The sequence below is a fragment of the Tiliqua scincoides genome, chromosome 4 (assembly GCF_035046505.1).
Source record: "Tiliqua scincoides isolate rTilSci1 chromosome 4, rTilSci1.hap2, whole genome shotgun sequence".
Lineage (NCBI taxonomy): Eukaryota > Metazoa > Chordata > Lepidosauria > Squamata > Scincidae > Tiliqua > Tiliqua scincoides.
Window position 1 is genome coordinate 206,108,269 of NC_089824.1, and position 107,415 is coordinate 206,215,683.

The 107,415-nt window shown below is 43.5% G+C and overlaps 1 protein-coding gene and 1 long non-coding RNA gene across 11 annotated transcripts; one reads left to right on the forward strand and one right to left on the reverse strand.

The window, feature by feature from the left end:
* The first annotated feature begins 26,307 nt into the window (after positions 1-26,307).
* On the forward strand, positions 26,308-43,860 carry LOC136649308 (uncharacterized). Its single transcript, XR_010794382.1, has 5 exons — positions 26,308-26,409; positions 26,615-26,766; positions 35,124-35,264; positions 37,626-37,871; positions 42,792-43,860. It is a non-coding gene; the product is annotated as an uncharacterized lncRNA (long non-coding RNA).
* A 2,402-nt stretch (positions 43,861-46,262) lies between these two features.
* ADNP (activity dependent neuroprotector homeobox) lies at positions 46,263-88,469 on the reverse strand. Of its 10 annotated transcripts, none has more exons than XM_066625755.1 (7): positions 88,263-88,469; positions 63,334-63,602; positions 62,012-62,067; positions 54,359-54,474; positions 52,611-52,703; positions 51,277-51,360; positions 46,263-50,435 (listed from the first exon to the last, which is right to left on the reverse strand). In XM_066625755.1, the coding sequence occupies exons 3-7, from the start codon at positions 62,031-62,033 to the stop codon at positions 47,304-47,306; spliced, it is 3,447 nt and encodes a 1,148-aa protein (XP_066481852.1). In that variant the 5' UTR covers positions 62,034-62,067; positions 63,334-63,602; positions 88,263-88,469; the 3' UTR covers positions 46,263-47,303. The 10 variants fall into 10 exon arrangements, with proteins under 10 accessions (XP_066481852.1, XP_066481853.1, XP_066481850.1 ...); XM_066625756.1 differs by having other exon boundaries at positions 54,359-54,471; positions 62,012-62,207; XM_066625753.1 differs by having other exon boundaries at positions 62,012-62,207.
* Between the last annotated feature and the right edge of the window lie 18,946 nt (positions 88,470-107,415).

The following is a 107,415-nucleotide window of genomic DNA, read 5'->3' on the forward strand; positions in this document are numbered from 1 at the left end:
TAATAAAAAATAAGCAGTTTTTTCTTACTTAGGAACTCATTAGCTGCAAACAACAGAAGAGAAAATACACAAATCTTGATCATATTTCAAGATGTGAGAGAGCCCAATTTTCACGTGGGCTGCCCTTTCAGCAGTAACACCACAGCACTGCTCAGCAGATGAGAACCTGAGAGCCAGATAAAAAGCTTCCGCGGGCTGCATCCAGCCCCCAGGCCTTATGACCCCTACTCTAGATGACCTTGGGCAAGCCTCAGCTCCTCAGTTGCAATAGGGGAGAATAACAGGTTTGATGCAAGGACTGCATCAAGGTTTGATGCAAGGACTACATGTATAGAGATGGGTTTTTTCCCCAGTGATAAAGAAATAAAAGCACCCAACACCACTTTTTACACTTCTCATTTTGTAAACAGAACCAAAAATCTGTGAAAAATAAATCTGTTTTCTAACACTTGTACATATTGTCTAACACCTCTACATGCATGTGGCTGCATCTGCTGACACTTTACCACCTATCAGCCCAATCCTGAGCTGCCCGGAGCTCCGGGACCCGGAGGCTCCACGGAGGGCTCCCGCCAGATTCTGTGCCTCCCGCGCTACCGCGGGAGGCTCCTCGGGAGAAGGGGACATTTGTCCCCTTCCCCCAAGTAAGGGAAGGAGCCCCGCAATGGGGCTGCTCACTTTAGCAGCGACCTTCTGGTCGCTGCTAAAGTAAAGGCACTCACGTAGGGCGAGTAGCCCTGCCCAAGTGCCTTGGATCCTGCTCTGAGCTCCCCGGAAATGGGGGTTGGGATCTGGCATAACTGTCGGGTCCCAGCCCCACCTCCTGCTCCCTACCCGCCTGCCCCCTGGGCCGCTCACCGTCCGCCCTCTCCCCACCCCAGAACGCCTCCCTCCCACCTCCTCCCTCCCACCTTTGTCAGGGAGCCTACACTGTGACCTGTCCTATCTCTGTGGGGTTCACTTCCTCTTTCCTTGGTAGCATGGTGGGCTTTTATTTATAGTCCTGCCGCAGTGCAGGAAATACAAACAAATTTTAATACAAACAAGTTTTAGCTGGCAGACACCTTGCATGTGCCATTTCTCCTGCGCACACTGCCTTTGGTAACTGTAATGCAGTGGTACTCAAACTTTTCTGGCCAGTGGCTCCCTTGACCCCTGTGGCTGTTGGCCATGACTCCCCATCATGTTCCTGAGGGCTGGAAGTGACATCATTAAACAGGAAGTGGCCAGAAATATTAACTATATTAAATATATTAAATATAATATTATATTATTATATTTATTATAATATAATATTAAATATTAAATTATTATTATTTATTATTATTATTTTATTAATTTATACCCCGCCTTTTTGCCCAACGGGCACACAAGGCGGCTTACAATATATATATATATTGTATATATAGTTAATATATATATATAACTATATATACAATATACTATATATATATATATATATATATATATATATATATATATATATATATATATATATATATATATATATATATATATATATATTAATCATGTCATTAATTAAATGCAGATCTTAAAAATATATTTTTAATACACAGCAATATACATGCTTTAGAAATGATCAGCTGCTGATCACTGTTGGAGACAGGATGCTGGAGTAGGTAGATTTTGTCCGGTCTAGGAGGAATCATTTTTTTAAACTTTGTAAGCATACCAAGTTTTATCAATTTATAGAATTGTTTTATCAAATGAACTATGTGAACAACCAGTCTGACCAACATTACACACACACACACCCCTGTGGACCCCAATCCAACTAGTCATTTCTCCCATTCTCCTTGGATAGGATTGAACCCTTTATTAATTTAATGAAATTAAATTTTTCCAGCAGCTGGTGGGGAAAACAAAAATAGACCATGAAAATATATCAGAGCTGATAAGGGTTTGGTTAGGAAGCTGATTTGTCTCCTATACTAGGAGATGCACAGCTCAAGCCTATGCATGTCTACTCAGAAGTAAGTCCCATTAGAGTCAATGGGGCTTACTCCCAGGAAAGTGTGGATAGGATTGGGCTGGCCATCAATGGCTGATAAGTATTCCCTTCAAATAGCAAGATTCATCACTTTAAAAATACAGCCTCTCCTCTTCCGTCAAACAACAATAAATCACTTTAAAAACAGTACCCTTTTTCTGCTCCTGGCCAAGTAAAGTGTGTGCTTGTCTCCCCCCTCCCCCCTTTGCCAACTGCATGGAAGCAACTTTAAGAGTCCTGATGACTGGTAAAATAGGAAGCATTTTATTTGGGGAGGGGGAGGAAAGCGGGAAGGTTTGGAGATCGAAGGGGGGGGAGTGGAAGAGGGAGGGGGTTGAAAAGAGAGATTTCACTTTGATGAGAATCATTCCCAGGCTGGGAACTAGGAACCAACCAGACAAGGATCAGGGTTAAGGACTGCAAGCTGAGCATGCTTGGTACTTGCCAGATGGGGGTTGGAGTCAAAGAGCTTTGGAAACAACATGGAGCAGTCTTGGAGTGGAGGGAGAAGAGGGTGGGATGTTTCTTCTGCTTTCAACTCCTTTCTTCTGCTTTAAAAAAAAAGCGCAGACGATGGGCAGAAGATGGGCTCGTATTCTGCTCAGGAGTGTGACTGTATCACTGTGAGAGAACATCCCGCGCCTCCCCTTTCAGTTCCCTAAAGAGCCACGCCTCACAGTTTGAATAACACTACTGTAATGCAATACACTATATCCGGTAGCATTGTGGGAGTGAGGAAATGGTGTACAGTCAAGGTAAGGGTAAGCTACCAGTTACTGGCTGGGGCCATTCTCCCTGAAGCAGCAGAGCAGACATTGGCAATAAAGCCCCTGGGATACTGGGTCTTTTCAACTTGTGATGCCAGCCTTTCTGTCCTGGGCATCCACTTGCCTTGCCTCCAAAAGAAGGGGCACTTTGACAAGAGCCTGAGAATCTAAAGTTAATTATCAGACAGATTCAGATGGATAAAAGTGGTCTGTCAGATATAGAGGTCCTGGACCATTTAGAGCAGGGGTGTCCAAACTTTTTGGCAGAAGGGCCACATCATCTCTCTGACACTGTGTCAGAGAGATTTACATTTCAATTTTGAATAAATTTACATAAATGAATATATTAGAGATGGAACTTGTATGAATGAATGAAGGTCTTGCAATAGCTCAAGGTCTATAAAAGTCCTTGCACAAAGCAAGGCTGGCCTTTCCTTTGCTGCCACTGCTGCATCACAAACATGAAACAGCAAGCAGTGGAGGGAACCCTCATCCCACAGCTCATGTGAGAGGTCAAACAGTCATCTTCACACTGAAAGCGGTTGCATCGGGCCAGCATGGGCTCCAACAAATCTCTGGAGGGCCAGAGGCTCATTGGAGACTGGGGGCTCCCTGCGGGCTGGATTGTGAGTCCTTGAGGGCAGCAAGTGGCCCCTGGGCCAGGGTTTGGGCACCCCTGATTTACAGCTTTAAACTAGCACTTTGGCTTATACTCAGAAACAAATCAGAACTGTGATGATCCTTTATCACTGAAGTACTATACAATATATATCCACTGCTATTTAACAACCTGACCATTACATTTAGTGTGAATTGTAGTTTCCATTCACTTCTTGGAGAAGCTCCACATATAATGCGGGGGGGCGGGGCATTGAACAGCAGCTTGGGTGAGGAGGCAAATTGGCAGAGGGTCCAAGGCACCCATGCCTACCCACTGCTCTCCTTGCCCAGCCACTGCCCCATGCTTTCTCATTCAAGTGTCCACATGGCTGCTGCGAGCCTCTGAATGGTCGTTTAGGCCAAAAAAAAGTCACTTCTGGTTTTTTCATAAAATCATAAGTGACCTTTTTCTGGAAGTGACTTTTTTTGGCCTAAAAAGTCATTCTGAGGCCCACAGAGGCCATGAGCAGATGCCCATGGGGGGGGGGGGGTTCTAGAACAGAACCCACACAGATACTGGGGCATGCCTGTACTATCTCTTCCGGTGATGCTCCTGAAAATTGCAACAGCTCTGAAGGAGGAAGGAGGGGCTCCTATAGTGCTTTTCCTGATTGTCCTCCAAGGACATCTATTGCCGAGTGGTTTACCACCAGGCGGTATCCTAGCACTTTTTCAAAACAGATTGGGCAACTTCTGTGCCCAAGAAATGACCACTTGGCCAGTTTTGAAGAAGCACAGGCAGAGAAGGTAAGGAGGCAATAGTTGGGGAAGAACCTGGGCCCCTGCATGCAAGGGCAGATACACACACAATGGAGGGGGCAAGCAGAATTTCACGTATCTTAGGCACTGCTGTTACCCTGCACATGCCCAATCTCATCTGATCTTGGAAGCTAAGCAGGGTCAGGCCTGGTTAATACTTGGATGGGAGACCACCTGGGAATACTGGGTGCTGTAGGCTTATACCATAGTCTTTCGAGACTGAAGGTTGCCAACCATTTCAAATTCAGCCAGGCCTGATATATTGCATTGCAGTAATCTAACTGGGTGTACTAAAGCATGGAAAACTATGGCCAGATGTTTGTATTCAAGTGTTCCAGAAGGCGAATGTAGCCTTATTCCATTCTTTTCTAGTTTCTCATTTTGATCTGCTCCACTCTTAAATCTTGCTACCTTCTTTAAGGAGAATGACTGTGGAGAGATATCTGGCAATGTAGTTAGAAGCAGATAATATTTCCTACAAATTACTTGGAAAGATTTGGAGGAAGATAAACTTTTCAAGATTCTTTTCCTCTTGAACTTTAAAACAATTTGTCTGCCAAGCAAAACACCTTCAGAATGTTAGAATCCTGTTTAATTTTCCAGAGTGCCAACAGGAAGTTCACTGCTTCCAAGCTGTTACTATAATATTGCTGGGACACTTACTAGGGGCACATCCAGGTAGCAACATAATATAGTCTCAATGCAGTACAGTATCCTAAATTGGAAGTACAGAACACAGGCAATTCTCCACATACAGGTGACTTGTTTGTGGCCATTTTCACACACAAAATTAAAATTTATTGTTGCTTATATTATAATACAAATGGAAAAGCTACGTTGCCTAGAGAGCACATTTGCTCTCTTCTGAATTATGTCCTACATGAACATTATTTACAACTGTATAAATAGCTGCAGAGTAGCTCAAAGAGAGTTGTTATTGTTTCCTATGAAAATTGCCTTTGAACTAGTTCACATAAGCATGTGATTTCTCATCATTCAATGTTTCAGTGCTCGAAGATATGATTGTCTCCATTGAAAACTACTTTTTTTCTCATTTGAAATCAAGTGATAATGCCTGTTTTGTCTATCCTAATTAAGATTTCTTATTACCCCTCCAAGTGATCACTGAAAGTCAATAAGTGATAAACTGTTGCATAGTTCCCACAGGTTGATTCCTGCCATGTAGGCTGTGTATAATCCATTGGCAAACCATAGTGCTTACCACTGCCTGGGAGACTGATGTTCTGAGATGGGCAAAGTAGCAAGGTGACATGAACAGTAGCATAAACAAAGCATGGGACTAAATGTCTTTTGGTAGACATCCAACTTCCTCCAAAAATACTGCTAGAATGTGCCTTTATAGATGCAGATTCCCTTTAGTGGTTCTCATAGACTTATAGAAACTTGAGCTGAAGTGCATATTCTCTCTCCTTGGGGAGGGAAGTGGATTTGGAGACATAGTAAAAAAAGAATTTATGCATACATGCACTTAAGTGTGCTTTCTTACAACTTGTAGAACAGTATAATATAGTGATGAAAAGTGTGAGCTAGGAAGTCTTCAGTTCAAATGTTGGCTGTTTACTCACTAGGTGGCCTTAGACCAGGGGTGGGCAAACTTTCAACATTAGGGGTCCTGGACCTTTAACAATTGTATAGAAGCTGCGCCTGCTGAAATTCCCTCTTCTATACAATTAAAGGTGCAGGATCCCTAAAGTTGAAAGTTTGCCTACCCCTGCTAGACCCAAAAAAAAAGTCACTCTTCTGTCAGGCCTCATTTCTGTGTCTGGACTGTAGGGGTTATTCTAGACACAGTGTAAGGATTGGTGAGATATGGTATGCATAAGGTATGTGACACTTGAAATGCGTAAGGCAGTGCTTCCCAAACTCCTACAAGGGAGTTTGGGAGCACTGTCAGTGTGTGCAGGAGAGGGGCTATGACAGCAACATGATGCCAAGAATTGCGCTGTTGGGGGGGTGAGTGGGAGCGGTTTACACTTACCTGGGGGAGTGCCAGCTTCTAGGAGATGTGGGCCCTGCAGACACCTCTGTAGGACTCCCCAAGTCTGTAACAATAAGAAAAAAGTAATCAAAAATCACTTCTTGTTTTTGATTGGAAGCTGGAAGTGGTTTTTGCTCACTTTTTCAGAGGCTTGGAGAGCCCTGAAGAGGAGTATGCAGGGCTTCCCCCCCCCCAGGCTGGCACACCCCCAGGTAAGTGTAAAAAGAAAAAAAAACCCTCTCCCCTGGCAGGAGTGCAATCCTGGGGATTGTGTAACTGCTTTCTTCTCATTTCTTCTCATTAAACTCTAATTTCTTCTCATTAAAGGGGCAAGGACAAGTGCTTCCTGGCTGGTGGGTCACGACCTACAAGTTTGGGAACCACTGGCATAAGGTATGTGGCACTTGAAATGCCATAGATAAATGCACATATAGTTGTTATGGAACTGAGAAACTGCATACAGTAAGGTGCTATGTTGGAAGTAAGTTCTGCAGCTAGAGAAGTTTAAAGATCACTTGGACAGCTAGAATAATAGCTAGATCAGAAATCTGATCCAATTGAAGCTTAGTTTATATGGCAGTGAGAGTTTAAATGTCTCTATCCTTTAGGCTGAAGTGGACCAGAATGAGAAAAATATATAGTTTAAGCTGCCATTTTTTTTAACAGGAACTAAATCTGCAATTGGTCCTTTATCTTTTTCCTTCTCTTCTTTTGCATGCAGCAGCAACTGCAATCTCACATGCCCCAACTTCCACATATCCTGCTTCTGACCCAGAACAGCAGAGCATGGCTGCCTCTGTACTTTCTCTTCCTCCAGAGGCCAGCACTGCTTGCCATCTGGTCTGTGCTTGGGGCCTGGGAGAGGGTAGGGAGGGCAGAGGGGCGTTCTCTTTCTCAAGACTGCACTACACCTCTGAGAATGCCAAGTTCAGCTTGTCCCTGCTATATAGGAAGGGCCTTGTTACTTGTAGGCAGATTCTGCCTTCTGCTGCTGAAAAGGTGGAGTTGTGTTTTGCTGCTTGAGGGAGAGGCTTGGGTTTCCTACCAAGCAACAAGATTCAGATGGCTGTTTTGTAGTATACAAAACAGTGCCTATCTGTAAATGGCAATGGTCCATATATAGAACAGAATTTGAAAACCATGGATGTTCTGTAGTATGTACTGTTGCAGTATCTGCAGTCCGGTGGCCTGGTTTGTCTTATTTTTCTTCCCTTTCTGGCTGTCACACTTTCTATTTTAATATATCCATTAGGCTTATAACACAGTACTCAATAGTCCTCTATATGGAATGTACTTTGTAGACAACTCTGAAAAATATTACCTTAGTTGCTAATTGCAAAATAAAAACCTTTGTGAAAAACTGACAGGTGCTAAGCAAATTATTCTATGAAAAGTGCAAAATCGAACATGGAACTTATTTAGCAGAGTCCAGTCTTTATCCAGTAATATTTATAAGAGTTTAAAAAGAACCACTATTCTCGGTATCAAGAGTGGGAATCTGATTTTTGCTAGGTTCCAAACATCTTTCACAGAGGGTTTGTCTACATTTGGAACTTGAATCCTATGCACAAATGCAGGCTGAGGGCATTCAAAATTGTAGGATACCCGTTTTGATACATGGCGGGGAGAAAAACCCCTCAAGAATTGTAAATCTACAGATTAGGATAGGCTTTCTGTTCAGTTTGAAATGGGGTGTTCCTTTTCTGCTTGAAATCTTCTGTTCCCAGGCATACAGGTCTCCTCCCTCCCATCCCACTAACAGAGGGTAGTCCCTTATACCCCAAACTTCTGTGTGTGCCTCTTTTCTTAAATTTTTCTGCTTCCTTGACGCAAGGGCCTAGGAGAGAGGGGTAAAGGGGGTAATTTGTACCTGGGCCCAGGGTCAAAAAGGGGGCCCAGGAACCAAAGGAGTGGGCCCAGAAAGTTCCTGGGACCTGACATTTACCTAGCTCCCCTGAACTCACTGCCAGTGCATAATGCTGGGGCACAACCATGTGCATACAGTGTTAACTGCTGCTGCAAGCCATACACACCAGGCCCAGGAAAGCATCCATGACCCTCCTTAACACAGTGTCAAATCTCGGAGGAAACTGACCTGCTACAGTAGCTCTTTGGCTTGTGCATCTCATAACCATGAAGGAGTGTATAGAAGCTCAGGGACCCAGCTGTCGGGCTACAGCTGCTGCAGAAGTTCATTTTGATCCATTCTAGTGTGAGCCTAAATACAGTGATGATAATTTTCTGCAATTGATTTTCTATATTTAAAAAATTTTAGAGAGACTTAGTAATGTGTTTGGTTTTCTATATTATTTTACGTAGCTGTCAATGCAGCATGGTTGGGTAGACTTGGGCTCTGCATCAAGAAGCCTAGTAGAACTGGGCTCCAAAGACTATTGTGACTGTCAGCACCCTCCCCTGCCCTATTTTGCCCCCCTTCCCCTTCGGGAAGGGGCCCAGAAGAAACTTTGTACCCCCTGCTAAAATTCCTCTCATAGGCCCTGCTTGACCCATCTTTCCTCAAGCCTGATGTCTCAGCTTTCTGACTACTATGCAAATCCTGTACCATCTCTCAAAACCCCATTCATTGTAAAAGAAATAATTTTTTCAAAGTGTAGGTATGTTAGAGCCCAATCCTGAGCTTTGTGTGCCAGTTTACCGCTGGTGCACACTGTTACAAATGTGCTATAAGGCACATTTGTGAGGCTTAGTGCCAGCCCAGCGCTGGAACTAGCCCAGTGCCGGTGGAAAGCCAGTGCTCCACAGCTCTGTGGTCACCCAAACTGCAGGACGGCAGAGAGGTAGGTGGGGGCATGGGGGGGAGGCGGGGAGGAGACATTCTGGGACGGAGGGAGGTGGGGGGTAGGCAGGGAGAGGGAGGGAAGAAGGTGTTCTGGGGGAGGGAGGAGGACGGGACAGGCAGAGCTCAGCTCTACCTGATCCTGAGCTCTGTGTCGGTCCTTGTGACCGGACATGGAACTCTTTGATTCTGTGGCAGCACTAGAGCTGCTGTAGAATCGAGTAGCCCCATTGCGGGGCTACTTCTTTTACTTGGGGGATGGGGATGAAAGTCCCTGTCTTCCAAGGAGGTGGTGGCAGCTGCCTGGGGTGCGCTGGATGCCATTAGCCATTTTCGGCACCACAGCAGCCCCACGCAGCTCAAGATTGGGCTGTTAGTCTCTTGAAGCAGCAACGGAGTTCTTTGGCACTTTAAAGACCAAATATGATGCGTTATGACCATTCATGAGCTGAAACCCACTTTTACCATATCCATGATAATAGTAGTTTTATTTTCATCCTAGCAAACACCTTGCTGCACAGGAGCAGGTGTGTTTCACTAGAGAAATATCTCTATTCTAATACAGGTAGTGGGAGGAGCCGAGGCTGGCACATAGCTGCAGCCTGGCTCATCCATCACTGTGCCCAAAATGAGAGAACCAGGATCTATCTCCGGTACAGACTTGCTGTGGTTGGGCTTTTTGGTAAGTGGTTTGCTAAGCCAGAATACAAATCTGGATGCTAATCCACAAGGGTATAATAAACCTTTATTAATAAGACAAAAAGCAATAAAAAATTTCTGAGTTCTTTTGAATTTCACCTAACTCCAAGAGTCACAACAAAGGTAAAACTAATAGATAGCAAGTAGCTGTTAACAAATTTGTTTATAAAGTTGCTTTTTTCAGCATATTTATTAAATATTAGTTTTTAGCAGTGCCTTTGATGACCAACCAGTATCTCCTAATTTCTCCTTTCCTGCCAATTGTATGTTGAAGGTATTACAACTTGCCATAAAAATCTTTCAGGGATGTGGCTTCTCAAAACCTAGAAACTAAGAGACATTTTAATGTTAACGAACTTGAAAAGGTGACCGGGTTGAAAGAACCCTTCCAGAGTCTATTGTCAAGTGTCTACAGCAGCCATTTTCAACCACTGTGCCATGGCACACTGGTGTGCCGCGAGTGGTCCACAGGTGTGCCACAGCAATTTGGGGGAAGGTCATTTATTAATAGGGCCAATGGGAGATGTGAGCCCCCACTGCCAGCATGGTGTGCCTTGTCAATTGTCAAAAGTCTGGTGGTGTGCCTTGATAATTTTAGTGCCTTGTCAGTGTGCCGTGAGATGAAAAAGGTTGAAAATCACTGGTCTACAGTCTTTAGTGCCATTCTGTAGTGCCAGTGCTGGGTGGCTGGGGACTCTGGGGCAAAGCCCTACAGTGGGTCCACCATTGAACTCCTGTATATCCCAGGATTGGGTGCTATCAGTGCCAGAAGTCACCCTGGCCAGCTGACACTCAGCCAGCACCCAATCTGACTGAAATCTGATGATGCCCGTGGCCTGGGTAACTTTATTTTTGAAAGTCTGAACAAACAGATGAAATTTGTTCACTTTCTCAAACAGAGGATGAGAGATGGTAGCCAAAGTTGTTGTCTCCCTCTGGCCAGGGAATTGAAGCATGGGACAGGAATGGTGGGAGGGTGGGAGGCAGCAGTCTTGGCAAAGGCTAGAAGGTGCTGCTTGTAACCATCTCTTTAGAGAGTTCTTTGATTATGATTTTTCTAAAGAGGAAAAGACCAGCACTTCACAATATCACTTTGAGAAAATACGTGGTTCTGAGAGCTTTTTAAATATGTTTGCAGATAAGCCAGTGGCGTAGCTAAGGGGGTGCAGGGGGTAGCAGTCGCACCAGGCAATAAGCTGAGCTTGACACTAGTGCCCAAAATTGTGAAAATCTTGGTATGTACAAATAATACCATCATGTTATATATCATTGGAAAGGTAATTTAATGCAGAATGCAATGAAACAAATCACATTAGAATATCTGTGTTCTATCAAAAGTTATGGCCAGTTAACCAGAAAATGAAAACACAACTGTCTTAAGGAATAAAAAGTGGATTTTTAAACTAAAAATTGACCCATGAGACTGATTGTTATGAGAGCCAGTGAGATGTTGTTATGATACAGCATGGAACCAGTAAGGTGTTGTTATGAGTCAGCTGACATTTCCATGTATCATAATACAGTTATTCCTGCTAACTGGTAAAGAGGCACTTTTTCAAGTGGTGCTCCTCTTATATTTAGCAGGGGGAAAATAACTGCCCCTCTTCTCCCCAGCACAATGTCTCTAACCAATAAGGGGCACACTTTTTATTTATTTACTTAATTAAGGGCGCATTCATAACATAGACTTGGGAACTTGGGCCGGCCCAGGAGGGTCACAAATGTGCCATAAAGCACGTTTGTACCTCCTGACGAGGAAGCCGCTTTGGCATATCTAGATGCACCGATGCACGGAGGCTGACATAAGCCTCTGCGGCGGCTTCCCGCAGCCGTTTGTGTCAGCATGCCTGCACTGACACAAGCGGCAAAGGTAAGTGTGGGGGGCGGGGAGGATGAGGGAGAGAGGTGTTCCTGGGCAGGGGGAGGGAGGGTGATGGACGGCCCCGGGGGCAGGTGAGCGGGCAGCCGGAGGCAGGGCTGGGACCCGGCAGTAATGCCAGATCCCAACCCCCGTCCCCATGGAGAATGGAGCGGCTTCAAGTCGCTCCACTGTCCTCAGACTTGCGCCACCTCCGGAGGTGGCACAAGTCTGAGGAGACCCATTGGGGCCAGCAGCCCTTACCCAGGGGTAAGGGGAAAAGTTTCCCCTTGCCTCTGACAGAGCCACTACTGCCCACAAACCCGCGTTGGATGCAGTGCAAGTCTCCTGGCCTGCCTGCTCTAGCGCAGGTTTGGATTGCGCCCTAAATTTGATTTTTGTCATGGGGGAGGCTACAAAAACTTATTTAATCCCAGGTAGTAGGTAGATGCCTTAGCTATACCGCTAGCTGGGGGAGGTGGCAGATCAAGTGGGTGGTGACATACTGGGGGGAGGAGAAAGATTTTTCCCCAATTTGTACTTTCAAAAAGCCCAGTCATGATGTCACTTCTGGTTGTGACATCACTTCCGGGGCATCATTTTGAGCTCTGCACCGGGCTACATGTTCATTAGCTATGCCACTAAAATAGGCAATAAATTTTCACACGTTTTCAGTGGAAGGCTTTTGTGTGTTCTGCTGCCAAGGAGAGAAATTCTGGGTAGATATCTCAGGATGCAGTCCAGGCAATAGAGAAGCATTAGAAAGTGGGTGGCCTGGAGTGTTTCATAGCTAAGGCATGATTTGCACTGATTGACATTGGGCAGTATGACATGGTACATTGTGGCACTGTATTATGATTTCAGCGTATGTCTTCTCTGGGTATTCCCCTCAGGTTGGTCCCTTTATGCCTTGTCACTTTTCAGCACCTCACCTAGTCTCAAAAGGCAGTAACTCTGGGTTGCTACCTGTTCCTAATTTCTATGAACTGTTCATATTTTGAGACCTGTCCGTAATAAGAAGAAAGCTATTATAGATGGAGTTCATCTACATTTTCTGTGAAGGAAAAATTGTCTCTAAACAAACTTAAATCCGGAATTTCTTCAGTTTAAAAACGATGTGTTTGTGAGAGGGGCTTCTGAATACAAGAGAATACAAGAAATACAAGAGTATTTCTTTTAATAAATACACTGTAATCAGGACAGCATTGTTGACATATAGTATAGTTACTTGCTTTAGCAGCCCCACTTTGTGGTTGTGGCTAATAAGTGTGGCTAATAAGGTTCTGTAATGACGATTAGGAATTAGTCACGTATTTTGTAACTCTATGACTGCAATCCTAACCACATTTTCCTGAGAGTAAGCCCCATTGAACAAAATAGGACTTACTTCTGAGTAGACCTGGTTAGGATTGTGCTCTGTGTTTAATTAAAAAAAAAAAAGTACTAATACTGGATACCCAGGATTAGAAAGTGGTTGTAATAAGGCCCTTGGTGATCAACACATTTTGCCTTCATTGAGGCAGTGAACTGGACAGTCCATAACTTTCCATGTGAAAAGATGGGAAGGCTTCAGCAGCTCTCATGGGTGTGGATCACCTGAGCCCATGCCCCTTTTTGTTTGTCTAGCTGCCTCACTTCGATTCTCGCTGCACTTTTGAAGGTCTGGCAGTTCGCCAACAGGAGCTTTTTGGTGTCTCTTGCCATAGGAAAAATGTTAGAGATGCAGTCTCTGGTGTGCATGCAGAAAAGGAGGCTTACAGAAGCAAGCTTGAGCAATACTGGAAACCTCCAAGGAGAAGTAGTGGCTACAAACCCTAATACATTATCTGCAGAAGAACCTTTCTTTACTGCTGCCACACGGCAACTCCATGCCTCTTGTGATCAAGACATGGCAAGCTGTCGTAACTGACAGGCTTCTCTAGATACACGTTAAGGTTGGAACTGTTCATACCTGTGTTTTCCCTCTTCCCTGTCTGTCAGTTAGACCCACTAATCAGTCCCCAGGCTTTTGCCAACCCTTCCCCCATCCTAGATTTTCAGGGCCCAGGAAGCAAGGCTGCAGAACCTGCAATAAACGACTGCTCTAAACTGCACTCTTCTCTTCTGCTAAATTACTCTGCAGGTGAGAAACAGAAGTCTCCAGACATGTGACTCAGTTCTGTGGAGAGGTGGGCTTCTGTGAATCTCCTTTTTCACTGTCTTTTGAAGAGGCTGTGATGTCCAGTGAGAGAACTGGAAGTTGGGGGACAACACTGAATTTATCTGTTGTTTTCATTTATTAGAGACTATTAGGATGGAAGATTTTACTGAGTACCTGACCTCTGCTGATGTGGCAAATCATCAGCACGAATGAATAATATAAATATATAATTGAATATAATACATACCAAATAAATATAAATGCCAATTTGGAGGAGAGGAAGGTTCTATCTGTTTGGACAGTAGTAGTGATCTCTCTCTTTGTTTTATCTTGAAGCATCTCTTAATGAGGATCTAGCCAGTGATAGACCTCTGTCCAGCTTCCTTTTAAAAAAAATAAAATAAAGAGAACAGGTATTAGCAGGGACAGATATTCGCAGGGAGCAGATGAGCATGGAGACTGGGAAACAAGCTAGGATAGAAGGATGAGCCGGGGGAGACTATATGCACAGTGGTAGTAATTTTCCAGTGCTTGTTTCTCTAACTAGGAAGATCAATGCACCCAGATTCCAGATGCTTACTGTGGCAGCTAAGTGGGCAATTTGACTTGCAGCTGTGCTTTAAATATTGCTGTGTGCGGTTGTATCCTGACTTCTTCACCTTCTTGCATTATTCTTGCATTATTTGGGAACCCTAGGCAGGAAATTCTACTGATGTGGCTGAGGATTGGAAAGATCCATGTACCAGTTACCTCCTGGAGTGTGAGGTCCTATAAGCCTGCATGTCTTGCGTGTGTTGCTTCAGTGTCTTCATTTTTTAAATGCTTGATTTCTATGTGAATTTTTCCATCTTGTCAGCAACATACTGTATGGATCTTACTTTCTTTCTTGGCAAAAACATTAACAAGCCATCTTCATATTTTTAAAAATGATTGATCGGTTTCCCTTTTAAGACTTTGGACAAGTTAACAAGACTGGATAGTTGTCTGATAGGACTCATTTTTATTCAGGACAATTGGAGAGAATTAACTGAAAATATAGCTTCTATGTAGTGCAGAAACCAGGATGCTGTGAGGTCATTGGCTGTCCGTCACCAGATGATAAATGCAATTTTTCAGTTACCGAAGAACCATCATGAAGTCAGTGGAATGGAATGTTATAGCCAGTCTTCCAAGAAACTGCTTCAGAGTTTGGTGCAATATGGCCTAGCTGGTGTACACCATAAAGCTCCTATATGCTTTCCTGTTCTTGTCTGTTGATTAACCCATTTCTGCCCGGCCAACAGATGTACACATTTGATCCCTGTTGCATTTATGCAATGTTAGGCAGAAATGACTTAAGTGAGGCCAGAGCAAACTCTTCCTGTTTTCTCAGGTTTATCTTAGTCATAATTTAAACCTCTTATTTCTTGATTTAGAGAAATTCACTAAAATTGAGTTCGATAACTCATTGTCAGCTTTGTCAGCTGCGCTGACAAATGTCAGCTTTGCGCTGCGGCTTTATAAGATTCGTTTGTCCTTGAAATTCAGTATGCTTTAAAGTGCATATTTAAAATTAGGGATCAGGAACATTATCATGATTGAAGATGATCAGTCTTACGAAATTTTCAAAATCTGATATGAGACTAAAGTGGACAGAATCCTTAATGCTGTTCTTATAACTTTATTACTAACCTGGCAGCTGATTGATTTAGCATTTATTGCACTTCCTGTCATGTCTGTGGGAGTACAGCACTCGTTCTTCAGCATGGGGGAATGCCTTATGAATTCGTGCTGCAATGGAATGAATGAACTGTAACTGAATAAGGAGGCGTAACTGATTCCAGAGAAAGGAGGCAAGGAGTCTCCTGCATTTTCCTGTGTCCCTTTATAACTGCTGTTTTGGGGACTGCAGCATAACGGTGGATACTGCAGCACTATTGACTAAGTGTCTGCATGGCATATGTTCCAGCCACATTCAGGCATGCTTTACTTACTGGGGAAGAAATCGCTTTCTTGATTTGAATCTGGTTACCTCAGTGCAGCCATTGCCATTGTTAAATAAATGTGTAGTGGCTTGTGGCTTGCATTTACCTTTTCAAGTGAATGGATTTGGTCCTTATCCTTGAAACTAGCGCTTGCTTTCCTGTACTTAAAACAAACATAGTAACAAAGATTGTCAAATATTTGGACTGACCGTTATAAAATAATGTGTAGTTTGGCCCCTAATGCAACTCTTTTACTGATTAAGAACATAAGAAGAGCCCTGCTGGATCAGGCCATAGGCCTATCTAGTCCAGCTTCCTGTATCTCACTGTGGCCCACCAAATGCCCCAGGGAGCACACCAGATAACAAGAGACCTGCATCCTGCATATTATTATTATTATTATTATTATTATTATTATTATTATTATTATTATTAACTTTATTTTTTACCCTGCCTTTCTCCCCAACGGAACTCAAGGCTTACAACGGGTTAAAACATGTTAACTTATTTATAGTTAAGGGAGGGGGAATGAACCTTTTTCCAGTTTGAATGAACTCATGGGGGAAATGTGTGAGATTTTAGCAAGATCTTTTTTTTAAAGTAAACAAACAAAAGGATTGTTAAATGGTGGGGCATTGCCATAAGGGTAACCACTGTTTAAAATTGCAACTCCAAATGAATGAATTATTTAAAATAGAAGATAGTTAATCTGTGGAACTTTCAGGTAACAAGATTTTGAATGAGAATAATGGTCTTTTGGCAAGTGTTAGCCTTACTAAAGACTGAGAGCATGAATGATCATACCATGTTGGCAACCTTCAGTCTTGAAAGACTATGGTATCGTGCTCTGAAAGGTGGTTCTGGAACAGCGTCTAGTGTGGCTGAAAAGGCCAATTCGGGAGTGACAATCCCTTCCACACCGGGAGCAAGTGCAGTCTGTCCCTGGTCTGTCTCCCTGGCTATGGGCCTTCCTTCTTTGCCTCTTAGCCTCAGACTGTTGGCCAAGTGTCTCTTCAAACTGGGAAAGGCCATGCTGCACAGCCTGCCTCCAAGCGGGCCGCTCAGAGGCCAGGGTTTCCCACTTGTTGAGGTCCACTCCTAAGGCCTTCAGATCCCTCTTGCAGATGTCCTTGTATCGCAGCTGTGGTCTACCTGTAGGGCGCTTTCCTTGCACGAGTTCTCCATAGAGGAGATCCTTTATCTCCATAGAGGAGATCCTTTGGGATCCGGCCATCATCTATTCTCACAACATGACCGAGCCAATGCAGGCGTCTCTGTTTCAGCAGTGCATACATGCTAGGGATTCCAGCACGTTCCAGGACTGTGTTGTTTGGAACTTTGTCCTGCCAGGTGATGCCGAGAATGCGTCGGAGGCAGCGCATGTGGAAAGCGTTCAGTTTCCTCTCCTGTTGTGAGCGAAGAGTCCATGACTCGCTGCAGTACAGAAGTGTACTCAGGACGCAAGCTCTGTAGACCTGGATCTTGGTATGTTCTGTCAGCTTCTTGTTGGACCAGACTCTCTTTGTAAGTCTGGAAAACGTGGTAGCTGCTTTACCGATGCGTTTGTTTAGCTCGGTATCAAGAGAAAGAGTGTCGGAGATCGTTGAGCCAAGGTACACAAAGTCATGGACAACCTCCAGTTCATGTGCAGAGATTGTAATGCATGGTCCACATCCTGAACCATGACCTGTGTTTTCTTCAGGCTGATCGTCAGCCCAAAATCTTGGCAGGCCTTGCTAAAACGATCCATGAGCTGCTGGAGATCTTTGGCAGAGTGGGTAGTAACAGCTGCATCGTCGGCAAAGAGGAAGTCACGCAGACATTTCAGCTGGACTTTGCTCTCAGTCTGGAGAGGTTGAAGAGCTTTCCATCTGATCTGGTCTGGAGATAGATGCCTTCTGTTGCAGTTCCAAAGGCCTGCTTCAGCAGAACAGTGAAGAAAATTCCAAACAAGGTTGGTGCAAGAACACAGCCCTGCTTCACGCCGCTTCGGATGTCAAAGGGGTCTGATGTGGAGTCATCGAAGACAACAGTGCCCTTCATGTTCTTGTGGAAGGATCTGATGATGCTGAGGAGCCTGGATGGAGATCCAATCTTGGTGAGAATCTTGAAGAGGCCATCCCTGCTGACCAGGTCGAAGGCCTTTGTGAGATCTATGAAGGCTATAAAGAGTGGCTGTGGAACTTAATCTGTTCTTAATCTGTGGAACTTTCAGGTGACAAGATTTTGAATGAGAATAATGGTCTTTTCGCAAGTGTTAGCCTTACTAAAGACAGAGCATGAATGATCATACCAATGACATGATAAACATTCCAAGACAAAATGCATTGTCAAGATTGTCCTCCTTAGGGTATCCCAAAACATGAATGGTGAAAAATACATGAATGAGAGAGAGAGAGAGAGAGAGAGAGAGAGAATGGTCAAAATATTGTATTACAGTGCTTCTCAAATTAGGGCATCATGATGCCCCAGCCTGAGGGCCCTGGACTCTGCCCCCTTTAGGGGCAGGGCGGGGTGGTAGGGAAGGCAACAACGCAGTTGCCAAGATCACGCCGCTGTGGGTGCAGGGGGGGCTTTCCCTAGCAAGCCTTAGCTGCTGCCAGGGTCTGGGGGGTCCAAGGAGCCCTGCAGGGTGCTCTGCAAGGTTCCCTGCAGCATGGAATGAATGAAAAACATGATCACAACCCACTTCTGGGTTGCAAACATGAAACCGGAAGTGGGTCATGATTGCATTTTTCAATGTTTCCATGCTGCAGGGAGCCCTTCAGAGCCCCTCCCTGAACGTCCCCCTTCTCCCCACAAGCACTTAGAGCAGCTCAAACTCCCTAAAAGTTTGAGAACCACTGCTGTCTTAGAATTGGCAAAGACTCAGGGCCCAATCCATAGGGCCACTTAGGCCAGCACAAGCTTGCACTGGCCAGGGCATGTCGCAAAAGTGCAGTAAGGAGACTGAATCTGGCCCTATTGCGCCAGTGAACAGGTGAGTTTGCACCAGCCAAGTCAGGCTGGCGAGGGAGTCTGGGGTGAGCAGGGGGAGGAAGGAATGGGGGTGATCCAAGGCAGTAGGAGGGCAGGGGGCAGCCTAGCCTTACACGGGCCTGCTTGGATCTGCGCAACCTCTTTCAGTAGTGCAAATCCGAATAGCCCCATAGGGACAGCTGCTGTGTGACACAGGGTAAGGGGAATGAATTCCCCTTACTGTACTGCACTGCAGCCTGGCCCAGCCCTGCTCTGGATGCAGCGCAGGCCAGCCGGCTTGCCTGCTCCAGGGCAGGTAAGGATTGGGCTGCCCATTTCTTTTGTGCCCCAACCACAGTAGGAATGAGCATTTTGGGTTGGATATATCACTGATTATGGCTTCTAATGAACTTTAGATATTCATTGTGTTGTGTTCTCAGATATTGGTTAGAAGTTTGCAGCTGTGATGCAAATTAATTTACATGAGTACAACACTGAGCTTTTCTCTAAAATTATGCTCAAATGACAAATTTCCTGATAATCAGTTAAGCAAAGAGAGAAGGTATGTGGTGGCTGTCTAGAAAAAGCAAGAGTGTAACTTTACAAGCTTGCTTGTATGATGTATGATGATATGATGTAAAGATAGTGTTCTAAATAAATGTGAACAATGGCATTCCCTTCCAACGTACATGAGAAAACTTTCATGTGAATTGTACAGCTTTTCTTCTAGCTAGAATTTTGTTTCAGTCCTTCCTCATGGTCTGGCTTATGAAGCTGATTGCTGCTTTCCTGTCTTGCCCTCCCCCAACTTCATGCATGCCTCAAGTTAAGCCCCTCCTATGCAGTTTCCTCCAGTTCTGTGGCTGAGTGGTGTTGCCACTTTTACTTTAGGCCAGATTAGCCATGCTTTTGGACACATCCCTTTTTTAACAGTGTTTTATCAACTTTTCACAGTGTTTCAGTGCTATTGTGTATTTCTTGAGAACTCTGCTGTGCTTGCTTCTGTTTCAAGTATTTGCTTAAATGTTATGCCCTAATTTTCATTTTTTTAGTTTATAACCTTTTGAAAGTGGTTGCAGGTATATAAAATCTATATGAGAGAAATTGGAAGACAATATGAGCATGCAAAGATAAAAAAGCAGATTGTCTTATTGAATTTGCCACGTTCATCTGTCTCCCTCAGCAGAATTTTAGGTGCGATATATTTTTAAAGCAAGGTTTGGGTGACAGGAGAAGAGAAATTTTTCAACTAATTTTATCAGTTCTTTGGGGTATTCTTTGAGATGGGTTGCTTGTAATATTAGGTAAAGCTCTGGCGGGGCACAAAGTGATAACAGGGAATCTAACTTGGAATCTAAGATGGCCTAACCTAATCTGTTACAGAATTTGGTAAGGAGAAGCACCATTTCAAGCACACCATTCAGAAGAGTGGAAAGAGTTGTATAATAAGACTGCTTGCATAGGGTTGTTTTAAAGATGTGAAATACTCCCCCCCCCCAATTCTAAAATACTAACTGCAGCAAAGGGTCAAAATGATAGCAAAAAGAGAAACATCAGAAGGCAACTAAATTGTTTTCTTCTTCTTCTTCCCTTCAACTCAGTGTTAAGCTGTTTCTTGGAACACTGCCAGAGATGTTTAACCAGACTGGACAATTTAAACCTGAGCTGGTCTTTGTAATGCAAGTTGGGGGCATATCATATCATACTCCCAATATTTAACACACTGGCACCCTACTAGTTTTCATCCAGCCTTGATTGTAGTTGGTGAGATTGTGTCACCTAGATCCAGCCCGGGTGGCTGGGAACTCCCCAGGAGTAGGGGTCTCCTCGGGGTAGAGGTCTCCTCAAGAGTAAAACCCGAGTGCTCGCAGGACTGGGGTCCAGTACAGAGCACATACCTGGGAGGGGGAATGAGGGCCAGCTGGGAACATCAGGCAGGCACGTGGTTAGGAAGGATGGGGCCAGCCCAGGAGGGAAGAGACCTCATAAGGAGCCTGGGGAGGGAAGAGAGAGGTGGCTCCTCTCCCGAGAGGAACAAGGCCCCAGGACAGCTAGAGGGTAAGGAGCCTCCCCATCGAAGGGAGAGGACAGAGACCTCCAGAGGCAGGGGATGGGGGTACGCCCTGGCCAGAGGAGGCTGGGGGGAAGGCTTCCCAGACCCAGGGCCCTCCTGGACACAGAGAGTGATCCCTGGAGAGGCGGGATTGTGGAGATGGGGGATTGAAGCTCACTACACCCCGAGGGGGCCAGCTGGCTGGGGAACCATCGCAGAAATAGCAGGGGCCCTCCCAAGGCCAGGCAGCCTGACCCAGACCAGCAGGGCGGTATTTGCCAAGAGCCCAGACCTTGGGCCACAGGAGTCCGAGCTGAAGGCTTGTACGGAGAACAGCCAGGGATGGGGAGGGTCAGGTCAAGAGACCATTCGACGTTGGCGTCACCAGTCGGCATAACGTGTGTAAGGCTGTGAAGTAACAGCCCTGATGAATGTAAAGCGGCTGACACTATTAAACCGGCTGTGTCAAACATCCGTACCTGCCTCCCGTCTATTAACCCGCCGCCAACCGTCATCCAAGGACCCGGTAAGCCCCTCACGCTCACCTACGACCCCAGGGACGGGGCCACCGCCCACCATGGACATTACAGATGCTCAGTAAAATAGTATGCTAACTGCATGCAGATAAAATGTGCAAATTCACTCCATCTCTCATGGTATGTTTGGAGGGTGGCTTTCAGTGCTAATAATAATAATAATAACTTTATTTTTTACCCCGCCTTTCTCCCCGAAGGGACTCAAGGCGGCTTACAACATATTAAAAACATAATTTAAAAACAAATAAAAACATATTAACACATCATAAAAAAACAGCAGTCAGAGTAAAAATAGGTAAAAAGAGCATAGAGCAGCAGCAAGTCATAAAAGAATCAGGCCTGTAAAAAATATTAAAAGAAGTTAAAAGATGTTAAAAGGCCGAGAACTCAGAAGGCTTGTTTAAACAGAAGGGTCTTCAGGCCTCACCGAAAGGTCTCAAGAGAGGGAGCCATTCTTAAGTCAAGGGGAAGGGAGTTCCATAGCGTTGGTGCCACTACTGAGAAGGCCCTATTTCTTGCAGCCGCCCCACGTACCTCCCTAGGCGGCGGCACTTGTAAAAAGGCCTTCTCTGATAACCTAAGAGGACGAGCCGGATTGTACGGGAGTAGGCGATCTCTAAGATACCCTGGCCCAGAGCAGTATAGGGCTTTAAAGGTCAATACCAGCACCTTGAATTGGGCCGGAAACGAATGGGCAGCCAATGCAGCCGCTGGAGAAGCGGACTGACAGAGTCGAACCGCCTACCTCCAGTAACCACATGGGCCGCCGCATTCTGCACTAGTTGCAGTTTCCGAACCGTCTTCAAGGGCAGCCCCACATAGAGCGCATTACAGTAATCTAATCTCGATGTCACCGAGGCATGGATCACCGTGGCCAGGTCTGCATGATCCAAGTACGGCCGCAGCTGGCGCACCAGCCGAAGCTGAGCGAAGGCCCCCCCTAGCCACAGCCGCCACCTGGGAATCCAGGAGCAGCTGCGAGTCCAGGTGGACCCCCAAGCTGCGGACCTGCTCCTTCAGAGGGAGTGCAACCCCATTCAGCACAAGCCGATAGTCCAGCACCTGCATCGAGGATTTCCGAACCAGGAGAGCCTCTGTCTTATCCGGATTTAATTTCAGCTTGTTAACCCCCATACAGATCCTCACTGCCTCCAGACAGCGCTCCAGGCCCTCAACCACCACCCTGGAGTCTGGAGAAAAGGAGAGATAGAGCTGGGTGTCATCGGCATATTGATGGCACCCCACTCCAAAGCCCCGGATGACCTCTCCCAGCGGTTTCATGTAGATGTTAAATAGCAGGGGGGACAGAATTGTGAGCCCTGTGGCACCCCGCACCTCAAGGGCCAGGGTGTCGAACAGGCATCCCCCAGCACCACCATCTGGGACCGACCCTCCAAGTAGGAGCGGAACCACCGCAAAACAGTGCCTCCAGCTCCCAACTCGGCCAATCGGCCCAGAAGGATACCATGGTTGATGGTATCGAAAGTCGCTGAGAGGTCCAGCAGGACCAACAGGGACGCACTCCCTCTGTCCAGTCCCCGGCGTAGGTCATCCACCAAGGCTACCAAGGCGGTTTCCGTCCCAATTGCTAATTGTAAATGGCTATCAGAAGGCTTGATGAATCTTGTTTCATAGAGTGTTTCATGCATACTTGGCTCTCCTGTGCTAGATGTGGATGATTAGACATAAATAGGACTCTTTAAGTGGCACTAACTTCCATTTATACCCCTGATGCTGATGATACATTACACCCCAATGCATTGCAATATTCATTCAAAACCCATTGAACTGGATGGATGCCCCTGTTAAAGTTCAGCCACTAGTTGGACACAACACTTATGTTCTTATATTCTTAACTGGATCAGAACCAATATATTTCAGATCTAAGGCTGTCAGAAAAGTTTAATAAAATGCTGGCTAGAAATCTGCTTTAGGCATAGAATAATCATGCTTTCATACTCGTACAAAGCAATTGACTAGACTACCTGTAATGTTGGACCTCTACAAGTTTGGTTAAATGGCTGGCGACCTTCAGTCTTGAAAGACTATGGTATAAGCCTACAGCACCCGGTATTCCCAGGCGGTCTCCCATCCAAGTACTAACCAGGCCAGACAAGATCTTGTGCAGGGTAACAGTTGCTGCAAGTTTGGTTAATCAACCACAATAATACATTTTTCTTAATTTACTCTAGCATCATTGGCATTCTGTTCTAAATCACTGATATTTGCTGTGGCTTCCACAAGTCTACAGTAAAGACAAATGAAATCTTATAAATCCAATGGCTAATCTAAACAAATTATTTCCCATTTAATGTTCTAACATTCCTAGGATCACTTGCTGTTTGTTTTTTACAGAGTGCACTGGTGCTATTTTAAGGGAAAAATTCAGCTGACACTTTTTTCCCCCTCAAGGTAGTGGTTCAGGGGTTTTTGTGTTAAAGGTTCTAAGTAACTTTGATTAAACATTAAGAACATAAGAACAACCCCACTGGATCAGGCCATAGGCCCATCTAGTCCAGCTTCCTGTATCTCACAGTGGCCCACCAAATGCCCCAGGGAGCACACCAGATAACAGGAGACCTGCATCCTGGTGCCCTCCCTTGCATTCGACATAGCTCATTTCTAAAATCAGGAGGTTGCACATACACATCATGACTTGTAACCCATAATGGATTTTTCCTCCAGAAACTTGTCCAATCCCCTTTTAAAGGCATCTAGGCCAGATGCCATCACCACATCCTGCAGCAAGGAGTTCCACAGACCAACCACACGCTGAGTAAAGAAATATTTTCTTTTGTCTGTCCTAACTCTCCCAACATTCAATTTTAGTGGATGTCCCCTGGTTCTGGTGTTATGTGAGAGTGTAAAGAGCATCTCTTTATCTACTTTATCCTTCCCATGCATAATTTTGTATGTCTCAGTCATGTCCCCCCTCAGGCGCCTCTTTTCTAGGCTGAAGAGGCCCAAACGCCGTAGCCTTTCCTCATAAGAAAGGTGCCCCAGCCCAGTCGCTCTTAGTCACTTAGTCGCTCTCTTTTGCACCTTTTCCATTTCCACTATGTCCTTTTTGAGATATGGTGACCAGAACTGGATGCAATACTCCGGGTGTGGCCTTACCTTACCACACTCCAGGTGTGTACCATTTGTACAACGGCATTATAATATTAGCCGTTTTGTTCTCAGTACCTTTTCTAATGATCCCAAGCATAGAATTGGTCTTCTTTACTGCTGCCACACATTGGGTTGACACTTTCATTGACCTGTCCACCACCACCCCAAGATCTCTCTCCTAATCTGTCGCAGACAGCTCAGAACCCATCAGCCTATATGTGAAGTTTTGATTTTTTGCCCCAATGTGCATGACTTTACACTTACTTACATTGAAACACATCTGCCATTTTGCTGCCCGTTCTGCCAGTTTGGAGTGATCCTTCTGGAGATCCTCACGATCACTTCTGGTCTTCACCACTCGGAAAAGTTTGGTGTCGTCTGCAAACTTAGCCACCTCACTGCTCACCCCTGTCTCCAGATCATTTATGAACAACTTGAAGAGCATCGGTCCCAGGACAGATCCTTGGGGCACACTGCTTTTCACCTCTCTCCACTGTGAAAATTGCCCATTGACACGCACTCTCTTTTTCCTGGTCTTCAACCAAGTCCAGGAGAGAACCTGCCTTCTAAATCCCTGTCTGTGGAGTTTTCTCAGTAACCTTTGGTGAGGGACCTTGTTGAACGCTTTCTGGAAGTCCAGATATATAATGTCCACGGGTTCTCCCGCATCCACATGCCTGTTGACCTTTTCAAAGAATTCTAAAAAGGTTCGTGAGGCAAGACTTACCCTTACAGAAGCCATGCTGATTCTCTCTCAGCAAGGCTTGTTCGTCTATGTGTTTTGAGAGTCTATCTTTGATGAGGCATTCCACCATCTTACCCGGTATAGATGTTAGGCTGACCGGCCTATAGTTTCCCAGGTCGTGTCCCCCCATTGCTCTCTAAGCAGGAGGTATGGGGATAGGGATTGTGCTGTATGGGGTCAGGGTGAACAACTCTGAAGAGGCATTAGTAGTAAGATAATGGGAATATTTCTTCCTTTGTAAGGGCAGAGAGAAAATGAATGTTTGGGAAGTTAATTGGATTGGATGGGCAATTAATTGAATAGGGGGATTATTTTCTGGTGTTGATTTTTAGGACTCATTCTGCCTCTGTCTTGTTTTCAGGCCCAAATTAGACAAGATCCATAATTGACTTTTCTGTCTCTTTAAATTTTTGGTGAAAAGCAGTGTCTGTCATCGTCCCCCATTGGGATTAGGACTGCAGCACCAGGAGGGGAGTGTAATTCCTTCCCCATAGTTGTATTCTCCCTGAAAATCACCTTTCTGAAATGTTTACTGTCTCAGGGAAAACGTACATGTCCCTAATATCTGATATGCAGAAGAATTCTGCCTTTGAACATGGGGGTTTCAAATAGCTATCATGGCTAATAGGTGGGGCTTCCATTGGGGATGTGGACCAGAGCAGGAACCTCTGGGTAGAGGACCTCTGAGTAGAGCCAAGGAAAACTGCGATGTGACTGGCTGGGCAGGCTGGGTGGGACTTTTTGAATCCCCACTTCATGGATATACCAGCTGCCCCTGCCTAGGATTATAAACATCTGGAATCAGTTACTAACCAGGGTGATTGAAGTAGTGGAAAAACTACTACATCAGTTTCCTCTTTCTTTTTCCCCTCCCTCCCTCCCTGAGGCAAGGATTTTTGAGTTTTGGGATAAAGGGAGGAAGGTAAGTATGAAAAGGGACAGTATTGATTTGGATGACCTTGTTCTACTTCTAAAAAAGCTCATTGTGGCAATTAGAGCACAAAAATAACATTCAAGGACAGCTACATTTTAACTGCTTTCTGTTTCTCTAATTTTGCTCATTATTGTTGTTGTGGTTGCAAAAGGTTATGTTGATTTTTCCTGTGGCTAAGAATTCCATTCTGAAAATTATGCCACTACTGATGATACTTGGAAAGAAACAAAGTTTTGATTTTGTAATTTATGGCTGCTGTTTTTGTACTGTTTGCTTCAAAAGCAATGGAGAGAAGAAATAAATGAATAAAGGCTCTTGTGAACTCAAAGTATCCATCCATGGAAGAGGCTGCCTGTTGGATCTCTGCAAGATACACTGCTCTAGATCTGCAACCTTTCTATCAGCCTCTTACTGGGAGGTACGTAATTCAGCACTGAGTGTAATTGGAGCATACTCCTGATGCAGAGATTCAGCAAAATTGCCCATAGTCAGAGGTGGTTGCCAATGGCAACTCTGTGTGACTCATGTAAAAACATGGGGGGAGGGGGTAAGCATAAGTGGGTAATAGTTAATGTCTTCAATTTTAATTCAGAAAAAAAATGTGTCTTGTCTCTTGAATTTAGGAAAACGTTAATCTATGGCATTCCCAAGGGAGGAGTGTGAAACTATATGGAAAAGAGCCTTTGGGAAGCTGGCCTCTTTCTGTGTGCTTGTGCTCCAGTTCTGTACACAACTGGGAGTAGGTTCTGTTGAAGTCAGTGAGAAATACTGCTGAGTAAGTATCTAAGCTTGTGCTGAAACCTACGATCCTAAACAAACTTACTAGGGAGATTGCTCCACTGAACATGGTGGAACTCCTGGTTAAACAGCTTCATATTTGAATTGTTAAAAACCAAATATGATGATGTTGGTTTTTCAAAAAATGCTTGTAAGAATTTATCAGCTGTTATATAATCCTTCTTGGAACAAGAGTTAATTATCAACATTTTCTTTACTTCAGTCTCTGTCTACTGAGCTTGACTTTCTTCATGATGAGGTAAAGAAGCCAGATTGCTGAATGGATATCTGATCCCAGCAAACAGAAGTTTTGATAGAGAAGCAGACCCAGGAAAAACTAGCTGGAATGGGCGCCAGAACAATCCTGAAGTCTGTAGTTATCTGAGAAGCAAGTACAGAACTCCAGAAGATAGATATTTCTAGAGATTTTAGACTACCAAAACTCCACAAAATGCAATCTGATCAAACTTATTCTTAGAAACCTGTTTAGCAGCAGTTGGCCTAAGGAAATGAATTCATTGATAAAGAATGCATTTTAGCTGTTGCACCCTTCTCTAAAGGACCAGTTGTTGCCTTCCTGCTTTTGGGCATTATAACGAGATCAGCCAGCTAATGACATATGGAAGACCTTGCACGCTGTTCATTCAGATTAGGAAGCCAGCATTCTTGAAGGGGAGCGCTAAGGGTATAATTAGTTAGGTCTGACTAAACCAAGATTCAGCAACCTGATACTTTCTAAAGCATAGCCCAGTCTTCTGTAAAAAGGCTGGGCCTTCCAGGAGTGTTTTCAGAGGGCTGTTTTAAAAGAAAAAAAAAAGAAAAGAGCTCTCTCTGATAACGGGAGCAGAAACTCTTGTAGAAAAGTTTCCAGCCTCACAGGGAGGGTGGGGGATGTTGTGTCTGCTAGGCTGGAGAGGATTATGGCCATTTTCTGTAGGCTGCTAGCAGCGTTGCCTGTGATGTAATGGTGGTTGTGGCAAAGGTGCTATTCTTCACTGTGGCCTGTAGGAGTCATAATATTTGGCTGTTCAGTACACAGGCTCTTGCTCCACAGCCAGCCCCTCCCCCAGCTCCCTCCACAGAGCTTTTCCCCGAGGCAAATGTCTTGCTGTGTCTGGAGTATCAAATATGCACAGGCACTTTTTCCTTCTCTCTCCCTCTGAAGGATTTCCCTGTGTAGTAGTTACACAGCAAGCTTGGTTTCTGTTGTCGTTGTCCCCCAACACGTCTAGAAGCGTTTGTGTTAGAGTTTCTTATGGTATGAATGCAAAATACACTGTCATACATACACACAAAATGCAGTCAGGGCCTCTAGATGTTGATTTAACAGTGATGTAGGTTTCTGTCATGAGTTTGCCTTAGTCAAGTAGTGTTTACAAGTCAATGAGTTTGTTCCACCTGAACTGTTTGATGTGTGCTAAGCTTCTGCAATCAGTGGTTCCTTGAGGAGTCATCAAGGAGTGTGAGGTTCTGAAACTAGCCAACTCTCCACCTATCGCAACATATTCATCTGGGTGCAATTTAAATTATTCATTTTTAATAGGTTGATGAAAATTAATAAGGATGTGCAAAATGTATTTCTTTTTATTTCCACTGAAATTTATTTGCGTTCCCCACATACTGCCATTGGGTACTTTGGAGACTTATCTACAAAAGTGAATATGCAATTTTCAGAAAGCAAATCTGAAATGATGTTGCCTCTGTCAAGTGTTGTTGTGCATGGAAGAACGCAGGCAACATTATAAATACAGATATGAATCGTTGTGCATTGCATGTGCAGTTGGCATAAATAGACAACAGATTGTGTCTCTCCCTCCCCCCAATCTGATATTATTTGCAGACCTGCTGCCTGTTTGGGAAAGTAAATATGCACTTTTGGCTTCAACTGAAAATTGTAAATGTTCATCACATTCCGAATTGGAATTTAAAAAATTATACTGTATAGAGCAGCTGTGCATGGCTTCTTGTAGCCAAAGTTATTGTAAATCTTGCAGTGATTGGGCTCATAGCAAATGCAGTTTAAATACTATTATCATAACTCTGTCCTATATCTAATGAGATGCTCTCTTATTCATATTTGATGTCCATAGACCTAAGGCAAGTAATTGAAACTCTTAACAGAATTTGCTACACTACTGCAAACCTTTCTGGTAGTTTTGTTTTGTGAATTGGAAGTGAAACTTTAAATGGAATAGATGCAGGTAATGAAAATGCCTGGGAGAGGGAGGGTATAACAGGCCACTGTAAGAGTTTCTATATGGAGCTATCCTTGAAAAGCATTGGAAGTTACAGCTTGTCCAGGATGTGGCAGCATAGGTTCTTCTTGGGAGCATATGGCACTTGTTTTATATAATCTGCAATGCTAGTTCATTTCTGTACTAGATTCAAGGTGTTGATTTTGACCTTTTAAAGTCTTAAATTGAACCAAGTTACATGAGGGTCTGTCTATCTATGAATCTGCCCTCTACTGTCATTCATCACTGAATGAATGCTGTTCTCCAGGTTTCCTAGCTATCAGAGATTTGATTTGAGGGTGACAGAGCCTTTTCTGTTGTAGCCCCCAGGTTGAACCCCTGTCCCTGGAAATCTCTGTTGTTCTGCCAAATATTTTATTTGGTTTGGCTGAGTTTTTTTTCCCTGCTCCTCAGTTTCTCTTAATTTTTTTGTGCTGCTGATTACACAGGCCTACAAAATTGAGGGTCAGAAAAGTTTTTCCCAAACTTTATGGTGGTTTGATATGAATTTGGGGTGCTGATTCTAAAAATGGCATCTGTTTTGCCCTATCACGTCTAGTTTTGGAGATATAGTATAGCCTCATTAGTGAATGGTTCAAGCAGCTTCCTCATGAGGAAGCCATGGTGTAGGGTTCCTCATGAGGAAGCTGCTTGAAACATTCACTAATGAGACTATACTAATGAGACTATACTAATGAGACTATACACATCCAAAACTAGATGTGATAGGGCAAAACAGATGCATTTTTGGAATCAGCACCCCAAATATACCCAGGAATTGGTGTAACATTTAAGGAAGCAAAATGTGTGTTGGCCTGTGTTATTTGTCTTAGGCGGCAATCTTAACCACACTTTCTTCAGAGTAAGCCCCATTGAACAAAATAGGACTTACTTCTGAGTAGACCTGGTTAGGCTTGTGCCCTTAATTATTTAGGTTGAATTGTTCTGTTTTGTTTTAATTTGATACATTAATTATTTCGTTGCTGTGAGCCTCCTAGGGGGATGAAAAGTGAAATACAAATCCTTCAATAGAATTAAAATATAATTCTATTAGTAATGCATAATATTCACAACTACTACTGTGTAAACACACAATACAAAATGTCTGTTAGATTTTTTCAGAAGCTTTATTGCACTTAGATGGGTGATAAGTGTTTGCAGAAGTCATTGGGTCAAATGAGGTTGCTGCCATATAGTACTGACTGCGAATACTTGCAAGCCTTGGCATTAATCTTATGTAATTTACTGGCTTATGATCAGTAAAACAATAGGCAATAAATCTGTGCCTGTTTGAAATACGTATTCTTTCATAACTACCTAGTCATAACTTTCATAACTACCTATTAACCTAGTCCCACATCAACTTTCCAATATTCCTTCTCTCTTATGGTTTACATATGCTTTCAATGGATAATTTCTAAACTTTTGTGATACTGACTAAAGTTCATTCCTATTGGGCTAGCTCAGTGATACCCGAAAGGTCTGCAGGTGTGCTGTGGGAGTTTAGAGCACAGTGATTGAAAATTGCAGAAAAACTCTCCTGGGTTCTGTCTGTAGTCACTAATTGTTTGTCTTCCTCTGCCAGCCAGAACCCAGAAGAGTCTCCCAGAAGCAGGAAGTTACATCACAAGAGGAGTAAACCATAGAGATCAGTGGCTGTGAGCAGAAAAATGTCAAAAATCGCTGAAGCCAATCATATTTTTTTGGAAAGATTTAATCTGTGTTCCTGCTCATTAAACTCTTAAAGACAGAAATCTAGAATTGTGAACACCTTCGTTGTTTAAAGTGATGTTCCGTTAATCTAGTAAGCTTTGTATTGAATAAGCAATAAAGCATCTTAACACCCACTAAACAAAAAAAGTACAAAACGTCTTTGGTGTTCAAAATATAAATTGAGATATAATATCTTATAACCCAATCCTATCCAGGCATTATGTTGGTGGATCTTGTGATCTGGGCTGCTGGTGCAGCAGGCACTCCGCCATTCTGCAGATGGCCGCTGCCTGTGCAAAGCCCCAGAGGCTGTGTGCAGGCGACACTGGCCCACAGAACCTTCACTGTTGTTGGTAAGTCAGTGACAGGCCATATTGGGGCAGGGAGCAGGTGTGGCTGGGCTTAGGGCTCTTCATGGCAGTCATACATGCTGGATCTCATGCCCCTTACCCCCACCCAGACCTGCCCTGAGAATTTTAGAGGCACCTGGCATAGGCCTGAGGTGACCCATTGGGGACCAGGTAGCCTACAGGGAGGTAAGTAAAAAAAATTTTTTTTATATCCTCTGACTATCTGGTCCTGGCCAACCCATAGCACACAGCACAGGCTGCAATAGCAACTTGGCATGCTCTGGGCCAGCAGGGGATAGGATTGGGCTGAGTAGGTAAAGAGTTCCAGCAAGTTCATTCTGTATATTATCCTGAGGAATGGACAGTGAACTAAAGTATAGAGACTTCTTTCTGAAATAAACTGTACAGAATGACACAATGCCAACTCAGCAGGCTGATCTTTCGCAAAAGACGCTAGTGTAATTTCTGTGGTGTTAAAGCCTTATCTCAAATCATCTAACTTAGGAAATTGTGTTGGAGGTTTTTACCCAACAACATATTTCTGTCACTGTCTTGGATCCTCTTCATATTTGGAGGGGGTACATTCCATATAGAAATTGAGATAAATTAGCTAGTTACATCTTTTGCAAGGCAATTTCCCACATCAGTTGCATTCAAAAAAGTATTTGTTTAAACTAGAGTTTTAAAATGCCTTTTTAAAATATAACCATTTGATACAGACTTTTATATTTTTGTGATTGTCTTGGGAGCTTGGGTGTACAGCAAGTTGGGTAATAGATTTGAAAATATATGTGTATGTGATAGATTTGAAAGTATGTGTACACCTGTGTATATATATGCATAGCAGCCACTTTGCTATATTATTTACTTACTCGTATAATTAGAAAAAAAGTTGTTCTCCAGTGTCTTTAGATTAGTGGTGGTGTATCTTCTAATCTGGACAGAACGGCTAGTGTTTTGTCTTTTAAAAAAAGCAAGTTCATCACAATCATATGTTTTGTTAACTAAAAAGATCTTCACAAAAACAAGTATACCTTATTATCATTAAGTATATTTATATACCGCTTTTCAACAAAAAAAGTTAACAAAGTGGTTTATAGACAAACAGAAATAATTAAATGTCTCCTTGTCCCAAAAGGGCTCATTGTTGCCACACAACCATGGTAAATCTGGTCACTTGTGTAAATAAATGATCTCGTTCACATGGCTGGACAATAACAAGCTGCCATTCGTAAATAATATTCCTGGATGTATTTTAAAAATGGTTAAATCTCAAATGATTTGATTTCTGTAAGTGTAATTTTGTTGCCAATTCACCTCTGATTGGTACTAAAACTGCCTACTACCCTGCACCTATCCTGCAAAACATATTGTTAAATGGCTTGTGCTAAGACTCTTTGTGTGCCACCAATTCAGCAAAAAGGGTTTGTACATTCTATACCTGTGTGTCCTCTCGTAGCCAGCAGGAGCAAAGGAGCTTTCCTGGCCTGTATGGAAAATTCTAGCTCTTTGCAGTTGCTGTGGCTAACGGTTGCTATTACACGAGTGTGCTTCAGTGTAGTTTACCCAGCAGAGCTCAGCCTGCAGGAGTCGCCATGATGACTGCAGCTTCCCTCCTGGCTGCCCATCCCCCCATCTGTACTGCAGTGCCAGTTCCATGGTGAGTGAGAGAGAGAGAAAGAGAGTGAGTGTGTGTGTTTTCACATAGTCATACGCAGACTATTTTTATTCCCTCTGAGCTGGCAAGGCTGTGCCATGTTGAATGGGAACTTTTCAGGATCTCTTTTCTAATACTGCCTCTTTCAGCTGACCTTTTGCAGTTGTTTAGCCCTTTAATTGCCAAGCCAGTCTCTATTATTGGGGGGTCTGAATCTTCTCTTTTGTGTGGAAGTCAGGATGATTTTGAGGCCACATCACCACCCCATTTGTATTGTGTGTCTCCCCTTTTTTGTCGCTAGTTCATTTGCAGGGGTTCCTCATTTTCATTGTGCACGAGCACATATGGTTTTCTTATTTGAAGCTAGCACTTCTCCCTGGGCCTGATTCCAGGAGGTTCTGGGTAGCTTATTAATTTTTAACTACACGACGCTCTGGATGCTCGCCTCTCTGGACTCAGTTTCCCTGTGTTTGTAAAATGTGAATATTGGCCTGCCTCCTGGTGCTGCTATGGAGACTTCTCATTATTTGACTGCCCTCTGGCATCGGTTATGAGACTGCAATGCTGCAGCTGCCTGCCATTGTTGATACCACAGATACAACAGTGGGTCAAAGAATAGTGCATCACTTGGGAACCATGCAGCAGATGGAATGTGTTTAAGCGCTTTTAATTTGGATTGCAGCAGCTACACTTGCCTTTTCAGGGAGGAGAAGTGGTTTCCCTTCCACAGGTATGTTTCTTGTTCAGAGGTAAAGCTGCATAATCTGTGCAGAAACAAGAACGAGAAACCCTTTGGCAAAGCCCAGATTGCCTGGGAGTTGCAGGTTGTCAGGTTGATCACAAATAATTGATAGAAAACAAGCTAAGACCCTTATTCCGTGGCCATGTTCCTTATGGCAACATCAGGTGGAAAAACTCAGCAAGGTCTGTAACTGAAAAGAGAAACTAGCGCGAGACCCCAAGCCTGTGAGAGAACACTGACAATGACAACTAACAATGCTGTAGTAGTCTGATAACTCGTTCAGGTTCAGGGCTATTTGTATTCTGTTCATGACTTTGCAGCTCAGGTACAAACTCTCACTTTGGCCACCTTATGTGACTTCCTGAAAATCTCAGCTAGGCTTTGTGGCTGATCAGCATGGGAAGAACCCTCGGAAGTGTTTCAATAATCTTCATAGCTTCATAATCACTATGGAGGTAAGCAGAATTTGGTGCAATCTGTTTTTCCCCTCATGGCACCACCTCCTGCCATGCACTCATTCTATGTGTGGTTTCCTTGTGTTGTTCCCCTGACTTCAGGGTAAAGGTAATACTTCCTTCTCTAGCTGGCCTACCAGGGGCTGCAGTGAAAAAAAAATTACCACAGAAAACATGTTCCTAAATTTACATTTTCTGAAGTAACATGGGAGGGGGCATTTGTCTTGGAGAGTTGGAGGATAGGTGTTTATTGCTTCTCAACCCTGCCAATTCTTTGCAAATTCCCCCCCCCCCCGCCTTTCCCTGCTTATCATCTGGTCTTGAAGGCTGCTTGGGAGAAAAAGGGCTAAAAGCATTTGGGGTGGGAATGAATGGTGGCATTCATGGATAATGAGGTAAAGTATCCAGGCCTTAGGTATTAGTTACTGCCTGCTTCTCCAACCTGTTGCTCTTTAAAGAATTTGCAGTAGCCATGGGCAAAATAGCCACCCTGCATTGTCAGATTCCTACAGTCTTACTTGCGGGTAGATAGATATACTTAATGCATTAGGATATTTACAGGAATAAATTATGGGGTGCTTCCTCTGAACATCGATTGTAACATCTCAGCAATAGAGTTGCTCCCCTTGATTCGATCAAGGTTCAAGTATTAAAATAGACTTGAAGAGATGGAAGAGTATAGGAAGAGATGCACAGAGCAGCAGGTATTTCCTCCTGCGTAATGGAAAGGTGGTGTAGCTGCTGCTGATTTTGAACAGATTGCCTCCTGCAATGCTGATGCATTGAGGCAGGGTTAGTGTAGTTTCATCCCCTATGAACGTAGGTGGTACAGACTAGGAAGTGCAATCTATTTCTTCCCCTTATATGGCTTTGCCAACATTTGCAAGTCTTCCACATCCTTGTTTGAAATGTTGTTTTTGCCGACTTTGTCCATCATTCCCCACCTCAATCCTGTCAGGTCAGGACATCCTTCTTTTATTCTTCGTTGCCTTTGAGTTCTTGGTCTGCCCACAGATTGTGTGTGGTGGGGAGATAGGTAGGAACTTATCTTTCTAGCTGCTCCCCAGTGTGCTTTTCACACTCTAGACCATCATATAGATGTAATTTCAGAAGAAGAGACCCAGTGTTAGTGTTAGTCCTGACACTGGCTCATTGTGTGATTGCATCTAGCCATTTAACCTTTGTGCCTCCATTTTCTTCACAGCTGGAGAAGGGTGGCAGTACTTACCTGCTTTTTGGAGTTGTTTCTTGGTATAATTAGAAAAAATAGCAACTGTTGCTGCTCTCCAAAGCTTTTGAAGGGCTCTGTATTTCAAGAACCTATTTGGAGCAGGGAGATGAAAGCGTAAGTAAGCTATAAGCAGGGAATGTGTGCAACCTCCACAATCGTCTGTTTAGGATTAGTATATATTCTGGGTCTGGGAACATATGTCACAGTTTTGCAGGTCTTTTCGTAAAACTGGTAAATGACTTTAGGAACAATTTGTGTGACAGTGGTACATTTGTGAAGGTATATGTAAATTCATTTCTAATGCGTCCAGCTTCAAGAAATCTTAATTATTTACTGCACTTGATACAAGAAAAGCATTTTAAAATCAACATCCAGTTGAAACTATATCTACAGTATAACCACAAATCTGTAAAAAAATAAATCTAAGCTGAAACTCTGGAAAAGTGATATAAATGTCAGTGTTTAACTTAAAAAAAATTATTTTTCCTGTTCTTCATTTTATCACATTTTTATACCGCCCTTCCTCCAAGGAGCTCAGGGTGGTGTACACGGCTGTTCCCCTCCTTTTTTCGTCACACAACCCTGTGAGGTAGGTGAGGCTGAGAGAAAGTGACTGGCCCAAGGTCACCCAGGAAGCTTCGTGGCTGAGGGGAGATTTGAACCTGGATCTTCCAAGTCTGAGTTCAACTCCCAAACCACTAAACAACCCTGGCTCTTCACTTAATTATGAATCCCATTAGAACATCTGCAGAGTTGGGCTCTGGTGGGCCTTTCTTAGGAGAGGGTTCATTCCCAAGAATTTCTCATTCATGACTTTCCTGCCTGCAAAACTGCAGTTTGCAATTTTATAAGATTGTCCCAGCCCGAGGGGAAGCAACATTTCCTAAAGTATGCATTTTCTGATAGTTTCTTTGTGGTCTTCATGCAGGCGCATGGAATGGACTCCTGCAGATGTGCCAAGCACCCTCGGGAGCTTCTAGAGCAGTGTTCTAGATACATACTAGAGAGGTCCATAATCAGCATTGCTACTGTTCTCAGAGCTAATGAGGAAACTCAAATTAGTTTTGGAAAGTTTCATCTCTTTCCAAAAGATGAATTAGTTATTTTTTCCATCAATAGATTTCATCCACCAAGCTCAGATATGGACAGCTGAGGCCTCCGCATAAGTCTTCTGAACTGAAGCAGCCTAAGTAGGTTTCACCTCTAGAGTGATTCTGTCATTTCACATTCCTGCATGAAGAACAAGGCTTTGAACTGGGCATAAGTTTTTGACTTCTTGCTTAAAGAGTTGCTTAACTGGCCGCATCCAGAGAGGAGTTTCAGGTTTCAAATTCATGTGGGAAGCATGAGGTACAGTCACAAGTCTATCTAAGCAGGCTCCAGCCAGAGAGGGAGTATTGCATTCATATACATGCAAGAAATATGAACTTCTGGTCCAGGCGTACGCCTTTCTGTATTGGGACTATTTAAATGAGTTTCCAGGGGTGACACCACCAATCTTCCCTGTAATTTGTATGGGGTCGCAGAGCCTACACAGCTGTTTGGGGGCAGCTTCAGCTTTGCTTGGCGATGATACCCTCTGCATTCATGAGCTCTGGAGCACCATGATGGGAGCTGCGTGGCACTCTGAGTCCAGGTGCACAGCCACATAGTTTAGAGGGAACGCTGGAACCACCTGACATTGCTGCCACTGCCAGATCATGCGGGGGGGGGGGGGAGCCTCATATCATACTCCTTGTTCAGATTTTGTTCTTAAAAAGGGACTGTGCAAACAAACTGCCTTTTTTATTCTTGTGATCTTTGTAAATACCAAAAACCAAAAGTTCTGCAGTTCTGGATTTCTGAAAACTGCAAGGAGCATGGTGAGGAGGTGGGATGATCTGTAGGAGGCAAAGCAGTGCAACTGGCATTTGTTGCAAGCTGGAGGTGGGCTCAAAGGCACTCTGAGCCTGCTGGCCCCTTGCCATGTGCTGCTGACACAAGCCGAATAAGGTTACCTCCTGGCTAGGCCTGGCCCACAAGGCCTTTTTTGATGGCTCTTGGCAAAGCTGGCAGCTGGTTGAGTAGGTGCAAAGGCTTCTGGAATGAGCCTCCACTGGCACAGTGGGCTGGGAGGGGGTGGGACCTGGGGGCTTCAGGGAGCAACAGAAGGGCAAGCCTGGAGGCACTGACTAGGTACCTTTTGAATTAGAGAGGTAAAGGAACTGAGCCAAGGGGAGGGCTTTTGAGCTTAAATCAGACCCACTAGCCAATTAGGAAGCTCAGATGAGAGAAGGCACCTGTCAGAGCAGGACAGCCGACTATAACCCTACTGAAAAGCTGAAGCGCAGAAGGACCTAAGGTGCATTACCCCCTTCCCCCAGCTATGTCTTAGGCCCTTCCATGTGTCATACGTTGTTAAGGAAAGCACATATGTTTGTGTATTAAATTTGTTTAAATATATTAAATCTGTTGTGTGTTTGATTATATATACAGGCATTTTCTGTAGCAGCCGGGGATGTATTCCTCCCTCCTGAAGATACAGGAAACTGTGGATAAAAGCTTCCTGCTTCCTGTTAACGGTCTGTGAGTCATCCCTTCTGCACAATAGAGGGGATGCACTATCTGCCTGCTTATCACTCTATAAGCTTCCTACTTAGCATAGAAACTCTGATAACACTGAGATGTCCAAGGCAGATCTGCTTGATGATGGATGAGCAAATACTGCTACCTACTTTTCAGGTGAGTCTGTCATCACACAGACAAGATGAATTATTACACCACCTCAAGACTTTGAATCTGCTGTGACATGGCAGATCCAACATTAGGTTGGCATTGATGGGGGGGGGGGGGCTAAAAGAACACTGAACTCATTCACAATAGCCTTGCTGCTTGGCCAAGTGGAATCATTCTGCACCTGTGCATCCTCCACCAACTTCTATCCCTCTGCTTCTTTGCAGAACATTTTAGATTACAGTTTTCACATTAAGTTTCTAGGCTTATCTATCTCTTCCCCCAGCTCAATATGCTACAATATGCCTTTCACCCAGCAATAAACAACCTGTCACCTGTTTATGAGAAGGTTCTTCAAAGGTACAGTGAATCTGTGGCTACCTCTTAAACCTGCCCCAGGGGCAGGTCCTGCAACAGCCAACTGACACCCCCCCCCCAACTGTCATACTCCCATGTGTATGCATCAGGTATTTCTCATGAGACCTGGGCACCTGATAGTAGACCAGTGGTTGTCAAACTCGAGACTGCTGTGTAACAAAAACGCATTCCCGTTTGGATTGCAGCTTTCCATTCTGCCTCTGTGTGGCTCATCTTCCAAGTAGAACTAGGCACTGGGAGGCTCTGGGCAGTCTTATCTGTTGCCCGGCATCCCAAAAAGCAGTGCAATAGGATGTCTGGGGAGACACAACTTCCCAGGGTGTCTTGGTGCCCAGATCCATTCAAAAGACAAGCCACGCGGAGGTGGAAAGGTGAGCACGGTAGGCTTTCCTCAAACTCCAGATCTGGTCCCTGTGTTGGGATTTGAAGGAGCCTGCAGTAGACAGACAGCAAGTCCTTCATGTCAGAACTGCAGCTATAGAGGCAAGACTCTTACCTGTCTGCTGCCTGGTTAGCTATCCTGGCTGAGTATGCTATGAAGAGGCTTAGTAAGAGGCAGTGGAGAACAGCGGGTAGCAATGGGCTGGCCTCTTTCTTCAGCCCTATTACGTAACAATTGTTGAGGACAATTATAAAATAGCACTGGAGGACAATGGGCCTTTTCTTCCCTAGTCACCTTATTGCCTCTCAAGGACAGGATGAGTTTCAAAGCTGCAAATGTGGAAATAAAGAGGAGATTTAGACAAAGTACTGGGAGCCACGTCAGACAGGTGTAGGGACAACAGGTTGTGAGGGATAGCAGAAGGGCAAAGTGGGACCTGGAGGTCTCTGCTCAGATGGGGGGGGGGGGAGAGAGACAGCCCTAACTTTACTGGTGTAGTGACTGAAGATTAAGTCAAAGGTTTTGTTTTGGCTGATGTAGTGACTTGGCTCACCTTCTTAGATCTGTTCAAAACACTTTCTACAAGCAGCAGTGCTGTTGACCCCATGCATTGTAATAGTTGACCCTGGTTGTTGTAAGGGGCTGCTATGGATCACCTGTTGGTGTCACTCAGTGCTGTTACTTCTTTGATGCTAGCACTGTAAACAAGGGTGAGATAAGGCCATACACTGGAAGAAACGTTTTCAAGGCAGCTGATGAAAAGTTGCATAGCAGTTTTTACTAGGAGAGGGCAGGGCGGCACCTGGAAGCTTTTACTGGGCTCTGTGTCTGCAGTCTAACACTGTAAACCACACTCAGCCAATGAATACCTCTGGAGCTGGAAAAAAGCCAAGATTAGTTTTAATAACAACAAAAATAAACATTTGTACAACACTGCAGTTTCCCCAGATGTGTATACTGTATTCATAACATTTCTAAGAGAAGCCTCTTGCCTTTCTAAAGCCCCTCTTGGAAAAGAGCGTTAACTATTTCTTCTGCAGTCACTCGCCCAGTCCCCGCCTTTATCACAGCTACAAATTTCTTGAATAGCAGAAATGAGATGCTTCCATGTCAACTTATTAGAAATTTAAGGGCAAAGTTAAAAGTTCTGTGTTCCACCCAGTAATCATTATGGAGCTCCTTGCATGATGCCTACCTAGATGGCATTATTTTATTCAAAAAATGAATATTCTGACTGTTATACGTGTCTACATTTGCCAGCAGGAATCTTCACTCACTGGGCTGATGGGAAAGGTTAAATGAAAGCAAAACATTTGGGAACAATGCCAAGGGTCTTTTTCAAAGGAGATATGAAAAGAGATTATATGGATGGTTGTAATATTCTCTCTCACCCCCTCCCCTCCTGAACCACATTCATCAAGAAATGGTAGTACAGACTTCATGGTTTGTCTGTTGGGCCACAGTGGCCTTTCAGCAGAATATCCATGAGCTTTCTCCATATATACACACAAGCACTGACCTTGAATATATCTTGATAAATACGTGTTTGATCTAGCACAGTGGTTCCCAACCTTTAGGAACTTGTGGACCACTGGGACAAAAATTGGAAGTCATAGACTGCATGTGACTGTGGGAAGTCTGGTCTCCACCCTCACTGGTGGCCTGTCTTCCAAGCACTACCACAGCGTATCAGAGAGGATGGAGAATGGACTGCCCACAGTTGACACTTCAGTGGTTTTGGCTGTGGGCAGGCAGTCCATTCTCCACCCTCATTTGTGGGTCATGGGAAATTGCTTGCTCGGTGAGACATTGGAAGTATCAAAGGTGATTACCCCCCCCCCCCAAGACCTCACAGACCACACAAGGCTCCCCAAGCCTGGAAAATGAAAAAAAAATTGCAACTAGAAGGCATATCTGGTTTCCAATAACAAAACCTTTCGTGACTTCCAATTGTAATTTTATTTTCCAGGTTTGGGGAGCCTTGGGTGGTGGTCACAGGGCTCCCTGCACTCCCCCAGAGCTTGTTGCTGGCTTCAGGTAAGCTAGAACACCCACTTTCCCCGGTAGCAAGTACGATCCTGGGGATCACATTGCTGTAATCCCCCTGCTCCCATCCCTTTAGGGGCCAGACCTGAGTGCTTCACTGGGTGGTCTGTCATGATGCACCAGTGTGGGAACCACTGTCCTATACAATTAAAGAATGATTAAGAGTAGGGGCAGGAATGTGCAGGTTTGGTTCCAAAATTCATTGGGAACAATCTTGTAAGGTCTACATTATTTTGTCACTAGAATAGGCTCATTAACCTTTATTACTCTTCCACAATCCATTCAGGCAAGGTCCATTATGTAGAGATGAGAGGTAGGCAATGTCTGGGATGTGTCTGATGCTTGTTCTTACCACTGGCGTGGGTACCAGAATCCACTGGAATCTGGACTCTTCTAAATTTTAGTAGCACCTTCCTACATATAACACTACTGAGTGTGTTTTATTCCCAGCCAAGAATTTGTTTTTGGCTCTGACTAGGTGAGGAACCTTGCATTAGCTTTGTAAGTTTGTTAACATATACCCAAGCAGCTAGTTTATAATGACACTCTATCAGGACTCATGCAGCTTTACAAAAGGCTCATTTGATCAGACCATGTTGGTGGCCTTGCATTCCCCTTTGCCTGGCCTTCAGTAAGATCGAAGCTAGGGTTGCCTACTCATGAGTAAATGCATAAGCATGGCTTGGTTTCACTTTCCATAGGGCTCAATACATTTTTCCTTGTGAGCTGGGGGGGGGGGAAGACTTCCTTCTTGAGGCCTACATCTATCTGGGACCATTCCAGTGGTGTTGCATTCCCCTAGACCTGCCCTTCAAAGTGGACCAAGTCAGTCACCTACTCATGAGAAAACATGCATGTGTCCCTCCATTTCAGTTTCCATAGGGCTCAATACATGTTCCTTGTCAGCTATTACCTTGTCAGTTTCATGACCTACCAAAAATTTCCCACAAGTCACAACCCACTGGTGGTTCCCGACCCAGTTTGGGAACCAGTACTTTAAATAGTGAGGCAAGACATGCTGTGGGAATCAAGTTAGCTTCCTCTCTGCCCTCTTACATAACAGTCAGCTGAATGCCTTTTCATGCTATCTCCTGCTCAACATTTACACACCTGCCAGATATTCTTTGTGCACTTTGAAAATGGCCATCTAAGAAAGCTACAGCTGAGTTACAGCTAACATTAAGTCTGCAGGAAGGATTCCTTTTATACCAAGCAATAACCAAAATGATTCCATACATTTCAAAAATGTTAAACCACTGCCAGAGGAGCAGTGGAGGCCACTTTGGGCTGATTTTCTGCATAGGGAACTCTTTCAAGGCTAGCCTTCTACAATGCAACAGTCTCACGTATGTTGTCTGGACCTTTAGCTAAAAGGTGAGGTGAGGTCCTGTTAATTTCAGCAAAGCCTAGGAATCCTTTCCTTTTTACAAGACAACTGAAGAGCTTTAATTGTATAATTTAATTTGCCCCATCCATTTACCACTGGGGCTGACTAAAGCAAAGGACTTGGGATTCAAGGACTTGCTACTGTGCAGACCACTTCTAGGTGCTATCTCTGCAACATACCTTCAATTTTGATCAAAAAAGTTAACAGGCAGTTGTCATGGTGTTACAGCCTTCTTTCAGCTAACCAAGAAACATCATAGACCAGTGAGCCTCTTTAGCATCTGGAGCTACCTAAAAAAAGTTTAACAGCCTCTGTGGCTATAATGGTGATTGGGCAGCAGTGCTCCTCCCAACTAACAGATTAACCCTTGATGCACATAACCTAATCTACACTGTCAGTTTTGCGAAGCACCAAAAATTGGGTTTTCCACTGGTGGACCACAGACTCAGTTTGAGAACCACTGCATAGGCCATACAAACAGACAGCATACAGTAATTGATTTTTAACTCTTGGATTTTTCATGGTGGTCATGGACCTGAAACTAAATTATTGTCTTGCATTTGATACTGTGATTGAATATTCAGCAGTAGTAAATGTCCTGACAGGTGCTCCAAAAACAATCAGGTTGATAGTTGTACCACTTATTCGTTAATTAAATCAAACTGCTATTAATTAAAATGTCTTAATTCTCACAAGGCTGGCTCCTAAAGAATTAACAGGTTTTCTTCTACTTCAGAAATGCACCCCATCTCCAAAACACGCGTACAACCTCAGATATCTACAGAAGACTATTTCCTATCAAGTACACAGGTAGCAAGCATCAACACCACTACTAACTGTAAGATGTTTGAAACGGCTTCATAGCAAAAATAAGATGTTAGTTCAAAGAACAGCAGCATTTTTGTCTTGTTCCAACTTTGAAATGTGTCAGCTGGAAAAACTAAGCATAAGTGGTTTTCTGAGAACATCACATATGCTAAAAAAAACAATATTCTGGGTTGTATCCCATGTTTAGTCAGCCATGCCTATCTAAACTTAGGATAGAAAACCTTCCTAAGTTTTGCTAGCTTTGAACTGTCAAAGGGTCTCCATGCTATCCCCCAAGGAAAAAAGTCATTAGCTCTAATATTTGCTATTTCTATCTGAGACATATTTACACAAATAAAGATCAGGAGATGGCACATTTAAGATGTCAAGATGTGTTTAATCTTACCTACCTTACATATAGCACTGATTGCACTGAAGCAACTTTTCCATTCTAGGTATAAGTCAGGTTCAGACAGCCTGTGATGTTTACATTCTTATCTATGATGGCTAAACAATTGTATCCATCTACTATTTAAGCATAGTAAAAAGGAACTATAAATAACTATAACCTTTATGTTTAAAGTTTAAATTTAAGACTTCTTGTAGGCTTGCTTCTTTTGACTTTGGTCCTCTTCCTTCTTTTTACATGAGATGTTCGTAAATCAATAAGCTCCACCTGCATCACAACACTGGTGGGGTTGTCCTCGTCTGTGACTGGGAGGGACCCAACTTGTTTGGGGATAAGGGGCCTGCCCCAAAGGAGGAGTGGGTGGCCCAGGAGTCCTGAATAAGAGCTGTTAACTGGCAGCCAGCAGGTCCTCCCTGATAGCACCATGTCCTCTAGGTGTAAGTATTACAACCTGTCATTTATTCTAAGGATGCTTCAATGCAAAAAGCCTATGAAGTGACAATCTTAAAATTCAAGAGACCAAATGGTTTTCTGTCAAGTAGTGCAGATATTTAAAAATGTGTAATGCAACGTGAATGGCACAAATAAAATTACTGGAAAAACATGTTTGGTGCATTGTTGCTGCATAAGTCCTCTAAATATATTAAAACAGGTAATTCATTCAAGAGGAGTTTACCATGTCATCCACAAGTGCACCCTTGTTTAAGGGATCTGTCTAGAGGCAGTGCTACAATTCTTATCTGGGATACTATATATAAACCACCAGTCACTTCCCTTGGTGCTTACTCCTTTCCCCATACGTGTTTGAATGGATTGATACTTCCAGCTCCCCTTGAAGACATTCATTTCAGTGAAGGTGGCTGATCAGTACATCAGTCTTTTGTTCACATGGATCTGCAACCGTCATTGAAGTGAATAGGGCAGCTTGTGTGTGCATTAATTGCACATGCACCTAGAAAAACAAAATGGGTTGTGATTTGTTGCTGCAGATGCTGGGAGATACCTTGGGACCCGTCTCCAATCATTTCACATCTTCCAGTTGGTTTCACTCACAATAGCAGCAGATGGGCTGGCTGGAACAGTTAGACACACAATAGTACAGATGTTGACACAGTTACTGGTAAGCCACTGGAGAAAGATGCAAGGGTACAGAATGGCTGTTTCCATGAATGAACCGACCAGTATTGAGGACTATGTCAAAAATACAAATCAGTGAACTGCACTGTTTTCCCAATTTTGAATATTTTCATAAATGCATTTAACAGAATAGAAAGCAGAGACCCTCACTATTTCAAGGCTCAATAGACTTGTTTCCTAGGCTCACCATGTTTATAGCTGAGAGAGGAACCTTGTGTTCTATCAGAGGAGTCAAAAGAGGATATTGTGAATACAAAGCCCACCCTCCCCTTTTGTATCTTTAGTGCTGCATTACTCACACACTTTTGAATTTTCACATATTGCAGCTGAGGGGCAGCCAGTAATGATAGTGCAAACCAAAAGTGGAACTTCACAAAGCCGCATGCCCTCCTTCATATTCAAATGCTAGGAAAGTATATGAAGCACAGACCTCATGAGCGCTTGCTCCAAACTGTTCATTTGAAGCACTTCAGGATACCTGCCTATGGAAAGTTGGCACATCAAGGAAACAGCTAGGGGGAAAGTTTCATCTTTTATAACCTCTCTTAAAAAAAATCAGATTTTAAATTTAAAGACAAACAATATCTGCATTATCAAAGGACACCAGTGCAAGACAAGCCAAAATATGTTTCTGTTAAGGGCAAACCTAGATTATGAGGATTGAATTTGAATGATTTATAAACTTTCTGGAGCAGCACGCAGCTTCTAAGTTTGGCTAGCTTCTCTAACAACTGCTTGCGCTTACAAGCTGATACCAAAAAGCTTTCTGATTTAAACACAACTTCTCTGCAGAACAGACAAATACACATTAGCAATGTGTTAAGGAGTTTTGCCTGGAGATTCCTCTAATTTCCACTGCCCCAGAATGCATTTGCCCATATTTCTTCCTCAATGCAAAATGAACCAACTTTGATTCTAGCATCTCTCAACACAGTGAAGCAAAATTAGAGACATGTCCACAGAAATGAGGTCTCAGGATTAGAAGAACTTAAGTCTTCAATAACGGCCAAATGATGTGTCACATAGGAACAGTCTCTCCACAAAGTTAAAGTGAGATATTGGGCTATTTTCCTCCCACCTAACTGTACTATCAGGAAACCTGGTTATAGTAAATACACACATCAGCAGTACTCTTCCCATCCCTAATAAATTCTGTATCTAATGGCATTTTACCCTTGAACAATTACTCACAAATGTGTGCACTGCGCTGGAAACCCAAGGTGCCCATCAACACACTAGGTTACCAAGCACTCTTCATGGTGCTTATCCACCATGCCAAAATGCATCAAGATCCGCTGAAACATGACCTCTGTGAGACTGTATTGTTATACAGATATAACACTATAGTTACAACTCATTGCATAAGATTAATTTGCTGGAAATAGCAAGTGTTTAGGGTTATCTATGCATATTAACTGACAATGAAAGATTCCAAAACATGATCTGGCCCAAAATCATTTGGTACATGAAATTAAAAAATTAAACATATATTTAGATCCAGTTGATTTGAGTAGGCAAGTTTAAGAACATGCTTAACTTCCTCACACAAGGGTTGAAAAGCGCTCAGCTTTCACTGGAGTATGCCTCAAACTTAACTTGCACAGCCTTGCACATTTTCATTCATCTATTTGCTTGGTTGAATAGGTTTCAATTTCCATACAGGCAGCTTCTTTTGATAAATATGAAGGCTGCTTCAGAAGAACATCTCATTTGCTCACAAGATTTGCTCACCACAAGCATCCAAAATCACCCGGAGTTTGTTCTTTCAACAAAAACCAGCATAATGTACATCTTGAGAAACAGGAATGCAGACCTTATAATAAAGCAAATTTTTACATTAAGCACAATACAGCAATTTATTTAGATGCTTAAATGAATACAAAGGGGAAATAAAGATCACAAAATTATCCATACTACAACAATGTGTCATATATTAGATGGTATAAATGAATACAACACCATGTTGGTGTTAACTAAAGATAAAACTAAATATCCGAAAATGCAGCACTCATTTCCGTATGCTGCTTTAACACAGTACACTTTTATACAGATCTAAAAGGTGTCAAAATTAGTAGCTGCAAACGTCTCTTGCATGTGATTTTTTTTTTTAGCTTAAAAGATTTCAGAAAGTGGCTCTGAAATACATAGTCATCAGTTGTAATGTCAAGGATATTCAAGAACAAGAAAATTCTATAATACAATAGAGTCCAGATATACTTTATGTTGCTGGCCTCTGTTTTGAGATTGTACAAGGTTATGTGCAAAAACTAAGTCTGTCAAAAGTCATACTATAGCAGTTTCAAGCTTTTGCTAGGTAAACTAGATACAGCATTTATTACACAGCAGGGCAACACTAAAAAAAAAGAACCAAATCTATGATGGGTACACAAGAACAATAGCATAAGCATCACTTGAATAGGTCTAAAAGACTGTACAAATATACATTTCAACTATTCAGAATGATACATGAAAAAACAATTTTCCCAGAGTCTACTATACACATTGAACTGGTAGCTCATATGTTGGCCCTATACCTACCATGTGGAAAAGGGTAATGTTTAAAAAGACAAACAGCTGAACATATACAGAGTGAAATAAGTGTCGAAAATGCTGATAAAATAAACCTTTGCTTTTCTTCAGTGAGCAACTGGGGCCACCAGCATATCCGTTTTCACATTGTTACTGTGCTCATCACAGCAGATGTTCTCATGCGAGATTCGCCAACAGCATTTGAAATAAGAACTGGAATTGGTGTGGCCACCTCACAGCCACGAGCCAGAAGACCTTGCACTCAAAAGGCAGTACCAGTTACAATGAACTTGAGCAGTCATTCTGAAATGAAAGTGTTTAGTCAGTTGTCAAGTGGAGGATACTGAGGCTATGGAGTTGAACAGCTCATGCTTGCTGGCTACTCAGCTCTACCCCAGTTAAGCTGCTATGCATTGATTCTGTAACCCCATCAGTCACACTGTCAAACTGATCTCCATCCTCACTGTCAATTGTGCTATTTTGCCACTCCATTTGCTGACTTGACAAGCTCTCTCCAATTTCTGTTGCATTTTTCCATTGTGACTGGTCCTTAGACCAAAACTCATCTACTTTTCCATAGGAACTATTCTTCCACTTTGACTGTTCTTCATCACTCTCAGAAGCAATAGCTTTACTTTCTACAACTGGTTTGCTATTACTAGCATCTTCACTTTGGGATGATTCATCTGTCCAAGTTTCTGGTTTCACTTCAGATGTATTATCTTCAAAGTCAGATGCTTGCTGAGAACCAGGTCCACTTTCAGACGGTGACGCTTCATCTTTCCATTCAATTGCATCTCCTTGGTCGCCTTCACTGTCTGAGCCATCAGCTACCAGCTTTATTGGTTCTTCTGCAGGGCAAGTCTCTTTGTATTTTGGGTCTCCTTCTTTTTGGTCTGTTTTTGGTGGAGACTCCAGGATGTTTTCTTCAGGTGTCTCCTTGGATATGCTTTCATCTGGGTTCTCATTTAAGCTATTAACAGGGGTTTTATGACCAGAGTTAGAAACAGAATCAGCAAACGGACTATTGCTTTCATTGAACTCTTCGTCTATATTCTCAAAACTGTCTGAGGAACTTTCATTATCTTTATCTAGGTTGATTTTTTTATCAACAGTTTTGCTAGCATTGACTCTAGAATTCTCTTCATCGTGGTTTTCAAACAGCCACTCTGCATCAAAATCCATCTCATGTTTAACCTTATTTAATTCCTTCATGTTGAATCCTAGCAGGACACCCAACTTATACCTTTCACAATCTCGAACGCATTTCTTCCTTTTGTTGCTAAAGTGTGAAGCAATGTCAGATTTCCACAGCCAAAGACTAGCAGCTAATTTTTCAATTTCCCTCCGACTGGGATATGGTTGCTTGTTGAAATACTTTGTGAGAAATGTTTTCCTGGCTTCGTAAGAATCGTCTTCATGACCCTTTGGATCCAAAGCCAGAACTACAGGTTCTTCAGGTTTCTCCTCAAAGACAGAAGGAGAGTCATCGTCATCCATTTTTCTCTTCTTCAGCAGAGAGAATTCCATGTGTTCATAAGTACGTTTGACAGGTCCTGCACCCGGAGACTGATTTAGCCGAGAAGGAACATTAGATTTGTCTTGACCGTTTTGAGTCTTCCCCACCCCCCTACAGTGGACAAGGTGCAGCGTTATAGTTGAGGCTGTCATATTACTGGTGTACACTCCAAGGCAATGAATACATTTATACGTAAGCTTTTTCTCTACTGGATGAACTGTTTGAATAACCTGATGTCTTTCCCGTAAGTGATGTGCCAGTGCGTCTGAGATGGGTCCTTTCAGGATTGAAAAGCACAGAGGGCAGAGTGTTTTCCCCACATCTTTTTTGTAGGGCACTGCAGCTTGAGGAGAACTTTTTATGGGTACATCTGCCTTCTCTTGAATTTTTGGCTGTGGTTTCGGAGGAACTGGGGGAGTATTTTGAGCATGGTAAGCTACAGATTCAGCAGGGGCATCTCTCAAATTGTATGTGGTTACAAGTAAATGAATGTTGGTGTGACTACCTTGCTGCAACGTCAAATCAAATGTTAAAGTGGAATCAGTTTTAGGTCCCATTTCTTCATCAACGTGAACCATTCGCATATGAGCAGCCATCTTTTCAACATCATTGAAAGTTGAGCGGCAGTAAGGACAAGACAGACCATGGATTAACATATGATTAAGTAAGGTGTCAGTAGGCAAGTAGCGATTACAATATAGACATTTGCTAGTGAAATTGTGTATTTTCATTATGTAGTTAGCTACTGCAGGCACCTTTTCAGCCTTGTGCTCTTTCTCAAAATGAACACTGTACACATTTTCTGGGAACAACTCATTACAGATTGTACAAATTTTCCATTTCTGAGTTGATGATGTATTGACAGGAGAGGCACCTGCAGCACCCGCTCCAAGCGGTTTGGGTGTGGACTGGCCTAATACTCTGGATGCTGCTTGAGACTGAGCTAACGATGTGGATTTCAAAGATCCTGATGAAAGCGAAGATGAGTTGGCAGACTGAAGAGAGTACCTTGCTGAAACCTGTGATCTTGGTTCTGTTCCAAGGGGGTATGGTCTCCCATTTCCACTTGCAGAAAACTGCTTCATTGATTGAGACTGCTGGGATAAGGAAACTGGGGAGCTACCAGTTAAGCTTAACCTTCCTCCTGTATGACTAACATAACTTGGTGGTACTGATTTAACTCCATAGTTGTTCTGCTGTAAGTGAACGCTGGACATCATATTCACTCCTCCAGAATTTAACGTAGGCTTTGGTATATTCAGTCGATTCATCATTTGCTGCGATGGAAGAGACCGGACGTTTCCAGGGGACAGGGAACTCATCCTCTGAGGAAGTCCCATAGGCTTCTTATCCTGTGGTTTTGGAGCAATTAGCATCAAAGGTTTGGATCTTGGGACCACCACGTTAGTGTGCCCTATCATTGCTGTTACCTGATATCCGATACGCTCATGGTCTTCAATAACATGCTGCACTAAAGCTTCATACGACTTCGGCATAAAAAGGCATCGTTTGCAGTGAATCATACCCTCCTCTCGGGTACTGGAACTTAGGGATACTGCCCCATTGAGTGACTTTTCACTTGCCTTTGCTATATAAGGTGCAGCAACATGCTGAAAATGTTCCCTGTAAATGTGCTTTCTAACTATTTCATAGAGAGGATCTCGGTAAGTGCACTTCTTACAGTAATAAACAGCTTGTTCTACACTGTCAGCCTGCTTAGGTTTAAGGCTATCATGCTTGTTTTTATCTTTAAAAGTGCTGATGCCTCCACTTGGTGTATTGGCATTTGGAGCATGAAATATTTTAATGTGCGTTTCCAAAGTTTTTTTGTCTGCATTGAAAGTACAGTACGGACAATTAAGAAGAATTCTGTTTTCAAAGTCTTCGCTATGAACATTCCGGAAGTGACTTTTGTAGGCTGAAAAGAACTTCGAGGAAAATGGGCATGCACTGCAGCAAAAGGGTTTTGTCCGATAGTCCTTAAAAGCAAAAACAAAAAAAATTAAGTGTCACAAAGATTCCATGTAACAGGCTAATGTTTTTCTAAGTATCTTGGCCCAATGAATGACAGTTCAATAAAACTGATCTGAGGTTATCATCCATACACCGTATTTTGGGGGGGGGGGGCTGGAAGAATTAAGGAAAATTGATAGTTCTATCACATTAGCAAAGCAAACATTATTCAAATAGTTCCTTTTTGCTCTCACTGGCTTCTTAAAGGTGACCTTATTGGTTGTAATGTTTCATGGCAATGTGCAACAGGAAATTTCACAGGGAAGCATTTTCAAATGTTTCAATTCCCAGTTTTCACTCATGCCATTAGAGGTCAATGCTCTTGCAGACCCCAGCCAGCAGCTGTTAGTTGCCAAATCAAACCAATGGGCTTAAAGAATGATACACAAAATATGGTGCAATGGCTTCACACATACATTAAAAATTATATAGAAAGGACTTACCTCATGCCCTCATGTTTAAATTACACATCTGTGCACTAAGCTCAGATGTGCAAAAAATAGAAGTAACTGCCTCTTCTCTCACTTTAACATCTCTCAAAATGTATCATGGACTAGGTTGGTATGTTAGCAACGACCCATTCCTCAGTCACTACAGAATCATACTGTCAGGTCATGCCTGTTTCACTGCTACTGCTGAAAAGCACATTACACAATTCTGCTATATCCTCAAAGCCAGTGACACTTCACAATAATTTTGAGATTATATATTAAAAGAGTTACAAATGTTGTAGCTATGAAATTTGAGCAAAGGTCAAAAAGTCTTAAAGGCCCAGGAAATTAGTTCTTCCTCCCTCAAACTACAAACCATGTTTTGGAGCTGTGTGTCTGCTTTAGATTTCTGTCCTCGCAACTTTGCACGTTCAATCCTGTTGTCATGATGCAGCAGTTTCTGAAGTTGGAAAAATGACCGTAACTAATAGTTTGCCAATTCAGATGTCACGCCAAACTATAGTTCACACAAGGCAAGGTTTGCAAACTCACTTTCAGTTTGTTCGCAATTCACAAACAACAATCTGTTGATCCAGGCATCACACTATCATATTTAAGCTTCCTTAAACAGGACTAAGGGTCCAATCCTAACCAACTTTCCACAGCTGATGCAGCCGCAATGCAGCCCCAAGGAAAGGGAACAGGTGTTCCCTTGCCTTGAAGAGATCTCTGGGACTGCCCCACAATAGGGTGCAGCGCACGCCCTGTTGATATGGCTGCATCAGTGCAGGAAAGTTAGCCAGGACTGGCCCCAAATGTGATATTTTTCCCGAGCACCACGGCCTTATCTATATTACGCACTCATTTCCACTGTACTGAACAGGATCAAGTGTCCTGGGTTGCCTCATGAGTGTACAAGAATAAGGATGTGTAAAAGCTAGACTTTTCTGTAAAGCAAGCTAAAAAGGCACCTCAAAATTGCTGCTTATGCTAGTTTTTTTTCAACAAGTTGAACCACCTGGTTTGAACTACTAAGTTGCCTATTTTACTGGTGCCACATAACACCATAAAACAAAGAATTATCTCCCTGAAGATTACAATCGTCTCTTTCTTTACCCCTTCTTCAAACTCTAAAACAATAGTTCCCAAATGTCTGGGCTTCACAACCCACCTCGAGGTCCACAAGCCCACCAGTGGCTGCCGGGTCTCAGGGCTACCAGGCATTTTAGGGTGCAACATGGAGTTGAGTGCACCTTCTTGAGTGCACCTGTGCATGACTTGCATCATACTGTTATCATGTGGGGTGTCCTCAAACTGTGGGTTGAGACCCGATTTTGGTTGATTGCAGGCCTGTCATGACCAGGAAGCTGCTGGACAGTCTGGGACATGGTGCAATGCAATCAATAATGAGAGTCGCGTGTGCCAGGGTGACCAGAAAGGGACTGCACTGTCCATTATGATGCCTGCGACAGGCTGCAAACCACCAAAAATTAGGTCATGATCCTAAACACTGCTCTAATATTAAGGCTGCAATCTTATGTAAGTGGTCTGTGAATAAATCTCATTAACAGTGGGATCGTCAGTAAATCATTGGGATTTACTACAGAGTAAACAGAGGGACAGTATATCGGTTAACACTGATGGCAAACATTCAGTCTCAGAATTAATAATTTCAGATTCAAGGAACATTTATGCGACATTACTACGAACCTGATTTTTTGTAAGTGAAGGGTCCCATAATCCAACATCTTCCCATGTAGTGTTTTTCAGATAGAAATCATTAGGTTCAAACTGTTTAAAATCCTGCAAAAGGTAGAAAGAATTGGCAAAAGCATAAATACATACTATACCCACAATTCATTTCTGAGATTTTTAAAGTTTCTAGAGCAACAAAGAATTAGATGTCGAATTACAAACAGGCAGTGCCCTGTGGAATAGAAAAATACATGCTGATTTTTATTAGGATCCAATCGGAATCAGGCACATTGATTGTAGTGGAAGAAATATACTTAACTTGTATACTGAAAGGTGGGGCTTAAAAAGTGGTTTGTGAAAACTGTCTCTACTCCAGAATTCAGAACAGGGGGGAGGGGTTCTGTGCTTCCTTGACCACCCTTCTTCTGTGGCTGGAAGTTCCTCAAAGCCCAACCTGTCTGCCCAGTAACCAGCGCATGGCAAGCCAAATACACATGCAAAAGGCTCTCCACCTCTTACACCCTGCCAACCACCAAAGTGACATCTTGGCTGCCATAACTGCACTACTTCCTGTCCTTGCCAGACACTGCTGATCCAAGGCATGCTTCATTTCCTTGCCTGTCTTCTACGGCCTCACCATGGGCTGAAGCATCACAGGATCTGATGGGGAGCCCTGAGAATGGTTATTTTTTATCCCACAAACTCTGGCATGAACAACAGAATCTACCATTGTATTTTCAGATAGGGCAGGAGGTCTGGTCTAGAGGGTAGAGCCTCTGTTTGCCTGAAGATAACATCCGCAGGTTGCCAGTTTGAGGCCACCGGCACCGTGCAACCTTGAAGCAGCTGACAAAGCTCAGCCGAGTTATTCCATCTGCTCTGAGCGTGGGAGGATGGAGGCCAGAATGCAATACCGGATCAGAAAGAAACAACTGAATGTTGTGGTTCTTGAAAGATAGAACCTTCTTTCAATTGTAAAAATCCCTACGGGGATTTAAATAGCCTGCCTATGTAAACCGCCTTGAATAAAGTCTGAGGAGAAATCTGAGGACCAAGAAAGGCGGTATATAAATACCTGTATTATTATTATTATTTTCAAATGCAGAAATCTTCATAGCAAGAGTAGAAACAGCTTGATGTAGTATTTTATCAGAACAGAATATTAAGTTTTATAAGTGTCATCTAGGACACACAGTCTAAACGACAAATCTTATGAATCTAGAAACAGACCCATTATTTTCATAATCACACTTTTCTGTGTTAGTTCACCAATTTACCCATGCCAATGGCTATCTGCTCATGCTGGAAAAGTTAAAGTGCAGCATGAATTCTCCATGCAAGGGTAAATTTGACACAATTCCTTTCTCTGAAGAGAAAGGGAACATGGTGCATACTTGGTCCCCACACATCTGTGCCTTTGTATGAAGTGCTCATCCTGTTTTACAGCATGAATAGCAGCAGAGGATGCAGTTATTAACTCCACCACAATAGGAAGAGAATCATTTGGTAAGGTATGTTTGAACCACCCCACAAAAATAAGTTATCTCTTCAAATGCAAGTCACTGACCTTCAAATTTATGATGGACTTTAGGGAAAAATGAATTATGAGAGATCAGTCAAGACCCAAATAATTCTGTTCTAACTAACCCTAGTCCAATTCTGTTCTCCTGACGCCCCCACACACCAGCTAAAAAAATATACCAAAAATTAAGCCATTTGATTCAACCCACTTTTTCAACAGTGGAAAAAAAAATCGTACTTACTTCTATATGCTCTTTACAGTATTCCAAACCAATATCACTTAATATCTTTTTCACAGTTTTCCGGGCTTTTCTTAAACTGCCAAGGTTGTTGACAGGAAGTTGGAACATAGTTTCTACTGGGAGAAAAATAGAAAATAAAATCACCAACAATGAACCAACGAACAAGCAAATCACTGAAAATAGTGTTTCAAAGTTCTTTATTTAGTAACAGGTAAGGTCTGACATTCCATTTATTTTTTTGATTTGGATCTCTCATTTATTTATCAGACTAAGCAGCTTCATAACTGAAAGAAACTAGGGTTTTCAGCCTGTTTTGTTTTTAAAAGGTTAACCAGGAAGCATACACAAGAATGGGGAACACTGCAGCCAGATGAGGTCTGCAACACACCCCTCCTCACAGCAAATCTCTTTAGATACTCTTATGAGGTGGTACAGTGCTCATGCAAAGGCTGTACTACTTCAAATTCCACCTACAGCAATTGGGGAAGGTTTTCAATTAAAATGATTGCAAATTCACATTGGACACATTAATGTAGAAACAAATACACTGAAATTACATTTTTAATTACAGTTTATAAAACACATTTAGGAACACTGCAAAAAATAAAAAAGCTCAAAAGTACCTATCCTTGCTGATGTCCCACCACCTTAAGTTCTATCAATCGTAACAATTGCTCTGGCTTGTTTCAGAGTCTCAATTACTTACATCAGCATTCTGAAGTATTTACAACTAAAACATTGTCTTAATGTTAAATTTGGTCTTCATGCCTCAGTGGCATCTACAGTTCCATGTATATATTTTCATAAAACTACTCACTTTTTGTGGCAGGAGGAACCATCACCCCCCCCACAAGCACATTCTGAAATGTGCATCTGCCCCTCTCTCACATGTTCTGCACAGAGATTCCCTTACTGCTCTAAGCATATCCTGCAAAAGCTGAGCTGGAGGGAAAGAGAAACTACCCTTCCCTTCAGAAACTATTTGGGGGGATGGAAAGCAAGAATGATTGTCTCCAGGTAATGGAACAAAGGTGGAAGCAGTAGCAAGACCAGATGCTTTTGCTTTATTCGTATTTGACCCTATTTGGATTCCACCAGCTCCTTTATGATTTGGGTGCCAAGACAGGTATAACACAAAGTAAAGAGAATGGGTAAAATATGTCTTTATAGAAGGCCAAAACTAGCTGAGCAACAAAAAACAAATATGTAGGTATGTACAGGTCCGACCTGTACAGGTTATCAGCGAGCGTTCCATTCCAGGACCCCCTTCAGATATGTGAATTTGTGCCATTTCCGGTTTGACGAGCAAACTGGAAGCAGCTTTCTGAGGCCTCTGGCCTGGCCCTCAAAAGGTCTGCTGGAGGCTGTAGAAAGCTGCTTTCGATTTCCTCATCAAACTGAAGTGGCTTCCCCTGGTATCCACAGCATCTGCGGTAAGTCAAAGTCATTGGAAGTACCACTGGATGTAACAAGTGATGATGTCAGCACCAGTTACTTCTGGATTGAGAGGCCAGATACAATGCAACAAACACCAGTAAGAGGCTCAGGGCAGATGGAAATGCTCACTGAAGCATGCAAAAAGCACACGCAGCAGTTCTGCCTGCCAAGCCAATCCTCCTACTGCTTGTTCGTCATGTTGTATTGCTGATTTCACTGCCAGGTGGGGGGGGGGGCACATGTACCACTGGATACCACTTCAAGTTCCGCTTATAGTATAAGTACCACTAGTCAAGAAACACTGATCTAAAAGTGTTATCATGACCATCTGGGCTCAATACATTAGGAGTAACAAGGTCATAAGGATTGTTGGACCATGCAAAAGTGACCAGACCAGGTTCATTTTGGATACAATGAAGGTTTTCACCAAAGGGCAAAGGGTTCCTATTCTCCAAAGGTACATTTGCCACGAGATGCTACATTTGTGACAGTATCTGGTTATTAGAATGTGTAGAAGAATTAGTCCTATGAGTAGAGGTGTTTGTTTCTGGTGAGTAAGATAGGATAACAGTCCAAGTCTTACTGAACCCAAAGAGCTTATTGCATAAAATAACACAGTTTTCGAACACTTCAATGTTCGAAAACTGTGTCCTCCTTAATTCTGCATTAAGAGGAACACATTGCACGTCCTCAGTGACAAAGGAACCAAATATGCTCAGAAGCACTTTCAGTATGCTTCCATTGGCTAGCAGAAATCAGTCACTGTTTACCAAGATTGAGGATCCCTATCCAAATATACAGCAACTGCTAAAGCTGAAAGAGACCTTCCAGACACACAGGATGCACATAGAAGCAGTAATAGCATCTATATTGGAGCAGCCTTCAGTGGTCCTTATTACTATGCGAAAAACAGAATATTTGACCAATTATCATCAATACCCATAATGCATTTTCAATATTACAGTTTACCACTTACCACAGTTTGGTGGCTTATAAATACTGTAAGCAAAGTTTGTAGTACTTAAGGGTGTGAATTTCAATTTCATACTGAAGCATTCCTCTCCTGATCATAATTATAACTGAATGAGTACAAGTGAAGGAAAATCTATACCCTTAGAAACATGTGCAATCTATGTAGAAATTATATACCTAAAGATTATTCATAATCCTTTCTTTGACAATATAAATTTTAAACATTTGAACAAGAGCTCCCAAACTTTCAGCTGTCAGGCCCTATCACTCAGTTTTGCTTTTAAGGCGGGATGGAATGAGAGAAGATGTAGGCTGCAACGTCCTAACTGCAAGAGCTGTCTGATGCTAGAACAGCCTGCTTTGTGCAGCTTTGGGCTCTCCACTGGAGGCTTTTGAGCAGAGGCTGGATGGCCATTTGTCAGGAATGCTGTAGTTGCCTGCACTGAGCAGTGGGTTGGTCTAGATGACCTCTAAACTCATCCAACCCTATTATTCTGTGATTTTGTAATGATGTACTATTGTAAAACAGTCAGCCAACATGATGCATCTTAACACCATATCACTTGATTGCAATATATTGTATACAGTTAATAGTTCATCACATCTAGAATATAATCCATGAAATAATCTCCCAGCAAATACAGGCGGGCCCCCGTACCTGCGGAACTGGTATCACCAGATCCAGTTATCCATGGATCACCCCCCACATGTGCCCTCCTGTGCACCCATTAATGTGGTGGAAAGGTTTACCAGAGCAAAGTGTTTCTTGCTTTTACAGGTTGCTGCAAGCATTCAAGCTTATAGCGACAGCATAGGTAGGCTGCCGGCAGTATGAATGTTTGAAAAAACTAGATAAATGATAAAAAGAAGCAGTATGGGCAGGTAGGGGGGTGCGCAATCAGGGTTCCCCTGTATCCATGGTTGCCATATGGAGGGGGGGAAGAGCCTGGAATAGGGCCAGCCTGTATTCCATACACTAAAAGGTCAGTATTTGTAGACACAACATTCAAAAAATTTAGGAGATGCAGATAAATTTATCACAGAAACAAAGAGTTGTATGTCTTGTGTGTGTGTGGCTACATTTCTAAATAAGCCATCTCTAAATCCAAGTTGGTTACCTCATATTCAGAATTCCAGATTTTAGAATGCTTCAAGAAGTGTTCCAGAAGCTTTTAGCGCATTGACATTAAACAAAACTTTCTACTGTTTTGCATGGCAGTGGAAGCCAACCGGCATAGCTCAATGCATGCTGGACCACTACCCAGCCAAAATCCGGATGTTTTTAGCATAGGGACACATTTTCTTTTACTTTAAAAACTATTTCGCGTGCTAGCGGGAGCCAGCCAGCATAGCACAATGCATGCTGGGGTGCTAAACAGCTAGGTAGCCAGGTGGGCACAGAAGGTGATGCAGAACCAAGTGGGCAACTCCAGAGGTCTTGAAGGGGTGAGCCGGGGGGGGGGGGCTCACTCACACCAGACAGCCCATTGTGGACTGCACCAACACTGCCTGCAAGAAGCATGTTGCCATCCCCAAAATACAAATATCTCATATGTACAGATATTATAAAATCTAGAACATTCCAAAATCCTGAACACTTCTAGTCCCAAGTAATCCAGACAAGGGATACCCAACCTGTATTGCATTTTCATTTTATGCTAATAGCTGGTGATCAAAGATTGTACTTACAAGCAAGTAGCAGGTATTTAGTGGCAGGCTGCAAACACTAGGCCAACTGTACCAACAGGATAAGCTGACTTCAAACTTCAAGCCAAGAGTAAGTGCCTCCTCTGAGAAGCAGCTTCTCTCAAACCAGTTTACTCTGCAGTAGTATTGTATGCATAACTTTGTCCCCATGCTATTAAGATGCTTTCTCCAATCAGAGAAGTTAGTAGAATGTACTACATGCTTGCAAGTAGGAGCAGAGTTCTTGTTACCTCACAAGACTCTTTTCGAGACCCTACTTGTAGCTGTTAGTCTCTGTAAAGCAACCTCATGGAAGGGCAGGTGGCAAGAGAAGGAAATTTCTGATACCCAAAAGTTTTTCGCAAACAGTAATACCACCATGCATTTTACAGTAAACACTGTCAAATACTGAAGATTTAGTTCTGTGCACAAATAAATGAAGTGTGACTCAATCTGAACTTCAAGACGCACAACAGGACACATTTCTTACTGTACTACAACTGAAAACAAATTTGAGACAATTTGTGCCAATAATAAAACTACAAATCTGAACTGGCCATGGAACACACAAAGTTGTATCAAAAATAAAGCAAGCAGTTGTCCACCACAAAAGCGCCTAACCAATTTCAATAATTCTTCTCCTTGCAGATGCTCTCCACATCCCATTCCTTGAGGAGAGTACCTTGACACTTGTGAGAGGCTATGGGGATGATGCAGGAACTGCTCTGCAATGGAGGGGGTAGAAAATTCCCACTGCCCTAGTGGACTTGCACAACTCTGGTTATAACACAATGGGCATATCATATTATTACAGCTGAGGTACAGTAACCATGTCATGAGATAACACCACAGATACTTATTAGAATTGTTTCCAAAAGAATCAACAAATCCATAGCGGAATTTTCTTCAAATGACCTTAAGCACAAGCATTTTGTGATTTCAAAAAACAAAGAGCAGTGGCCTGCATGATCCAAAGCAGCATACCATTGACAACACAACACAAATGCATCATCAGTATTAAGGGCATATCAATTAAAAAATCGCTAACAAGAGTATATTCCAAAAGTCCAAGACACAATAAGAATGCCACACAAATGCACTATCCGTGGAGAACTCATAGGCTATATCCAAAACACTTTATATGTTCACAGAAGCATCTCTTTGCGTGCAAGGAAGAAGGTTTTTGCCAATCTTCCCTTCCCTCTCCAGTCCCGAGTATCTGTTTTAGAGATGGGAAACCCTAAGAAGCAGATATGCAGAGGGCTACAGAGGGAAGGGGAGACTAGTGAGAATCACCCTCCTTCCTTTGCAAACAGTGGTTTCAGGGTGGCTCATTTTCAAACATTTTGGAAGCTCCTCCCTGTTGTGCAGACAGGGGCACATGATCCTTGTTCTTCCAATGAGGGGCCCTTCTGGGTTCCTTATCCCTTCACTCCAAGATCCCATTTGCTGGGAGTAAAGGGTTGGAAACAGTGGGGGGGCTTGGCTACAGGGTCACTCTCCACCTGGTCTTCTGGAGGCAGCTCCCCTCTGGCCCTGGGATGGAGTGGCAAAGCTGGGGCTTCCCAGTCAGCAGTTGGCCCATAGCACTTTGGCACATAACTGCTTTGGAGCAGTGGGACTGCACGACTGAAGATGGTGCTGCACACATGCTGGGAACCCCTCCTCGGTTTCCAAGGTGTGGTGGTGGTGAGGCATGCATCTCCTGCCATGGGGGGGGGGCAGATGAGCACAATGGAGGCTGCCGACTCCAGCTTGATGGTCTTCCCCATCGTACTGCTATGGTATCAGGGGAAAGAGGGTGTTGGACAATAATAGTAACTAGGTGTTTATATACCGCCTTTCTGGTCATCAGATTACTCCTCTGACATTATTCAAGGCGGTTTACATAGGCAGGCATTTCTATATCCCTCAAGGGGATTTTTACAATCATAGAGGTTCTCTCTTTCAAGAACCAACAACATTTCAGAATGGATCTTCCTGGTTTGGTCTCACTTCTGGCCTCCAAGCTCTCCCACGCAGGCTGACAATTGAGGCCTAGTGCCTAAACTTTAGCACACAAGGCAAGGTCAGCCTGGGGAGTCTGGAAGAACACTTCCAGGAACGGGATCATCAAACCCTGTCTGCACAAGGGAGGTGTTTCCTACATGCTCAAAACTGGAGAAAATGCATTTTTCAAGGGACAAGGATTCAGATTATGGAGTGCAGATTTATAAGATTATGAAGGACGTTAAGGTGACAAATTACTTTCAGTCTCTCAAGGACTAGAGCTTGGATATATTGAAAGCTAAGATAGCATGCTGGCCTAGCTGAAACTTCAATCTAATCTAGCAAGGCAACTCTTGACACATCAATAGTCTGGCTGACCCCATAGACTTACATCAGATGAAAGTCCATTTGAGAAAAAAAGCTTATGCACAAAATGCAGTAAGCTTAAGTAATACAGGAATCACAGACTGAGTTTTCCAATTTCTTATTCAGCTAGAATATCATGTTATTCTAGACTGGCAAAACTGTAACCTGCAAAGCACTAATCTGAATATGTACCATCATTAGGACCAAATGAATCATCCTTAGGAACAAATAAGCTAACAAGTAGGCATGTCCTTCTTGCTGATGAAGACAATTTTAGTCCTGTAACTTAGAAGTTCCTTTTCTGCTACAATTCCTGAATCTTATGACTTCTTATAGGAAGAACCATTAATGCCTGCAGTGGTGAATCAGAATTAGGACACTTATCTGCTATCAACAGAGATCTAATATCTGACATTTTGAAAGGGTGCCCAGCTGAAAGGAGGATGTTATCAATGTTGGAGGAAAATGCCTGGAAACAAGACCCATTTCATCCAAAGAGAAACTGATCAAATTAGAACTGTTTTAACAAGCTATACTGATGTTGCTTTCTCCATCCAGTCAAGTGGTATGAATGGGCAAAGGGGGGGAAATCCAAGTGAGAAAACTTACCAGTGCCTGTCAATGCCAAGAGATCTGATGGAAAAGGGTGTGTGTGTGTGCACATTTTCAGTCGATAAAGCCAACTGTCTGAACTAAAGCTTTCTTGCTACTCATTCTCCCTAAAGAGCACTTCCATTTCTTATTTTCAAAACCTAGCTATTTATCGTGAAACTATTTTCAACCAAGTATCTTGACATACTGTACAAATCAATTTATTTTGGGTGTAATCTGGTTCCTCATGAAGTTCTAGCATGAAGTTCACCCATGAAATGTACAGCTGGACCTTGGTATCTGGGGGAAACCTGTTCCCAGACCCACCCACCTCTGTAGATAAACCCACACATGGCCTCTGCAGGCCTCAGTAAACCTTCCAGAAGCAACTGAAGAACATCTTCATGTCTGGGAGATCAGGTGAGTCAAATCTGCGGGTTCAGACCTGTGGGTAAAGAGGGCCCACCTGTATACTCAACACTCTTATGAACATTGTTAATTTCAATGTGTTTAGCAATTCCTTTGCAGCTGCCCCTGTAGTAGATAGGTTGAGAGTAAAGCTTCCGTTTAAAGGACAAACTAGATGTACAAAAGTCTGAAGCACAGTAATACCTCCTTTAACGCGGGGATCCATTCCTGGAAAGTCAGAAGCACTATAGAAGATGGCACTGGAAAAAAACAGGATCTTATTGGTCCAGCGTTACCCAGAATGCACTGCTCCCATTGGCTATGATGATTCTCAACCAACCCAGGATGAACAGCAGTGTAGAAACCAGCATTACAGGTGACAGTATTACTGGAGATATTACTGCAAATTGGAATACAAATATCAAATCGCTTCTTAAAATCCACCTTTCCTATGAAGGCTTTGATACCAAACCCTAGCCCCTATTCCATACTGTAAGTTTTTAGTACATGAAACAAAAATATTGCATATGCTTCAATATGAAGAGATTTAGGACAGGGATCCGTCTTTTAACTCCATGTAAGGTACCATGTACATTGATGGTGCTATACCTCTGATTTTTGTTTAGCATGCAGCAATGATTACATTCTGACTCTGATTTGTGAGTTGCCAATTCTGCATATAGAAAGACTATAGTAAGCTCAAAATGGGTTGTAAATTAATGATGCATTAAAAACATCCCTTTGAGATTATCAGTATATTTAGAATTTGGATATAATGAGATATGCTGACCTCTTCAATCTTTCAGAACTTTCAATAGTTAGATGCGTTTGTTTTTGGTGAGTAAGGGACAAATTCTATCCAATTTTCCAGTGCCAGTGCAGCTGCGCCAATGGGGCATACACTGCTTCCTGTGTTGGGAAGGCAGTCACAAAGGCCTCCTCAAGGTATGGGCAGATTCGTACCCTTACCTCGGAGATGCGTTGCAGCTGCACCAGTGCTGGAAAGTTGGATAGGATTGGGCCCTAAAACAGGATTACAGCCAAAGTTTTACCAAACACAATGTATTTACTTCTGAGTAAAATAATAACACCATCTCTATCTAGTCCATAGCTCATAGTCTATCTTGTCCATTTATAACATGTCCTTGATTATTGTGCTTGAAAAGTCAAACACATTCTTCATCTTAATTTCTAGTATCTTCAAATGAATCAGTGATGAATTCAGCAAAAAATGCCTCCAATAAAAGTTTTGGAAGTTAAGCATGACTACCAATCACATACATGGGGCACAACCATTCTAAGGACTGTGCCAAGACATCCCCACAGAAAGCATAACTGGCTTTACTCCCTATCAATCAGACAAATAGCTTTCACATTATAGTACTCATAACCTGATTTCTGGGTGTGTGTTGGGAAGTGGGGCAGAAAAGGTTATGTTACGTCCAATGCGACCCATGTAGAGAGAATCATACCACTCAATTTATAGCGTTCTATACATTAACAGGGGTTCACAAATGTTGACTTACCTGAGTAGTCAGGTCAAAAATATGCAACTGCCAGGGTCCTGCCCCTCAGCACAATCATATGCATGACTACTCAGAAGTAAGTCCCTCTGTGTTGAATGGAACTTACTCCCAGGTAAGTGTACATAAGACTGCTGCCTGAGCTCAGGACAATGTCCTAGTCCCTTCCAGTTCCAAGTTCCAGCTCTTGGGGAGCCTTGGTCATCCAGCACCAGAAAAGTCAATCCTCCAAAGCTCAGCAGGGAGGATCCCACCTCCTCCCCAGCTCCAACCTAGAGAGAGAGAGACTCACTTTCACAATGGCAAACAAAAATGTGGAATCCTGGTCAACACCTAATTGATATGTTCACAATCTGATTCAATATTTTTTTTCTGCAAGAAAATTTCTGATATAAAATGAAACACTTGTACCTATTTTCAATCAAAACTAGGTATAACAAACCGTTTATCATGTACAGCAGTGGTTCTTGAACTTTTCCGGCTCGCACCTCCCCTGATCCTTGTAGCCATTGGCCACGGCTCCCCATTACAATACCTCACCTCAGTTACCCCCAAAATGGGGATGAAGGTGTTATAATTATACACTAGAAACAAGGCTGCCAGCACTCTGAGGCTGCAATCCTAACCACACTTACTCGAGAATAAGACCCATTGAACAAAATAGGACTTACTTCTGAGTAGACCTGGTTAGGCTTGTGCCCTGAGTTTGTTAGCAGCACACCTGGAGGGTTTTGGAAAGGGAGGGGGGAAGTTATGAATTTGCAGGAGGGGAAGTCCTTGTTTTGTGTTTATCTGCTAATTGCAAACTGATGCAAACTGATACCTAGAGACTGTTTGGCTGGAATCCTAACCCCATTTTCCTGGGAGTAAGTCCCATTGAACACAATAGGACTTACTTCTGAGTAGACCTAGCTAGGATTGTGCCTTTTGTCTTACAATAGCAGCCAATAGAGTACCCCCCCCCCCAAAAGGAGGCTGGAGGAAAAATGGATGGCTGAAAAGGAATGGGGATTTTTTTTATTTTTAATCAATTTTTGGAGACAAAGCCATCAGGAGTGGCTTTTTTTGTTTTTTGAAGGGGGAGGAAAAAGAAAAAGGTGAAGATCCTGGGTTAAGCTGACAGACTCCACGCCTATGTAGGTCTACTCAGAAGTAAGCCCCATTTGAGTCAATGGGGCTTACTCCCAGGAAAGTGTGAAAAGGATTGCAGCCACACCCAGCAAGATTACAACTCACCCCAAAGTAGATGGGGGCTGCTCACACACACACCCCCAACATGAAGATGCCACCCCTGTTCCCCTCAGGCAAGACAGAGGTGATGCAGGCTGGGGCATTTGGACACCCCGCCACTAGGAGCAGGCTGGTTCCTTCCTTCCCAAGCAGCCTTGACCAATCCCAGGATGCCCAGGGCAAGGGACACACTGGGAAATGTAGTACTTGGGGCAAGGTTGCACATGGAGAGAGCTCCATGATGAGATGCGGCACCTCTGCCTGCCTGCCCAGCCAGCCTTCTCTCCCACCTCCCCCCCACCATGTTTCACATGCCCTCCCAGCCTCACACTGCCCCACCCACCTCGTTCACAGCTGCAGAAAAGCAGCAAGTTTGAAGGCAGCAGTGCAGCTGAGCAGAGCAGAACAGCCCAGCCCCTCTCCTTGAGATGCCTGGCGATGCCCCTGGAGGCTAATCCTGCCACCCTAGGGAGGCGGGACGCAGATTGAATACCTCAGATGTACAGATATAAATGATGTGCCAAGTTAAAAGGACAGAACATGGAAGTTTCCAAAAAAGAAAACTGCACTTTAAAAAATTGAGTGAACTCAAAAGAAAAAAAAACAAGGTAAATACATGTTGCTTTGTTTGAAGCTTCTATAGCTAGTGGCTGCAAAGAGGAAATGAGTCCTAAGCTGCTGAAGCAGTGGCAAGGAAGTTAGGAATGTTTCAACTATTCCAACTGCCGAGGAGGAGTTTAAAAAAAATGCCAGCACACAAAGCCTGGAAATAGATAAAGCTGTTAAGATAGACAGCTAACTTGAGCAGAGATTCTGTGGTGGAGCAGCATCTAGGCCACACAGCAAACTATGCTTTATCCACCAATCGTGGGTTCCCATTCAGTTCATATGTAAAACCTTAGTCTGTAAACAATCAGGTTCAAGTAGTTCTCATAGTCATTTGTTTTCCAAAAGAAATCATGTGTAGAAATCCCAGAAATTTTTCTTCACCCAGAAAACATAGCAAAGCTCAAATGACCCACATTCGATCACTAGATTCACAGGAAAGTATGACAAGCATATAAAAAATAGACACAAGTAGTACATGATTTACAAGGAAACACTACAAGATACACACACTGGAGGGGCTTTTTTCCTTCAGGTCTGTTAGTAGGAAAACAGGAAACTGCTGGACTGAATAACATAAAAAGACGAGAGAGGTTTGTGAGTGGAGTGAACAATGGAAAATAGCATGAATGAGGTGTGTGGCTGTGGACAAAAGTGATGTGCGAGCAGTTGACTGTAAATCAGGGGTGCCCAACCCCCGGCCGGCGGGCCACTTGTGGCCCGCTGCGGGTCCCCATCCAGCCCCAAGGAGTCCCCCCACCTCCAATGGGCACCCGGCCCTCATCCCAGCCCGCGCTGGCCCACTATGTGAGCTCCGCACCTTGCTTTCCCTGGCTGCCGCTGAGCTCAGTGGCAGCGAAGGAAAGACGAGCCCTGCCGGCGTGCAGGGCCTTTTATAGTGGGAAGGTAACGAGAGACTTGCAGGTCTTGCATTACTTCCCTGCTAGTCTCTTCTTCCTTGCCCATGGGCTGGGCTCAGTTCCGTTTGGCTCAGCTCGGCTCCCCTCCCGCAGGGGAGAGACAGCGAGACAGAGATCACGAGGGAGGGGAGCCCAGCCCAGCTCGCAGCACGTCTCCCTCCCGAGGGAGGGAGGGCTGGTTGGCTGGCCAGCCGGCCAGCCGCAGCACATGGGCAGGCAGGTAGGCATGCAGCTGGGCAAGCAGGCAGGCAGCCCAAGCAAATGAAGGAGGGAGGGCGAGGGGGCAGGTGGGTATGTGAAAGTGTGGAGATCCCCCCTCCATTTGTGTGTGTGTGTGTGTGTGTGTGTGTGTGTGTGTGAGAATGTGATCATAAACTGGCATGAAGATCCCCCCCTTCTTAGGATGAATGTGATCATAAACTGGATTGAATTTATTCATTCATTTTCCATCTCTAATATATTCATTTATGTAAAATTATTCAAATTTGAAATGTAAATTAATTTTTTTTCCTGCCCCTGACACAGTGTCAGAGAGATGTTGTGGCCTCCTGCCAAAAGCTTTGAGCACCCCTGCTGTAAATGAACAGAATGTGTACATGAGTGGACTGAGGAAAAATGGACACCAAGGAGATACACATCTGTAGTTTTTTACAGGCCTTCCCTTTTATTTATTCCTGTGCAGAACCCATCCCTTTTACAGAAGAGAAACTGAAACTGAACTTCATCCAAGTTCAATTCAGTTCATCCAAGGTTGTAAGACACCTGTGTTAGACAGTTGTGCTTGGAGGGGAGGATCTGGACCTGATCACTGGTAAACAGGGTACATTACCACAGAAGGCTTCTAATTATAATATGCGAGTAAGCCATTGATCAACTCTTAGTGTTAAAATGTGCTTATTGAACTACATAAAGCACTAAATGTGAGAATCAATGCTGCAAATTCTTGGTAGTATCCCAAGTATCTAGAGGTGCTTGTTCTAGAGAGCAGTGTTTCCCAACCTGGGGGTTGAACTCCATAGGGAAGGCATACGGGTTTTTGGTTGTGACTCCTGCCTCCTTAAGGAGGGTAGTGACCTGACTGGGGACAAACAGAAGCTGTTAGTACACCACTTCCAGGTTTCACTGGCACCACCGCAGCTGAGAGTAAAAGGAGTCTTTTTACTTGCATTTGGAAGTGGTGGCAGTGACATCTGGAAGTGCTGTACTAACAGCACCTAACAGGTCCCCACTTGCTTCACTAACCTCCTTAAGGGGGCAGCATCCTAATCAAAGGTTGGGAATCACTGCTCTGGAGAAAGAAAAACTGGATACTAACCTTTGTATTGTGTTCTAGCTTTCTGTACTATCTGTAATTTAGATCACTCTTAATACGTATTCAGAAGCAAATTCTTATCTATTGGTATCAGGCATTTTGCTTGTATTACTACAATGAATATACATATAGTAATGAGACAAATGTCGCTGCCTGTAAAAATGAATCAATTTCAACAAAAACACTGCCAAAATAATGACCAGTTATTTTCATAGTAATGGTTTGGGGTTTTAAGGAAATAATAAAAATTATCCACATAGCCAAAAGTTAAAATAAGATAAACAGCAGCAACCAGATCACAGCTAAACTCATTCAATCAAAGATTGGTTGGACTGGTCCCACCTATAATCTTACCTGGATTAGTTTATAACAGTACTTCACACAATCAGCATAGCATGGTGAGTAAAGTTATTTGGGCCCTATATCTCTTAATAAACATCAATATATTATAGCAAGAAAAGAAGAACTATAAAAGAAGGAAAAGTTTAATTAAGGTGAATCATTTATACTCTGAGAAATATAACTGAAGAGGTAATGAGTACAGCACAGACTGCTGTGGTAGACCCAATATCAAAATCAGGAGCCAAATGTATTCTATTTCATGAGCACATAATCTTCAAGAAATTCCCTTGTAAGATTACAAATCTCTTCTGCTCACACAGGAGAGGGAATATGAAATTTCTGCTGATTCCCACCTACATGTTTCATCACATACAGTTAAAGAGCCCCCTTGGGGAGGGTGACACAAGAGGTTGCAACAAAAAGGTGGGAGTCCTACTGTGAGTGGGATCCTCAAGAGTTCTCAGGAAATAGTTAACTGAATCAAGCTGAAAAACAAAAACATGGAGCCCCTTAAGTGGCTCACGCTTTAGCCTTCACAAGACTGAATATTAGTAGTTACATCAAGGCTGCAATTACTCATTAGCTCTTCAGTTATGATATTTCTCAAGAGTATAATGTTTCATCTTGCACAAAATCCATATATTGCTGAAGAATAAAAACAAATGTTAGACACTCTATATCAGGGGTCTCCAAACCCCAGCCTGGGGGCCAGATGCGGGCCGCAGCAAGCCTCTTTCCGGCCCACAGCCAACCTCTTGTCCCCTGAAAGCCCACTCAACTGAACATGACCAGAACTGTGTTCTGATTATGTCTGGAGGGTGTTCTGAGGGCCAGGGAGGTTGAATGAATAAGCCCATTCATTCATTTATTCACTCATCTAAGTTCCATCTCTAATTTATTTATTTAAATTTTATATTTAAATTGTTTTTCCAGCCCTCCACACCACGCCAGATATTTGATGTGGCCCTCTGGCCAAAAAGTTTGGAGACCCCTGCTCTCTATATGATGAAAACTCTACACTTCAGAGGGTTTTAGCTTTTACCCCAGCAACAATGTAATTCAATATATTTTGCAAACTCAACACAAGTGACAGCTGGTAACCCAGACAATTTCAAACCAAGTAGCCTGAAAACTACTTTGCTTTGGTATTGGAACTACACATCATCCCTGAACATCTTAAAACTGAAACACAAAACAGAGCTCCTTTGTTCCAGCGTCTTCAACATGGAAATTATCTACCTGGAAGTATTGACAAGGCTAAAATAATAAAAATACTCAGAACAACAACTCAGGACTCAAAGGCACACTGGCATAAGTCATAGATTTGGGAGCAGCAGCCCTCTAACTCCCTCCCCCGGAATGCTTGGCTGGCCCCAACTCCCAATTTTCAACTGGAAAGTAACACTTTGCTGTTCTATTAGGCCTGATATTGATCTTTTTTCAATCTGTCACTTGGTTTAGGGGGTATGGTCTAGAGCAGGGGCGCTCACACTTTTTTGGCTCGAGAGCTACTTTGAAACCCAGCAAGGCCCGGAGATCTACCAGAGTTTTTTTTTACAATGTTTGCGCCATCATAACATAACATTTATGTGTACAATGTATGTTGGTGTACCTTGAGCCCCACTGAGTATAACAGGACTTACTCCTGAGTAGACATGCCTAGGATTAGGCTGTGAGGCTGCAATCCTAGCCACACTTACCTGGGAGTAAGCCCCATTGAGTACAATGGGCCTTACTCCCGGTGTTTCCTCCCAGAGGCACCTGAAGGGGGGGGTCGGCACTCCGCAATCTACTCATTTTGCCTCGCGATCTACCGGCAGATCGCGATCCACCTATTGAGCACCCCTGGTCTAGAGGGTAGAGCCTCCATTAGCCCGAAGATATCAGAAGACTGCCAGTTCAAGGACACCGGCAGCTCCCTGAAGGGCTGAGAATGGCGAGACCTTGAAGCAGCTGACAAAGCCCAGCTGAGTGATTCCACCTGCTCTTGGTGTAAGCAAGAAGCATCTTGGCTGCCCTCCATGTGAGAGACGGAGCTGCTTGTCAGCCTGCGTGGGAGAAATGGAGGCCAGAAGTGAGACCAAACCAGGAAGATCCATTCTGAAATGCTGTTGGTTCCTGAGAGAGAGAACCTTTATGATTGTAAAAATCCCCTTGAGGGATTTAGAAATGCTTGCCTATGTAAACCTCCTTGAATAAAGTCAGAGAAGTAATATGATGACTTGAAAGACGGTATATAAATACCTAGTTGTTGTTTTTTATTGTAGTATTTTATATTGATTTTCATATACTGTTGTGAGTCACCTTGGTAGTCCCTTTTTGGGTTCAGAGAGTATCATAAATTAGTTTAAATAAAAAATATGAATAAGGTCATCCAAGTCCAACTACCTGCTGCAAAACAGGCCCTGCAAAACATACCTGCAAAATTTATATACAAATTTACCAGGTATATACATATACATCTGGCTTGTGGCTACATCCAGTTATGGAAAAGGCTTCAGGAGACAACCTCGAGACAAAATCCGGAGCCGGAGTCCCTGAGGCAGTTCGCGACTGTATACAGTCATGCTCTGGCAACTCCTGCAACGCCGCTGGAACCAACCGTATTGGCTTCTGCCTTTCCATTGGATAATTTCAGTGACATGGAGAGGGAGGATTTGCTGCATGGGTAACAGTCTATCCTCCATATCTACTTTACCCAGGCTTCGCGCACTGGAGAGGACACTCTGTTCCAGAACCACCACTCAGAGCGCGATACCATAGTCTTCCGAGACTGAAGGATGCCAACTGATATACAAATTTATACAAATTAGAACATAGCCTACAACTGTACACTGAAAAAAGTTTCCTAGAAAAAGGTTCTTGTTTTTATTTGATTTATAATCTGCAACTGAACTCAAAATTGGGGTTCTCAAGGAAGACATCAGTATTAAAAACCACAGATTATATATTAACTTTAAAAAATGATAAATTAAAACCATCAGCAATATCTTAGCAGCAATAAGACTACTATTGTACAAGACAAACTAACCACATCACACTTTGAGATTTAAAAAAAGTTTAAAGTCAGCCTTTAATCTTAGCCTATCTACAAGAGCCAAGTTTTTTGTTTCATTAAACTTCAAGTGATGATGAATTTTATAAATACAGGGTGGCAACACAAAACAACTGGCAATACAGGCAGACTAGAGGCGTGCGCCGCTTAACAACTGCTTGCATAATGACAGATCGCATATATGACGGAGGTCAAAGCACAATAAAGATGCTCTTAATGAGGCAATCCCATCTCCTGCAAAATCCCGTCTCCTCCTCCTGTAGCCTGCAAAAGAGTGTCTGTTTACACAACAGAAAGGCTCCTAATGCAAAGAAGAGGCAATCTATCTCCAGTAGCCTGTGTAGCCAGCTAGTGTCCAGTAGGGAGTGTCTGCTTACACAACAAAGGCAATAGATTGGACTGAATGTTCACTTAAAATGACCTAATCACATAACAATGGGGATCAGAGAATCTATCCCCTAAGTGGCGCACACCTTTACTGGAAGCAAAGCTCATATCACTGACCACACCTTCTCCCTCATGGTACTACTATGGTGCTACCACCACTGTGAGCCTGTATGAAACAGGGAAGCATCCTTTCAATTTCAGGGAAACATGCTTTGCTAATTAATTCATTTTATAAACTTTTTTGAAAAGCAATGTACAGGTATTCTTAAAATAATACCACTGCCACCAGTACTGAGATTTCAGAGGGCGGTTGGTCCAGAAATGGCCTAGGGCCCTTCAGGCAGTGCCAGATTTGGCTGGCCATTAAAACTACCTCCAAAGGAGGTGGCATCCACAGCAGGGGTAAATTATTGAACAACGTTAAGGAAGGTACAAAAGTGACTCAAGCAAGAGAGCTGAGCCTCAAGGTGCCAGAGAAGACAAAAACATAAGAAAAAAACAAAGATGTCCCTACAAAGTTGAAGAATGCTCCAAAAAGGCCAGAACAATCTGAGAAATTACGAAATCCAAAATACCCCCAAATCTGTAATCTGTAACTTTTTCAGAGTGTGGACATGACATCACTGGTTCTGAGGTAGAAAACATCACAGCTGGAAAATCTTACTGTGCCAGGACGCCCACCCTGGCAGCTGTTCTGAGGGGCGAGATCAGAATGCCCTGGATAAGGGCAGACCAGTCGCGAGATACGTGATCTCACATCTGGTCTGCCCTCATCTGGCAAGGCGGCTGCTGCACTGAACAGCCTTTTCCACCTTCACTTCCAGGCGCCACCTGGTTTCTCCTTTAGCAAGGGACTTGGGCCCTGGCATATGCAGGGAGAAGGAAAGAGTGGCCATGGCAAGGCCCTGCACTCCCTGGAACAATACAAGGAACTATACAAGTACAGGCTGAGTCTAGTTATTGGTCCTTCCCAGAACACTGGATGGCAAAAATCACATTAAAGCAAATCCATTTAAAAAACAGTGCCGCTTTGCTAGGAAATTTTAAAAACAGCTTTGTTGACCTTTGCAATGTAAGACAGAGTAATTAGGCAAACAATGCATCAATCAGTCTCTCTCCAGGCACTTAGAAAAGCTTCACTCAGAGCCAGCGCCTCCTCCCTTCACCAATGCAAAGTGATTCTCTTTCTTTCATATGCTCAGGTGGAAGCGAGGGGTTGCTTGCCTTGGAGTGCAGCTGTTGTAAGTGCCTGGAGAGAGAATGACTGATGAGCTGCCTGCCCTCTCCCACATTAAGAAGGCTATTGTTAAACTTTTTTCCTTTAATTTAAAGGGTTTTTCTCATCGCTTGAGATAAAACCGCAAATAAAAAAACATGTGGATAATTAGGTTATACCTGTACTAAATACATCAGCTCTCTTCTAAATCAGAATGATAAAGTAAATTAAAGGTGTAGCATTAAAAAAATGAACTGCTGTCTGGTGGAAAAGAAACCCTTGCCAAAGATCATCTTTCATTTGTCCTGAATTTCCTACTAATCAATACTGGGTGACATCCCCACAAGTTTTATTATAATATAAAGAGACAGAGTTTCTCTATTTACTTTCTCCACTCCAACCCTTTTGAATTCATGTGCACTATGAGAACAAGAGGAATTCTAAACATCAGCATACTTTCAACAGTTGTCAACAACTTCATTCTATTTATAGGAAGCACTATACCTTTCATATTCACAGATGGGAACGGAAAAACCTTACTCAAAGTAAGAAAGTACGCCACTTTAAATTAATATAATTAATTGAAGTAACTGTATTTTCATGAGGGAAAAACAGCATACAGTTCCTGCCAGCAGACAACTAATGGAGACTGTGGGTGTCAGAAGAATGTTGAATTGCTGACGTTGCTGGCTGGTTAAGAACAGTTTATCACAGGAGGTGCTCTCTTTACACTATTTCCTGTGTTTATCGGAATGCAAATATTGTTAACCTCCCAATGAAAAGCAAAATACAAAAAGCAATCAAGAGTAATAGGGTCACCCAGTCTTAGCCCGAGTCAGATCACTCAAGGAAGTAGTGAACAAGCCACAGTGAAATCAAGATTCTGCACAGTAGTTGATACCTTTAAAATGTGAGTCTTGGGGACCCACCAATCAGTGTGACTACAAAGAAATGGCTAAGATAAGTCTCTTCAAATTCCAAACGTATACTGAATTAATAACATATTTAATGACAATAAATCAGCGGTTTTCAACCGCTGTGACACAGCAAAAACTGAAGCTGCCTCAGGTGTGCCATGGGGCCAAGGAGTCAGGTGGTGGCGGCTGTGTGCACGCGTGGGAGAAGCAGCCACTTGGAGCCTGGAGCGGCAGCAGGAGAAGAAGGAGCAGCCCACAAAGGGGTACTGCTGTTGCTGGTGCCTGCTCCACACGCTTCTTGGGCAGCCAGAGAAGCCTGGAAGAGGTCCTGGCGGGCGGGAGCATGGAGGGAGTGAGAGCAAGCCAGAAGGTGGAAGCAGGTACAGAGCCAGAAGCGGCTGGCTGGAAAAGGATCCTTGAGAGACCCTTTTCCTTGCCTGCAATGCCCCGAAACCTCTCTGCGTTGCCTCCACTGGCAAGGCTTTGGCTTTGACAGTAAAGGCGCTGGGCCACAATCCTATCCACACTTACCTAGGAGTAAGCCCCATTGACTATAATGGGGCTTACTTCTGAGTAGATGTACAGAGGCTTGGGCTCTTTCTTGAATCGCACTCTTTCTTGAATAAATGAGCAGACAATTGACGCTTTTCTCCCCCACCCCACGTTCTCCCCTCCCGCACACACATCCCCCCATAAACTTTAACTGCATAATTGCAGTTAACCCCTCTCTGACTGTCCCTCCTCATCCTCTTCCCCACCTTCCAAAGTCCAGAATCATTCTGTCTCTTCCTCCCCCCCCCCCAGTGAATCCTGCACTTGTTTCAGTCACATCTCCTCACCCATTTCTCCAGTATGTGCTCAGTCTCACCTCTCTTTGCCAACACTTTCTGGCATATCAAAGCATATCAATTGATTACAATGTGATCATCTACTTCAAACATTGTTCCTCCTTTCCAGAAACCACATACTGTATACTTCCCTCTCCAAGTTTCTTGGGAATTTCTTTAATTGTCATATAATGATCTAAGGCTGCAATCCTAACCACACTTTCCTGAGTGTAAGCCCCATTGAACAAAACAGAACTTACTTCTGAGTAGACCTGGCTAGGATTGTGGTCCTTAGTTATATTAAATTAATTGTAACTTAATAATGTAATTAAAAACTAGTAGTGTGCCTTGACAACTTTAGTGCCTTCAGTTTTAGTGAACTGAAAAAAGGCTGAAAATGGCTGCTATAAATTTTCAATAAGCATAAAAGAGGAAAGGTTAACTGTAGTTCTTGAACAATAACCAGGTATATGACTTATATTGTTATACACACAGATGGCAACATGAATGTTCTTAAGTTTATTCAAATCAATACAATAATGCCACTCAATGAAGACTGCAACCAAAAACTGAAGGTCAGCAGCTCAGTATTAAAGGGTCAAACATTCAGAAAATCCCCAACCTGCATTTCATTTTAGGGTTCAATCCTACCCAACTTTCCAACGCAGACACAATGAAGCTCCAAAGTAAGGGAGGAGACCTTGTGACTGCCCTTCCCCCCGCCCCGCCCACAGCAAGCCCTATTGTTTGAGAGCAAAGGCATTAATTTGTCTATGGCTTACAAGCATAATTTTGCCACAGTAGTTCATTCTAACTTTAATGTAAAAGCATATTTTGGTACCTTATTCAATAAATTGTTGGCAGTACTACTACTTCACAACAACTTCACTGAGACACTCAAACTACCAGAGCTTAAAACCTCCAGCTTACAGAAGGTGATATCCAAAATTACTGATTTTACTGATACCTGAGAAAACAAGTTCTAGGTTAGATTACTTTCAGCCAGTCACATATTTTCTCTTTTGTCTATTTAGATCTTTCATACAGCAAAGTTTTTATTGGAAAGCTAAAAAACTATGTAAACTATAAATACATTTGAAGGGCAATTCAGAAAAGAAACATTTACAGAAGCAGCCTAGATTTCAAATCAATGACACTTTCAGAATAATGGACTATCAGCATAACCTGTTGTACAGCAACTTCACAAAAAAATTATTCACTTTGAGTTAACAGCACTAAACTTTGTATATACCAAGGATATCCTACAAAGTTCAAATATATGTAGACATTCCTATATTTTTTGGAAGCAAGACTCACCAAGTTCACCGGGATTGCACCCAGATAAGCATACTTATCTTGAGTAAGGACCACTGAGCTAAATAAACTTACTTCCAAAAACATGTAGGAATGTCTCCCTATCTTTACTTGAGCTTCACAGAATACCCTTTGTATACAACAAATGTAGTACTCTTATCAAGGTGCACAATTCTTTTATCTTCACTTGGCTCCTGTACAACAAACAATACCGACTTGTGCTTTTAATAATTTATTCATAGGAATATGTACACTTTCAAAGAATGAAGCGGTAGCTCCATAAGATAATCAGAGGAACTGATTAGAGACACACCCTTTACAGGTATTCCAGACATGATATAACACCAGTGCTGACTTTATTAACTGTTTACATAAGCACACAATAGAAGGACATTCTTTCATATACCACAGAAATTATAAAAGGTAATATGTATGTCACCAGTTTTTACATAGCCTAAGATAGCCCAAGTCCTGAAGCAACCATCCATCTGCAATGCATTACCCATTCATCAGCATTTTTAAGGATTTCCTTCACTAATCAGCATACGTCATTGAGACACGTTCAAAAATAATGGTGCTTAAAGGTGTTTCAGATTTAAGAGAACATTAGTTGCAAAACTGTCCCAAAAATAATTCTTGTTACAAAAGTCTCACCTCAGCACTACTAGCACCTATTATGAGGACAGAGCACAGAGAAGAACAAATGCATAACATGTTGAATGAAACAAAGAAGAAATGAAAAAGGGCAAGTCTTATCATTATTACAGTCGTTAAGTCTACTAGCAGAAGGGGCACTATGAAAAAATAGCTATTTGGAGCAGAAACCTAGCACAGTAGCCAGACTGCATGGCAATGGTGCAAAATAACTTCAGCTGTTAGAACTTAACCCAAGGACTTCAGGAGATTTTTTAAAGATGTCCAAAATGTTTAACAATGCAAGTAAAGGGCAGGCTGTCACTCTTATGTTACAATCTGTTCATCATGGGCCCAAGTTTTAGGCAAAAATATATGATACTCCCAAGCAGGGCAATTTCTCCATCACTAAAAATGCAATACTGATGCTTAGACTACAGATACTTTCCTCAAACTTGTGTTTATCTTGGAAAACTTCCATCAAAACACTGAACTCTCTCACCCTTTCTGTACCATATCTTCAGATCACAGATTGTTATGAATACTGGATCTAGAAGTATACCTTTCCCACAAAACATGTTCAATCCTGAACACATTTTGTGTTAATAGCTTTCTGGATCTGAACACTTTTCAAAGGAAGAAGTGACAGTTTGCTAATAATTTAAAAAATAGGCATGTAAACAGACTATCTCACACTAACAAATCCCAGATGGTGGCTCTCTCATGTGATGGTGTTGACAGTTTTAATCAATGAAAAGTCAACCTGATAGTATTACAAAAAGTTTCTAAATAACCGCAGGTCGTTAAAACAAAACAATCTACGTTTGGAGCATAAGAGCAAATTGTACACAAACCACAAGCTCAGTATTGTCATATTTCAAAAACAACAGGGCTTCTATCTCTTTGAAAGTCAGAGAAAGCAAAACCAAGAAGTCATGTGGCAACTTCAAAAATATTTCAGCATAAGCCTTTATGGATTACAGTCCACCATCTGGAAGCAGTGATCAACTAGAGAACTCTTCTCTCTAAGCAAAATAGTGATGAAAGTTCCACCTGCAGAGTATCGGTTTTCCTCAAGATACTAAAAAGGAAAGTCTTATCATGATTAGAATATGGTTATCCCAAATTGCCATAATGAAACTAAGAGAACTGGCCCTTTTTTGAAGTTCCACTGAATCAATCTCAGTTATCCATAACCCCACACCACAACCTGTATCAACTGCTTATCCCAACCCAGACATCCATTTTAACCCACATTCAGTTTTATGAAGCCAGTTTACACTTTCAGGAGCAAACAATTCTACGCTTGGATTAGCTCCTCCATGGATATAGGGAACTTGTTTAAGGCAATGAGGATCACTGAATTGAGACAATCACCACCATGTTTGAAAGAGACAAGTTGATATAGAGTATATAGAATACACTGCACTAACCTGGTGATGTAAGCTGAGCAAACCAAGATTCTTCATAAGATTTAACTGTTTGCTTACAAGTGTTTGCTCAGAAACTCTATTTACAAGGTGCTACAGCATGATCTTTCTGCATTACTTCAAAATATGCCAAACAAATTTAAACACATAGGCCAGGATTTGGAGAGCTTCTTAATTTACTTCAGGAGCTTGTACTAGGCCAGAAGAATTGTTCTTTCCTCTGAACAGCTGATCTCCATGCCACTTCATAAACCACTTTGAAATCACCCCTCAGTCCCAAAAGCAGTTTACCATGCTGCATGTATGTGTCACAAAGAGAAAAGGAGACTGCTATAATAAATATTCAAAACCCCACTGAAGCCATGTAACTATTCAGTACTTTGGTTGCTTGTCATAAGAAACCCAGTCTGCTTTCTTTCTTTCTTTTTTTTACAACAAACTGAACGATTTTCAAACTAAGGAATACTTCCCATCCTTTCACCAGTCTAGTTATATCACAAAGAATGATAGATGTCTAATACAAGCCAGGGATGGAATTTGACAGTAAGAGGACCTCAAACAGGCACAGTTACAGTACCTAACAGAATACAGCCCAGGCAAAACACATGCTCACTATTAACAGGCAACAGGTAGAAACAAAACATACAGAGATGGCAGAGGAAACTACATTAAGAAAGAAGTAGTTTTAAAAGAGCCAACCTGAAAAGGTAAGTGTAAACCTAAATATCATCCTTGATTATTCAAATACTGCCTCTCAAATCTTCAATTACACTGTTGTGTAGAATATGTACACTGGACTTTCATCAATATTTCTTGGTGGTTATCCCTTCATTAGAGCTACCACTGCATGCATGTCAAAATAACACTTTTCATAAATACTGCAAGATGAACCTACTTACCAGTCAGTGCTGAGCCCTAAAGGCCACCAAGTCAGGAAAATGTCTGAATCAAAATTTAAGAGTTTTACAGTGTTCACACTAGGAATGGAGCAGGCACTTGATCTAAACCAATAAATGCTTTTTATGTTTGTCACAGAGAGAAAAGGAGACTGCTACAACATACATCCAAAAACCATTTGAAACTAGTCTTAAACTCAGAGTAAACTTGGCTATATACAGGAAACAACCTGATTCAGAGAGTTGTGAAGCTAACTTTAAGTATTATTCTGAATCCTGGTTAAACTTAAAGAAAACCTTGGTGTGTCCTTTTAAAGCGATTATTTCATCAGAAGTTCATTACAGTGGTAAGTTTTTCACTTTAGGTTTTCCAGATGCCACCATCCTGGTCAAAAGTTGAAATTACTTTGCAACTACTCAATATCATTAAGCCATTTCTGCCCAAGTTGCATATACATCAAAGGGACCAAATGTGTACACCTGTGGGCTGGGCAGAAATGCTATTTCTGCCCAGCCCACAGGTGTATACATTTGGTCCCTGTCACATATACGCAAAGTTGGGCAGAAACGGCTTCAGCAACAATTGCGTGCCTTCACAAAGAGATTCAACTATCAAGAACATCCTTTCAAGTGACAGACGTGCTTCCCGCAGTCCTACCATTGGAAGAAAAATTCCTTCTTTCCCCCTTTAAAAAAAGCCCTCTCACTCAGAGAATGACACTATGAAGTAGTGGTTCAGAAAAGCTAATACATTCACAACTCACAGTAACAGCAGTCACAACTGCACAAAGCTCTTGCAATTGTACAAATGAAGTTGCATTACTTTCATCGATACAGTGTTTCTCAAACTGTGGGTCGGAATCTACTAAGTGGGTTGCAAGCCAATTTCAGGTGGGTCCCAATTCATTTGAATATTTTATTTTTAATATATTAGACTTCATATTACCACAGTATGTGACTGCATTTGGGGAAATGTTACCTGTACTTTAACAGGCTACTCTGTATATGCTTTTAACAATGATAGTAAATGGAACTTAATCTTGGGCAGGATTGCAGCCTAGGGTTGTTAAAAATTTTCCTGCCTGATAAAGTCACTTCTGGTCATGACATCACTTCCAGTGGGTCTTGACAGATTCTCATTCTAAAAAGTGGGTCCCGGTGCTAAATGTATGAGAACCACTGATGTATAAAGTTGTGCACACAATTGGCTCACATTTTGAAAGACAGAAGAATAACCTGCTGTCTATTAATACAGTGCTCAGTAACTACTTGCAGCCCAGTTCTATGCTTGTCTACTCAGAAGTGAGTCCCATTAGAGTCAACAGGGCTTACTCCCAGATAAGTGGGGATAGGATTGGGCTATTAGTGAGTAGCTTAAGAAATTATGGTGTAGCAGTGCTATTCCTACATAAGCTTTCATTGACAAGCACTATTCTCACTGGACTGCAACATTGCTAGAAGACTTCAAGTGATGATGCTTTTAAAGTTTCGACTGAGACACTATGGAACACACTATGATGTACCAAGTGTGGGTCTAAACTTGTTTGTCTCTCTCAGACTACTCTCTACTTCATGGTTCAGAGTTACTTTGCTACTGGGAAAGCTACTGAAGTCGATGAAATAGGATTTGATACATATCTTCTCAGAAGAAATATACTGTAAACATACAACTTCTGCAGCTTGAGTTTTCCACTATCCAACTCGCATGAAACCATTCTAATATAAGGGAACAAGGCAGGATGAAAATTTCACTCAGTCATGGACTGGGTTACAAATTTTTTGAAACGTATGCAAAATCCTGAATGCTTGGGCATTGGTGGAATATGTACAGCGCCAAGGATAATTTCACTTTTGAGTATTCAGCACAGCTTCAGGTTAGATAAACTCACTGGTACACCGCCTGACTGCCATATCAATAGGAATAACTTCTTCCATGAAGGCAGCTAGAAAGACAGAAGCAAAGACTAGCCTTCCTTTTTTGGTCTAAAGTCTTCCCATCTGTTCTGCAGCTCAGCAAAGAGAGCCCTCTTGACTCACATTTCTCACTCCTGGTGAGTTCTGGAATTTTCCACTGGCAGTTAACACGCCATCTAGTGGGCATGCATCCCAATGTATCCAAAAAATTAACTATTTCCCTATGCAGTACTGAGCTACTGAACAAGCTGCATATAGATTTCTTTGCATGCAGCATTCATAGTGAAGTTTTCACCGTGGAAGTCACTGTAACTGCGTTTCCTAAACTATTTTAAATCCAATTAAAGATTGCAATGGTTCGAGAAAGAATATAAAATGGCAAACTTCTGCAACTTTAGGTCAATTCAAACACCACATTTTCATTCATGCAAGCAGTCTTCATCCTCCACAGGTATATGCTGGACAAACACCAAGGAAAAATGCAGCCACAACAACTGCAAGCTGTCTACCCGCAATTATGCATATCGCACACTGATTCCACAGATGACCAACAGGACTTATAAAGATTTTTTTTTAATGTAATGTGTGAACCACACCTATCAAGTAGTGATACAACAGCAGGGAAAAAAAACAAAGTTTACAGACATTTTTCACTGTGTACCTTCAGTTAAGCAGAAATCAGAGATTCTGAACTCAAAAAAAAAAATACGAAAGCTGATGGTCTCTGAATACCTGAGAGAGGATGAGACAGATGACATGCAATTCTTGGAAACGTATACGGTATACATGGAACTGTAAGAAGGTTAAGAACCAGCATACTGCAACCTGCAGTATTCCAACACAATCACAAGATTTGTCAGCTACAACTAAAGCCTGAACTGCTTACTGCAGTCTTAGCAATGAATTCATTGGGTGGTCTCAGTAAGCCATGTTCATTCTCATATCCCCACCCCCATCCCTTCTTCTGTAAGGATACCACCAGCCTGTTATACAGGATTGTTGCAACTGTGGTCATTTATATACAGCACTTTGACCTGAGACATGCTATTTAATAACCAATGGCACAATCCAGTCGAAGATCAGCATATTTAAGTCTCACTGGCTAGAACAGAAGAGATCAAATCAAATGCTTAATTGTTCCTCTCAAATCAATGGGAATTAGAAGTGCTTACTTGGCTCCTGTAGTCCACCCAAAATAGTTACATAAAAATATACAAAAAATAGATTGCCAAACATCATGTTTTGAATTTTATTCATAACAGCATTTTTTATCCGCCAATTTTAAAAAGTTATTTAAGAGGCAAGATACATCTTGTTCACTATAACGTACTCCACAATTAGACATTAAAATATGGTGAAAGCTGTATATTTATCTTTTCATTCTATTTTGGGTACCATTTTTTAACAATTGTACAATTAGAGCTAAATGGTAGCAACAACAATTTTTGATCTACAATGAAATTAATCTTACATTTATATCTAGCAAAAGTTGTAATGTGATACACTTCACATATAGTCACTTTTAGAAGCTATCTAAAAAATTTGTTACATGAAGCTCTCTGGGCTCACCACAGCCCCACATCTCATTTAGGATTCATTCAATGAACTAATCATGAGGAACCTCAGGCTTGGAAGCTGCCTTCTCATCATTCCCTCACTCATGACTTCCAATCATTGTTACTACAAACCATAGCTGGTCAGTTCAGACAGGCAAACTGTAACACTTTGCTGCAAACGAGAATCTGCAAACATGTGGGAAGGAATAAAGGAGGAGACCACACAGATGCCTGAACCCTCAACATCGAGACTCATTCGAGGAACAAATGTCAAACCATGGTTTGGCAGTGCATCTGAACAGGCCAATAAAGTACTGTATTGCTTTACTGTATCAAGACAAAGATCTGCATAGCACAAAATTCTGTTTCAATAGTATCCAGTCAGACAACTTTGTAAACCCAAGAACAGGGCATGGAAGCGATGCCCATTCTTTCCTTGGCTCCACATAAACTGCTACTGCCCTTAGCAAAACTATTTCTTTAGCTAATAACTTAGCTTTTCTCCCATTAACCTACCCATTTTTTTTTTTTTTTAAATCATCTAAATATAGCTGATTTAGCTGATTTCCAACTTCTAAGAATGGAAAATTCAGAATAATTCTTATGTAGGAACAATGTACTCATTGCTAGCACGTTAAGAACATATTACAATTGCAGAACAGAAGATGACTAGAAAAGAGAAACAGAATTGGTCTAATCAAGAGACAACTGTGTTCTCGTTTTGAAGCTCCTAGAGCTGGTAACTAGCAACAAATGCAGCATCTAGAAACTAGAAGATACCTAATGAAGTTAATACAGAAGGCTTAGGAAAAAAAACCTGTTCCAGAAACCAACTTAAGAATGAATGAAATAAAGGAAGATTTAAGAGGCATGTAAGAGGAAAATGTAATTGATTAAGTAAAAAATGAAATTAATGCAAAATAATTAAAAGGAAAAGGTTTTTATTAATTATTGGATGCCTAGGCTCAAAAGTTAACCAGAAAATTTCACTGATAATAGGCAACAGTATGCATTCTTCTGAATATTCCTCAACTTTTTAACCTTAAGCACTCTGAGTATATTACAGTCAGCAATGTAGTCCCCTCTGGCACAAAACTGAGACTGTTTTCTAAAAAACATTCAAACAAGCATTATTGAAAACAAGATATTGGGTTAGATGGTTTGAACCAAACAAAAGTTGTTCTGTGCCCTTGTCCAAATGTGACAACAGTAAAGAAATATTACTGTTGAAATTAAACAACTTTTAAAAAAACAGGTCAAGATGAAGACAGACACAAGATGAAGACAGACGCAAAACAATGTTAGAACAAGATAAAGACGAAGAGATTCCTTTGTACCAGCTGACTGGTTTTAAATGTCTTCTGCCCCTCTCTCAACATACAGCACAGTATAAATTTTCAGGCTTCCAAGTGCACTGACTTCATCACTTGCAAATCTCAGTCGCTTCAATGAGATGTGATTAACTGTGCACATAGTCTCATCTTCAATATCCTCATTAACATTACCTGAATAATTTTGAAGATACTACAGTTGGCAGCTTGAGCTAATTGATAAAAACAATGTATTCAGAGATGTGGACCCAAATACTTAATCAGAGGAATATCAAACAATGTCACTTAAAAAAAAAAACAAAGCCACTCAAACTGAGTATATAAAATATGCTGGCAGTGGCCCATTACAGGCAACTGTGGAACTCACTTAAAATCAAAAATTGTTTCAAAAATACCAAATTGAAATTGATTTGGGGCTTTAAGACTTTTATAAATTGACAAAATTTTGTTATATTTCTTTGAACACACGGCACTGTTTTAGGTACACCCACTCTGAACTGGTTGTTTCATTTTATCCTGAATATCTCATAGCACATTTGATTTCACTGGAATATCCAAAATACCATCAAGAGAAAAAGAGGATAAGGAAACGGTTACACCTACAGTCTTCTAATGTGTCAAACTTATAATATGAGATAGTACTACTATAAAGTGCACTACAGTAGCCTGCATCCCATAAGTCTTAGTATGGCTTTGCCATTCATCCACTGAGCCAGAGAGCTGTCAGCAGCATAGCACAGACAAGCAGAAGTACACTGTTGTATTTCCATCCACCAAGCAACTCCTACTCTGCCACCCATGAAGCAAACTGTGCACCCATGACTTACTAAACAGCGCTAACTAGATATTTACTATTTTGGCCTGCCAAGTAAATAAGAGGTCTTAATAACCTCATTTTCCCACCTTTAGGCGTTAATGTCCAAGTACAATCTATTCCACCTGAAGTAAACACACATATTGGTTTTATGGGAGACTGGCTACTAGTCCATCCAGCCTAGTACTGTACACTTCAACTTGCAGGATCTTTCAAAAGTCTCAAGCAGAGTAATTTCCTAGCTCTGGTACTTAAAATTCTTTAACTAGGTGCTAGGGATTGACAGCCCAATCCTATCCAACTTTCCAGCACTGGTGCAACCGCAATGCAGCCCCGGGGTAAGGGAACAAATGTTCCCAAACCTTAAGGAGGCCTCTGTGACTGCACCCCCAACACAGGAAGCAGTGCATATCCCATAGGTACATCAACACCAGCACTGGAAAATTGGATAGGATTGTGCTGTAAATCTCCAACCTTTTGCACTCAAGATATGTAGTCTACAATTGAGTTTTGCCTCTTCCCCATCACAGAACAAGGCGGCAGCCACCAAGACTTGTCCAAACTGGCATACCCACATTCACGTTTTGCTCTTGCCTCAAATGTTTACTTCCCCTGTACCAATGTGACATAATTTCTGCCCCATCCCCAACTTAATAAAATAACCAAGACAGAACTTAAACTGTACCATAAATGTCTATGAAACATACTTCTTTCTATGCAGACACAATCAACGTATATTTGCATTTGCAGATGCTCATGTATAGTTCAAGACTTAGTGTGATAAAATCCTAACCTGTACACAAAATAGTGGTCTCTCCTCCTCCCATAACAACCAGCACTAAGGAGAGCAGTCACATGCTTCCCACTCCAGATGACTGATGTTGCTGGGAACCAATGAAGGCCTTGCTCATTTATTAAGAAAAAAAAGTGTCCCTTATACACACCTCCCACCCTTTTTCATTGATTGCTGAACTCTGTGCCTGGGATAACAGCTCTACAAGACCACCATGCTTATAATTTGAGAGACTCTAAACATTTGGCCCAGAGTCTTGCTATAGTAAAAAGCAAGTTGAAAAACTCTACAGCTACTGCGTAAATCTTACATATTCCTTGATGACATCACCTAAAATTTTCACGGCACAATTTGGCAATTTTCAATGGCTTACTCCCAGGAAAGCATTTATAGGATTACAGCCTCAGTCCAGTAATTTGTGCATAAACTCAGGACTTCTAAATCACTTATAGTATAACTCCATATTCAAAACTGTTTTCAAGACCTACTGGAATTATTTACATGAGAATGAATCCTGATCTATTTCTGAAATTACTGGAGTAGATCACTAAATTCACAAAAATACTGCAACAAGCAAAGATGTCAACCTGTTAGATGGCTTATATGGCCAATACTGACTAAATATTAAGAAGCTGACTAGACAGAAATCTAAAGGAAATCAAAATGTTTCTCAGAATGTTTTCAAGAGTACAAATTTCAAGAGTACAAATATTTCAGAATACTCCAATTCCCACAGAATTCTGTAAGCTTGACAGACATTTCTATGAAGTGCAAAGTACATTAGGAGTGATAAAGTATACATCTTTTCTAGTAGATGTTTAAATTATCAAAAGCACTGTTGTGTATTTACATTTCAAGAAATCAGCCTCTACCAACCATACTTGGTAGCTATGCTTTTAAAAAAAATTTCTCTAGGATCCTCTGACTTTGCTGCAAGAAAAGCGTGGACTGGATATTAACCAATAACTTCCACTTACTATCAACACACTCTCTAGAATACATAACATTAGCAGGTCTTTTTGGTCAGGATTTTAAAGTAATTCTCCAGATAAAATGAGCCTCCGTCTTCCTTGCTCTTCATTTTAGCAACTATGACTGAATCGTAAGCACAGAGTCTCTTCTGTCCAGGATGTAAGCAGTGGTTGAAACCCTGGGATAAGAAACGGTATTAAGTACTCTTATAACAACATAGACATCTGGCATCAGGGGGTTGGAAATTTCTGTCTAAATGTAGGTTGTATCACATCATAGAGTTTCTCTTTTATCCAACACGTTCCCATTACTAAACTGCAAAATTCTGGTGATAATACCTGACAGTTTTACAGGACTATTAGAGTGGCTTTATTTTCCCAAGATTTCAAACCTCTATTATGTAGTTTAGTCACAATGAAAATCAGCAGCTAGCATCTACAGAAGAATCCCAGTTGCCCAAGCAGAATATAGCCTTTAATAAAAGTCAGTGCCCATAGAAAAGCACTGTGTCAAGGGTTTCTAACAATCTCTACCACCAGGAATTTCAGTATGCAAGAAACAGTCATATGAGTAAATAAGAAAGCATCCCAATACATAAGTAAGTTGATGTGCTCTTCCTTTACTCATCATGAAGTTTTATGTTCAAGCCTGGAATAAGCTATGGCTATCTCACAATCTTCATCTTAAACTGTTTCCTTGGTTTTTGGAAGCAAGCAGCGTGCCAACTTCTAAACTAGCATCAGACAGCTTTAGAAGCGCAGGAAAGGCTAATCTATAAGAACGTCTGCAAAAACTGCAGGGAGACAAGGTGCATTGAGAGGGCAGATTTTGGTACCCTGCTAAAGCATCACTGCTGGTCACCGGTCTCCAGGAAAACGGACGAACTGGTCGGATTCCTCCAAATCAATGCTCTCCTCACTAAACCTTTGCCTGCGCTGCTGTCAGCTCCTAAGAGCAACAGAGCCTGCAGTGATAGGCCCATTTTCCCAGGCCTATAGAAGGCGCTGTGTGGCAGCTCAGTGCCTTGCATCTGGGGCCCTTCCCCCCTCTCTGCAGCAGCCTTACCCAGCGTAGAGAATGCGCCCCCTTCTGACTTCCAGGTTCATTTCTCCATTCCACGGACTGGGCTGCAGTGCATTTTGGGTGGGGGCTGGTTTCCCCCCCCCCTTCGGTGGCCATACACCCCAAACAGCGGCAGTTTTCATAGGGTGCCCCATGCTGAGTAGAACTGGAGTGGGTTTGAAAATAAAAACCCCAAATAGATGGATGGCTCGAACAAGAAAGGCAGCAGGGAAGCAAGCTGGCAGAAGGTGCAGCTCTTCCAGCGTCAAAAAGAGGCCTCCTTCTCCTCCCCTTTGTCTGAGAAATAGCTTGGAAGAACTACTGCCCGGGATGGATGGAGGGATGGATGGAAGCGTGCAGCACAGAAGAGTTGCGTGGGTGGGTGCCTGCCTGCCACTCTGCTCCAGCCACCGAGCCCGCCTTTTCCAGCACACCCAGCAGACACCTCCAGCCTGGAAAAGGGAGGGACAGTGCAAGACAGCAGCCTGGTCCCCATTCATTGCAGCAGCAGCCGCCTCTCCATCTCCAGCGCCAACTCTGCAGCAGTCATGGGGGGGCTTCCTCGCTTGCTCCCTCCCTCCACCAGCGGAGCACGGATGCGACCGCCATCCTCCCCTCCCCTCCCGCCTTCCCTCCTTTTCCACGATGCAGACCGACCATCCGTGCAATGGGGACGCGACATCCATGTGCCACCTCCCTGCAAGGGAGGGAGGAGGGGAACGCACGCACGCTGCCAGCCTATGCACGTCTACTCAGGAGCCAGTCCCGTTATAGCCAATGGGGCTTCCTCCCAGGTCAGTGCGGGTAAGACTAAAGCCCAGCAGCCCAATCCTATGGGCGCCTCCTCAGAAGTTAGTCGCATTCTAGTCAATGGAACTTGCTCCCAGGTAAGTGTGGACAGGATGCAGCCTCACAGCCCCATCCTGTGCTACTCAGTGGGGTTTACTCCCAGGTAAGTGGCTACGAGTGCAGCCTCGCAATCCTATGCGTGTCTACTCAGAAGTAAGCCCCGTTATAGTCAGTGGGACTTACTCCCAGGAAAGTGTGGATGGGACTGTCACCAAGGAGCCGCATCCCATGCCTGCCTACTCAGAAGTAAGTCCCATTGTAGTCAGCGGGGCTTACTCCCAGGGAGGTGTGGGTGGGATGGAGCCTCGGAGCCGCATCCCATGCGTGCCACTCGGGGGCAGCCCGCTCCGGCCAGCGTGGACGGGACGGGGCCGAGCCCTGCGGGTCTGCTCGGAAGCCAGCCGTGGGGCGAGCGGGACTGGCTCCCAGGCAAGCGAGGCTGCGGCTGCAGCGGGGGAGGCTCCGCAGCCCGGTCTGAGGGAGCGGTGCCGGCCGGCCGGCTGCGCGGGAGAGCGGGAGGCGCGAGGAGGAGGCTGCGGCCGCGCGCTCGGCTTACCTGGCTGGTCTCGCGCTCCCTCCTCCTCCTCGGCGGGCGGGCGGCGCTCCCTCCCCCGGCGGCGCTGCGGGGGCGGGCGGGGGACAAAGGGCCGGCGGGCGGCGGCCTGCGAGCTCGGCGCGGGCGGGCGGGGGCGGCGGGCGCGGGCCTAGGAAGGGGCTCCCTGGCGCCCTGCAGACAATACAGCCGGGTCCCTCCTGCCCAGAACCTGCCCTGGCCAAGATGGCGGCCGAGAAAGAGCGGAAGTGACGCGGGCCCTCATTAGCATACGGGACTCATTGTCCGGCCGCGGGGCGGGGGCGGGGGCGGAGGGGGACGCGGGGTGCGGAGTGCGTGTGAGCGGGGGCGCCGCACCCCTCCGCCGCTGCCCCGCCACAGCGCGCGGGCCCTTTAAGCGCGGCGCGTTACATAACCCCGTCCGCGCGGGGGCATTCTCGCGAGAGCGGCGGGATCTGCCCCGGCTCCGCTAGGAGGCGCCGCGCCCTGCGGCGGGGCCGGAGACTGGGGCCGAGGGAGAGGGCGCGGCGCCGCCCCGCTTATCCCTCCGCCGCCCCGCCGGCGCTACTTCTTTCCCTCAGGGGGAGGGGGGTCCCACACCCACGTGACCCCCGGGTGCGCGCGCACCACGTGACCTCCTCCACCTGGCTGAGCATCCTCACCAACGGCCCTGACACTTGTCTGCGACCAAGCCCCGTCGGCTATAACGGGCCTTACTTCTGAGTAGACCTGCACAGGGATGCGTTATGAGGCGGCAACCCTGTCCTTGCTTGCCTGGGAGTAAGCCCCATTGACCATAACGGGGCTTACTTCTGAGTAGACCTGCCTAGGGTTGGGCTCTGAGGCTGTAGTGCTGTCCACACTTACCTGGGAGTAGGGCCCATTGACTGTAATGGGACTTACTTCTGAGTGGACCTGCCTAGGGTTGGGCTCTGAGGCTGCCACCCTGTCCTTGCTTGCCTGGGAGTAAGGCCCATTGACTATAATAGCACTTACTTCTGAGTAGGCATGCATAGGATGGGGCTCTGAGAGGGTCCTCAGAAGGAAACTTCTGCAGTGTGCTCCGCCAGTCAGCATCACATCAGCTCAGCTGAATCTCTGCACAGTGACTGCCACTTGTTGGCACAGCAGCGGTGCCATGAATGGCTTCCAAGGCGGCTACAGCATAGAGCAGTCTGAGGGTGTTCATGACTCTTGCGCCACAGCTGGCATAGTGGCATCAATAGGTGGTGTAGCTAGAGGAGGTGCAAAGTACTAAGTTTGGCAGGTGCCTGAACGCACTGTGCAAAAGGCCCTTCCTTCCCTTCAGAGCCATCCCAGGTGGTGGGAGCACAACAGAGGTGCAACATCTCCATTTTGCTACCCCCACGAAGAATGGCTCCAAAGGGGAAGGGCTGCTTACTCGGCAAAAGGTGCCTGAAAAGCTGAGTGTTTTGCACCCCCTCTAGCTACTACACTGTGTAGCATTCCACTCACTTGCTTTATTAGGTCTTTTGTTCAATTATGGGTTTATCCAATAACACCGTCATCCTGGATAGTCACTTGGGGTGGTGGTGTTTAAGGCAGGGAATTTGCATTGGGTTAGGGACCAATCCTATCCAATTTTTCAGTGTCAATGCTGCTACAATCCAGTCCTCAGGAAAGGGAACAAATGTTTTTCACCTTGAGCTGTCCCACCACCACAGTGCGCAATCCATTGCCATGGCTGCACCAGCGCTGGAAAGTTGGATAGGATTGGGCCCTTAGTGAGGTTGGTCACAGGCCAAGGGCCCATCACCTATTTGGACCAGCTCTGAAACCTCAGCAACAATGACAGCAATGTCATCCAATTTTTCATCTGGAGGTGGAAAGAGGATGCCATGAGGACCCCAGTAGGCGCATTGCTTTCAGGAACTCAGCAAGCTGGTGCTGGCCCTGGTTTAAGGAGTGTTAAATTAATCAGCATTAATTTAATTCCAGGGATTCACCCTAGTACATTGTACAACCTTATAAGGGACTGCAAAATTTTCTAGGCCAGTCCTGGTTGCTTCCATAACATATTTATATATTAGCACTGTGGTTCCCAAACTGTGGGTCAGGACCCACCAGAGGGTTGCGACACAATTTTTGGTGGGTCGCAAAACTGACAAACTGATAGCTGGCTAGTAATATATTGAGCCCTATGGAAGTGAAATTGAGCCACATATGTATGTTTACTTGTGAGTAGATGGATGTACCTCTACTCTTATCAAAGACCAGGCAAAGGGAAACAGAAGGGCACCAGAATGGTAGTCCCAATCCGATGAACATGAAGCTCAACAAATGCTCCAGAAGGCAACCTCCACCACCATAGTAAAAAAGGATAAAAACAGGCTTGAGCAGATGGTAAAGTTAAACTTTTTTTAAAAAACCTTATAAAGCTAGATGGATCCTGAGAGAGTGTCATTTTGAAAAGTGGGTTCCAGTGCTAAAACCACCGCTAAATGCGGTCGTTTTGGGAACTGCTGCATTAGTAACTATGCAGACATATGGTAAGTGCATCATAATCAATATTAGAGACCAAACATCGCAGAGGGAATTGTGCCAAGCAGTGGTGTAGCTAATGATTGTGTAGCCCAAGTCAAAATGTTGCCCCGGAAGTGATGTCACAACCAGAAGTAACATCACGCCCAGGCTTTTTAAAAAGTGAAAATTGGGAGAAACCTACCTCCTCCCCCCAGCAGCTCACCACCCACTTGTTCTGCTGCCTCCCCCCAGTCAGTGGCATAGCTAAGGCATCTATCTGCTCCCTGGGTTTAAAGAAGGTTTTGTAGCTCCCCCTCCATGACAAAATCAAATTTAATTAAGTGAATAAATAAAAAGTTATTGGTTCCATGCTGTATCATTATAACATCTCATTGCCACTCAGAACAATCAGTCTCATAGGTCAGTTTTGAGTTAAGCAAATCCACTTTGTGTTCCATAAAGGCAGTTGTGTTTTCATGTTCTGGTTAATTGACCATAACCGTTGATAGAATACAGATATTCCAATGCAGTTTGTTTCACTGTATTCGGCATTAAATTACCTTTCCAATGATATATAACATGATGGTATTATTGATACATACCAAGATTTTCACAATTTTGGTCACTAGTGTCAAGCTCAGCTTGTTGCCCCCCTAAAGCTGGATGCCCGGTGCAGTTGCTACCCCCCACACCCCCTTAGCTACACCACTGGTGCCAAGGACAATTTGATAGTCACAGTGAAAGAAACAGAAGGTATTCCACAATAGTGGCAGACGGAAATCACACAAGTGACTACAGGGATAGGGACAACTTGTTACACTTAGCAAGTACACCATAGGTAATACAACAGTAACAATATAAAATAAAGCAATAATCATACATTGCATATTACACATAGCATAAGTGCAACCATACACAGCAATGGCAGAGTGTGAGGACTGACTATGCAAGATAAGAAAAAACTGCCATGATAATGCCACATAGTAATATTATCTATATGTAAATATACTAAACATGCACACCAATTGCAATCAGACAGCAGGCTATGAAATACAAAACACATGCAGCAGCAATGCCAAGGGGAAAATCATAGAGTTAAGTCATGCCACTGCTGTGACTCCCCTCAGCAATGCACTCTCATCTTGCATGCCTCAGACAGTGCAGTAGTGATCACCATTAGTGATCACTGCCTTCTTAAGGGGCCTGAATACACAGCTGCTACAATTTGCAGGATGAAGTGGCAACAGCTGCAAACCTAGTGGCCCAAATACTCCTAAGGTGCTTGAGTTAGGGCCCAATCCTATCCAGTTTTCCAGTGCTGGTGCAGCTGTGCCAATGGGGTGTGCACTGCACACTGTTGTGGGGAGGCACACATAGAGGCCTCCTCAAGGTATGGGAACATTTGTTTCCCTTACCTTGGGGCTGCATTGCTGCTGCACCAGTGCTGCAAAGTTGGATAGGATTGGGCCCTTAGCCAGCCTTGGTTGATATGCTACTTTGGTTGGTTCAGATATGGTAAATCATACATATTGCATAGTCTAACAACAACCTTTCCAGAGGGGTGGCCCTATTAGTGTGTTTAAATACCCTAGTTTTGTGGCACCTTAAAGTCTGCTCTAACACATTTATTGTAGCATAAGCATTTGTGGACCACAATCCACTCCACCTGATGGGGTTGGATGTAGTACATGAAAACAACTGCTACAACAATTTGTCTCTACTATGTCACAAGACTTGATTTTTTTTCCTGTGAAGCAGGTAACTGTTAGTTCCACTGTATGCAGAGAGAGTTGAAGCTAAGACTTAGAAGATTGGTGGCCCAGTCCTATCCAACCTCCCAGCACTGATGCAGCTGTGCTAACAGGGCACATGCTCCATCCTGCAGTGAGGAGGGGAGGTCACAGAGGCCTCCTCAAGGTAAGCGAACATTTGTTCCCTTATCTCAGCGGCATTGCAGCTGCATCTCAGTCCAATCCTATCTGCACTTTCCTGGGAGTAAGCCCCATTGACACAAATGGGACTTACTTCTGAGCACACATGCATAGGATTGGGCTGTCAGTGCTGGAAAGTTGGATAGGATTAGACCCTGAGTCTCTAGACCTTTCTTGTGAACGGAAGGACTCCAGCATGCACATGGAGGTTCCCTGTCTACAAATGCAAGAATAAAGAATGCAGCTATGTGTGTGTTTGCATTTTTTTGCATGTATATAGACAATTGTTTGCATGTACATAGGCATGTACATAGATATGAGTTAAATGAGTAAAAAGACTTCCAAATGCAAGAATTTGGGCATGTACGCTTCAATATGGGAAAAGCGGGATAAAAATAAATAAAATAAGAATTTAATGTGCACCTTAGAGCTCATACAGGGCTCTGATTTAGGAAGTTGACTTACCCAGGACCACCATGATCTATGATTGAGTAGGCAGTTGAATAGACACTCCAAATTGAATTCCCTAGCTAGTCTATTAAACATGAACAGTATCTTTATTCATAAGTCTCTTGTGTGAGGCAGTCCCTAACACTCATGATGTTCCTTCCTTTTGCCAAGCCTTCCTCATTAAATGCAACAGCCAGTTGTGTGCCTGTATGGCATGTTCATGTGTTTGTGTTTCTTCTTGCCTTAGAAAATGAAATGAAAACTGCATTCACAGAACAAGAGGTCCACATGCCCATCAGAGTACACATGGGACTCAAGATTGGGGCAGTGACTTGGAAGAGACTTGAGAGGTTCAAATGAACTGTGGTTCGGCCCCTGCAGCTACAGTAGTTACTATATCATTGTTTCTCAAACTGTGGGTCAGGACCCACTAGGTGGGATGCAAGCCAATTTCAGGTGGGTCCCCATTCATTTCAATCAGTTGGCAACCTTCAGTCTCGAAAGACTATGGTAACGCGCTCTGAAGGGTGGTTCTGAAACAGCGTCTAGTGTGGCTGAAAAGGCCAATTCGGGAGTGACAATCCCTTCTACACTGGGAGCAAGTGCAGTCTGTTCCTGCTCTGTCTCCCTGGCTATGGGCCTTCCTTCTTTGCCTCTTAGCCTCAGACTGTTGGCCAAGTGTCTCTTCAAACTGGGAAAGGCCATGCTGCACAGCCTGCCTCCAAGTGGGCCGCTCAGAGGCCAGGGTTTCCCACTTGTTGAGGTCCACTCCTAAGGCCTTCAGATCCCTCTTACAGATGTCCTTGTATCGCAGCTGTGGTCTACCTGTAGGGCGCTTTCCTTGCATGAGTTCTCCATAGAGGAGATCCTTTGGGATCCGGCCATCATCCATTCTCACGACATGACCGAGCCAACGCAGGCGTCTCTGTTTCAGTAGTGCATACATGCTAGGGATTCCAGCACGTTCCAGGACTGTGTTGTTTGGAACTTTGTTCTGCCAGGTGATGCCAAGAATGCGTCGGAGGCAGCGCATGTGGAAAGCGTTCAGTTTCCTCTCCTGTTGTGAGTGAAGAGTCCATGACTTGCTGCAGTTCAGAAGTGTACTCAGGGCACAAGCTCTGTAGACCTGGATCTTGGTATGTTCCGTCAGCTTCATGGACAACCTCCAGTTGTCCATGCTTCATGGACAACCTCCAGTTCATGTGCAGAGATTGTAATGCAGGGAGGTGAGTCCACATTCTGAACCATGACCTGTGTTTTCTTCAGGCTGATCGTCAGTCCAAAATCTTGGCAGGCCTTGCTAAAACGATCCATGAGCTGCTGGAGATCTTTGGCAGAGTGGGTAGTGATAGCTGCATCGTCGGCAAAGAGGAAGTCACGCAGACATTTCAGCTGGACTTTGGAATTTGCTCTCAGTCTGGAGAGGTTGAAGAGCTTTCCGTCTGATCTGGTCCGGAGATAGATGCCTTCTGTTGCGGTTCCAAAGGCCTGCTTCAGCAGGACAGCGAAGAAAATCCCAAAGAAGGTTGGCACAAGAACACAGCCCTGCTTCACGCCGCTTCGGATGTCAAAGGGGTCTGATGTGGAGCCATCAAAGACAACAGTGCCCTTCATGTCCTTGTGGAAGGATCTGATGATGCTGAGGAGCCTGGGTGGACATCCAATCTTGGGGAGAATCTTGAAGAGGCCATCCCTGCTGACCAGGGATGTGTGTGTGTCGGGGGGTTCATTTCAATATTTTATTTTTAATATATCAGACTTGATGCTCCCATGGTATGTATTTGGAGAAATGTTACAGATCTGTACTTTTAATAGGCTACTATGGGCCCAATCCTATCCAATTTTCCAGTACTGGTGCAGCTGTGCCAATGGGGCCTGTGCTGCATTCTGCAGTGGGGAGGCAGAGGCCTCCTCAAGGTAGGGCAGGGGTGTCCAAAGGTTTGGCAGGAGGGCCACATCATCTCTGACACTGTGCTGGGGGCCAGGGGAAAAAAGAATTAATTTACATTTAAAATTTGAATATATTTACATAAGTTTACATAAATTAATATACTAGAGGTGGAACTTATATGAATGAATGAAGGTCTTGCAATCGCTCAAGGCCTATAAATGGCCTTGCACAAAGCAAGGCTGGCCTTTCCTTTGCTGCCGCTACTGCATCACAGACATGAAACAGACGTGAAACAGCAAGTAGTGGAGGAAGCCCTCATCCCACACCTCACCCAAGAGGTCAAACAGTCGCCCTCACGCTGAGAGCAGCTGTGTCGGGCCATTGCGGGCTCCAACAAATCTCCGGAGTGCCAGAGGCTCATTGGAGACTGGGGGCTTCCTGGGGGCCGCACTGAGAGGCCTCGAGGGCCACATGTGGCCCCAGGGCCAGGGTTTGGGCACCCCTGAGGTAGGGGAACATTTGTTCCCTTACCTTGGTGCTGCATTGTGACTGCACTGGTGCTGAAAAGTTGGCTAGGATTGGGCCCTATATATTATTGGCAACCTTCAGTCTTGAAAGACTATGGTATCGCGCTCTGAAAGGTGGTTCTGGCACAGCGTCTAGTGTGGCTGAAAAGGCCAATCCGGGAGTGACAATCCCTTCCACACCGGGAGCAAGTGCAGTCTGTCCCTGGTCTGTCTCCCTGGCTATGGGCCTTCCTTCTTTGCCTCTTAGCCTCAGACTGTTGGCCAAGTGTCTCTTCAAACTGGGAAAGGCCATGCTGCACAGCCTGCCTCCAAGCGGGCCGCTCAGAGGCCAGGGTTTCCCACTTGTTGAGGTCCATCCCTAAGGCCTTCAGATCCCTCTTGCAGATGTCCTTGTATCGCAGCTGTGGTCTACCTGTAGGGCGCTTTCCTTGCACGAGTTCTCCATAGAGGAGATCCTTTGGGATCCGGCCATCATCCATTCTCACAACATGACCAAGCCAACGCAGGCGTCTCTGTTTCAGCAGTGAATACATGCTAGGGATTCCAGCACGTTCCAGGACTGTGTTGTTTGGAACTTTGTCCTGCCAGGTGATGCTGAGGATGCGTCGGAGGCAGCGCATGTGGAAAGCGCTCAGTTTCCTCTCCTGTTGTGAGCGAAGAGTCCATGACTCGCTGCAGTACAGAAGTGTACTCAGGACGAAAGCTCTGTAGACCTGGATCTTGGTATGTTCCGTCAGCTTCTTGTTGGACCAGACTCTCTTTGTGAGTCTGGAAAACGTAGTAGCTGCTTTACCGATGCGCTTGTTTAGCTCGGTATCAAGAGAAAGAGTGTCGGAGATCGTTGAGCCAAGGTACACAAAGTCATGGACAACCTCCAGTTCATGCTCAGAGATTGTAATGCAGGGAGGTGAGTCCACATCCTGAACCATGACCTGTGTTTTCTTCAGGCTGATTGTCAGTCCAAAATCTTGGCAGGCCTTGCTAAAACGATCCATGAGCTGCTGGAGATCTTTGGCAGAGTGGGTAGTGACAGCTGCATCGTCGGCAAAGAGGAAGTCACGCAGACATTTCAGCTGGACTTTGGATTTTGCTCTCAGTCTGGAGAGGTTGAAGAGCTTTCCGTCTGATCTGGTCCGGAGATAGATGCCTTCTGGGCCCTATATATATGCTTTTAACAATGATAGTAAATGGGAGTTATTCCTGGATAAGTGTGGGTAGGATTGCAGCCTAGAACTGTTAAAACACTTCCAGCTTGATGATATCACTTCTGATCATGACATCACTTTTGGTGGGTCCTGACTGATACTCATTCTAAAAAGTGGGTCCCAGTGTTAAAGTTTGAGAACCACTGCTCTACATTATTCAGACAATAATGAGTTCAAAGTGACAGACATACTATGTCTAATTTGTATACAGACACACCCAGCAAAATCACTTTCACTTTTGCGTGGGGCAATAACAACCTGCAGTTTAGATACAGCAGTAGTGAAGATGCTGTGCAATAGCAATTTTTTTGAATTACTATGTCATTATATTTGCTTTGTAACTGGAACTGAGTCATGTTGCTACACCATAGGTGGCAGACCTGAGATATGCCCATGTTTTGAAAGACCTGGATTCCTCACTCTGTCATGAAGCTCACTTGCTGGCCCAGTCACCATCTCTCAGCTAAACCTACCATGCAGGGTTGTTGTGCAGATAAAGACAAGGTAGCATTCACCACCCTGAACACCTAAAGGAATGTGTGAGATAAAAAATGTAATCAATCAATACATAGCTAATTCAGAAAGCTGATGTGCAGTTAAGGAAATTGGTACTTTGGAAGGCTATTTTGGAATCTGGACCTAATTGCTAGATTGTGTTGGGGAACTAGAAATTAGCAGCATCTCTTCTTATCCCATCTCAATTTCCCTCAAAAGAAATTTCTACTGCTCTTTGTCTAGGACTGAGTTTGAAGGATACAATAATAACGAGTGGCCATTTTGGTTATTGCTAGATACTGTCTTCTTTGGGTATTAAGGTTTTGGGAATCTAGTAATAAGCAGAAATTACACTGTATAACAAAATTTGAACAATTTTGTGTTTATCTGAACATTTTGATGTTTCTCTATTAATTTTGGTACAAGGATTTAAAAAATGCCACTATTTTTGGCATAGCACCTTTAGCCACAATTTACACTATGCAGTTTTATAATAAGATGTGTTTTGCAATGCATTAGGCCAGTGGTTCTCAAACTGGTGGGCCGTGACCCACCAGCTTGTGTAAAGCTGCCCCGTTCCCTTTAAGGGACGGGGGCAGGGGGAAGCAGCAAAGCGATCCCCAGGATCACGCCCCTGCGGGTGGGGGAGGGGAGCTATATTTTCACAAACCACACATGCTCCCAGGGTCCAGGCAGTGTGGGGAGCCCAGAGTAGCGCTTGTGGGGCTCTCCGGGGCTTGTAAACAGTGTAAGTTACAAGCGCGATTAAACCAGAAGTGGAATTTCCGGTTTCGTTGCGCTTGGAACTTTCACTGTTTACAAGCCATGGAGAGCCCCGCAAGCGCTGTGCTGGGCTCCCCGCACCCCCTGGACCCTGGGAGCATGTATGGTTAGTGAAAATATAGCCCTCCTCTCCCCCGCAGGGGCGCGATCCTGGGGATCGCTTTGTTGCCCCTGCCCCCGCAAAGACTAACCCCAGGAGTAAATCTCCCAGGAAGATTGAGAACCACTGCATTAGGCAATAGGATAGATAAAAACACAACATTTAAGATAACTAAAAAAAAGTTTTGATATAAAAAAACCAAGATTACTGTTGGAATCACTGTCTCTGAATTGTAAAAGAAGCATTAAAACTTCAACACAAACAATTTTTGTGTTACACAGTGTTACAGTGATTTTTACTGCATGTCTACTCAGACATAAGCCACATTCAGTTCAATGATGCCTTCCAGGTGTGTGGGATTTCAGCCTTACATAATAATATTGAACAGTGGTGGCATTAGGATTCAGACACTGGCCAAGGGTTCATACCTATCAGAAGGCCCACCCAGTCGTGACAATCCCTGAACCCTCATGTTGATTGCAGCAGTAGTGCCCAGTGTGCAATGAAAGTGTGGGTGCTGGGGGGGGGAACAGACCAGTGCATGGTTTTGCTCCAGCATCACCAGCAGAACACCCTCTGGATGCGACCGTTGCACAGCTCTGGTTGCATTCAGAGGGTTCAGGTCAGCACTCAGCATGGATCAGGTGACCACACTGAGTCAAATCCATGGATGAGAAGTCCCAACCTGTGTACAGTACATTACACTCCATAACACAGTGTCAGATCTGGGAGGAAACTAGTCTTACCATCAGCCACATTACAAGAAGCTGCAGCAGAGCTGGCGTAGGAAGAAGCAAACATTCCCCAACCACGACTCAGAGCATGCATGAGAACAGAATAGGTGGAGTGGCTGAGCAAGTGGTTGGTCAGGGTAGGTTGCAGGTCATGTTGCTGTTTGAGACTAGAGGTTCAACTGGCCTAATGGTTGGGCTGTTTCTGTATGTTCCCAGTCAGTCCCAGTCTACCAAAGAATGGTCCCTATTTTCTGGTATTCATTTTCAATAATAACTATTCCTGTTTTGCCTTTGAAGATTTTGGAGGGTGCCTTTTAAATCATTTTGTTAGTGTGAGCAGGTGTGCTACAGTATTAGTTTCCCTTCTACTATGCTACCCTAGTGTTGCACAATGTGTTTGAATTGTACCTATCATCTGTGTGCTAATTGCAAACTTAGGTAGTTGAGTGCCTAGCATTTTCTACACAAAGCAAGGCCACCCACAAACAAGGCAGTGGTTTCGGTGCTGGAAACCACTGAGATCCTCCTATCGCTATGAGAGCTATGCTTTGATCATGTTCAGAGGCCCTTCTGAGAGCCGTGAGGCCAGGCATGGCCTCCCCAACCCTCAGAAAGCCTTCTGAGGCTTCCAAAAGGCTGAAAATCAGCCCTTCTAGTTTTCATCCAAAAACCAGAAGTGCTGACTTTTGGCCTTCCAGAAGTCTCAGAAGACCTCCTGGGGGTTGCGGAGGCCATGCATAGCCTCTCCGGCTCTCAGAAGGACCTCTGAACATGACCGGATCACTGCGCCTGTTGCTACTGTAGGATCTAGGTGCTGCTATCTGTGGATTTGACTATCTGCAGATTTTGGTATCTGCGGGTGGTCCAGGAACAGATCCCACATGGATACTGAAGCACCACCTGTATTGTCTTACCTTGAGAAGGCTTCCGTGACAGACCTCCTCTCACAAACACAGGATATAATGCATGCCTCATTGGTACAGCTGCACCAGTGCTTACAGCCCAATCCTATCCACACTTTCCTGGGAGTAAGCCCCATTGACTGTAATGGGACTTACTTCTGAGTAGATATGGATAGGAGTGGGTTGTCAGTCTTTTCACCTCAAAAGGTGTTGGGGGGAGGGGGAGCCAGCCCAGGTGATTGCTAGCAAAATTCCAACAAACAAATTCCTTAAAAAAAGTCAGGTAGGATTTTTCTGTTTCTAGTTAATTGTGCAAAATGTCTTGCAATTTGAGAGAAGCAAACATTAACACCAGCATGCTATAAAGAGAGGACTTCAGTGTTATTTGTCAAACTCATGTTGATGGGCCAGGGTATCTCAGAGATCGCCTACTTCCGTACAATCCGGCTCATCCTCTTAGGTCATCAGAGAAGGCCTTTTTACAAGTGCCGCCACCTAAGGAGGTACGTGGGGCGGCGGCAAGAAACAGGGCCTTCTCCGTAGTGGCACCAACGTTATGGAACTCCCTTCCCCTTGATTTGAGAATGGCTCCCTCTCTTGAGACTTTTCGGCGAGGCCTGAAGACCTTTTTGTTTAAACAAGCCTTCTGAGTTCATGGCCTTTTTTAACATCTTTTCTATATCTTTTAGTATTTTTACAGGCCTGATTCCTCTATGATTTGCTGCGTTTTGCTCTTTTTATCTGACTACTGTTTTTATGGGTAACTGTTAATGTGTTTTAATATGTTTTTATTTGCGGTTAAATTTATGTTTTTAATCTGTTTTTAATATGTTGTAAGCCGCCCTGGGTCCCTTTCGGGGAGAAGGGCGGGATATAAATAAAGTTTTATTATTATTATTTATTATTATGTGGAGAAACATAGGATGGTGTGAAGGGAATGGTGGTCTGTGCATACATCCAATAACATAGGGATTAGGGGAGGGGAGGGAGGAGTAGTGCTCCAGGATTTCTACAACAGAAATGTCATCAGCAGGAATGCTCAGATGTTGCTATTGAAACTATTTTTCAAAAGATGTGGCCAAAAAAGGTAATCAGGCTCTGCACAAGGCAAACTGATAATTTTGCCTAGGATCATAGTAAGGTCTATAGGCCATCCTCTTTCACAAAGGCTATCTGAGAGACAGCATGTAGCATACATTACATGAAAGCTACAGTCCTATGCAAGTCTGAGAATAAGTCCTGCTGAGCAAGTCTGAGTAAATATGCAGAATTAACATTCTAATATAATTCTAATACTAATATATACTAATTCTAATACTAATATATTCTAATACTGAAATATTTTTAAATTCTATTTTGCAATTTATACAAATTTGATTCAAAGCATTGGCACATATTCCAAGAGTTTGGAATGAAATGAGCTAGATCTTTAACTATATAAACTTCAAAGTATGAATAAGTGGCAGGAGAAGAAAACATGCTGATGAAGAAGTTGATTTTTTGTGGTATAGTCAGTGGGGCACGGTTATGGGGGAGGGGAAGGGTGTCCTGATGAGGTCCTGCACTTCAAAATGTACCACTATAGCAGTGGTTTCTGACCAACTATTTACTCAGTTTGAATTTTTCAACTGTATACTGGGCATAATAATGGATTTATTCAAAGAGTTGTTGTAAAGATAAGGGTACAATCCTGAGAGGCAGATGGGCCATGGCAAATCCTTTGCGCCGCCCAGAGGTGTTGCAAACATGCCATAAGCAAGGAGGGAGGCTGGGCCAAGCCCTGCAGACTGGTGCAAATGGTAAGCTTGCGCTGGCCAAGTAAGGTCGGTGCGGGAGGGGGACAGAGGATGGGAGGGCAGTGGGCGGGCTACGGGTGATCGGGGAGTGGGGCCAAGATCCAGCACTTGTGCCATATCCTAACCCCAGTTCCAGGCAGTACAGAGCAGCTCCAGGCTGCTTGGATATGCGCCAGCTCTAAGTGAGACAGATCCAAGTAACCCCATTGGGGCAGCTGCAGTGTTACCTGGGGTAAGGGGAAGGAATTCCCCTTGCTCTGGGCTGAGCTGCAGCTGGCTGCACCTGCACATTGGTTATGGGGCAGCCAGCTGACCTTGCTGTTCCAGCATGGGTTAGAATTGGGCTGTAAATTCGATAAAGAGCTTGTGTTGTTAGCCTGAAGGAGAAGGCAGGCTGCTATACATTAAAACAAGCAAAATTAGTTGCGAGAGAACATTATCAAGACCTTACAAAGAAGTGTCTTGACCTTGGACAAGGATTTGGATTTGGTTAAAAAAGTGTTCTGGTGTAATCCTAATGAACTCTGGCTCAAATCAAGCCCAACTGGGTTCTAAGTAAACTAATTAAATTCAGTGTTTCCCTGATAACTTAAGTGTCACCTGGGCCCAGCCCGAGTGGCCAAAAGCTCCCCAGGGAACAGCAGGGAACTCCTCTAGGGTAGAGGCCTCCTGGGGGGGGGGTGGTAAGACCCAAGTGCCATCAGAATACCTACCTGGGAGCAGGGACAAGGACCAGCTGGGAACAACAAGCAGACACGTGGTCAGAAGGGGTGGGGCTGGTCTCCTAAGAAGCCTGGAGAGGGAAGAGAGAGGAGGCTCCTCTCCAGAGGGGGAAAACCATTGCTGCCAGGGCGGGTGGGCCGGCCGGCCTCCAGAGGGAGAGGACGGAGGTTTGTGCTGGAGAGAGGAGGCTGGGGCAGAGATCTCCCGGACCAGCCAGGACCCAGAGGGCGACCTCTGGAGAGACGGGGTTATCAGGACAGGGGCTTGCAGCCAACTATACCCCGTGGTGGCCAGCTGCTCGGGGGACAAGCACGGAGGTATCGGGGGGCCCCCTAAGGCCAGCTAGCCTGACCCCATCCAGCAGGGTTGCAGCACTCAAGAACCCTGACCCCTGGCCCAGTGACGCTGGGTGAAAAGCTCGGGCTGAGACTGCCAGGGAACAGACAGGGTTGGGTCCGGAGCCTACCAGATGACGATGGCACATGTCAGCATGATGTATGGTGGGCTGTGACGTAACAGTCCACATGAATCTAAAATGGCTGACACGATTAAACTGCCTGTGTTGAGCAACTATACCTGTCTCCCATCCCTTAATCCACTGCCGACCTCTGTTCGTCGACTGGGTAAGCCCCTCGTGTTCGGTGGCAATCCTAGGGAAGGGGCCTCCTCCCGCTATGGACATTACACTTAGATAAGTATATCACAGTTGCTTTAAGTTTTATGCATGAATTTGAACTGTTAAATTTCAGAGTTAAAACAAAATTAAAATGCAACCCTTTCTCCAGAGGTTTTTCACTACATTTTAAAAACCCTATGAGGTTAGTTTGTCAGAGTGCCTGGCCCAAAGTCAGCAAGGGAACAATGGAAGAGTAGGAATTTAAACCCAGATCTCGGGGAAGAATCATTAATGGCAGATGTTTTCTGAATGCTAGCTTGTCTAGTACAACCAGTCTTCCACTAGAGCAGTGGTTCCCAACCTTCTTTCACTTGTGTACCGCTTGACAGCCCATTTCCATAAGTTGTATCCTTCATATTAGCAAAATGTTTGTAATTAATATAGTTGCTGTTATTTCATTTATTACATTCATTTATTATGTTACAACATAATTTATATGTTGTAACTGTAAATAAATTGACCAATAATGAGATTAAAAAGCTGGTTTTTAGCCACTGATTCATATCTGATAATACATTAACTAAAAATTTAAAATGCTAACAAAAATTACTGTACGTAGAGAACACCTGGAAGAGTTCACTCACTGAACATTGCTCACTGGACTGACTGAGGTACCCAATTCTATATACACTGGTAGCGATGTGACAGCACCCAACTGTTTGCAAAGTAGAGGAAAGTGAAAGTTGAGCCTATGAAGGGGCGCACTGCCAAGCATGTACGCTGCAGTGGCACGTTCGTAACACATTGATTAGGGAGGGACTCCCAACCATTTGCCAAAATAACAAAGCAAGGGAACATGGGGTTTCTTCAACGTTAATTAAAGAAAACCCGCACCACCACTCATCATAGCATTGAATTAATTTCACAACTTTTGACTTGTATCTTGTCTTACATTGTTGACATATGTACCTTTTCTACCATTAATCACTTTTTTTGAGTACTCTTAAAACATCCTGGTGCATGCCCCTGGGGGAATGCATACCCCAGGCTGGGAAACCCTGTGTGGAGTGTGTGATTCCAAGGGAGTGTTAGATGTGTTCTAGGGCACTATTTTTTCAGAATCAGAGATTTCTTGGAATCAGAGAACATGCTGAAAGTCAGATTGGCTTCCCAGATTGCCTATCCCTAATGTAGAGGAGCCTTGATGTAGGGCAAGGATCTGGATACCTTCTAGCGCTGCTAAATCATCAAAAATTGGCAATAAAATAGAAGGTCGATCAGGATGATCTTTGCTCATTGGACACTGGATTACTCCTCCCAATTAAAGCTGTTGTAACTGTTGCACGCATGTACTCTCAATGCAGCTTTGAAACCTAATGGAAGCTTTATTTTCAAGTATCATTTTTTTCATAATAAATACAAAGAGACAGGATCTAAAGACTGTAATCTAATTCATTTACTCTGGACAAATCCCAGCAAAGTAATTAGTTGTGGATCAAGCCATCACATTTGAGCAAAGAGTATCCCTTAAGGCATTCTACTTTGGGAACAAAAGACAGCCAGGAGCAAATGGAGGGGTAAGTCAGCTCATCAAAAAATGAGCAGAACGTACACCGACTCTTTAATATAACAGACTTGCTTGATAAGACCAAAGATTTTTCTTATCCAGTTGCTTGTTTCCAGGACCAGCCAGATGCTTCCAGGAAGCCTACAAGCAGAATATGAAGTCAATAGTCCTCCCTCCACATTTGCCCAGCAGTCATTGGTCTTCAGAAGTATCTTGCCTTTGAATCAGGAAGTTCCTTTTGCTGCGTGGTTATGGCAAATTTTCTACGAATTTGTCTTAAAACCATCTAACTTGTGGTCATTACCTTATCTTGCCGCCCAATTAGAAGTTGCCTGTTGTGTAAATATTGTACTTTCTTTTGTTTCTTCTGCATCTAGCCGCACAACCAAGGTAATAGGATGATCCAGTAGTACACAAGGGAGAAAAATCTTCACTTGCTTTGAACCTATCATAATTGTCTAAACATGTATCATGTACTTCCTTAGTTGCCTATTTTTCTGAACTAAAAAAACTTCAGAGTGCAATCATAAGCACTTGCTTGGCCTGCACAGTAACCACTGCAGTGGCCAAGGGTGTTGTGAACATGCCCCACTGATTCTGTATTAGAGCATGCCCCAGCTGCAGGTGCAGTCAGGGAAGGCACTGAGGAACTGCAGGAAGGGTGGCGGGGACACAGTGTTTCTGAATAGGGAGGGCAGAACAAGGGCAGATCCAGGTGGTGGAAGAGGCGGAGGCCTCCATTGTATCATAATCCCCTTCCTGGGCCAGACGGCCCTATATGGGACCATTTGGACTTCCTCTAATTAAATAGCTGGCAGAGACAGGAGTAGCCCCATAAGACTGGCTGGAGTGTGACTTAGGGTAAGGGGAAAAATATCCCCTTACCCCAAGGAGACCTCCAGCTGGTTCCCAGATAAAACTGGATACAGCGCAGGCCATGCAGCCTAGCTGTGCCAACACTAGTTAGGATAGAGCTTCCCAATATTTTGGTCATTCCTGGTAAGGGTGATATTCTAATCTCTTGTCCTTTTGCTTGCTCTTTTCTGCATTGTTTCCAGCTCTACAATATCCTTTTTGAGACTGGCAATTCAATGTTCTCTGGTTGCCATTCCACATACCTCTCTTGTACAGTTTGATTTTAATCAGGACCAACTCTCAAAAAAGTATTCTCTTTTCACTTGCTCCACTCATAACAGCCAGCCACTATAAAGGATAGGACAGCACATGTTTCCATTCATAATTGGATTAATTGCCCTGGTGAAGCAAGGAATGAGACAGTTTTCTTTGTAACTTACCCTGTCCTCTGAACCAACCATGCTGCTCCTCACCCGTAAAGGAGGTAAGGAATCTTTGCCTCGTAAACTGCATGTGGGAGGGTGAGAAGGAGGCCACCCTCTAACAGGGGATGATGGACACTGCTCTCCCCCAGTGCACTGGGAAACAGTAGTACAGCTGGTGTGGCAAGCTAAAGGACATTTCCACCCCCACAAATTGCTGGATGAAATTCCAGAATGCTTTGACTTATTCTCCAGGTCCAGAGAATAAACTAAAATCAGGTTTCATCTGGAGTTGCACATGTGTGATCTGTCACGCTAACATTTCTCCCCACAACACACATGCAAATTCTAGAATGGCAGAATGCATTAGGTAATACAGTGAGACTACAGAAAAGAAAGCAGACTCAGGATTTGGTTCTAAAGCTAGGCATTCTGACTTTTCACATAGCACTTAAAACATACATTTTCTCTTTGGGTTCACTGTTACATGACAAGCACACAATTGGATATGAAGTGTGCTATTTTCACACAATTATGCACTCTCACCAACATTTCATACTTGCATGTTATAATTTTCAGCACAAAGCCTAACAATTCATAGACAGGAAAATTGGAATTTTATATTCCTTTAATGTTTACTATAACTGGAAATAAAACAAATTCACTCAAAGTTCTAAAGGTATATTCCATAGACAATTATAAATGGGGATCAATGTTCATTTTGTTTCTCCTTAATAGTTCACTGTAAATACTGTTAATTTAATGTTAGCAGTAGGCTAAATAAGGGGTGGGGGGAACATGTGACATCACTGTACAAATTACATCATTATTGCATAATAGGATTGTGGGCACTGATGTATTTTAGCGGCAAACGTATTACATACAGATGCACCTTTTATAAAATATTGTACTATACATATGTCTGTATCAAAGTGCATTCAAAGTTTTTCCCTAAGTATCCCTAGATAAATGTATTGTGGTCCAGTCATTGTATATGTTCATTACAAGTAGTATGATAAAGATTCCTAAAGCAGGACAGTGTCTTCTAACCCATTTTTGCCCGACCCACAGGTGTACACATTTGGTCCCTGTTGTGTATATGCGACATTGGGCAGAAATGGCTTAAAAGCCATTTCTATAAGAGAGTATTTAGATTTTGCCCACAATCCTAACCAACTTTCCTGCACTGACATAAGGTTAATGCAATTCCAAGGTAAGGGAACAAACATTGCTCTACCTTGAGGAGGCCTCCATTACTGCCCCCCAACTGCAGGATGCAGCACATTCTTCACTGGCACAGCTATGCCAGTGTTAGAAAGTTGGTTAGGATTGCGCCCTTTGTCTTACAACATAGACATACCTACTCAGAAGCAAGTCCCACTAAGTTTAATGAGATTTACTCCCAAATAAATGCATTTAGGATTGCAATGTTAAGATTTTTTGCATCAACAAATAAACACTTAGGATACAACATCACTTTATCACTACATAGTCAAACATATAACATTGTACATATATGTCGTATATGGCCTGGAACTGGGGTATCTTTGGGACCGCCTACTCCCATACAATCTGCCTTGTCCCCTTAGGTCATATAGCAGAGCCCTGCTAAGAGTTCCATTGCCATCTGAGGTAAGGGGGGGGGGGTAAAAGGGATTGCATTGAGAAACAGGGC

Bases quoted from the DNA above. Each gene is read 5' to 3' on its own strand.
- ADNP (XM_066625752.1), bottom strand. From the start codon at position 85,825: ATGTATTCTAGAGAGTGTGTTGATA. The intron at 54,475-85,800 runs GTAAGTGGAAGT...TTTTTCTCCCAG, and splicing joins TTCTAGAGAGTGTGTTGATA to TAGAAACTATGTTCCAACTT. The intron at 51,361-52,610 runs GTTCGTAGTAAT...TTCCAACTTCAG, and splicing joins CTTCACTTACAAAAAATCAG to AAACTGCTGCATCATGACAA.